At 39.9% G+C, this 144,179-nt stretch overlaps 1 protein-coding gene across 5 annotated transcripts; it reads left to right on the forward strand.

Annotated features, from left to right (window-relative positions):
• Positions 1-6,872: 6,872 nt before the first annotated feature.
• Positions 6,873-111,616, forward strand: LOC131248894 (SAGA-associated factor 29 homolog A-like). 5 transcript variants are annotated; one of them, XM_058249399.1, is made up of 9 exons: positions 6,873-7,074; positions 35,479-35,575; positions 43,893-43,969; positions 71,434-71,546; positions 71,790-71,875; positions 75,874-75,924; positions 95,372-95,522; positions 110,761-110,774; positions 111,268-111,616. In XM_058249399.1, the coding sequence occupies exons 1-9, from the start codon at positions 6,966-6,968 to the stop codon at positions 111,368-111,370; spliced, it is 801 nt and encodes a 266-aa protein (XP_058105382.1). In that variant the 5' UTR covers positions 6,873-6,965; the 3' UTR covers positions 111,371-111,616. The 5 variants fall into 5 exon arrangements, with proteins under 5 accessions (XP_058105382.1, XP_058105381.1, XP_058105383.1 ...); XM_058249398.1 differs by having other exon boundaries at positions 6,876-7,074; positions 71,431-71,546; XM_058249400.1 differs by lacking the exon at positions 110,761-110,774 and having other exon boundaries at positions 6,877-7,074; positions 71,431-71,546.
• The last annotated feature ends 32,563 nt before the right edge of the window (positions 111,617-144,179 follow it).

Raw genomic sequence — 144,179 nt, forward strand, 5'->3', positions numbered from 1 at the left:
ACAAGCGACCATGAGTCATTAAAATAGCCAATCATCATGCACAAGATAATCAAATTTCATTTTTTACTATATGGCATACAATGGAAAGGCAATGACAAGGTTGACGTGTAATCGTTCAAGTATAAGGATGTAATAAACCAAATGTCATATGCTAAGGATGCAATGCAATATGCAAATCCTGACGAATCCAAGAATATGTGGGACAAGGTCCTACTTACACTGTGTGCACAGTAACCTGACAACCACTGGTAGCTCACCCAGGCCCTCAGCGTCCGCCTACGTGTACCCGCCCACATGTGACGGGGCATCACAATATGTCATATGCAGAGGATGTAATGCGGTATGCAATGCATAAGAAATGACAAGGTTGGAGTGTGTAGACGGGATGATAGTATGTGGTATCGCAAGCTGTGGGGTTCATCACAAGGGACTTTTATCTAAATCAGTCTCATACCTAAATTTGGATAGCTAGACTCAATGTGGTAAACTCCTGATCTCAGGTTAGTCGCACGCCCCAATCAAAATCGTGGCCATTGCGAAGGTACACATAATGATTTGGTTGTGTACCATCAGCCCGAGTGGATAGTGAATGAATGAATAAGTCAAATGCTGAGTACACAACTCATTCTCAGTAAGTCCACATATCAGTACCGTATATCTTTGGGATCATCACCGGGGTTAGTACAATGCTATCAAGCATACCAAGGCTATGTGATGCAAGGCCTACGTGGCCAATGTCATATGCAAGGTGCAATCACAAGTCATGACAGTCCTCATCTGAATCCATATAATAGTACAGTTCCTCTCTGGACGATCACTGGGGTCTAGTATGCTCCAAATGGCACTGCCCCTCCCCCGTGCACACATTCCAAGTGAGCGTAAGAGACCTCATTATCTGCCTGGCCAATAATCTGCCAATACCTATTCAGCACGTCAATAGTGGACCCATTTATGAGCTGGTCAGACTCAGCATAGCATTGCCCCTACCCTCGGGTAGGTAAGGCCACACCTCCTTCCAACCGATCACGACACAGTGAGAGACACAACCTAATGGTATTCAACACTCGTGCGCTCATACATCCACTCAGTCTCGACGTTGGAGCATCCTCTTAGTACCATAGGGTTTAGAGACTTTCACCTAGGGACATCTATGGCGCCTTATGTAGAACCAAAGCATTTTCAGTATCCAATCCTGTCATCCACGGTATGCCTGTGGAGGCCTCAGCCCTAATGTCGCTAGAGCAAAAAGAAATCATATCATGCAAATGTAAAATGCATGAGTCATACAATCCAATCATGCATTAATCCTGCACGTACCACGCGCTCATGTGGGGCAACTCTGTCTCTCAGGGAGTTCCGAAAATAACCAGCCCAATGGTATATGTTATGGTCAATCACTCCTCATAACAAGCATGTAAATGATGTGTATGGGCATGAATCATGGTGTATGCCATGCATGATTATTAATCATAATAATGATCAGCCTCACACAATCACAATGGGCCTCACACATCACAATGGGCCTCATCCAGTCACAATGGGCCTCATACAATCACAACGGGCCTCCTACAATCACAACGGGCCTCGCACAATGGGCCTCATACCATCACAATGGGCCTCCTACAATTACAATGGGCCTTATACAATTGTAATGGGCCTTGCACAATGGGCCTTATACAATCATAATGGGTCTCATACCACCACAACGGGCCTCCAACAATCATAATGGGCCTCATATTATCACAATGAGCCTCATACAATCACAATGAGCCTACATATCACAATGGTCCTATATATCACAATGGGCCTACTTATCACAACGGTCCTACATATCACAATGGGCCTACGTATCATGACGGGCCTACATATCATGGCCACAAGATGGGTTCTAAGGTTTGAGTAGTACTATAGGGGTATGGTGGAAAGCATTATTCTCAATGAGGACCCAATAAGGGGAAAATAGAAATGGGCTTAACAATGTGCTCTAGAGAGTTTGCAACGTGGACATTTAACCATCATTGCTCTTAAAGTGTGGCCCACCTTAGATTCTAACTTACAATGGGGAATGGGCTTAGCAATGGGCCTAGGGAGTTAACAATGTAGACATTTAACCACCATTGTCTCCTAGAATGCGAGCTGCTATAGAGACTATCTCACAATGGGGCACATGGCCCTTAAAGTAGCTAGAAATATGGATGGGCATCATAAACATTATCATATATATCATGGTGGGATCAACATCATAATTGGGCCTTGCACAAGAGTATCATATATTACAATGGGCCTCATCACATATGCCTCACATGCATCACAATGGGTCTCATCACATGAGCCTCATATACATTACAATGGGTCTCACCACAGGGGACTTATATACATCGTGATGGGCCTCACCACATAAGCCTTATACACATTACAATGGGCCTCATATAAGGGCCTCACATACATCACATTGGGCCTCATCACATGGGCCTTATATACATCATAGTGGGCCTCATATAAGGGCCTCACATACATCTTATTGGGCCTCATCACATGGAAGGTAAGGCCTATGTTAGATGGCCCACTACGGTTTTGAGCCTAAAAACACCTGAGAGTTATTTTTCAGAGTTTAGATACTGTATGAAATGCTTTGGGAAGGTGGTGGACCCCACTGACGTGGCCCCACATAAATTTTACATCAAACAAATTTTTGTGCAATGTTGGTTCTGGGCCATTTTAGAGTCAGATTCATGATCACGTGGGGGCCTACATATGGTGAACGATAATAACCACATGGTAGCTCTATGTATGGGCTTTACAAATTATAAGGCAGGCCTCATTGGTTAGGTGAGTACAATTTACGGTGATGGCCCAAACATAGGTACTTGGAGAAATTGTGTAGGAAATATAGTACAGAATTAGTTTTAGCCCAATTTTAAGCATATCCCATGATCACAAGGGACCACATTTCAGTGTGCCATTAGGTGCCCTTGATTGTACTATATATGTACTTTAAAAATTATAAGTTGGGACTAACTGGTTGTGTACACATAATATTTGGTATAGGGCTAAACATATGCACTTTGATTTTCTGCACAAAATTTTTTTGTACAACCATGCCTGACCACATTTTGGGATCCACTCCCTGATCATATGGGGTCTGATTTGGTCCAATTAAAATATTATTTATCTATTCAGTAGTGTAGGTTAGAGGTTCCAAGTGGTGGCCTACTCAAACCTCCAGCGTGTGGTCCACTACGGAGGCCTAAAGTTGGTACAAAACACGAATAATCAGACAATTTTCAAAAATGGGGTCTATCACAACTTAGGGCCCAATTTCCAAACACTTAGGGATCATTCTTGAGAAAAAAGTGGGACATCCCAGCTCACTTATATAAGGATTAAACATCCCCAAAAGTGAGACCATTAACTACAGAGTGTGGGGCCCACTACAAGGTGTCAAAGAGGCCTACATGCAATACAGTCAAGTACTTGGAAAATTTCAGTAAACAGAAAGTGCAAAGGAAATGAAATATATCCAATGGCAAGTGGGGGCTCACATGCTAGCAAACCATAGATAAGAGATGCACAACAATGTACATGGGTTTCTAGATTGGATGAATTAATAAAATGTATAAATTATAAGTAATCCCACACCCAAGTGGGTCAATGAGAGGATAATTGTTATGTATAACATAGATCCAACATATTCATCAAGTAACACATGAAATATATATTTATGAAATCTGTATGATTAGATTCTCTGTCGGAAGATCTGATCCAATGGATGGTTTGGGAACACGTCATTCAAGCCGTTTATAGGTTTCCAACCATACAAAGCCTTGGATCCATCTTGACCACACATAGAAATTCAAGATTTATCCTTACAGAAGTATTTATCGGTCCAAAATTTTCTAAATTTTATCATGAAAGAAGCTAACCATAAGGACCATACATATGATTATTAACTATCTCAAGTAAGTTAAGAACAAATATCAAATACATCCAACCGTTGGAATCATGGATATAGCCCAAACAGGAATAGTCATAATAAGCTCCTAAATACATCTTTCGTATAAGGCCAACATCATAGCCGTTCGAACTCCAATTGAGGATTATTATATACCGTTGGAAAGCTGGTTCGATTTTCAATGAATCCAATGGAACATATATTTTAATACATTCATTAAAAGAGTTAAAAATGGGTTCATTTAGGCAAATCGAAATCCTGCATGTGCTGCTAGACAACAACCAAGTAAACTTGATGTTACGGATGATTTGACCGTTGGATGGCTATAAAATTTGGTCCAGAGTTAGTTCATATTGTGATTCAAAATATCCCCAAGTTTCAATTCCGATCTTAGCATAATTGATTTTATATGATTTTTAGAACTTGCTATCCAGAAACAAAAACAGGATTATAAATGAAGGGTGTAGATATGATGTTCATCATGGCGGACCATACTGACATGGGCCACTTTGCTGACCACCATAGATATAAATACATGCACATAAGAACTCCACACCAGTGGAGCCCACACACATCAAAAAAATAAAAAGGAAAAGAAAGAGGAGGGTGAGGAAGATGTAAGGAGGGGTGTAGACTCACTTCAATGGATGAATGGTTGGATGATGATGTGTAGTCCACTCCCTCTTGATCAATGGTGGGCCACACCTTGGCCCCACTCTCTCTCACTCTCTCTTAAAATCTCAAAATTTTGTTAAGTATAGGAAAATAATAAGTGCAAGAGAGCTCCTAATCTTATATAGGGAATTGGGGGTTGAGGTGGCAAAATGATGTGCCAAGTTCATGGGATCTCATTGGTGCTAAAAGTGAGGTGGAATGTAATGTATGACAAAGGTAGTGGATGAATGAGGTGGATGGTGCTAGGCATACATTGGCCAAGGTGGAAGAAATCTAAACATGTATTGGCTAATGGGTAGATAAGGGTTATGGGTTGTAGGTGATGCATGGTAGATGATGAAGTGGAGTGTTGCAATTGGTTGTTTGAAGTGATGTGACACAAATCAGGACATGCATTGGATGCATGTATAGGATGATGTAGACATGAGCTATGATTAGTTTCTAAGGAATAGGGAGAGAGCTAATGATGAGTTTTGGGATAGAATCCAATTTTTTCTTATAGTGCTTGTCTTATATGTGCTAGGTTCTTATTTTGTCATGTAGCAATTGTCCTATTTGTTGATAATTTTCATATTCTAAAAGTGGGCTTTAGGCCCATATGGGCTCAAGTTCAATGAGCCTAGTATAATAAAGGTTGCTTGTGTTACTGGATACATAATTTGGGCCGTACATTTGATGAGTCATATCTTACTAACGGAGCATTGGATTGACACGGTTTTCACCAATGCGATCGCAATGACGACGCAGTCCACATGATAGAGGTCCCAAGGTCATCCAGAACAAAATCACTTGGGTAAGTTTTCTAGGTACACTAGAGTGCAGTGTATGGTCTATCAATAGTGCGAGTTAGGACACGTGTACATACAAGCGATGTTGCAAAAGATTGGGATCGCACACAATTTGTTCATAAGATCAAAAGACCCGAATGAAGAGGAAAAACAAATGTCATATTGATCCAAAACTTTTATAAACTCAAGAAAGTTTCAATGGTAAACGTTCAATCCTCCACTGCCTTTTGCAGTGTGGTCCCTTGATCTTTAAATCTTTCTTATTGTTCAGCAGTTTTATGAAGATCTCGCTAAATGGATGGACAGTCTACACCAGCCAATCCGCTTCCCTAAAAAAGCAGATGGGCTGCGTGGATATGGAAATGGATTGGCTGCTTCCCTGCCACCTGCCAATTGTTGGTGGTGTGGTCGGTGTCAGTGGACTCCACCATGATGTATGTGTTTCATCCATGTCGTTTATCTATTTTTTCAGATCATTTTATGCGATGAGACCAAAAATGTGATATATCCAAGTCTAAAGTGGACTACCTCGCAGGAAACAGTGTTGAATGAGCGTCGACCATTAAAAACCTTTCGGGGGCCATAAAAGTTTTGGATCAATTTGATCTTTGTTTTTTCACTTCATATGGGCCTGTATGACCTAATCAACAGATTGGATGTCAAATAAATAGTACAGTGGGCCTTCGGAGCATTTTAATGGTGGATATCCAATCACTATTGTTTTCCTATATTGTGGTCCACATGCGATTTATATCCCTCTAATTTTTGGGATCAAGCCCTATAATGATATGTAAAAATGGATAAATGGAATAGATGAAACACATACTCATGGCGGGGCCCACAGAGCACCGACAATCAGCCACCAGGCCGGTGGCAGGGAGTAGCCAATCCGTTTCCGTGGATACTAAAAACATTCGGACGCGGATTTCCTACAGAAGCCTTTCGCAATGTAGCTGCGCTGTAAACTTAGGTAGGGCCAACCGTGATGTTTGTGAGAAATCCACCCCGTCCATACGTTTCATGGGATAATTTTAGGGCAGAGAGCTAAAAATTAACCAGATCTAATACTCAAGTGGGCTGAAAACGTGATAATTGGACGTCCACGGTTGAAATATTCGTGAGGCCACGAACGTTTTGAATCACACTAATATTTGATATCAGTGTTTTCAGTTCATCCCAATAGAAATGACGTTACGAACAGTACGGATGGCATGAAAACATCACTCTCAACACCGGGGAACTTTCAACGGTAGGATTTTCCCTGCCCACCTTTTCCTTTAGTTCGCCCACCTGAGTCTTGGATCCTGCTTATTTTTGGTCCCGTGCTCTAAAATGAGCTCAAAAAAGGATGGACGGTCTAGATTTCTAACAAACATCACTGTGGGCCCCACTTAAGTTTCCAGTGCAGGAACTTGCTGCGAAAGGCTTTCGCAGGAAATCCTCGTCCAAAGCATTCGGCTTGCCCGGTACTTGGTGAGAGAGGAAATAGAATTTCGGTGAAGGAGAGAGAGAGAGAGAGAGGGAGAGAGAGAGAGAGAGAGGGGATCGCGATGGAGATGGGAAGCCTATTCGACAACTCGAAGGAGCTCGATCGGCTAAGGAAAGAGCAGGAAGATGTTCATGGCGAGATCGATAAGATCCATAAAAAGCTCCAATCCAGTCAGTCCCTCCCTCCCTCTGTCTCTCTCTTTGATTTTGTATTTTTTTTTTCTTTCGAATAGAAAATGTAAATGAAGAAGTGGAAATGATTTTTCTATTTCATTTTTTCTTGCTTTGTTTGTTTTGGTTGTTTTGATAGATTCTGAGCCGGAAATTCCTAAAATTTGAGAAAATTCTCTTGAATTTTGGTTGTGCGAATTTTATTTCACACTTTAATTCAATGCCTGGAGTCTGGTTATGGTTTAGAGTTAAATCCGTTTAAATCCGCCTAAATCCGCTAGATGGAGGATCGTAACTGTTTGATCAATGGCCTGCCTATGTGCGTCTTAGATGGAAAATTTCCAGCCGTTCGTTATCAATGAACAAAAGATCATTCGTCAGATGCTTTAAAGGTTGCACCGATTTTGTGGTCCTCCCATGGTGGGTTCCACAGCTCTAGGGACAGTTTTGATCACTGCACGTGGTCTATTTGTGCAGATGACATGGTGTGGGCCACCATATCAGGTTGCCCTGCCTTCCTTTTCCGTTATCTGAAGATGTCCAAAAGCTATCTTAGTTGTGCTTGTATGCGATTCTTAAAAATCCATTTAGATGAGAGGTGCAACTACACGGAAAGAGTACACGTAGTTGACAATCACTCTTACCAATATTGAAGAAATGAGTTTGATTTGCATGTCCCTATCTTGTTTTCATGAGTTGTAGTTGTAATATAATCCAATGCACCCCATTAGATGCACCATTTATTCCCGCAATGAGATTCCTCCAAAGGTACTCTCTGATGGAAACCAGTGCTGACGAAGGTGTTGAATCTTCAGGAGCTGAAGGATTGGATGATCATGGCAGGTGGGTGACTGGGCTGTGGTAAAAGGGAAATCCATAGCATCCCAACAGGAAGTGTGGGTTACCCTTTTTGTCCCAATTGTCCTTTGAGCATGTCGACAAAGGGTTTGGTGGACATTTTCAAGATGGTAGGTTCAGTTGGGGAGGTTTTCCCACCACAGGTGAATAGCTCTAGTGGAATAAGACGATTTGACTTCGTATGCGTGCAATCAGAAGAGGATGTGAGCCTTGCCGAGATTGATGTGAGCCAAATGGGAGGATTCGGTCTGATGGTTTAGAGGGAGAAATATGGACCAAACTCTTTGAAGAAGGAGTCAGCTCCAATGAGGGGTGGAGCTTCATCAAGTGGGAAAGCTGTAGGTAGTGTTTTAAATATCGACGATATTGGCAGATATATCCCACAATATATTTTGTATCCCACATGTGCAATACGAAATGATATATCCCACCTATTTGATCAGGCGAGCATTTTTTATTTTCGATCTTTTTTTTGTGTGTTATAAATCACATTAAATCAGTGTCAAATGATTACAAACCTATGATTCTTCATGTTTTCCATGAAAAAACATGGATTTGGAGCCTTGATTTCGAAATTTGGGGGAGATGGGGCAAGTTGCAGAAAATTGAGAAAAATCGAAATATCTCAATTTCTTGCAAATCACTTGCAATCTTTCTATCTAGACACACAATCAAACATGTATGTAACCTTATCTAGTGATTCTTTTTTTGCTTTTGAATGCATTGCTTGTGTTACCATATGTCTTCTTACGTTTATAAATTATATGAATAGACTTTAAATATACTTGCATCATTTCAGTTGGACAATTCATGTATTAAGACCCCATACAAAGGAAAACCCTATTATGTACGCTTTTATTTCGTAATGTTTGGATTTCTAAGTGTGTATTGACATCTTTTTCAACAATCCTTGAAGTTTCTATGAAAAATTCGACCAATTTCTCAATGTTCCCATGTTTCCCAACAACAACGATACATTACGCGATACAACCGATATATCCCATGCAATAACCGATATGTATCCATATCCCAAGGGTGCGATACATTATGCGATAATAAAATTTAAAACATTGGCTGTAGGATCTGAGCTTTGGGTAGTGTTTTCATCAGATTCTGGTGGTCATGCTTCCTTTCCAGCTTTGATGAGGCATGTGGATGCTCTTAGGCCTGGGCTCCGAGGCTTGGATTGCAGAAGAGGATAACCAAAAAGTTATTAGGGTTGGGTCGTCATTTTCTTAGAATGTAGAAGGAGATTGGAATGCAGCCTGGTGGGGCGCCTACTTCACAACCACGTCTCAACTCAGGAGGTAGAACATGGGGCTGTGGAGAAATGGAAGCTCTAGTGGATCTCAGTGAAAAAGGTTGAGGAGTTGGAAGGTGTGGATTCAGCTGGCCTTAATGGCTGAAATGCCTATTTTATTTAGCAGTGGAGGAAGCTTCATGGGTTTGCCAATTGGCAGACTGTCATGGTTGTTGGAGATGGAAAAGTGGGGGTCGGATTGTGAGAATGGTTCAGATTTTTAATATACTGCTCATCAATCACAATGCTTGGAGAATGCTTCAAGGAGGTAGAGGCTATTGACCACAACTCAATCTCCACGGAGGTAGTGTTATATGCTAGGATAAAAATCCAATAGGTGAAACCGTGGGAGGGAAGGGTGCAGATTTAGCTATGGATAGAAAATACTTGCTTCTCTATTAAGGTGCAGTTAGATCGAGCGCTAGAATGGCTTGATGGTTGCTGTCCCTGAATTTGGGGAGTAGGATATGGGTGGTAAGATGAAGTGTTTGGGTCGACAATTCTTGTGACCGGGTCATTAAGTGGGTCCTAGAGTGGTAATAGTGGGGAAAATGTGGGGATGAAGGCTGGCTTGGCACAAAACTTATCTCGAGGTTTGAGACTCCTTTGTTATCACGATCGTTTGGAGATTCTTAAAGAAGATGGGAGTACTAGAATTGGTAGTCCATGGACCATTGCAAATGGGCAAAGGGGACAAATGACATGAGTGTATTGAAGCCCTATTTGTGATGATCCTAAGTTTTGCCTTTAGAATTTGAAACTTTCATATCTTATCACTAGGACAGGTGGTAGCCTTTAAGGTGCTAGTGCTGCCGCAATATCTTCTATCGGGACATTTGTTCCATTGTTATGTGAAGTGTTGTACATTTCTCTACCTCTAGGACATTTGTCCCATCGTCTTGTGAAGTGCTTCTGCCAAGGTATTCAATAACAGTAATGATGGCCGTAATGGCCACCATAATTACCGTGATGATATGGGCCACCATTTTTTAAAACTATATCGGCCCTATGATGGAATGTTATGGTCCATTTTTCTGTAATAGCCATTACGGCTTTGTAATGCATAATAGTAAGAATTATGTAACTGTTTTTTAATACCTTGGCTATTGCATTTCTCTGCCTTTGGGTTGTTTTTCCCATCATCATGTTAGGTGGACAAATGTCCAATGGAGATTGCGCTAGTGTAAAAGGCACCTCAATTGATGGTGTTAAAGAATGCGTTAAGGTTTGTGTATGAAGTGTGGTATTGAGGTATTAATGCAGGGGCATTTTCACACCGGGCTCGAGTGGAGTTGCCTGTGTGAAGTAGGGGTACACTTGGGGTGGAAGGCCCATGTGAGGTGGGTGCCTCGTGTGAGGTGGTATGCATGTGATTTGGGGCCCATGAGGGGGGATTGGCCGAGGTCCTAATCCATGAGATGTGGGGCCTGCGCTATGAGATAAAGGGATTGGTTTGCCATACTCTAACAGTTCGAGCTTTTAGAGCAAGTGGTTAATTGTCCTGCATCAAAGTGGTATCAGAGCAGGAGGTCTTGTGTTCAAGACTCCTCACCGGGGGATTAATGAAGGGGCATTTTCACATCGAGCTCGAGTGGAGTTGCCTGTGGGATGCAGGGGCATGCTCGAGGTGGGCCCTACCCGTATGAGGCGGGTGGCTTGTCTGAGGCGGTACTCATGTGATTTGGGGCCCACGAGGGGGGTTCGGCCGAGGTCCTAACCCATAAGATGTGGATCCTGGCCTATGAGATAAAGGGATTGGTTCTTCATGCTCTAACAGTTCGAGCTTTTAGAGTAAGTGGTTAATTGTCCTGCATCAGGTATTATGCATTTTTACCCTATTTCTTCTTGGTTGTTAAGGTTATCTTAATCAATTTGTTGATTGTAATGAATCTATGTAATAGACTATTGGATAGCGCTTGATTGTAATCAACCTATGTAACTAGCGCTTGATTGTAACACACCTATGTAATAGTCTATTACATTGCACTTGTGTGAGTTTTATGTTCTCACTGTTTCGACAAGAAACAAATGCATTTGGTTTGGAGGATTATCTTATTCAATTATGACAGAGAGAAAATAGAAAGAGAACGATCATCATATTTATTTATTCTTAGTACATTTACATCCTTTGATTTCCCTTGATTCTAAGATAGAATATCCCAAAATACAAGTGTTGAAAGAGTTTGAATATCAAATCTGGATATCAAATCCGGCAGCATTTCGGCTTACGATTTGTTCATCTCATTGAGAGGAATGTTGTGCGGATATGATCATCATATATCTCCTTCTTGAGCTCATATCCCTGTATGGAAGAAAGATCCGATCCTATCCGACGATTTTTGCAGCATTTCAGCATCTCTTTCGCGCAACACCATGCTGTTGCGCGGCCCAGCACAACATCTCTTTCTTCTTCCTTCTTTCTCTTCTTGATACCTTTAGATTTCTCTTCTTTTCTGGTGCTCTGACCTTCTCTCAAATCTTCAATGTGTCCAAATGATAGGGGGAGTGGGGTATTTATAGACGTCCACATGTGTGAACCCTCGATCTTTGTGCCATGGGGCCCACCTTTCATTAGATTCCCACTGTCTGAATTATCTTGACCATACCCATGTTGTGCAAGGGCATGCAACCCTTCACACCTTTTGCGCGGGTCTGCGCAAACACTATGAATTTCCTTTTCTTTATTTTCTCCACATTTTTCCCATGTATCTTCCTTTCCTTTTGATTCATCCTTGATCCTTCATTTTTATGCCTCAACAGATGCCCCCTTGATCCTTTTTGTTTATCCCTCTTTGGATAAAGGAACAGGATCAACTTTACCCTCTTCTACCTGTCGTCCAATCTTTGTTTGTGTAGTCCCGCGCAAAGGCTAATCGGGTCTCACAAACGGGTCTGATTTTCTATAAATACCGGAGCCAACCTTCATTCTTCATTTCTTGTTTTCCTGCTGAAGTTCTGCCCACCTGAAGAATTTCTTCATACTTAACGCAATATTGCGCAATCAAACTCTATTTGCGCTGGTCCGCGCAATCGATCCTTTGTCTCAAAAAGTTTCCATACTTTGAAAATTCCTTCAAAAATTGTGTTCTTTAAGAAACCCTTTCACTTCGATACCCATCTTCTTCTTTTTTATCATGGCCCGTACCAAAAGGACATTCCGTCTTGTAGAATCATCTATTGCACAACCTTCTCATCCAGAATTACCAAACCCCTATCTTCACACACTCCTGAACCTTCTCCATCTCCATCCTCAGCACAACCGCAAAAGAAGCATTTCAAAACCACTAGCAAGCGCCTTGCCTACATAAAAGAACCCGTTCTCCCCACATTTAACTTTACTGATCGCATCAATACACTTCTCCGATTCATAGAGCCATCTCAATGGGCGATATTGAAAGGCCCCCCAAACACGGCCACGAATATGATTGGGAAGAATGGCTGAAATCGACGACTCATCTCCAGACTATTAGCCAAAACCCCCAGCCAGAGAAGATACCCTGCCTCCATCCAGATCAAAGAAGCCTCGTTGGAGCAAAAGTGAAGAATTCCAGAAGAAAGTGAAAGAACACAACAGGAAAAGAATTCAAAATTCTTGGGAGATGGTTCGAGTTATCGAGGGCATCGTGAAGTTTGATAACCCTCACCGCGAAGGCATGGTCATCATTCTGTTGAACCTTCATCGTCATCAGTCCATCCTTAATTGTGAACCCTCTGATCAAATGGATGGAGAGAATTTAATGTATACATCATCTTGGGTGTTGAAAGAACCTCACATATTGGAAGGAACTCTCTTGGCCAAGAAGCCAAGACAACAAATTGGCGAAGCTCATCCGATGAATTTCCTCGTCCCTTCCCATAACCCCCATACCCTATTTCCCACTCATTTTTATGAAACAGTCCAACAGCGCTTCAGAGATCGTGAATCGATATGGGGTCAGCAAGAATTCAGGACCAGAGCCTTTCAAACTTCTCGCTCTTACTATACGGAATGGGCGGAGGCAATTTTGGCGAAGCACTCCAAAATACTGATGAAAATTGATCTCTACAACGCCATAGAAGTTACGTCTCATTACTTCTACAAGGAAACTCCAATCTTGAAGGGTTTTCTAAACTATTGGTGCCCCACAACCAATTCCTTCCATCTTCCTGTAGGAGAGATGAGTATCACACTTTGGGATCTTCATCGCATAGCCGGCTTCCCAATAGCATGGAAATTCTATGATGAATTCACCCCTACGAATGAAGAGCTTGCATTCATTTCATCACCTGACTGAGGAGCTTTGATATCAGAAACAACCACAACTTTTCAAAGAAATGTTAAAATTCCCAAACATTCATTAGATCTCTCCTCTGCAATGGCTTGCACATTTTACCAGAGCATTTCGGTGACTTTCCTCCTCATAAACCAATCACTTCTCATCATCCTTATGCTTCTTACATTTCTCACCATTTGTCATCTCTTCTGCAAATTTCGTGGTTGTCATTCCCAAGAATTGATGGATCTCCGCGACAGGATAAAGGACCGCACAGAATATAGTTTTGATGGAGAACTTGTAGCATTCCTCGTTTACTGGCTAAGTGTGGTCATTCTTCCTAGCTAAAAATGGGCGGACGCCATTCGCCCTACCGTATTCGTTGTCGCTGGTGCCATGACGGAAGGCCATAAACATTCCCTCGCTCCTCCAGTCTCATGTTCTATTTACAAGGCTCTTGGAGAGGTAGCGACTCACGTAAAGAGCCCTGCTGTTGGAGCTTCCTCTACGTACACTCCTTGGCACTACATTACTGGATGGTTGGGCACCTACTTCCCATGGACTTTCGAAGCCCCAGAGAAAGCATACATTCATCCTTCGCACATTCCTTTATGGTTTTTCCAGAAGAGAGCTATGACCAAAAGGTCATATAACTGGGTAGTCAATAAAATCCTGGCAACCGACACAGTCGACTTTTTCCAATTTCGTCTCTACTAATATACAAAGGATACAGACATGGTGGATACTGAATCGCTCTCTTCGGGAGAAAGAGCGTTTTACCTTTCCATTTGATCTTGCCGTCTTCCATTGAGAGAAGGGACAAAATTTTGGAGGGAACCTTACTACCGCAATCGATTCGCCCGACAGTTTGGCTTTGATCAAGCCATTCCTGAAGACTGTGGAATGGTCACGAGGAGAATGCGCAGTTATGGCGTTGGCCCATATGATTGGGCCATGATTTGGAAGCAGTTGCTGGGCAGCCATGTCAGATCTACCTTCATGATTCTTGGCAACAATCGTACCATCCGTGCTTCATATGGTTGGACGAGATGGTGGGTCCACCAATCCTATTTGGTCACCAAATGACTACCAGTAACTCACCCGATATGGATTTCTCCCCCCAAACTCAAGGGTCGAAAGTTTGAAGAAGGAATCGGCTTTATACCAGAGAGGAGTCATGCACCTTTCCCTGGTCAGCTTTGTAGGAGAATATCCTTAAAGGAACCGATCCATGAAAGAAAACCTGCCTATACTCTGGAGGGATGGATAGCCCATGTAATTGTTATGGACTTTGAAAAAGTCCCTCGAGATTGTTCTTACAAAATTGTTGATGACATCGTGCAAGTGCCCTCTCCAGTTCAAGAGAATATTGCTATAATTCAAGATGATCCGGTTCCTTCCCCTACTCCTCAGCCTGCTCATCCTAGCTCATCTTCTCCGATGACTAGGTCTCGAGCACGTTCTCAGGCTTCTGCTTCTACCCATCAAGAGGGAATTGTTCCTTCGACTTCTCCAACCCCAATCGATGAGGATCCTCAATCAGAAAGTGACAGAATTTCCCCTTCGAAAGGGAAACAAATAGTAATTTAGGAGATAGAGGAAGAATTGGAGGAAGATAGTTCATCCTCGTCATCTAACAGTACTTCTTTTACTGAGTATGACACTGAGGAAGACAATGGAGAGAATGACGAAGATGATGATTTTGAAGGAGGAGAGGTCAATATTGATGAGGAGAATGACACCATTGTTGAAGGCGTTTCTACTGGTGAAGAACATCCTTCAACAATTCCTCAGCATATTGGAGCTGAGGCTCATCCTGATGTTGATATTCCTGCAACAATTCCAACGGCAACAGAGGATGAAGAGGAGCCCTTAGATTACGGGGAGTATGGTTATTCGCCAAGTAAGAAGTTTTCCATAGTTTTCATCATATTTATTTATTTATTTTTAAAATTTAAAATTTAAAATTTTTAATGTAATTACTACTTTATCATTATCATTATTATCTTTATTTCAAATACTCAGGCCATTGGCGATAAGGCAGATGATATTCCAGCTGAAGTCATCATTCCGGCAACACAATTTGTTTCAGTGAGAGTTCCCTTAGCTCCCCTTGTTCCGCCAAGGGTCGTAGCCTGCGAAATCATTTTCCCCACAGAATTAATCGATATAGCAACTCCTACCACCATCGACTTTAGTACCGACGCTATAGCTCCTTCATTTGCTAATACGATAAGACCTAGTTCTTCTACCGCCAAAGAAGCACAACCTCCAACTGATCATGCTCTTGTATGACGTATATTCATTGTCTTCCTTATATATATATATATATTCCTATATCCTTTATTTTCTAAATTTTGTTCTGACTTCTTTCCTTTGCTATATTGTAGTGAATCCTCCTTTGAGTGGCTCAGCCAGTTCTAGTTCAGTGGCTATTGTGTCTGACTTGCTGTCCTTGGAGAAAGTTCCTGCTTACAAGCTGATTCTGACGAGGAACTCCATGTCAGGAGCTGTGCACATGTTTAAAGATCCTGATCAGTGGTCGGATCTGAACATCGCTATAGAAGTGTTGGACAGTGCTGCAAAAATGTCCAAGATCAATGTCTCTCCTCTACGTGATTCTCTTGTAAGATTCCATGATTTAGTAGCTATTTTGAAATCCGTGGAGAATGTGGTCATTGCCCCAGAAATTTTGGAATATGGGAGACAGCTAACTTCCTCCAAGGAGAAAATTTCTCGCATTGCTTCTGTCATTTCTAAACATGATCAAGAACGACAATCTCTTCAGGAGCGATTGAAGATCTCCAATGATAAAGGGTAGCTATCTAAGGTCAAAACAATCTTTTAAAGGAACGAATTTCTCAATTGGAGATGAAGGATCGAGAAGAAGAACTGAATATAAATAAGATCCAAGAAGAGATACAAGCCAACATTTGCTCAGTTGATTTTGAAAAGTCCGAGATGACCAGGAGTGAAGAGATCATTGCTTCCTTAGAGAAGAAGTTGGCTGCCATTCCTGACCATACACAGATTATTCTTGAGGCTAAATCAAAGCACATCACAGCTCAAATTTAATTAAAAGAGGATCTACAAAGGTATTTAGTAGCATTAGGCATGTCGAAAGATTTGTAAAAAGAAACTCGTTCGTTTTTTTTTTTTTGGTCATATGTAATTTCTTCTTGATCTTCAAGATATATGAATGAATTGCAGCATTTTGAGATGACTACTTTTAAATTTTACAATCATAATCTGTTCTAATCATATATTTACACAACGCTTAATAAAATATTATACCTTAACACAGTATGTAATTCTAGTTTTATCATGATTGTTAATATGGTGTTTCCTATGTGATATTTATTTTAATAGGCAGAACTAAATTTCAGTTTAGTTAGTCTTGCATACAGTTTAAGCTCTTGAGTAGTGGAGCAACCACAGTTTTTTAGACTCATGAGTAGTTGGAGTCAGGTCTCACGTGAATGGTCTCTGTAACTCTTTAGAGTCCACTGGACTTATCACGGCCGGGGAGTTCATAAACCGCGATCTATCAGAGGGGCCCAATGAAGCTATTGGGGCCATGAACTCGGTAGGATTTATGCACAGGGTTGGCCGTAGTAACTCTCTAGAGTTCACGGGGTGGACAAGGCTACCTTAGGGTGCCAAATCCAAGGCCTCCAGTCCATTAATGAGGGGGGTAATTTGTTTCAGAGACCCTGTCCCCATGAGTTACTACTGAAATCAAGCCAGGAGTCTGCAGGGTCTTATGCATGGTTGGCCTATCTATGGACAATGGCCATAGAGTGCACACTGCAGCCCGCTTTTTCTTCGTCTGCAAGTTGGACCTATTCACGGGAGGGCATTTTCTCTCACCTTCCACCATGACGCTGTTGGAAGCTATACAGACGGCATTGGTCTTACGCGTGATTAGCCCCCTACTACACTTGGTCATTTATGACTTTTGGTAGTGACTGGCTTCATCCGCTGCTCGCATGGGTCTAAGCGTGTGATGGCCTATATGGGCTTTTTAGGGCCACTGGCTTTTCACTACTGCCTGCATAGTTTTAAATACTTTATCAAGAGTAATAGATGCATGGTTGACCTTTTAGGCTTATTCCATTGTCGTCATAAATGATAGATCACCATCGCTGTCATGAAACTTGTATAGTTTTGACGAATCGATAAATAATATATTCTGCTATGTCGATGACAACTTTTGCGATAGTGTCTTGAGCATCAATTTTGGCGGTAATCATAACTGCTGATGCTTGAAAATGTTTCAGCATTTGCCTTTTATTCATTCGTATACGGAAGAATACATGGTGCTGCCTTTTGAGGCTGTTTCATCAGTTTAACTTACTCTTGCCCCCTTTTGATATAGAATGATTGTATTGATATTCTTCTGGATCAAAACTTCATCCGTCTTCAATGACGATACTTTTTGATGAATCGAGCATTGGCTGGTGTGCTAATGCCCCGTCCATCTTGATCCACTACTCTGTATGCCCCATTGGAGTACACTTCGGTTATGTATGGCCCATCCCATTTGGGCTCAAATTTGCCCGGTCCTGCGGGTGACCACTATTGGTCTTTTCAACATCAGCACCATGTCACCTTTCTTGAAAGAGCGATGCTTGACTTTCTTGTCGAAGGCAGTGGAGATTCTTGCTTGATAAAATTGCAATCGCTGTTGAGCTGCCAATCACTTTTCATCTAGCATAGCCAATTCTGCTAGCCTTATTCTTGCATTTCATCATCTGTAATTGACTGATGCACTACTACTCTGAGTGATGCGACTTGTGTTTCAATCGGGATGACGGCCTCCACGCCATAAACCAATGAATATGGTGTAGCTTTCGTTGCCGTTTGGTGAGTAGTCCTGTAAGCCCACAATGCTTCTTGCAACTTTTCGTCCCAGTCGTGCTTATTTCCATCGTTTTCTTCAGTATTTTTACGATCGTTTTGTTGAATGCCTTTGCCAGTCCATTGGTCGGCGGATAGTAAGGTGTCGAGAATGAGTGGTGAATACTGAATTTCTGACATAATTTTTCCATACCCGTATTCTTGAAAGGAGTACCATTATTGGTGATGATTCTCTTCGGGATATCGTGATGATATATTATTGCATGTCGGATGAAATTGACAGCATCCTTTTCTTTGACATTTCGCAATGCAATCGTTTCCGTCCATTTGGAGAAATAATCTGTTGCTGCCAATATATATTGCTTTCCTTTGGATGAAGGTGGATTTATAGGACCAATAACATCGAGTCCCCAGGCAGTAAAAGGCCAAGAAGCGACTGTCTGATAAAGATCTTCGGGGGTATATGTATGACATCCCCATGGATCTGACATTCGTGGCATCGTTTCGCATACTCTATAGCATCCTTGAACATTGTGGGCCAATAATATCCCATTCGATGCACTCGATGGAATAGATTTCAGCCGGCTTGATGTGCTTTGCATTCTCCGGAATGAGCTTCTTGCAACATTTGACTTGCTTCCTGTGTATCTAGACAATGCAACATCATTCCATTGTAAGACCTTCTGTATAATACTTCGCTACACATGATGAATTTTTTTGATATCTGCTTGATTTGCTGTCTTTGCGCTGAATCTTCTGGCAGAATATCATATTTGAGGTAATCTACAAAAGGCTGGCGCCAATCGTGTGTTGTCACCTCCAGACACGATATAGGGAGTGCTTCAACAACTTCACCGATAATCTCTGATGATGACAAGAACCTTCTTTCTTCTATTGTTACCTGAGGAGGACTCCGATTCAGACAGGATAAAGCCGTTGCCAGGCTAGCTAAAGCGTCTGCCCTTGCATTTTTACATCGCGGCACATGCTTGATTTCGACGTGATAGAATTGCTCTAGCAATTGCTGTGCTTTCTGACAATTTGGCAAGAGTTATTGCTTTCTTATTTCGAACTCAGTCATCAGTTGATTTATAATCAACTTGGAATCCCCAAAAATCTGCAGCGTTTTTATTTTCATTTCCTGGGTTATCTCCATCCCGATGATGAGAGCCTTATATTCAACTTCATTATTTGTGCATGCAGTACCCAATGTGAAAGAATAAGGCAATAAGTCGCCCTGAGGAGTAATAAATATCACTCCGGCACCTTTTCCTGACGCTCGAGAAGCGCCATCGAAGTACATTTGCCACGGGTTTGGCGATTCAATCATCATAACCTGTTTGTCGGGAAAGTCGTCACTAACAGTCTCACCGTCTGCTATGGGATGGGCTGCCAAGAAGTCTGCCACTACTTGCCCCTTAATTGCTTTCGCTGGCTCGTAAGTGATCGTATATTTTGAAAGTAACAACGTCCATTTGACCAATCTTCCTGATAACATCGGCCTTGTCATTAAGAACTTTGTAGGATCTGCTCGCGAGATTAAAATTATATCGTGGGAGGCAATAATGTCTCAGTTTCTGTACTGCAAATATTAGTGCCAAGCATACTTTCTCGATCGGAGAATAATTGCATTCTGCGCCTATTAGAGTTCGGCTCAAATAATAGAGCGCTATTTCTTTCCCGTGTTCATTCACTTGTGCCAATAAGGCCCTTAACGAATTTTCAGCTACAGATATATATAAATTAAGTGGTTTACCCTTCATAGGAGCTGTTAATACTGGAGGTTGTTTCAACAGTTCTTTTATTGAATCGAACGCATTCTGACAAGACTTTTCCCACACAAACTTCGTTCCTTTCTTCATTAGATGAGAAATTGGCTAGCACCTTCCTGCCAAGTTTGGGATAAAACGAGGAATGTATGCCAATTTTCCTTGTAGGCTTTTCAATTCTTTTAACGTTTTCGGAGGTGGCATATCTTGGATGGCCTTGACTTTCCCCGGATCGATCTCGATCCCCCTGTGCCTAATGACGAAGCTGAGGAATTTTCCTGACGATACTCCAAAGGCGCATTTAGCCGGATTCATCTTCAGCTGCTTCTTTCTGAGTCGGCGGAAAACTGAAGTCAGATGTTCACGATGTTCTTCATGGTCATTCGATCTGACTACCAAATCGTCCACATAACATTCAACATGTTTATGCATCATGTCCTGAAAGATATTCTGCATTGCTCTCTGATATTTCGTGTCGGCATTCTTGAGACCGAACGACATAACTTTGCAGCAATAAATTCCCAATGAAGTTCTGAATGCAGCGGCTTCTTCGTCTTCAGGAGCCATTCTTATTTGGTTATAGCCGGCGTAGCCATCCATGAAGGACATGACAACATATTTCGTTGTACTGTCGATTAACAACTCGGTTATCGGTAATTGGAAATCATCTTTCGGGCAAGCCTCATTTAGATCCTTGAAATCAACACATACCCTGATCTGTCCGCTTTTCTTCTTTACGGGGACGACATTTGATATCCATTTAGGGTATTTGACCTCTCTAATGAACTCGACTTTTATCAGTTTATTTATTTCTTCTTCTATCAGAGGAATTAGGTCCGGATGGAATCGCCTTTGCGCTTGCTTAATTGGCCTCTTGTCTTTAGAAATATTCAGCCGATGCATTGCTACCGATGGTTCCAGGCACAACATTTCTGCATATGTCCGAGCAAATACATTCTTGTTTTCTTTCAAAAGTTTGACATATAGATCGGCTTCTTGTTCGAGGAGGCTGATGCTTATGAATGTATTCCGTGGCTCTTCTTCCGTTCCCAGATTTATTTCTCGCAAAATGTCAATTGTTGGTTGCCCCCCATATTTCGTCTGCTTCGGAGCTGTCTCAGGATGTTTGATTATTTCAAAATCTGTTCTTTTGCGGGGTCAACTGTAACCATATTCACCGAAGACTCTGCCCCCAATCCTCGAAATTTCTCTCGCTTTTTCTGATTGACCCTGATTGGAATTTGAATTCCTTTCCCATAATTTAGGCTGGTCGGTTCTTCATAATCAAAACCCATGTTTTTCATGATTTTTCTGCTAGCTAGACTGTACCTCTTGAGATCTTCGGATGTCAATTTTCCATAACTTGTGTTATTATCAGCCCTTTCTTCTGTTTTTACTTCCGAAGGGCCATAAAATTCAATCGGTTCTGGGTACTTCGTGCTGGACTTGACATGAAATCTCTTCGGAACAGCCGGAAACGGTTTATTCCTCTTAGCGTACGGTAGCGGCACTGTCTAGTTTGACTGTAAGATTTCCAGCTGTTCGGGTGATAATAATGTTAATGGAGGCTGTCCTGGTTGTCTCAAATGCTTTGGTACGAAGTAAAATTTCTTTCTTGCTTTCGTTGTCTTGGACGAGTTTGTCTTTGCAGTTTCTTTTCTTATCACCTTCGTATGAGCATTTCTTGGGGCTTCATTTTCATCATTCTCCTTCTCTTCCTTTCTGACGAATCCATCATAGTAACTAGCATCAGTGAAGAAGGCTTCGGCTTTTGTATACGGCCTCACATCGGATATTACTTTGTGTTGTACCCCGTCCTTGCAATATTTGAAACACTGGTGAAGGGTGGATGGTATAATGCCATACTGATGCATCCATGGTCTTACCAAGAGGAGGTTATATGTCATCACTGCATTGATAACATGGTAGACAACATTTGTAGTTAACTCTCCTATTTCCAGTGTTACCGTAATTTTACCAAGCGCATGTTGCCCATCTTGGTTAAAGCCCTATATCATCATTCCACTAGGGCGTAAATTAGAGCGATGGTATCCTAATTCATTCAGCATTGTTAACGGTAACAGATTCACCGCAGACCCGTTATCCAACATTATTCGCTTGACCTGTTTATCGCGAATATGACCTACGATCATCAACGGTCTATTGTGCTCTGTATTGCAGGTTAAATCATCGTCAGAGAAGGAAACTACCGGCATGCAATCCTCCTGCTCCTTGCGCTCTACATTTTCCATTTCTATAAGTAACGCTTCTTTGACTGCACGGTCAGACAGGGCCTGAATCGGGCTTTGCCGGAAATCTTCCGATAATCTTAACGCATCGTAAATGCTTAATCAAGCCCGTATACCTTTCAGATGACTTATCACATCATAAGTCACTTTTCCTGTTTCGTTCTTCTCTTCTTTCTTATCATTGCCAAAATAATTCTTGGTAACCTCTGCTTTTGCTGCTTCAGCTTTCTGTCTCGGGGGACTCGTTACCCTTTTTCTTGATCGTAATGTGATTACTGCAGCTTTGCCTATAATCTTACGATGCTCTTTTCCTGCTCTTTCATGAGTACCTTCTCGGGTAGTTAATACATTCACCGTCGCTTTTGCATCTCTCTCCTTTTCTTTTCCAATTATTATCTTGCCTCTGTTTATCATTCTTTGTATTATGGATTTTAGTGTAAAACAATTTTCTGTTAGGTGTCCTATCAAACGATGATAGCGACAAAAGTCTCTCTCTTGTTTTTGCTACTTCCTCAGGGCGTTTGGATGGAGGTAATTCTATCGTACCAGCTTTCATCAATTGATTCATCATAGGGACTACATCTTCATTTTCGAATGCAAACCCCTCATGAGAGTTAAGCGACCTGGGCCTTTTATCACCGAATCTTTCTCTAGGACGATTTGACTCTTCTTTCCTTTTGGTCTTCTTTCCTCTTATTTCCCTTGTGTCATGACTTTTCTTTTCATGATCGACTACATTTGTAATCAACCTATTGGGTCCCTTTCTAGCCATTTCATGGTGAAATGCTGGCATTTTCCTGGTCATCAATTCCAAAGTGTGAGCTTTTGTGGCTAAATCACGGAAAGTTTTGATATTGGCACTGGTAAGACCGAATGTGATTCCTGTCTCCATAGAGTTCAAGCACATCTTCACCTGCTCTTTCTCTTCCGGTAATTGTCTACAAGAAGCTCCTAATGTCTTCCACTTGTCTATGAATTTCTCTACGGGCTCCCCTTCTCTCTGTCGTACTGAGGCTAATTCTGTGATATTGACGTCACGCTCTGACGAAAAGAAGTTTGACATGAAGGCATCTTGCATCTGTTCCCAAGTCTGCATTGATCCTGGTGCTAAACTGGAGTACCATCGAAATGCCTTCCCTGTCAGAGAAGACCTGAATAGCCGAAGGCAATATTGTTGCACGGTAGAGAAGTTTCCCATGCTGGTGATGAAATGCATTAGATGTTTTTCTGGCGATCTGTCTTCGTTAAACTTCTGAAAATCAGGATGCTTGAAATTAGCTGGAAAAGGAACATCTTCTACCTCTCTCAGATACGGCGTTCAGTATCTGAATTGGCTAACATTCTTGTGTTCTCTTTCTGTTCTGACGGCCTCTTCGACTACCTACCGTACTTCCTCTTAAGTTATTGCTTTTGCTATGGGAGCGGACTCGAGTGATCTTGTCCTTGGCGGTGGGAGCTTTCAGGCTGCTGCTCTCGTTCGTTCATGGTACCCATCATTAGGGGAGCCATCATTTGAGCTACATTGTGCGCGAGAGTTGCTAAGGCTTCTCGGAGATTTCTGCATTCTTCCATCAGCGTTCTCTTTGCTTGTGCTATCTCAGTCATACGATCCGATCCTCTGTAGTCGGCATGGGTCCTTGACTTGTTCCGGCCATACATACGGCAGCCTCTCCATTCCCTGATGAAGCTGTCGTTGGAGTAGAGTGGGAATATATTGACGCAATGGGGCTTACAAAAAGGGGAGTTTCATTTAATTTTCCTGTACTTCTACAACAGTTGGTCGATTGAGGTGATGCGGGAGTTGGTGAGCTTGTTAGCGGTGACTTACCTTTCTGTCCCTTTGTCCACTGAATCCCTACAGCAGGTAGGGCTGGGAAATCGTGCGATGTCAGCGAAGGAATGGTTTTCCCTGGGTGTATTGCCGGAGGAGCGAGGTCGGGGTTCTTTCTGGCTGCGTTTCTTGTTACTAGCCCCTTGACTCTTTGTAGAGATGAGTTCGCCCAGGTGATCACTACATTTCGAGCCTCGTTCTTCGAGATGCTAAGACAATCCAGTCGTTATCACTTTCTTATGCTGGTGGCAAAGCAGATATAACTCCGGCCATAGCTTGGGGTTTGTCATTCTTGCTTGCGGTAGGCTGGACTTTATGATATGTAGACTGATTTGTCGCATACTCTATCACAAACCCGGTCGCCGTGAAGTAGATATTCGTCTTCTTTGTTGCGCTTGCCATTGATCGTAATTTGAAGTTTTGTCTGATATCCTTCAGATAAGAATATAGGATTGCAATTAGTGTTTGAATGATAAAATATTCTATCTTAGAGATGAAGGGGAGGATGTTCCCGTTGAGAGTCGCCATTTTGGCATCGGTAAGACGCCAAACTTTACGATAAAAGTTCTCGAAACTATCTCCATGTCAATCTTAAATAAGACAAATCCCCAGCAGAGTCGCCATTTTGTTTCGACAAGAAACAAATGCATTTGGTTTGGAGGATTATCTTATTCAATTATGACAGAGAGAAAATAGAAAGAGAACGATCATCATATTTATTTATTCTGAGTACATTTACATCCTTTGATTTCCCTTGATTCTAAGATAGAATATCCCAAAATACAAGTGTTGAAAGAGTTTGAATATCAAATCCGGCAACATTTCGGCTTGCGTTTTGTTCATCTCATTGAGAGGAATGTTGTGCGGATATGATCATCATATATCTCCTTCTTGAGCTCATATCCCTATATGGAAGAAAGATCTGATCCTATCCGACGATTTTTGCAGCATTTCGACTTCTTGAGATTCACTACCACACAACAACAGGGTGTTGCGCGGCCCAACACAACATCTCCTCTTTCTTCTTCATTCTTTCTCTTCTTGATACCTTCAGATTTTTCTTCTTTTCTACTGCTCTGGTCTTCTCTCGAATCTTCAATGTGTCCAAATGAGAGGGGGAGTGGGGTATTTATAGACCTCCACACGTGCGAACCCTCGATCTTTGTGCCATGGGGCCCACCTTTCATCAGATTCCCACTGTCCGAATTATCTTGACCATACCCATGTTGTGCAAGGGCGCGCAACCCTTACACACCTTTGTGCGGTCCGGCGCAACCAACATGGTTTGTGCGGGTCTGCGCAAACACTATGAATTTCTTTCTTTTCTTTATTTTCTCTACATTTTTCCCATGTGTCTTCCTTTCCTTTTGATTCATCCTTGATCCTTCATTTTTATGCCTCAACACTCACCCAGTCCTAAGCTTAGATAAAGGAGGAGAGTTACGTTAGGTTGGCAACTAGCATCAAACCTATGCCATAACTTTCAATATGAATTTGAAAAATATGACATTCCAAACTCATGCTAAGTCATTCCTTGTAAGTAACACACTACATTGGAACTTGGATGCAATGAGAAATGAGCAAGGATTGGCCAGGGGCATCCCTTGGAACAATGCGTTGCAGCTACGCCCGGTTGCTGTGAGAAGTAGGCAAGGGCTCCCATGCTATTTTGGATGCGTGCGTGTAAAGAAGCTAGTCTAGGAGAATAGGATTTGTATTGCCACATGGCTTGTGTTTACGAGACCAAGTGGTAAGAGGCCAAAACTAAAGAAATTGATGGATGTAAACTTTGGTATCTAGGAAAGAGAATAATTGAAATGGGATGGGGATAGTAGTAGATAAAGATTTAATGGTTAAAGTTATTGATGTTAAGAGCGTAAACTTGTGTTAGGAGAGGAGATAATTAATGTATTAGTGCATATGCACCATAGGTAATGTTAGAGGATAGAGTCAATTGATGATTCTGGGAGGATATGGATGGACTAATGCAATAACTTTCAAATAGATAGATGATATCTGGAGGAGGATACTTAAATGATTATGAGGGAAAAGAAAGTAGAGGATATGAGAGGGTGCATGGAGGATGCGGTTTTGGGAGAAGAAATGAGATGGGGGAAGCTATCATTGATTTCACTATGGCATAAAATCTAGTTATAGCATACACATACTTTAAAAAGAGAGATGAACATTTACTAACTTTTAAAATTGGATCACATACAAGCTAAAATAGATTTCTTTCCACTAAGGAAGACAAAATGATCAATATGTACGGACTGGAAGGTTATACTAGGAGAGAGTTTGATTGCGCAACATAGGTTAATGGGTATGGATGTTTACATTAAGAGATGGAAGAAAGTGAATTAAGTTAATAGGCGTCCAAAAACTAGGTGGTGGAATTTAAAAGGAGAGAATGATGTTATTCACAAATAAATTGATGGAAGATCAAATGGAGTATCGAGGAAGAAGTATATGTTATGTGGATTCAGATGGTTGAGTGCATTAGGAATGTGACAAAAGATGTTTTAGGAGTATCTAGAGGGAAAAACCAATCTTATAAGGAAACTTGCTAGTGAAATGAAGATAATGTAGGGGCATTTTCACACCGGGCTCTAGTGGTGTGGCTTGTGGGATGCAGGGGCACACTTGAGGCGGGCCCACGAGGGGGGTTCGGCTGAGGACCTAACCCATAGGATGTGGGGCCTGGGCTATGAGATAAAGGGATTTATTTACCACGCTCGAGCTTTTAGAGCAAGTGGTCAATTGTCCTACATCAGAAGATGTACAGAAAGCTATTAAGGATAAACATGTGTTTAAAAGCCTGACAAGGGACTAGAAACAATGAACATCTTAAACAATTTAGAAATGCTAAAATGATTTTTGAGAAAGTAGTAATGGGATTGGGGACGAGAAGGTGATAAAGAAGTTTTCAAACTTGCAAAAATGAGAGAGGAAGAGTAGGAACCTAGATCATTTTAGACGCATTAAAAGCGATCACAGTTCAATAGAGGTATTAATCAAGGAGAATGGGATCAATGAGGTGTGGAGAAGCTATTTTCAGAATTTATTAAAAGACAATCACTCTGAGAGTATAAGGATAGGAATTATAAACTCAAATTATGTCGGAGTCCATAGTACTTTCGTAGGACTAGGATATACTAACTACTGTGGGATGAAACTTATGAGACATACTATGAAACTTGGGAAAGAGTGAAGTAAAGATTAAGGCATGAGATGAATGTATCAAAAAATCAGTTTGGTTTCATGGGAGGGAGGTTTGCCACTGAATATATTTACCTACTTAGACAATGATGGACAAATATAGAGAGAGGAGGAAGGATCTCCACACAATCTTTATTAACTTTGAGAAAGGTTATAATAGGGTCCCTAGAGGGTTAATTTGGTGGGTGTTGGGAAAGGAGTTTCAAGAGGATATACTGACATGATTAAGGATATGTATGAAGGAGCAATAATAAATGTGAAGACCAATTGTGGAGAGACAAGTGAGTTCCCAATTACTGTACCCTTACATCAGGGGGTGGCATTGAGCTAGTACCTTTTTGTATTGGTTATGGAAGAGTTGACGAGGCATTTGTATGAAGAGATCTCATGTTGCATGTTATTTGCAAATGACTAGTTTTCATTGATAAGATGGTGGGGTGCTTCAGAATACGGAGGATTATAAATTTTGGTAACAATAGGAGTATGAACAAGGAATTAGTTAACATTTTTAACCAAAAAGTTTCCCAAAATGACTACTAACGATATCTTGGGTCGATAATTCATGAGAGTGGAGAGATTGAGAAGGATTTTGCCCATGGGCATCAAGCATGATGGAAGAAAGACAGATGTGCCTCTAGAGTTTTATGTGATTTTTGTGTGCCACTCAAACTAAAAGGGAAATTTATATGATAGCCATAACACCAACCATGCTTTATGGGATAGAATGTTGGGTAGTTAAGGAACAACGTGTTCATAGAGTGCAGCTGAAATGAGGATGTTGAGATGGATGAGTAGAAATACAAGCAAGGATAGAATTAGAAATGAATGTGTTTGAGGGAACTTAGGAGTAACACTAATGCATAATAAGATGAGGGAAAGTAGACTTGGATGGTTGGTCATGTGCAACAAAGACTAAGGCCCCGTTTGTTAAATATGAAATCTAAAGCCCGAATCTGAAATCTGAAGCTTGAAACTGAAATCTGAATATGAAGCCTAAATCTGAAGTTGAAAAACTTGTTTGATAACTGTTGTTGAAGTCTGAAAATTAAGTACTGAATTTGAAACAACCTATTTGTCAACAAACGTCTGGAATATCTGAAATCTATTAATTTGACACATTTGCCCATATGTCCTGTTTGGGGATGTTTTACATTACGAAGAAATTATTTTTTATTAAATGAAAATAAAATCATTAAGTTAACATCCATTTAATTTAAATAAACTAAAGTCATTAATAGAAAATTAAAATATCATTATCCCTAAAAAACAGAGCAAAAAATAAAAACTAAAAAAAATCAATGATTTGCATGTATAAGTATGACGACAATTTCTTCTCGTATATTAGACATAATAGTTTATTCAAAGTCTCTAAATACTCCTTCCACTTCAGGCGTATCATTCTTTGATTCGATATGCATCTCCAAAAGAACATTTTCATTATTGTATTGTTGGAAGATTGGATCAGAAATGGATTCTTCTCTGATGTAGTTGTGTTGTGTCATACATGCAATAACTATGTATCTTTGCTTCTTAAAGACAACCGTCAATAAATATTTTTTCTTTTCTCGAAATCACTCCGTTTTGCCATCTCATTTTAAGGCATGGGCCTAAAAATGAAGTAGATCTTGATCTCTGGTGGACCACACCATAAGAAATGGTGAGACAATGGTGCCCACCTTGGGTGGATTCGGATTGGCGCAGATTAGGTACTACCCCACCGGGATGCAGATTTTCAGCTAAAGGTTCTAGTTCTAGGATGCAAGGTGGGGCCCACTGTGATGTTTGTGGGATATCTACCCCGTCCATCTGTTTTGTGAGATCATTTTAGAACCTTCCACCAAAAAATAGGTGGATCAAAAACTCAAGTGGGTCACACGAGGAAACAGTTGAAATTCAATTATCACCATTGAAATATTCATTTGGCCACAAAAGTTTTGTATCAGGTTAAGTTTTTGTGTTTTCACTTCATCCCAATGGGAATTACCTTGTAAACAGTTTGGATGGCCTATAAACATCAAGGTTGAGCCCAGAAAGGTTTCAATGACAATAATTTCTTTCCCCAATATTTCCTCTTGTGTATCACATTTGAGTTTTGGATCCACCTCATTTTTGGTGGAATGTCCTAAAATGAGTTTACAAAACAGATGGGCGGGATGAATTTCTCACAAACATCACAGTAGGCCCCACCTTGCATCCCATCATCGAAACTTCCTACAAAAGGCCTTCGCAATAAATTCTCGTCCTCCACCAGGACATGGCTAGATATGGAAGGTCATGTCAGGGTCTTCATAGGGCCTACCGTGATCTATATCTTTAATCCATTCCATCCATTTATTTTTACAAATCATTTTAGACAACCAGCCCATAAAGGAGATATATCAAAAGCTTACATGTACCACACCACATGAAGTAGTGGGCATTGAACTCTTATCGTCTAAAAATTCCTACGGCCCATCATGATGTTTATTTTCTATCTAACCTGTTTATAAGGTCAGCCCATCATGATGTTTATTTTCCATCCAACCTATTTATAAGGTCATATAGAGCTGTATGAAGGAAAAATAAATAAATATCAGCTTGATCCAAAACATCTATGGCCCCTAGAAATTTTTAACAATAGCCTTTAAATCTCTACTGCTTCATGTGGTGTGATTCACTTGAGCCTTAGATGTGTCTCATTTTTGGTATCATGGCTTAAAATGATCTTTCAAAATATATGAACGGTGTGGATATATATATATATATATCACAGTAAGTCCCATAGAGCCCCTGATTGGATCATTCATCTTTAGCTAGGGTGGATCCTGAGTTACTCAGTATGCATTTATCGTATTGAGTAAACTCAGTTGGGCTCACCGTGAATGCGTGTGGTTTATCCACACCTTACATCTGTTTTTCTAGATCATTTTATGGGTTGAACCCAAAATTGAAGCATATCTGAAGCTTAAGTGGACCATAGTGTATTAATTTCCACTGTTGAAACCTTCCTATGGCCCACAATGATATTTATTTGTCATCCAACCTATTCATAAAATCACATAGACATGGATAAACGGAAAACACAAATATCAGTAGGATCTAAAACTTCCGTACCTCTAATAATTTTTCAATGGTAGACATTCAATTCATGCTGTTTCCTGTGGTGTGTCCACTTGAGATTTGGATATGCTTCATTTTTTGGCTCAAGACTTAAAATTATTTGTTAAAATGGATGGACAAAGTGGATAAAATACATGAATAATAGTGGGCCCCGCAGAGTTTTCTCAGTTCACAATCCACTCCATACGATGGACTGCTTCTTGGCACTCGCAGTAGCGTGGTGGATCCAGATAGGGATGGAAGCGGATTGCGTAGTGAGTAACTCACTACGCTTAGCCAATGTTCAAAATATTAGTATCGCGTTATGTATCGCACCCTTGGGATACAGATACGTATCAGTTATCGCATGGGATATATCGGTTGTATCGCGTAATGTATCGCTGCTGTTGGAAACATGGGGAAACATTGGAAATTGGTTGAATTTTTCAACAAATTTTAGTGATTGTTAAAAAAGACATCAATACACTTACAAATAAAAACATTACAAAAAACAAGTGCACATAATAGGTTTTCTTTGTATGGGGTCCTAATCTATGCATTATTGCGTTGTCTAATTGAATTGATGTAAGTATATTCAAAGTCTATTCAAATAATTTATAAATGTAAGAAGACGTGTGGAAACACAAGCAATACATTCAAAAGCAAAAGAAGAATTACTAGATTAGGTTACATACATGTTCGATTTTGATTTTGATTTTTTTTAAAATTTCCACAACTCAGTCCTTCTCCTCCAAATCTTGAAATCGAAGTTCCCAATCCATGATTTTTCATGTCATGCAAAACATGAAAAATCATAGATTTGTAATAATTTGACATTGATTTAACATGATTTATATATAAAAGAAGGATCGAAAATAAAAAAATGCTCACCGGATCAAACATGTGTGATATATCCCACCAGTGTGTTTCGTATCGCCCTAGGTGGGATACAAGATATATCGTGGGATATATTGGCCGATATCGTCGATATTTAAAACACTGCGCTTAGTTTATTGAGTAAACTTTGTGAGGTCCACCATGATTTATGTATTTTATCTGCTTCGTCCATCCATTTTCACAGATAATTTTAGGGCTTGAGCCCAAAAATGAAGCATATAAAATGTCCAAATGGACCACACCACAAGAAACAGTTGAATTGAACTTCTACCGTTGAAAATTTCTTAGGGGCCATAGAAGTTTTGGATCAAGCTTATATTTGTTTTTTCTGTTCATCCATGTCTTTATGATACTATGAATAGGTTGGATGACAAATAAACATCATTGTGGGGCCTATCAAGTTTTTAACGGTGGAAATCATTATCACCACCGTTTCTTGTTGTATAATCCACTTGATCTTTGGATATGCTTCAAATTTGGGCTCAACCCCTTAAATTATATGGAAAAACGGATGGACGGCTTGGATGACCCACATACATTCAAGGTGGGCCCAACTGAGTTTACTCAGTACGATAAGGGCGTACTGAGTAACATAGTACGCAATCCGATTTCGATACGGATTGCCTATCGACGCTACCACATCGAGGTTGCTATTGAATAGTGCTGTGTGGCCCACCACAATGTACGTGTTTTATCCATACCGTCTATCCATTTTTTCATATCATTTTAGGGAATGATAAAAAAGAAGAAGAGGAAGATCCAAATTTCATGTGGATCAGACCATAGGAAATAGTGGTGATTGAATGCCCACTATTAAAAGCGTATTGGGGACCGAAAAAAGTTCCGGATGAACCTAATATTTGTATTTTCCCTTCATTCATGTGTGTGTGACATAATCAACAAGTTAGATGGTAAAAAACCATTACAATGGGCCTAGGAAGTTTTTAATGGTGTGTGCTCAATCACCACCATTTTCTTGTGACGTGGTCCACATGAGATTTGGATCCGTCTCATTTTTATGCTAGTGCATTAAAATGATCGGGAAAAATATATGAATGATGTGGATAAAACACATATTATGATGGGGCACATGGAGCATTGTTTGCTAGCCTCCTCATTGCTGGCAGTGTGAGTGGGCAATTCACATGGGATCCACCGATGCCATGTCCAGGGCTGGAGACTGATGGCCTTGTCAATGGTTGTGTGGGGCCTACCGTGATGTATATATTTTATCCACATTGTTCATCCACTTTTCTATATCATTTTGTGGCATAAGACAAAAAAAGAGGTAGATATAACGCTCAAGTGGGCAACACTGCAGGAAATAGTGGAAATTGGGCACCTACCGTTGAAAACTTCTTAGGGGCACAAAAGACCTTGATCAAGCTGATATTTGTGTTTTCCCTTCTTCATCAAGGTACGTGTGACCTTATAAAGAGGTTACATGGGAAATAAATGTGACATTAGACCCTAGGAAGGTTTCAACAATAGTTATTCAATTTCCGTTGGTTTCTATGGTGTGGTCCACTTAACCTTTATATGTGCCTCATTTTTGGGCTCATGCTTTAAAATGATCTAAAAAGGTTGATGAATGGTATGGATCTAACACATAAATCATGGTGGAGCCTAAAGAAGTTCCACATGTTAAAAGTTAGGTTATATATTACACAATCCATCCCGAAGAGAAAAAAAAATCTCCATAGCAACTTTGAGGAAGGGTAATTTAGGAAGCAATTTTTTATTTTTATTATTTTTTAAATATAAGAATTCATGGAGTGCATTCTGTATTCCCCATTAAGCCAGGCCTCTGTTGCAGAAAAAATTCAATAGAAAATCACGTAGTGCTTTCTGAATTATGCGTTAACAAACAACTCTTAACCTGGAGTATTTTCTCAATTCCGTATTAAGTAATAATTTTCAGAGTTAACAAATAGGCCCTAAGAGTTATGCTGGTTAGGAGTGAGTTGGTACAAGTGAAAGGGTCTAAAAGGGCAAGGGGAAGGCCTAAAAGGATGTCAGTGAAGGTCGTAAGAAAAGACTTGATGACCTATGGTCTAAATGAAGTTATGGCCCTTGATAGAGGGGAATGGCGGAAAAGGATTTGTGTAGCCAACCCCTGTTAGTTGGGATGAGGCTTACATGATGATGATGATTATGAAGGTTATCTTAATAGTACATGTAGAGAGAGAGAGAGAGAGAGAGAGAGAGAGAGAGAGAGAGAGAGAGAGAGATGACTTTAGTCTCTCTTTTCACTCCTTCCCCAAAACTTCCTTTCTTCTCCCTTTTTTATTTTCTACATGGTATCACAAAACCCTTAACCATTCCTTTCATTTGTTCTCTCTTCCTTATGTCTTCTCTTCTCTTTCTTGCCTTTCTTTTTATGTGCAACCATGCCACCCTTCCGCCAAAGCCGGACGCATCAGCATGACTAACCAGCCTAGCTGGAGCCACCCCTGAGCTCAGCTAGATCAGCTCAACCCACTAGTGAGTAGTGCTTGTTTAGCCGGTTTCTCTAGGAAGCACAACTAGCATTGTTGGCCTCTTAAGGAGGGTCTTTACTCTCCTTCCTTCTTTTAGATTTGTTGTTTGTCGAAGCTTCTCAAGCCTATTTACACTACTTGTAGATATACATAGTCTACATTTGCGTATGTGGTATCTCCCTTGAGTTGTGTAAATGTGAGACAATATTTGGATGGGTGAACGAAAAGACAAGTGTGATTGTGGGGTTCAAACGTCAAGATCATAATCATGGATTAGTAATCCTGTCGGTTAAACTCGATGGGAAGAACTACTTGGCATGGTCGAATCCGCCAAAATGTTTATTGGCGGTCGACAATTGGGTTATGTAACCAGCAAAAATGAGCAAAAGGTAGATGACCCATACCATGATGACTGGGAAAGTGAGAATCTGATCGTGATGTCATGGTTGCTCCATTCTATGCTAGCCAGGTTCATTGGTTTGAGATCCAGTCCATTCATTAGAGTGGTGTGACTTTGTAAATGCTCTTTGCTAAGAATAAGTAAGAACCAGTTGATGTATGGCTCGGATCCCCCCCCCCATTCGGGAACGGTTAGGAAAAATATCTAGAAAATCTAGAAAAATGTAATATTCCAAATATGTATTCATTTTTTTTTTTTTTTCTCGTTTTGAACATGTTTATGGTAGCGTAACGGTCCACTCTTGAGAGAGAGTACTGCATTGAACTGTCTGGTGAATTTATAAACATGGTTATGTGTCTTTAACATTTACACATCACAATCAAGCATTAAAACTAGAAATTGAAAAAGAAGAATGCACAAATACCTCGTTTTTGATTTTTTGAAAAATGTCACCCAGAGCTTCGATTCGCCCAACTTGCTTCAATATATTGTTTTAATCCTAAAGTCTATAGCAAGAGTGGTCGAAATCTGCTGTAGAATGATGTAGGAAAGTTTTTGGAATGAGAAAAGTGGAAAAATGAGGACAAAAATGGATTTTAATAGAAAAAAGTGGCTGTATTTCGACCATTATGGGGCTTTTTTGATCTTTATGGGGGTAACGGCCATTGTGCCTTGTAACGGCCATTTTGACCTCCGTAACGACTGCTACATCCCAAAAAACCAACCTGCCCCATTTCACCCATGTATCGCGTGACAGTCATTACCAATGTGTATTCGGGCGTATTGTCATGGATACGAAACACCTTGGTTGAACATACTCTAATACCATGTTGTCTCATTTGATGACACTACTATTTCTCATATAGGCATTTTACTCTCCTTTATTGTGTGTGATCAAATGATATGTTAATCAATTAATCAATTTTAGGATATCATTTTTTTAGATGAGCCTCAATTTGCTTTTGGTTGATGCGTGCATCAGTCTAAGTTATAGTTCATTCTATAATGCCTAGTAATAATATATTTCCCTTAGCACCAGTATTAGTCCTAGTTGATGGAATTGAGTGGCTTCTCTAAATTCTTTCTTGTATTTTTGTGCTCGTGTTTTCTTTGTTGCTTGCTTTGGAATTGCATTCCTTCATTACAAAATGCTTAATATTGTGAGTGAATTCAAGTTGTTGACCTTTTCTTCTTTTGGATGTGGATGCAGATCCAGAGGTAGTGACTGAAAAATTGGGGGATAATTTATTGTCGAAGCTCCGATCGTTATATGTTCAAGCAAAAGAACTTTCGGAAAATGAAGCGAAGTACGTCAATTCCTAAACTTTTAGTGAAGGATACTGTGATGATGTGTTGTCCCTGTATTGCTTATGGACCTAGTGAGCCTAGTTGCAAGCTATGGCAAGTTGGCTTGCGACATTGGTTGTTACAGAAGATATAGTGAAACCCATAGAAGGAAAATAAAAAATACGTGAGAATATAAGTGAAACAAATATTGACAACCATGTTTAATGGTTCTCTAGATATTTCAATGATAAGGGATTATGAATGGAAACAATTTTCATAAACATGGTTTCTGGTTTTAAATATTTGTTTGTCTAGTTGAATAGCTTGTTGACTACTTTAATAGAGAGGTTTTAGTGATTGTGAGTATGAAAATCATACTACGGTATGATGGTTGACACTGTATGTTAAAATACTGGATTCTCTTTCATTTTATTGTTTTGCTTTTACCAAGGGATGTTCTAGTTTGAATGAAATATGAGCCTTAAGAAGGATTAAGGAGTAATTATTAAAAAACAGAAAGAAAGAAAGAAAAAAAAAGAAAACAAAAGAAAGGAAAAGACTAATTAAGGAGTAATTCTCTTTTGATGTAGTGGGACTGAGTAGATAGTTCTACTTCATTGTGGGTATTTGCGGTCAATGCTTTAAATATCGACAATATCAGCCGATATATCCCACGATATACCATGTATTCCACCTTTGCGATATGAAACACACAAGTAGTGCCGATATATCCCACATGTTCAATCTGGTGAGCATTTTCAATTTTTGATCTTTTTTTTTTTTGGTTGAAATTATATTAAATCAATGTCAAATGGTTATAAATCCATTGGTTCTTCATGTTTTGCACGAAAAATCATGGAGTTGGAGTTTTGATTTCAATATCTATTGGTTCTTCATGTTCTCCATGTTTTATTTTTTATTTTTTTCCTTCAACTAGTTGTCAATTGAGATTGATTTCAATATCTATTAGTTCTTCATGTTCTCCATGTTTATTTATTTATTTATTTTTTATATAAAATTTCCTTCAACTAGTTGTCAATTGAGATTGATTGCAATATCTATTGTTTCTTCATGTTCTCCATGCTCTTATATATATATATATATATAAATTTTCCTTCAACTAGTTGTCAATTGAGATTAATTTTGAAGTATTTATGAGTAGTTGATGAAATGATCATCACATACACTATAATTTCAAAATTTGAGGATAAGTGGTCCAATTTGGGAAAATTTGAAAATTTCCCAATTTCTCCCTAATTTCTTACAATGTTACACTCCAAACATGCAATCAAGCATGTATGAGGGCTGATCTATTGATTTGTTAAGTCCTTGTCAACTTTCAGAAAATAAAAATTATTTTTTAAATATATATATTTTTTTCAAAATTTTCCTTCAACTAGTTGTCAATTGAGACTAGTTTTGAAGTATTTAGGAGTGTTTGATGAAATGATCATCACATACAATCTAAATGTTATGCATTCAATTTGAATATAGTTGCATTAGTTCAGTAAGACAGCGTATATGATGAGGACATTCGACCATTTAGAGTGTACCAAAGGAGGAGACCGGCCCAACCTTCACTTTGGCTCGATGACTTGTACATGGGCTCAGGTGGGCTGCACTAAGGCCTTGAAGACCCCACATGCATGATCATGCATTTTCGAAGACCCTACACAAGGAAGATGTATGTGGGTTGCTTAGTTGAGGAGTCTTGATCGTTGGATCGCGAAGACATGACGATCGGACCGTTGGATCATGTGGACCCTTCAATCAGACAGTTGGATCATTGCGATCCTTGATCACTTTGATCATGAGTGTTTGGATTAGCATATTTTATGTTGTTATTATTATTATTATTATTATTCTTACCTTAGGATTAACATATTTATGTTTTGTGGCGTCATAGGACGTGAGATATTTTTATTTGAGGGCATTATTATAAAAACACATTATTGAGACTCTAAGATTAGGGGTGGGGGGAGTAGATTTTGGTAATGAAAAACTCTCTTTTGCTTACAAAAAGTATCCTCCCTCACGTGAAGTGAGAATCTCTTTTGAAAAGAGGTATTTTGGTGTGAATCCAAGGGTGGGAAGCCCATTATCTTATTCTTCTCTCTCATTCTCCACAATTGAGGTATTTCCTTCTACTTTCTCCATCTTAGTCTCTCTCAATCCCTCATTATTTCTCTCTACCTCTTCCTTTTCCTTTTGTTTTCAATCAAAACTCATCCCCATCACATCCCTGAAGTCTGAAAATTAAGTACTGAATTTGAAACAATCTGTTTGTTAACAAACATCTGAAATGTCTAAAATATGTTAATTTGACACATTTACCCTTATCTATCTCCTATTTTGAAATGCTTTATATTATAAAGAAATTATTTTTTATTAAATGAAAATAAAATTATTCTATTGAATTCAAATAAACTATAAAGTACTTAATAGAAAATTAAAATATCATTATTCATAAAAACAGATAAAAAATTAATGATTTGCATGTATAAGTGTGGCGGCAATTTCTTCTCGCATATTGGACATAATAGTTTGTTCAAAGTTTCCAAATACTCCTTCCACTTCAGGCATATCATTCTCTGATTCGATATTCATCTCTGAAAGAACATTTTCATCATTGTATTGTTGGAAGAGTGAATCGGAGATGGATTCTTTTCTGATGTAGTTGTGTAGTGTCATGCATGCAATAACTATGTCTCTTTGCGTCGGGAAGGAATATGGTGCCATCCGCTTCAAAATTGCAAAACGCGCCTTCAACACGCCAAAAGACCTTTCGATTACATTCCGTAACTTTGCATGCATATGATTAAAAACTTCTTCTTTACTAGTTGGCCGCCCACCACTACGAAAGTCACCCAACCAATACCGAACATTACGGTATGGTGCCATAAATCCTCTTGTGTGAGTGTAAGCAGCATCAACAAGATAATATTTATCTACATAAAAACAAATGACAATTTAGCAAAATTTCAAGTTATAATTTTACCAAGTTATATGAAAAAGTATATTAAATATTACCAGGAGGGGGCAATGGAAATTTCTTTGTAGGATCAAGTACAGCATCCATAAGTACCCTTGAATCATGTGCCACCCCTTCCCATCCAGCTATGACATATGTAAAAATCATATTAAAGTCACAAATGGCCATAACGTTCTGAGCACATTCACCCCTTCCTCTTCCTCTGTAAGGTATTTGTTTATCTATCGGGATACATGCAGGAATGAGGGTTCCATCTAACACACCAACGGCACCCTAAACATTAAAGGTAAATTGTTAACCCTTAAGTAAGATGATTCAATTATAAGTAAATATATTTATATTTTTTTATATGAAGTTTTACCTTAAATATTTGCCGAAGATGTCGGTGTGTTCTGATTTCTTGGACATTTTGATCAAATGATGGAGTGACAATCATTTCTTTGGCAAATTTTAGCATAGCAAATAATAACTTATGAAAGTACTTATGCACCGTTTGTGTTGAATGTACAAATCGATTTCTTACCAATCTATTCCGAAGGTTATGACTAATTGTCATTATAAACATGGCAATCTTTTCCTCGAGTGATACATATCTACTATGAAATAACCACCTTCGAATGCGAAACAAGTTACACAAACTATTGAATGTATCTTTCTCCATTCTAAACAATTCGTAGCAAACTGAAGATGGACCATTTAGCAATTCTTTCACAAAATATGATCCAGGTAATGCAGGAGAACTTGCTTGTATTCTGTTGGTAAACGTCTCTAAATAATTAAATAGCAGCTTTAATACAACAATCTTCAATAATTTCTTCTATTCATTTGTTAATGCCATAATTCTGTCAACATCGAAAGTAAAGACTTCAACTAGATGTTTAAACAATTAACTAGTTAAGATTAACAAATCTCTTAAATATCTTATATCGATAAAAATCGATATGCTCTATATAATAATCTTCAGCATATCGATAAATCAAGAGTTACAGTGGAATTAAAGACATGTGAAAGAAATAAAACTATTAAACTAATATTAAAATTATTCAAACTGAACAGTACACTAATATAAAGTTTATAAGCAAAGCTAATGTCAAAACATTAAAGAAAAAGAAATAAAACTAATGTAAAAAATGTGAAAAAATAAACCACACACTAATCTAAAGTCTCTATCCAAAGCTTTATATCCTCTTCTTCTTCTAGAAGCATCCACACTTCTTTGTTCTCCTTCTTCTGGGTAAACGATTTTAGAGCTTTAAAGTATAATGGATCTGGTCTTCTTATCGATAACATGCTGTTTAATTTCGTTAAACATTCTTTGATAGTGGGACCTTCTGCATCTGTCTTTTCCAACTGATGTATGAGTGCATCTACGCTGCTTTGGATATCCTTCTTCCTATTTGGTTTGTGCCGTTTGCGTTGATGAGCTTCTAAATCGACAAGCGGTGCCTATTGGCATTCTTTAGTAGCTGAATTTATGTTAACATCGAGACTGCCTAAATTGATTTCATTTTCACTCATAGGTGTATTTGAAGGTATTTGAGATGACGACCCAAAATACTCCTCGGGAAGATTGTCGCTATGTGTTGCGTAGGCTTCATCACTAGTTGCAACAAAACCTTCAAATAAGGCCCTCTATTCGTTCTCAAATGCTAGTGGTCTATTTTGGAATTGAGTTGCATTTTTATTTGCCTACAAAAAAAAATCATAAAATCATGTCTTAATTTGATGAAAGGCAAATTCTTATTTAACTATATAACAAAATTTCATAATTACCTTTATATACTCATCCCATCTTTCTTCAGGCCAATCGAATTGGCCCGTCAATGCATTGTACCCATGTCCCATAATGCTTATCAATTTTATCCACGCAGTATATTGTACTTTCAGATAATCCCATAAATTCTTCAATTACTTTTGATTAAATTCTTTTCCTGTACGCTTTTTCAACTCAATTATTAATTTGTTCCATGCTTGTTTGGTCAAGCTTGAACCTGACCTACCACCCTTATGTGCTTCTTCAAGACAACAATCAATAAATAATTTTTTCTCCAAATCACTCCATCTTGCCCTGCCACTATCCCTTGAAGTCATCGCTACAATAGTCTACTATAAACTGAGAATTGTTTAACGAAGAACAATTGAGTAAAAATCTTTTAATAAATTTACATGATTATAATAAATAGAAAAGACAAAAACTCATGAAAATCAAGTCAATTTTGAAAGATAAAGAGACTGTAATACCTGTTGTATTTTAGAAAAAAATAAACGTGAATTGGTACTACACCAGATTATTTCCCGCCAACTTTGATCTCCTTAAAACTGTTTGTACAACTTGAGCTCGATGAGCCCCATATAGGCTTCCAATGCAGGAACTTCATGCGAAGAGGAGCAGACGCGGATTTCCTGCTAAGCCTTTCATAGGAACTTCGTGCTCTGTTAGCCCCTCCATGATGTATGTGTTTCATCCATTTCGTTCATCCATTTTTACAAATCATTCTAGTGCATCACCCCAAAAATTAGAGGGATATAAATCTCAGGTGGACCACACCATAGGAAAATAATAATAATTGGATAAGCATCATTAAAATCCTCCTAAGGCCCACTGTACTATTTATTTGACATCCATTCTTTTAATTAGGTCATACAGGCCCAAATGAAGGGAAAAAACAAAGATCAGCTTGATCCAAAGCTTTTATGGTCCCCAAAAGTTTTTTCATGGTCGACGCTATTCAACACTGTTTCCTGTAATGTGGCCCAGTTGAGATTTTGATATACCTAATTTTTTGTCCCATTCCACGAAATGATCTGAAAAAATAGATGAATGGCATGGATGCAACACATACATCATGGTAGGGCCCACAGAGCACCGACCATCAGCCACTGGCCGGTGGCAGTGGAGTAGCCAGTCTGTTCCCGTCTTGGAGCGGGACGGGAATTCTTTCCCAGGAAGTTCCCACGTTGGGATGCATGGTGGGGGCCACCTTGATGTTTATATTCCATCCAAGCCGTTTAAAAGGTCATTTTCATTAGGATGAAGTGAAAATACCAAAAATTAGACCCCTTTGTGGCCATATAAATGTTTCAACGGTGGTCACTAAATCTCCACTGTTTCCTCTCGTGTGGTTGATTCAAGTTTTGAATATACCTTATTTTTGGCTACATAACCTAAAATGATCTGTAAAATCGGATGGACGGTGTGGCTTTCACACAAACATCTCAGTGGGGCCCACCCGGATTCCATGCGCTGGAACTTCCTGCGTTAGGCTTTTGCGGGAACGGAAACGCTCACCGCGAACCAGTTCGTACGTACAAGGTACGAACTTTTTTGAGAACCCATCCTACATGATGTGGATACAAAATCTGAACCGTTCATGTGAAGCAGCACCTTGTGAAACCCCCCGAGCCCAAGTTTTACTTTCATATAAAATTTTGATGGCCCATGCAAAATGAAAACATTTTCCTCCCTTTATTTGCATTTCTCTTTTCCATGGCCCAACAGAATTTTAGATTAGGGTGAAACTTTGGCACATGGGGTTTCATGGAATTCCGCATCATATGGACCGTTCAGATTAGACACCCATGACACGTGTGAAAAGGTGTGCACGTGCGTAGGTGCGCAGGGGAGCATGACTCTTGCGGGAAATCTGCATCCCTTTTTAAGGAGGACACGGATTGTGTACTAACCCCGCCCGTCCCTGGCTCCGAACGGGCAGTTCTGTGGACGGGCCCACCGTGATGTATATGTACATCCAAACCGTCAATCCCCTTTCTCAGATTATTTTAAGGCACAAATGCATAAATGAGGCAGATCCAGCGCTCAAGTGGACCACACCAAATAATAATTTTGGTTGCATTAAAATGCACCGGTTGCATTAAATGCAAGAGTCATCTGTGATGTGGTCCATTTGATTGTTGGATCTAACTCATTTTTTCCTTGATGCCTTAAAATAATATGAGAAAAGGGAAAGAAGGTTTGGATCTAACGACGGTGGGCCTGCCCACAGAACAGCCCGTTCGGAGCTAGGGACGGGCGGGGGTAGTACGCAATCTGTGTCCGTTGTACAAACGGTTCAAAGAGATCAAAGTTACATGGGCCACTGTGATTTTTTTTACCATCCAACCTATTCATTAGGTCATGTAGACGTGGATGAAGTGAAAACACAAAGATCATCTTGATCTGAAACTTCTCAAGCTCTCAAGAAGTTTTTAACGGTGGACGTTCAATCCCCACCTTATAGTCCAATTAATCATTGGACTTGTTTCTTTTATTGGATCACACCTTAAATCATCTAAAAAGATTGATGGACGATGTGGATCAAACACATAAATCATGGTGAGGCATAAAGAAATTCTGCAGGTTAAAGGTTGATTTTGTATTGCGCAAGCAATTGAAAAGAAAAACTTTCCGTAATAATTTGAAAGGGGTACTTTTGGAAGCAAAATTTTTTTGTTTAATGAAAAATTACAGAGCGCATTCCGCGTTCACCATTAAGCCAGACTCCTATCACTGAAAGAATTCAGTGAAAAACCACTTAGCGCTTTCCGTCTTTCGCGTTAACAACGCATTAACAAACACCACTAAACACGGAAAATTTTCCACATTCCGCGTTAAGTGCAAAAATTCAGCGTTAACAAACACGGCCTTAGTCTCTCTCAATCCCTCATTATTTCTCTCTACCTCTTCCTTTTCCTTTTATTTTCAATCAAAACTCATCCCCATCACATCCAAAACCACCTAAACCTAGCCCATTCAAGCTGTACGACCATACGGACCAAACCCCTAGACCATACATTTGCACGGGTGTGACAGTATGACCATCCATACGGCCAACCCTCCCTCTCTCTCTCTCTCTCTCTCTCTCTCTCTCTCTCTATCTCTCTCCCTTTCCCTCTTAATCCTTGCTCCTTTCCCCCTTTAAGATCCCTAGCCCTAAGCCTAAAACCCTTAACCCTATAACCTATACATAGGAAACCCATTATGTGCACTTCTTTTTTGAGATGTTATGATTTAAAAGTGTGTATTAAGGTCTTTTTTTAACAATTCCTGAAGTTTCATTGAAAAATTCAACCATTTCCCCAATGTTTCCCAAAAAGTATGATAAATTACCCAATACAAACGATATATTCCATGCAATAACGGATATGTATCTGTATCCCAAGGATGCGATGCGTAACGCAATACTAATATTTCGAACGTTGCTTGTGGTTGTTTATGTTACTTGTGCAACAGAGAAATTTCTGCATTGTTTTCTCACTTTAATTGCCATACATGATTGAAATTCCTGTTTCATAACAGGAGATAATATTTTTATCTCTGAAAGCTGTCATTTCATTTTCTATTGCAGTGTTTCAAATGCCCTGATGAGTCAATTGGATGCTCTGCTGCAGTCTGGACTTTCAGCAGCCCAGCGGAAAAAGATAGGTGCATGCCCAATTCCTGGAGCCATGTTGTATATTTATTTTCTAAAGATGTCATGGAGCACTCTGATGCATTATATTGTTGACCTTCAGACTGTTAATTGAGCTTATATAGTCCTAAACTATGTCTTCAACTCCTGTGGAGAAAGGTTTTAGGTTCTTAAAATGCACACTGGTTCCTCAAACTCGTAAGTAACATAGTTCTTATGTAGGTACTTCATACGCAGACTAAAAAGTTCTTGACATGTTGAGATGACGTCTTTAATGAGAGCTTCATGTTAAATTTCCCGGTTGGTGGGCTGTTGCTGATCAACAGACTGGATTGTCTGATTCGGTGTCCGTTAGATTGAAAGATTATGGGCATGCAGTCGGCTCCATGATGGTGATTGTGCACGTGGATGAAAGGGGGCTGCATGCACTTCCACGCTCCCTTGTGTGTGGTATATTGAGAGAGTGGGAAATTTCCTTTTGCTTGGAGATGTATGGAGTGTGATTTCCATTATTGGGAAGAAAGCCCTAGAAAGGATTCTTTATGCATAAATAGCCTTGGTCCCCAAACCCTCTTTATCTATAGCAAAAGGATTCCGTTGCTGATTGTGAGTTAGAGAGGTGTGGAAGATTGTGATGTATGGAAGCTCTTGAAGACTCAACAATAGCCACCAATATGGGTACGCTACTCGTAGTCTGTCCTTTGTTGATCTACACTGAGGGAATCCTGGTGTAGTGGTGGTATCAGAATAAACCTCAGGCATTGATTAATGGGGATTGTTTGGAGAATTTTCCTTTGAGTTTTCTATATTGATTTAGCCAGAAAAGGGTTTATTTATGGTATCAGAGCTACACCCTTGAGTCCTTTGCCATCACGGTCTCCATCGTTGTCGCTAGTCCAGAGATCGCTTGTGGATGCACCTGCACCATTGCTACCCTGTCATAGAAACCCTTGGCATCACAATTGGCTCCGTCAAAATCCTCTGCTCAGATCTTTCCATCTCAACCAGATCATACACCAACTCTCGGTGTATAATCTTCCCCAAATCAAAGCCCTAATACCAAGACTAACCCATCCTGCTCCAAAAACCTATTAACCCTGCATCCGCATCCGCATCCGAATGTAGCAGATCTCATCACCGCTGTTACAACACCTGATTCCAATCACCCATTACCAGATTTTTCCCAAGCCAGATCTGTGAGGTGTGGCTGTTGAATCGGGAGTTGCTGCCCATCTTCATCGTTGAGCAGAGCTGCAACCCTCAACCCCAATTTGAAACCCCATCTCCGCCACTGCCATTGTCGCCACAGCAGAGCATCAGCCATTGCCGGTGCTGCAATCATCGACACTTGCCGCACCCACGCTCCTGCTAGAACGGCACACACAACCCTCCTCTCTCTGCCCGCACCCGCAAGGATCCACCCATTTTTCATCTTTGTTCATCCCTGTTCATGAGCACCGATTAGCCAAACTTGCCGTTTCACTGGACATTGTAAACAGCAATAGCTGCGTCTTCTTCCTCAACCGTGACACCCATCTCCATCAGTCAGCCGCGTCTTCGTCCTCAACCCTGACATCCATCTCCATTAGCTAGCCGCGTCAGTTGCATACACCATTAGACGACACCCTCTGCAACCGTGAACACGTCTCCTCTTCCTCCATTCTGGGAGCATCTTCTGCTGCACACGTCACCGGCCACTCCACGCCATCAAATCTATAACACCGTTGCCCAATCCAATCCGACAACAATCGGTAACGTCTTTGCTGTCTACCGCAGTTGTTGCTGTCCTGACACCTAGATCTGCTGCGTCTACAGATCTACAGGCTCTTTTCGCAAATCTGCGGCATGCCTCCTCCTTTGTTCTCATCTGAGCTGTTGTATCTCTGCTCAGATCTGCATCCCTGCCGTATCTCTGCTCAGAACTGAGTCAAGTAAACTTTTCTAGACAGCTATCAGATCTGGTACATCAGATCTGCATCACTATATTAGATTGCCTTTGTTCTTTAGGGTGCATATTTCTCCACTACAACCTTTGTCACGGTACGTTCGACATTCAACCATATTTCTTTCCTAGAAATCATGGACAAGGAGTTTTCCTTTTGTTGCACGTTTGATGGTACAAACTATGGACTTTGGTCCATCCATTTTGAAAGTTTTCTTCATGGATGAGGCTTGTGGGGTATAGTTGAAGCGATTCTATTTCTGCAATGGATCAACTAAAAGAAATGGCTCATTGGAAAACAAAGAATGGAAAAGTTGTTATATGGATATTAGGCTCAGTTGACAAGACAATTGCTGTTGATCTAACACCCCATATGATGCAAGATATGAAATTAAATATGGAGTGTAAGAGATCAAGCTTGAGATTATACCAATGTTAAACAATCACAAAATTCCACATCCTACATATTATCAAACATTCAAAAAGGGGAATCTATGGGGGTCCAAGCCTGCACAACTTTAGGGCTGGATCAAATAAAATTATAAGCCAAACAAGCCCAAAGGAGTGTAAGAATCATCCATTTTTGCAAAGGATTGTTCCCAACTCAAGAGATTCGCTATGTTTCAATTTGGGGGAAAATCTAGGGTTTGAAAAATGGGGATAATTGAGATTTGAGACTCTTTAAGGTTAGGGATTTGGGTTAGGAGGTTTTTTAGACAAAAAGGAAAGAGATAGAGAAGAAAAGACAACCGGGAGGGGCTGTGCACGTTGGACAGCCGAAGGGCTTGGACACACGTGCGTGACAGGTCGTCCGCACGTGTGTGGGGCCCACAAAGTCGAAAACCGCCTTCTACGCTGGGATCAGCCAGGGATGGGCTGCCTCTATACCAAATTTCACGTCGATCTGTCGCAAGATCTGTGCGTAGTACTCTGCTGAAGTTTCAGCCCCTCAGATGGGCCAGAATTTGAAAATTTGGTTGTGCATTGATGTAGGAGAAAACTTGGATTTGAAAGTGGGTGGATCTGAAGGTGGAAGGGGTTTAGAGGGTGATGGATGTGGTGCGTAAGAAGATGGAGATGATTTGGAGCGGATGTGGCTTTGCACCACGGTAGTTAGTCTTTCGAGGAAGGGAGGGGGCTTCACACCTAATTCGATTATTCAACCTAAAGAGAGGAAGAAATGTAGGAATTTTTTTACTCATTAAATATCATTGCAATACCTACATGGGATTGCTATATTTATAAGAAAACCCTAAACCCAAAATAGACAAAATTACCCTTGCGCCATGTGTGTGCACTAATATCAAAGCTAAAACAAATAAATACTAATCTAAGCAATTAAAGCCGTTCATGAAATTTCTAATAACAGAAATAGTCAAAACTCAAAATCCTAGATCATCTAAAGTAGTGGGCAACGATCATGAGATCCAATGGTAAAATCTATGTAATGATCGGGTCCACTCCAATGCTCCATATCGCAGCCCCCTTAATTATGAGGCCCTCCAAAGATGTCGTCGTCGATCCAAATTGAAAGTGGGGCCCACCTCCTACTTGAATACGTGCGGAGAGGGGGTGTGTGCATGATGTCCCCATCAACTCTCCCTGGCTGCGAAGGTTTCACCATTGGCGAAACAAAGCTCCTGAACCGCTCCAAGATGTCTGGATTAAGTCTCTAAAGCTCCTCCTCAGTGAGCCACGTACTGTCTGAAGCTGGGCGTGACTTCCACTTGACAAGGAACTTTTGAAAACCGCCATCCAGCGTTAATACAATTTGATGGTCTAGAATATCTTTTATCTCCTCTCTGGATGTAGGAAGGGTAGGTATAGGAGGTAGAAGTTGGGAAGATGGTCGGGAAGAGGCTATGGGTCGAGGGAAAGATCTGGGGAACTGTGATGGTTAGGTGAAAGGCTGGACAATGTATCAGTGGTCCTTTGAAATAAAACTAGATCCTCCACATTGAATGTGGAACTAATTCCCATGGAAGGTGGAAGATCTATCACATACGCATTAGGACCGTTTAGTTTAATAATTTTGAATGGTCCAGCGCTACGCGCGTGTAATTTTCGAACGGTTCCCTGAGGATACCGCTCTGGCCTAATGCGGACCATCGCAGAGTCCCCTACATTGAATTCCTTTAATCGTTTATGTTGGTCTGCAGAAAATTTGTATTGTTCATTACTAGTATTGATCTTTCGTCTGATTTCTTGATGCAATTAATGAATATGATGTGTAAAGGACCCTGCCGACTCTAATGGCCTATGGGATAGGGACATAGGGATAAGATAAATAGGCTTTCTAAGTTTATAACTAGTAACGACTTCAAAAGGATTTAAACCTGTGGATCTATTGACAGAACTATTAAATGTAAACTTGGCGATAGGTAGTGCAATGTCCCACGTCCTGGTGTGCTCCCCCACTAAACACCTGAGCAAATTTCCTGGGCTCCTATTGACCACCTCAGTTTGACCATCAGTCTGAGAGTGGTAGGCAAAAGAAAATTGGAGTCTAGTACTCATCATATGGCATAGTGTTTTCCAAAAATAACTCATGAACCGCACGTCACGGTCAGACACTATGGTTTTAGGTAACCCATGAAGTTTGACAACCTTACTGAAGAACAATTTGGCAACATGGGATGCATTAGAAGTCTTTGAACAGGGATGAAGTGGGTCATTTTAAAAAAACGGTCCACAACAACAAATATGTAATTGTGTTTTTGAATGGTCTTGGGGAGCCCAAGCACGAAGTCTATGCTGATGTCCTGCTAAGGGGTGAATGGAACTGGCAAAGGTGTGTATAGCCCCGTATTCTGCTTTTTCTGCTTTGCCAGTTGACAAGTATGACACTGCCTATAATTTTAGTCACGTCTCGCTTTAGGCTTGGCTAATAGAATCTATCCTTCACTAGGGCAATGGTCTTGTCTTTACTAAAATGACCTGCGACCCCTCCTGAATGTAACTCCTAGACAAGAAAATCGCGGAGGGAGGTGTGAGGTATGCACAAATGGTCACTCCTAAACAAATATCCGTCCAATATCAAATATTCACTGTTAGCTCCTGACGGACTCTCTAACAACGATGCATACACGACTCCAAAATCTGGGCACTCAAAATAATACTCTCTGACACGCTCGAACCCCGTGACTTCGACACTCATGGAATTGAGTAACGCGACTTGACGACTCAACGCGTCGGTAGGCTTATTCTCTACACCGCCCTTGTGCTTAAGCAAAAAAGTGTACTCTTGAAGGAACTGGACCCCACTTGGCGTGCCTAGGGTTTAATTTCTTCTAAGAGTTTAGATATCTTAAGGCCTCGTGATCTAAGAACAAGATGAATTCTTGCAGCAATAGATAGTGACGCCAATGGCGCAACGACTGTACTACCGCATAGAATTCTTTGTCATAGGTGGAGTATTTTTGCTTTACCTCATTCATTTTCTCACTAAAAAAGGCGACAGGGTGCTCTTCCTGACTAAGTGCTCCTCCTATACCAACTCTTGACGCGTCGCATGCGACCTAAAAAACTTTTGAAAAATCCAGAAGATGCGTGATTGGAGCCTCAGTCATCTTAGCATTTATCTCGTTGAAGGCCTTCGAGGCTGCCTTCGTCCATTGAAACTCTCCTTTTTATTTTTTATATATACAATCTGTGACGGGAGCCATAATGGAATTGAAGCCCTGAATGAACCGGCTATAGATGGTGCCCAAGCCGTGAAAGCTGTGCACCTCGTGAATATTGCGGGGTTCAGGCCAATTGATAATGGCCTTGACTTTCTCAGGATCCGCCGACACACCCTCAGCTGACACAATAAAACCTACGAAGATAACACTGCTAGACATAAACACACACTTCTTTAGGTTGGCATACAATTTTTCAGTTCTAAGGATCTCACAAACCTGCCTCAAATGGTTGAGTTGTTGTTCCTTGGTCATGCTATAAATCAGGGTATCATCAAAGTAGACGACTAGGAACTTCCCTATGAAGGGCCTCAACACTTGGGTCATCACATGCATGAAGGTACTCAGTGCATTAGTCAGCCCAAAAGGCATGACTAGCCACTCATATAATCCATCCTTCATCTTGAAGGCCGTCTTCCACTCGCTGCAAGGGCGTATACGGATTTAGTGATAACCACTTTTGAGGTCAATTTTCGAGAAGATAGTAGCGTTGGCCATCATGTCCAACATGTCATCAAGATGCGGTATGGGAAACCGATACTTGATTGTGATTTTGTTGATGGCCCTACTATCAACACACATCCTCCATGTGTCATCCTTCTTAGGTGTAAGAAGGGCGGACATAACACACGGGCTCATGCTCTCTCGAATAAAACCCTTTTCTAGGAGCTCGTCAACCTGCCTCTTCAACTGTGCATGCTCCTTTGGGTTCATTCTGTAATGAGGGAAGTTTGGTAGAGTCGTCCCAGGGACTAAATCATTGGCGTGCTATATATCCCTCATAGGGGGAAGCTCATCCGGTAGATCATTAGGAAAGATATCACGAAACTCATCCACTACCGGAATGACCTTAGTAGATAACTCTACACTAGCCTTTGGTGCACTCTCCCTAGCCACAAGGGCGTACACCATCGAGTTTGATTCAGTCTCTCACTCAAAGCCTTTGGCATTTAGAATATGGAGAGGCTGAGACTTGGACTTTGATTCCTTTAATTCCTTCGAGTTGCTTGCACCACTCTTTGTGGTGGACTCCTTTCCAATCGTGTTATTGGGTGGGAAAGGATTTAACTTGACTTTCTTGCCCTCAAACCAGAATGTACACACATTCGAACAACCAAATATGGTGACATCCCTGTCATAGAGCCAGGGCCTACCCAAAATAATGTGGCCAACATCCATGGGAACAACATCACACCAGATTGTGTCTTTATATGATCCAAACAGAATAGGAACAAGACAATGGTGTGAGACACTCTGTGGTTGAGGATGGGCTTCAAGCTTCAAGCCCAAACAGATCACAGTGCCAGTTGATGCCACATTGGCACAACTACTATCCACTATCATCTTGCAGCTCTTATCACCACATTTTGCGTAGGTATAGAAGGTCGTGTTGCGGCGCCAATCGTAGGTATTCTTTGCTTGTGCAAAGGCGCAACGAACAACTGCAAGTGTTGCAGTCTCTTGCGCTCCTTCCTCATCACTAGGGATCTCCGTTGGCTTGTATTCTTCCTCCTCACCATCACTTTCTGGGGGTACTACTTCACTTGCCCATCAATATGGAACACCTTGGTGCCTTCTTTCGTGCTACACTGGTGGGCAAAGTGACCAAATCCCTGACATCTAAAACACCTAGTCGCATCGCCTCTACGCGAGCTAGACCTAACAACTCCTTTACCCTTATCATCCTTGAGCCTAGATTGAGAACTACTGGAAGGCTTGTATTGATATCCAGTGCCAGGCTTAGCTTAGAAGGGTTGGCCTTAGCACCAGAATCATGGGACTCAAACCGCCTTCCCACAGATGCCTTGAGGTATTGCTCGACCTCCAACACCACTTGATACATATGTTCAAGAGTGTCTATGTCTTTGGTGAGCAACTCTCTCCTAATGTCAAAATGGAGGCCCGTCTTAAATCAAGCAAGAGTGAGTACGGGATCCTCTTCAACCTCACACCGGGTCAAGAACTCTTCGAACTTCTCAATGTATTCAGACACACTCATGGAACCCTGTCGAAGAGATTGCCAATCTTCAACCAGCTTCAAGTGATAAGAGAAAGGGAGGTACTTCTCTTTTAAAATTTCTTTTATTTCTTCCTAATGAACTATTGGGGGCTCCATCAACCTTTCTTTCTTTCATTCCACAGTAGTCCAAAACCTCTTTGCTTGGCCCACAAGCTTCATCTTAGTAAATCGGACTCGGCGATCATCCGACATGTCGTACCACTCAAAATAGTGGTCCAAATCCACCAACCAATCTAAAAAAGCTTTAAGGTCCAAGTGGCCATTAAACGTAGGGGTCTCTACCCAAACTCCCTTGAGGAGTTGCGCATTTGGGTCATAATAATCACGATGCCTCTCGCGGGGTGGGTGCACGGGTGCTCCCCCACGACCATTTCCTTGGCCACTCCCAATCCCTTGTCTACCCTCTTGACCACCTGCCTAAGATTGCGTATCTTCACCAATGGTGGTGTTTGCTCGGGTGGAGATTTCAACTTGATGGACGCGTGCATTTAATTGGTCTAAACGATTATTAACCTGTTGCGAAGATGCTTTGATGCTTGCATCCATGGCGTCCAACTTTTGAGTTATTCTCTTCAGACTCGGTAAGTTGCTCGATGTTCATGATGGGGTGTAGACCAAAGCCGCGTCCAGTATGTGTGGGCATGCACTACACAACTCAAGGGGTCCTAAGATACAACTATATGCGCCTAGACTTCACTATATGCACCCTAATGACATTAGATGAACCTATAAGACGCTATATGAACGAAATTACGCAACTCTACAAAAATCCAGCAATATGGCTGTCAAAATAAATGGATAACAGAAAATTCAGCAATGTGAATTGCTAACTTTCTGATTACAGAAATTTCAGCAGCCCATATCATGAATTATGGACCTCTAAACAGCCCTAAATGAATGGGTGTGGTGCATAAAAAAAACGAACTAACTTCTAATCATGCAGGATGTGAAATTAAATATGGAGTGCAAGAGATCAAGCTTGAGATTATACCAATGTTAAAGAATCACAAAATTCCACATCCTACATACTATCAAACATTCAAAAATGGGGAATCTATGGGGGTCCAAGCCTACACAACTTTAGGGCTGGATCAAATAAAATTGCCAAACAAGCCCAAAGGAGTGTAAGAATCATCTATTCTTGCAAAGGATTGTTCCCAACTCAAGAGATTCGCTAAGTTTCAATTTGGGGGAAAATCTAGGGTTTGAATATTGGGGATAATTGAGATTTGGGACTTTTTAAGGTTAGGGATTTGGGTTAGTAGGTTTTTTAGACAAAAAGGAAGGAAATAGAGGAGAAAAGACAACTTGGGAGGGGCTGCACACATTGGACAGCCGAAGGGCCTGGACGCACGTGCATGACAGGTCGTCCGCACGTGTGTGGGGCCCACAAAGTCAAAAACTACCTTCTAGGCTGGGATTGGCTAGGGATGGGCTGCCTCCATACCAAATTTCACGTCGATCCGTCGCAAGATCTGTGTAGTACTTCGCCGAAGTTTCAGCCCCTCAGATGGGCCAGAATCTGAAAATTTGTTTGTGCATTGCTATAGGAGAAAACTTGGATGCGAAAGTGGGTGGATCTGAAGGTGGAAGGGGTGTAGAGGGTGATGGATGTGGTGCGTAAGAAGATGGAGATGATTTGGAGTGGATGTGGCTTTACACCAGTGTTTCAAATATCGATACTATTGGTCGATATTATCGGTATCGCGCCCTAGCGAAACGAAACTCCTTCAATAACCCTCGGAAGATACCGAAAATCCAAAACTTCAGATATCAGCTGATATTATCGTCGATATCACGCGATATATCCCCGATATCGCTGATACAACCTAAACAGTGCGATATCGCGGTATTTCCACCTCCATTATTATTGGAAATCGACAAACAGAGTCACTGACACTCATAGGTGCGTTTGTAGGGGATTCACAAGTCCCACTGTAGCCAACAACCTTCAACGATAAAAAGCCGATGCCGTAGGTTGTGGAGAATAAAAAATTTTTGAATGAGAAAAAAAAGAAAGAAAGAGAGAAATCAGAGACTACCTGTAGCCGTAGGCTGTAGCGGTGATCGGAGGTGGGCCAGTCGACAGGTAAGTATCTATATCCCTTTCTTTGAATTTTTCTCGCTATTTTCTTCAATTTTTCTTTCTTCGCTGATTGGAGCGTGCCTGTGCGAATTTATCGAAGATTCTGCGAGAAAACAGGTCGGATTTGAGGAAACGAAACTAGAAATCCTCCTTCAGAACCCTCGCTGCGTGAGGGAGAGGGAGAGCGCTCGTGCCGGAGAGGGGAAATGAAGGAGTTGGCGTGGGAGGGTGAAATAGGGATCGGCATACGAGCTGGTTCACTGAGCTCGCTTTTATCGTACTTAGTAAATTCAGTTGGGCCCACCTTTAATGTGTGTGGTCTATCCACGTCGTCCATCTGTTTTCCCATCTAAATTAAGGGGTTGATCCCAAAACTTAGAGACGGGCAGTGGATCATACCACGGGAAATAGTGGTGATACTAATTTCCACCGTTAAAACCTTTTTGGCCCTGCAGTGATGTTTATCAATCATCCAAACCGTTACTAACATCATATAGATGTGGATGAAGGGAAAATGTGAATTTAAGATTGATCCAATCATCCAAGACTTCTGTGGCCAAAAAGGGTGTTTTAATGGTGGATGTTCAATTCAACTGTTTTGTAAGGTGTGGCCCATTTAAACATTGTATATGGTTTATTTTTGGGCTAAAGCCCTGAAATTATCTGGTAAAATGGATGGACGGAGTAGATAAAATACATAAATCGTGGTGGACCTCACGTGAGTTCACATGGTACGCTAAGCGTAGTGAGTTACTCACTGTACAATCGCATAAAGTGGTGTCCGTGTTCTATGGGTCCCATGGTAATGTGTGTGTCATATCCACACTGTCCATTAATTTGGAAATAATTTTTTAGGGCATGACACAAACAATGATGTAGATCTAAATCTTTAGTGGACCCCGCCACAGAAAAAAGCGGAGAGAGTGACGCCCACCATTGAAACTCGTAGCATTCTTGAGGGCCCATCATAATGTTTATTTGTGATCTAATCTGTTTATAAGTCCAGAAAAATATGGAATAATGGAAAACACAAATATCATCTTGACCATCCAGCTCTTGTGACCCTCAAGAATTTTTAATGGTGAACGTCACTCTCTCCACTGTTTTCTGTGGTGGGGTCCACTCGAGCTTTGGATTTGACTCATTTTTTGGCTCACGCCTATCTAGTAAAATGGATGGACAGAGTGGATAAGATACATAAATCATGGTGGACCCCACAGAGTTTACTCAGTATGGTTATTGTACTGAGTTACTAAGTATGCAATCCGCTTTCGTATGAAATCGGATTACGTACTGAGTTGCTCAATACGCTCTTATCATACTCAGTAAACTCTGTTGGGCCCACCATGAATGTATCTGGTCTATCCACGCCGTCCACCTGTTTTTCCATCTTATTTTAGAGATTGAGACCAAAATTTAAGCATACCCAAAGATCATGTGGACCATACCATAGGAAACAGTTAGAATAATGACTTCCACTGTTGAAACCTTTCTAGGGCCCACAGTGATGTTTATTTCTCATCCAACTTGTTCATAAGATGACACAGACATGGACGAAGGGAAAACACAAATACAAGCTTGATCCAAAACTTCTGTAGCCCCCAAGAAATTTTCAACGGTAAATGTTCAATTGATGCTGTTTCCTATGGTGTGGTCCTGTTGAGGTTTAGATATGTTTCGTTTTTAGGCTCAAGTCGTAAAATTATTTGGTAAAATGCATGGACGGAGTGGATAAAATACATAAATCACGGTGGACCCCACATAGTTTACTCAGTACACTTAGTGTACTGAATTACTCAGTACGCAATCCTCTTCTGATTTTGAGTCGGTGCGAGGATTTACAGCGGAGACGGATTGGCTACTCCACGCAACACCAGCCTTTCGCTGGTGGTCAGTTGATGGGGACATCACCGCGCACACGTGCATGCACGCCGCCCCCTACGTACATATGCCAAAAGGAGGAGGACCCCACCGTCGATCTGGATCGATGACAACGTCCAGGGAGGGCCTCCTAGTTAGGAGACGAAGTTTTGATTCAAAACAGTGGGCCCGATAATCAAGAAAAGACCACCATGGGATCTTATGATTGTGGCCCACCAGTCGGATTGATTTCATATTTTAGGTTTTGCTTATTGTTATTATTTAGAACATCATAAACGCTTCAGATTTCTGTTTGGTTTTTATTTTAGTTTACTTCATCGCCAAGTAATAGGTTGTGCACATGGCGCGAGTTTTGTGGTATAAGGTTTTCCTATAAATAGGCACCCCTTGTACTTCTTTTGATTCATTGAAGATTAATAAAAATTTTGTGTTTTCCTACGCTCTGAGTTGTAAAGCATAATTGGGTGCGAAGCACTCCCATTTTCGAAGGGTTAACTATCGTGGTGCGAAGCCACATCTATCCCGATTCGCCCCCATCCATCGCCATCTCTACTATCCATCTTCTACCATCCCTTCTTCTCATCTCAACCCATCATCTAAACTTCGAATCAATCATCTATTGTAGCAATTCTCCTCCCTACATCAGAATTTCAGAATTTGGCCTTACAGGAGGGTTGAAACTTCGGTGGAGCACCATGCACAAACCGTACATCGGATCGAGCTGAGATTCGGGGGTTTTGGAGTTCATCCCTGGCCGACCAGGGCTAAGGTGGCCTTTTTCTGAATAGTGGGCCCCACACACGTGCCGCCGTGATCACACGCACATGCGTCTGGGCCATTGTTGTTGTCCTCGCGTGCGGTACTTCTCTGGTTCGTCTCTCCTCTCTTTCATTCCGCTTTCACCCAAAATCCCTAAATCTAACCCTAAATTACTCAAATATCCAATTTTATGCCCCTTTTCTTACCCTAGGGTTCCCCGAATTGGAATTTTTGAATCCCTTGGATTAGGGACTAATTACTATGCATGTGTGGATGATTATTTCTTATCTTTAAGTATCGTTTGGTTCATAATTTTTATTGATCCAGCCCTATCATGTGTATGCCTGGACCCGCATAGATTCCCCTTCATTGAATATTTGGACTTTCATGTGGGATATGGAATCTGTGTAATTGTTTCTGAACAAACGTGATCTTAAGCCTAAAATCTCGCATATCATATTTAATTTTCATGTCCTGCATCAAATTTGGTATCAGAGCCTAGGGTTCTTGTAGGGGAATTCATTACATGTTTAGGGTTTGGTTGTTTGTGTCCATTATGCATCAATTCTCATCATATATGGCTATTTAGAGGTCCATAAACCCTAACATAAGCTACTGAAATTTTCTGTTATTCCCTTATTTGAATTATTTTAGAAATTAACTTAGTTTTCTATTTCTAGGTTTAGAAACTTTCCTTTTCTGTTTTTTAGAAACTAATTTTTTAGAAGCTTTCTTAATCTGTTTTTAGAAGCTAATCTCCTTTCCTTTTTCTTTTTTAGAAACTAACTTACTTTCTATTTTTAGAGACTTTCCTTTTTCTTTTTCTTTAGAAACTAGGTTGTTTTTTTTAGAAACTTATATAATTTGTTTTTTTTTCTTAAAGCTTTCCTAATTTGTTTTTTTAGAAACTTTCCTAATTTGTTTTTAGAAACTTTCCTAACTTGTTTTAAAAACTTTCCTTTTTCGTTTTTAGAAACTAGGTTGTTTATTTAAATTTAAAAATAAAAAATAAAAAAAATAATAAAAAAAAATCCTTATATTTTGACAACTATATTGTTGAATTTTGGTTGACACCCTACACTAAACATGGAACAATTGCGAGAGTCACTAAACAAGCTGTCCCAAAAGTTGGAGTTTTTTATTAAGCGCTTAGAAATGGACCAATGCTTTGAACAGCTTGATGTACGCATTATCCGACTAAAGGCCATTGCCAAGACAAACCCCATCATTGGGGTAGATATCCAATCTCAGGCAGGTGGCCTGAAGGATAGACCAATGAATGGAGTTGGTCAAGGAATCAATTATGGGTGTGCACCCGTGCACCCACCTCATGGAGACATCAAGACCACTATTTTGAGGGGTACAACATGTGCGACCTTGTGGCTGGAGAGAGTGCACCAGAGGCTAGTATAGAGTTACCCACTGAGGCCATTCCGTTAGTAGATGAGTTTCGTGATGTCTTTCCTGATGATCTACCGGATGAGTCTCCCCCTAAGAGGGATATAAAGCATACTAAAAGATGGGACACCATAATACCTACAGTCGAGTTTGCATGTAATAGTTTTGTCAATAGGTCCACAGGTCTCAGTCTTTATGAAGTCGTTACTGGTTATAAACCTGAGAAACTTATTGATTTTGTCCCTATGTCACTGTCCCATAGGCCGTTAGAGCTTGCAGAGTCTTTTGTGCATCAATTCATTCATAGCATCAAGATATCAGGCAGAAGATCACTACTAGTAATGAACATTACAAATTTTCTGCAGACCAACATAAATGTTTCAAGGAATTCAATGTAAGGGACTGTGATGGTCCGCATCAGGCCTGAGCGGTATCCTTCGGGGGCCGTTCGTAAGTTACATGCGCGTAGCACCGGACCCTTCAGAATTATAAAACGAAACGGTCTCAATGTGTATGAGGTAGATCTTCCACCTTCCATGGGAATTAGTTTCACATTCAATGTGGAGGATCTAGTTACTTTTCAGGAGACCACTGATACTTTGTCCAGCCATTCGCCCACCCATCCTGATTCCCCATATTTATCCCTTGAACCATGGCCCCTTTCCAACCCATTTTCCCAACCTTTACCTCCCATATCTACTCTTCCTGGCCTTTCTTCCCAGCCTCTACCTCCCATACCTACTCTTTCCGACCCATTTTCCTAACCTTTATCTCCCATACCTACTCTTCTTGACCTTTTTTCCCAGCCTCTACCTCTAATACCTACCCTTTCCGACCCATTTTCTCAGCCTCTACGTCCCATACCTAGCTGTCTCGACTCATTTTCTCAGCTTCTACCTCTCATACCTACCCATCCTGACCCATTTTCCCAGCCTCTACCTCCCATACCTACTCTTCCTGACATTTCTTCTCAGCCTCTACCTCCCATACCTAACCTTCACACCCCCAGATAGGAAATAGAGGATATCCTAGACTATCAGATAATTTCAACGTCAGACGGCGGGTTTCAGAAGTACCTGGTTAAATGGAAGTCACGCCCAGCTTCAGACAACACGTGGCTCACTGAGGAGGAGCTTCAAAGACTTGATCTTGGCATCCTGGAGCGGTTCAAGAGTTTTATTTCGCCAGTGGTGAAATCTTCGTAACCGGGGAGAATTGATGGGGACATCATCGCGCACACGCGCACGCACGCCCCCCCTACTCACGTATGCCAGAAGGACCCCATCGTCGATCTGGATTGATGACAACGTCCAGGGAGGGCCTCCTAGTTAGGAGACGAAGTTTTGATTCAAAAGAGTGGGTCCGACAATCAAGAAAAGCCCACCACGGGATCTCATGATCGTGGCCCACTAGTCGGATTGATTTCATATTTTAGGTTTTGGTTATTGTTATTATTTAGAACATCATAAACGCTTTAGATTTATTTGTTTGGTTTTTATTTTAGTTTACTTTATCACCAAGTAATAGGTTGCGCACATGGCGCGAGTTTTGGGGTATAAGGTTTTCCTATAAATAGGCACCCCTTATAGTTCTTTTGATCCATTGAAGATTAATAAAAATTTTGCGTTTTCCTACTATCTGAGTTGTAAAGCCTAATTGTGTGCGAAACCCTCCCTTCATCGAAGGGTTAACTACCGTGATGTGAAGCTACATCTTTCCCGATTTGCCCCCATCTATCACCATCTCTACTACCCATCTTCTACCATCCCTTCTTCTCATCTCACCCCATCATCTACACTTAGAAACAATCATCTATTGTAGCAATTCTCCTCCCTACATCAGAATTTCAGAATCTGGTCCTACAGGAGGGTTGAAACTTCGGCGGAGCACCACGCACAAACCGTACATCAGATCGAGCTGAGATTTGGGGGTTTTGGAGTTCATCCTTGGCCGATCAATGCCAAGGTGGCCTTTTTCTGAATAGTGGGCCCCACACATGTGCGGCCGTGATCACACGCACGTGCGTCTGGGCCATTGTTGTTGTCCACGCGTGCGGTAGTTCTCTGGTTCGTCTCTCTCCTCTCTTTTACTCCGCTTTCACCCAAAATCCCTAAACCTAACCCTAAATTACTCAAATATCCAATTTTATGCCCCTTTTCTTACCCTAGGGTTCCCCGAATTGGAATTTCTGAATCCCTTGGATTAGGGACTGATTAGTATGCATGTGTGGATGATTATTTCTTATCTATAAGTATCGTTTGGTTCATAATTTTTATTGATCTAGCCCTATCATGTGTAGGCCTGGACCCGCATAGATTTCCCTTAATTGAATGTTTGGACTTTCATGTGAGATATGGAATTTGTGTAAGTGTTTCTGAACTAACGTGATCTTAAGCGTGAAATCTCACATATCATATTTAATTTTCATGTCCTACATCATCAGTGCTCTGTGGGCCCCACCATAATGTGTGTGTTTCATCCATGCCTTCCATCTAATTTTTATAGATCATTTTACAGTGTGAAACTAAAAATGAGGTATATCCAAATCTCAAGTGGACCACATTACAGGAAACAATGTTGAATGAGCATCGACCATTAAAAACATTTTGGGGGCCATTAAAGTTTTGGATCAAGCTGGTTTTTGTTCGTTCCCTTCATTTAAGCCATCCATTCCTTTTTCTCAAATTATTTTAAGCATGAAAACAAAAATGAGGCAGATTCAACTCTAAAATGGATCACACACATGGTTATTAAATGCAACCAGGCTTATTATTTGGTATTTGGTGTGGTCCACTTGATCGTTGGATCTATCTCATTTTCGTGTGCAAGCCTTAAAATGATATGAGTAAAAGGGATTGACGGCTTGGATGTACAGATACTGCATGGTGGGCCCACCCACAGAACTGCCCGTTCGGGGCTAGAGACGGGCAGGGGTAGGATGCAATCCGCTCCTCGAGCTCCAGTTGTACGAACGGTTCAAAGGAGATCAAAGTTACTTGGGCCCCAAAGTGATGTATTTATTATATCTACACCGTTCATCTATTTTTAGAGATCATATTACAGCATTATCCAACAAAGATGGCATCGGGGATTCTGTGACCCCAATAAGGGTTTCATGGTAGACATTCAATTCACACCGTTTGTGTTGGTGTGGTCCACTTGATTTTTTAATAAGCTTCATTTTTTGGCTAAAGACTTAAAATTATATGGTGAAATGGATGAAAAGGTTGGATAAAATGCATGAATGAAGGTGATCCCACAGAATTTACTCAGTACGCTTGGGGTATCTAGCATCTTTACATGTGGTACTGTTGCATGCATGAATAACTGTATGTGTGGATGGTGCTCTATAGACCATTCCTTAAAATAATTTGATAAAATGATGAGTGTCATAGATATACAGCACATGCCCCAAGGTGGGCCCTAACAAGTACTAATATAATATTATTTTACAGATAAAATATGTCGGGAGGAAGAGGAGGTAGGCAACCTGATATAGGGTGGAGGTACGGTCGGCCCATTCCCGATAATCGATTCGGGAGTATTTGTAGTTTATGTGGCCATGTATCGAGGAGTGGTGGGGTAACCCGCTTAAAGGAGCATTTAGCGGGAGGATATCGCAATGTTGTGGATTGCCCGAAGTGCCCATAGGATGTGCGAGAACAGATGAGGACCATATTGAAAAAAAATGTGAAGACAAAAGATGAGAGGGAAATTAGGGAGGAGTTGGGGCGGCCACCATATGCAGGTGAGGATGATGTAATGGATCTCGATGATGATGATGATCCCGAATACAGACGCGCAATTCAAGAGTCCATACGGGATCAATGGGAGAGGGATCAGGATAGGAGGTGGGACACAAATAGGCTTAGATTTGAGGGGTCTATCCATGAGCGTGGTGGGGGGAGTGGAGCAGGGGAGAGTGTTAAGGGTGGATCAGGGGAGGGTAGTAGGCGGGGAGGAATATGGGGCATGGGCAGGAGTAGTAGCATGCGGGTTTCGGATCTACCTTCAGAGTCTAGGATGTACAAAGAGGCAGGAGGGACACAAGAAAATAAAGGAGATGTTTAGTGGAGGGGATGTAAGGAAAATTTTATAGCAAAATTTTTTATATACGATCAAATCCCCGCAAATGCCGCAGCAAGCCTGCACTTCAAAAATATGATAAGTGAAGTGCAGTGTGGGGGTGAGGGTGTGCAGCCACCCACACTCGCACAGATCATAGGGAAATACTTGGATGATGAACATGCAGAAATGAAGACATGTTGATTCGTATCGGCAGTCATGGGAGATGTACAGCTGCACCGTCATGTGTGACAGTTAGACAAGACCAACGAAGATGTCGATTATAAATTTTATGGTCTATTCCACGGGACGGGCAGTGTTCCTAAAGAGTATAGATGCGAGTAGTAAGATCAAGGATTCTAACTACATTTACAAACTAATGCACAACGTCATGCAAGATGTTGGGAGGAAAAATATTGTGTCGTTTGTTAAGGATAATGGGAGTGCATTTGTTAAGGCGAGGAAGGATATTCAGAGCAAGTATCATATGTATTGGATCCCCTGCGCAGCTCATTGCATCGATCTCATGTTGGAGGGGATCAGGAATAGGCCGTCGGTGAAGACTGTAATTACTGATGCACGGTTCATCACAAACTTTGTATACAACCACGCATGGTTATTACCCGCAATGCGCGAGAGTTGTGGTAGGGATATAGTGCGCCCCGGAGGACGCGGTTCGCCATAAATTATATTGCCTTTAGTAGCCTTATCAAACACAAACAGAGGTTACGAGAGCTTTTCGCCCCTCATGATTACGTAGAATGGAGAAAGAGGTTGACTAAAGTAACCTATAGAATCGAGGAGCTGGTGCTGGGAAATTCATTTTGGGATAAAGTGCGTGGTGTTGTGGGTATTCTAGAGCCCATTTATGTGGTGTTGAGGATGCTAGACAATGAGACAAATTCATCGATGGGGTCACTATATTCGTCTATACAACTGATGAAAGAGGCCATCATGGTTAAAGCTCCCAATGCATATAAGTGGGTGCATGCAATAATAGACGACCATTGGGAAAGGACGCTTTCTCACCCACTACATCAGGCTGGTAAGTACCTATATAGATTTTTTTTCCATATGCAATAATAAACGAAGGTTGTACTGATGTGTATATGTTGGTTTTCAGCGTATTTCCTGAATCCCAAATACCACTACAGTCGGAACCTCTTCGAAGATAATTCATTAAAGAGAGTTGTACATGAGGTGTACAATCACCTATTCCCCGAGTGTCAGGGGAAAGGCACCTTTGGTAGTGAGGTAAATATGTTCTGCACTTACATTCTCTTCATCTTCATCTCAATCATTAAATACTTATTCTGGTTGCTATACGCCATCAACAGATTGTTAAATTCCTCGGCGCGGTTGGAATGTTTGGGTATCACCCTGCGGTGAAGTCAAGGAACACCATGATGGCATGTGAGTCATGGTAGTAAACTTAACTTTTATATTATTTTGGAAAATCTAGGATAATGAAAGAATCTTATGATATGCAGGCAAATGGTAGTCCATGTATGGGACTGACTGTGAGGTTTTACAACGACTGGCTGTCTGTGTGCTTGCACAGACGGTGTCCTCGTCACCCTGTGAAAGGAATTGGAGTACATTCTCCCTCATACATACAAATAAACGTAATAGAATAGAGTATGAGAGGCTTCAGAAGCTAGTGTATTGTCACTACAATATGAAGTTACGAGAGGTTGCTCCACTCGGAAGGAAGAAGAAAAGCACAGGAAGACCCACTGGACCTGATGACGGTCGGACAACATGCATATACTGAGGATGAGGAGGACGACTCAATTTACCAGTGTGTTAGGTTGGATGACTTAGATACCCCGGATGGGCGACCAGAGCCACATATTGCGGCAGAAGCAGAGACACAAGAGATTGATGTTGACAAACATGTGGAGCAGCAAAGGTCTCCTGATGAGGCATTCAACCCATTGACGAGGAGTTCGGAGGGCAGCCCGCTGCAGTCACTATCACGCGGGACACGTGGCAAGGAAAGTCTGACACCGAGACTAAGTCAGAGAGTGATACGGGAAATGAGTCCGGTGATGATGATGGCGGCGATAAGGGTGATGATGACTCTGATGACAGTAAGGATGATGATGATGATGATGATGGTGGCGACGGGGATGGTGGCGACGTGGGTGGGAGTCAAGATAAGAGGCCTCTTAGACCTTTTACTGGGGACGAGAATTTCGATTATTCCACACAAGACCCTAACCATAGTTCTCGTCCAGGAGAACCATGACCCTGTCTTGTTTACAATAAGACATACATGCTTCAAAAGCTACTGTAGAAAAAGCAGACTCATAAACTTTCAGATTTTGAGGAGCTGCTGGCAAAATGCACGAGGGACACAAGCGTTCGTGACAAGCGAGGTAGTTCTAGATTTGGATCACGAATAAGGGGGGAGAGCTCGAGTTACAGGCCACAACATGAATCTGGATCACAAACATAGGAGAGTAGCTCGAGTTCTGTGCTGTAGTATGGACATGGATATGGACCTAGTGGATATGTGACGAGTGACTCCAGCAGTCACGGCACATCATTTTTCAACTACGGTTAGGAGTTCACTTCTGCATATGGGCAGGGATATGAGCAGCAGTATAGATATGGCCAACAATATGCACACGAAGGAGCTTCATATGTGCCATTCCCAGATCCATATCAGTTACAGACTGTGATGATTACGCAGTACCCACAGATGGGCGTATTGATTCAGTTTGGAGAGGATGAGTACTAGCGTTATGTCAGGGAGTATCTTAACTCTACTATGACCTGGGCACAATATTGTCGATTTGTGGAGCAGCATTACTATGCCCAGCCCTGTCGAGATGGAGATGATGATTACGAGCCACCATGCAACCTATGTGGGTCTAGACCACAACTAGTCCCCATCATTGATATATATTTTTCAAATTTTACTTATTCAGTTCTTTTGTTCCTTTTCAATGAAATGGTTGTGTTTTCATACATGACTATGATATATTTATAAATATCATGCATTCAATTTAAATATAGTTGCATTAGTTCAGTTAAACATCGCATAGCTTAGGATCTTATACAAAGGAAATTTATTATGTGCATCTTTTTTTTAAGATGTTATGATTTAAAAGTGTGTATTAAGGGCCTTTTTAACCCCAAAGTTTCATTAAAAAAATTCAACCATTTTCCCAATGTTTCCCCATGTTTCCCAAAAAGTGCAATAAACTATGCGATACAAACGATATATCCCGTGCGATAACCGATATGTATCTGTATCGCAAGGGTGCGATACATTGTGCGATACCGATATTTCGAACACTACTTAGCATCATGGTAGTTAGCCCTTTGAGGAAGGGAGGGCTTGGCACCCAATTCGATTCTTCAACCCAAAGAGAGAGAGAGAGGAAGAAACACAAGAATTTTTTTATTCATCAAATATCATTGCAATACCTACATGGGATTGTTATATTTATAAGAAAACCCTAAACCCAAAAAAGACAATTACCCTTGCGCCATGTGCGTGCACTAATACCAAAGTTAAAACAAATAAATACTAATCTAAGCAATCAAAGCTGGTCATGAAGTTTCTAATAACAAAAATAGTCAAAACTCAAAATCCTAGATCATCCAAAGTAGTGGGCCACAATCATGAGATCCAATGGTAGAATCTATGTGATGATTGGGTCAACTCCAATGCTCCATAACGTAGCCCCCTAATTATGAGGCCCTCCAAAGATGTTGTCGTCGATCCAAATCGAAAGTGGGGCCCGCCTCCTCCTTGAATACGTGCGTAGAGGGGGCGTGAGCATGATGTCCCCATCACCATAGGACTGCAAAGGTTATGTGAGATCATTTAAAAATGATCTATCAGCAGAGCAATGATGCTCGAATGTATCAGCTAGTGCAAGACTTGGCCCAAATCACTCAAGGTGATCATACAATCCACAGATTTTATAATGCTGTCGTGACCATTTGGACTAAGATGTCGATGATGGATACTGAGTTTCTAGAAGATGTTGTCACCATCTTTCAGGACATGCATGAGCGCACCCATGTTCGTCAGTTTCTTATGAAGCTACGCCCTGAATTTGAACATTGTCGTGTTGCATTGTTCAACCGCAGGTCACTTCTTGCTATGAGTGTAGTGATATCTGACTTATTGGCAGAAGAACAATGTCTCAAAGCTCTCTCTAGTTTGCCCCAGATTCCTGCAACTTCTAATACAATCCTTTTAACCTATACTTCTACACTAGGAAAACGTGGCATGTCTCGCGTCGAATGCAATTGGTGTAAGAAATTCGGCCATCTTGCAATGACCTGCAAAGATAGTCTATTTTGTACGTATTGCAAAATCCGTGGCCATAGCATACATGAATGTAGAAAGGCTTACTTAGCTGCAATTAAGGACTCGTCTGCAAGTGCTTTGGTTACTCCCTCTACTGGTGGACCTCTTTCTCCAGAGATGATCCAGCAAATTGTGTAAGCCTTATCTGCCGCTGGATTGTCAAGTACAACTCCTAGGTCTAGGTATTTTGATTCTGGTGCATCCAACCACATGATAGGTGCCGTCTCCCATCTCCACAATGTTCAACCATACAAAAAAGGAATTAGGCCATCTTACCAATTTCTTCTATTGAGTCATTATCATTTTCTCATTCTCCACATCATACATTCACTCTAACCGATGTCTTTCTTGTCCCCTATTTGTTTGCTAATCTTATCTCTGTGGGTCAACTTCTACAAAACAAATGCTTAGTGATCTTTTTTCTTGATTGTTGTTTTGCGCAATATTTGACAACAGGGAAAGTAGTTGGGATGGGTAGGAGAGAAGGATGACTGATGTAGGACCGATCATGAACTCAAATATTGGTGAGATCAATAAGCAAAATTAACTTAATTAGAAAAACACAAAACTTGCTATCATCATCACAAATATCAAAATCCCAAGAGAAGATCATGCATAATTCTAGCCTAGGTTATCAAACATCATCCTACAAGACCATTGAATAAAGGAAACTAGGATCTAATGGGTGTACAAACATCCAAATAGCATAGAGTAAAGCCTATTTCAAAGGAGAAGATCGAATACTACTTAGGGTGAAATTAGGGTTTAGGGAAAACTTAGAAAATTAGGAATTTATAGGTTTAGAGTTAGGGTTTGGGAAAGAGAGAGTACGGTTTTGATGTAAGGGTAATGGAAAGCCAAAGAGATGAGAGTGTGGCATACGGTCAACCTTATGGGTTCACACGTGTGGCCGTACGGTCACACGTGTGGGCTAGGTTGTGAGGGTTTGGGTCTTCAGGGTTTGGTTCGTCGATAAGTGTGGAAGGATGAAGGATTGGAAGAATAGGGAAGGTTTGGGATGTAGAAAATTGAAAATTTTAAAGAATACCTTGATGGTTGATGAATGGATGATAATGAGTGATAGATGGAGACCTTGCACCTCCGTTGATGAAAATTAGCTTCACACCAATCACCCTTCCAAATCACATGGAAGTCACCTTCAAATCACATGAAGATGGAAGAAGAAGAAGAAGCAAGGAACTTCTCGTTTTTTTTTTTTTTCCTTCCTCAAAAAACCTGATGAAGAGAGGTCACAAGCCCACCCTTCTTTTATATCTTCAATAAATTTCAAAAATTACAAATTCAGCCATGTCTTATGAAATTTGATAAAAATGACTATAGTCTAAAGAAAAATCAACTAAATCACTTATAATGTGTCCAAACATAAAGTAATCATAAACTGAATCCTAAAAGATAATAAAATCTAAAAACTGATGAAGACGATCCATGATCAATGGTCTGATCATGTGATCCATGCGATCCAGCGGCCCAATCGTCACGTCCCTCGAATCCGACCGTCCAAGCCACTCCTTAAAATAGTCCATGTGCATCTTCCCAGTGTGGGGTCTTCCAAATGCTCGCACATGCACATGGGGTCTTCAACCTGATCATGGGTACTTGCCTAGCTACAGAGAAATCGGTGCAGCCCGCCTCCTCATCTGATACGTACGCAAAGGTTTATGTGAAGTAATGTCCTCATCGACTCTCCTCGGTTGAGAAGAGTTCGCCTCTGGCGGATTAAAACTCCTATAGCGCTCCAAGATGTTTATATCCAAATGTTGTAGCTTGTCCTCTGTTTTCCAAGTACTATATGAAATCGGCCTGTGCTTCCACTTGATGAGGAATTTCGGAAATCCCCCATGGCGAGTGGAAACCGCTTGTGCATCCAGTATGTCTTCAATTTATTTACTTCGAGCAAGCAAGGAGGGTAAGGGTGGCAAAGGTTGGGATGATTGGTCAGGTAATGGCCATTGGTTTGGAGCTAGGGCATGGTATGTGGGAGGGCCTGAGAATGGATCAGAAGGTGAAGTAGCAGGACCTGTGTATCGTATTAGATATTCCACATTAAAAGTAGAGCTAATTCTCATGGTAGGTGGAAGGTCTACTACATACGCATTGAGACCCAGTTTCTGCAGTATTTTGTATGGTCGTGCACTACGCGCTTGTAACTTTTTAACGTCCCCATGTGGGAACCGTTCAGGCCTCATATGAACAATGACATAATTTCCTACTTGGAATTCATGAAACTTGTGATGAGAATCAGCAAATGCTTTGTATTTTTCATTACTTATGTTACTTAACTCCCTGATCTCACTATGTAACTCATGTATATGACGTGCAAACTCATGTGCTGACTCAGATGGCCTATGGGACATAGACATATGTATGAGATCTACAGGTTTTCTAGTTTTGTAGCCATGCACAACCTCAAATGGACTTATGCCTATGGACCTATTAATGAAACTATTATATGCTAACTCGGCTATAGGCAAAACAATATCCCAAGTTAGGACGTGATTACCCACAAGGCATTTAAGTAAGTTTCGAAGACTCCTATTGACAACCTCAGTTTGGGCGTCTGTTTGAAGGCGATATGCAGATGAAAATTGAAGCCTTATCCCCATCATGTGCCATAGTGTCTTCCAAAAATAGCTCATAAAGCATACATCACGATCAGACACTATGGTCTTAGGTAGAACATGTAAACTCACTACCTCCCTAAAGAAAAGCTTAGCCACATTAGAGGCATCTGACGTTTTCGAGCATGGAATGAAATGGGCCATTTTGGAAAAACGGTCCACAACCACAAATACGGAATCGTGTTTCTTGATAGTTTTCGGTAAGCCCAACATGAAATCCATACTAATGTCCTTCCATGGAGCATGGGGTACCGGCAAAGGCGTATATAAATTGTATTTTACTTTCTATGCTTTGCCAGTTGACTAGTCCTGCACTGCCAAATGATCTTGGCTACATCTCGCTTGAGATTTGGCTAATAAAATCTATCCTCCACAAGGGTAATGGTCTTGTCCCTCCCCAAATGATCGGCTACCCCTCCTGCATGAAGTTCCCAAACTAGGAAATCATGGAGGGAGGTACGGGGAATGCAGAGTCTGTCACCTTTAAATAGGAACTCATCGATGATGACAAACCCGCGACCGTCAGTCGACTGACCATCTTGTGGCGACGCATACAAATAACCAAAGTATGGGCATGTAGGATACTCTTCTCTTAGCCGATCAAACCCAATCACTTCCACTCTCATACTTTGGAGTAGCGCTACACGACCACTATGGGCATCAACATGTTTGTTCTCGACCCCAGCATTATGTTTAAGAACAAAAGAATATTCTTGAAGAAATAGGACCCATTTAACATGCCTAGGGTTTAGTTTCTTCTAGGAATTGAGGAAACGTAAGGTCTCGTGGTCAGAGAACAAGACAAATTCTTGCGGTAATAGATAATGCTACCAATGGCTCAAGGATTGAACAACCGCATACTTTGTCATAAGTGGAATAAGCAACGGAGTGCCCTTCATGACTAAGCACTCCACCTATACCTACCCCAAACGCATCACACGCAACCTCAAGACTTTAGAAAAGTCTGGAAGGCGCATGACGGGGGCTTCGCTCGTTTTGCCCTTAATTTCCTTAAATGCTTTAGAGGTAGCTCTAGTTTATACAAACTCCCATTTCTTGATGCAATCTGTGATGGGAGGCATGATGAAGTTAAATCCTCTGATGAACCACCTATAAAAAGTTGCTAAGCCATAAAAGCTTTGCACCTCGTGAATATTGTGAGGTTCAAGCCATTTAACTATAGCCCTGACTTTCTTGGGGTCTGCTTTCATGCTCTAAGATGATATGATGAATTCTAAGAAGATAATGCTCTTTGACATGAATGTGCACTTTTTAAGGTTGGCGTACAACTTCTCAGTTCTGAGGACCCTGCAAACTTGCCTCAAATGGTGGAGATGATGTTCCTTTGATATGATATAAATAAGAATGTCATCAAAATACACCACAAGGAACTTACCCATAAAGGGTCTCAACATCTGGGTCATTACTCTCATAAATGTGCTTGGGGTATTAGTCAAGCCAAAGGACATGAATGACTACTCGTATAGCCCATCCTTTGTCTTCAAGGCTGTCTTCCACTCGTCTCCTAGGCGTATACGTATTTGGTGATACCCATTCTTGAGGTCAATCTTCGAAAAGATGGTGGCACCCGCCATCATGTATAACATATCATCAAGACGCGGTATGGGAAACCGGTACTTGATCGTGATTAGTATGGTTGTTTGACCAAATGAACCAGCAACCTTCCGTTGGGAGATCAATCAGCTCATGAAAACCATTATAGCTATGTTTCCTCATTCACATGTATTCTTTCCTCTTCAACTCGGCATGCTCTGTAGGGTTCATTTGATAATGAGGAAGGTTTGGTAGAGTCAACCCAGGGACAAGATCAATGACATGTTGGATGTCCCTCATGGGTGGAAGCTCATCTGGTAAGTCCTCTGGAAATACATCGTGAAACTCATCCATAATCGGCTTCACCTCAAGGGGTCCCTCTACACTAACCTCAAGTGTAACTTCTCTAGCCACTACCATTCTCCCAAATTGCTTGTAATGTTGTACTCCAAACATGAAATCAAACATATATGAGGGCTGATCTACTGATTTGTTAAGTTCTTGTTAATTTTTGGAAAAGAAAATGAATTTTTAATTAAAAATTAATAATAAATTTTTTTCCTGAAATTTCCCTTCAACTAGTTGTCAATTGAGATTAATTTCGAGGTATTTAGGAGTGTTTGATGAAATGATCATCACATACACTTTGTAAATGTTATGCATTCAATTTGAATATAGTTGCATTGGTTTAGATCGGATAGCGCATCAAAATACACCACAAGGAACTTACCCATAAAGGGTCTCAACATCTGGGTCATTACTCTCATAAATGTGCTCGGGGTATTAGTCAAGCCAAAGGACATGAATGACTACTCGTATAGCCCATCCTTTGTCTTCAAGGCTGTCTTCCACTCGTCTCCTAGGCGTATACGTATTTGGTGATACCCATTCTTGAGGTCAATCTTCGAAAAGATGGTGGCACCCGCCATCATGTATAACATATCATCAAGACGCGGTATGGGAAACCAGTACTTGATCGTGATTAGTATGGTTGTTTGACCAAATGAACCAGCAACCTTCCATTGGGAGATCAATCAGCTCATGAAAACCATTATAGCTATGTTTCATCATTCACGTGTATTCTTTATCTGAAAGCTAACACGGTTAATTTCTTGCAGAAGTTAATGAGCAGAAAAAGAAAAGGATGAAGGCTGATTCAGAGATCCCAAGGTTTTCTCCAGCTGGTTCCATGCGAAGCCAACTCGAGCAAGCCGCTAGTCTCAAGGGAGAGCAGGTGATGTTATGAATATGTACTATTCAAGTTTATCTATTCTTTTTCCATTGAAAGATGTTGAGGCATTTTTAGTTGATTGCTTTGAAGAGGTTACCGGTAAGTGTTTTATTTAATCTTTCTTGAGTTTATCTGTTTAATCTTGTTTTTCTCTATTTATTGTTATTAATTTTAATGTGATACATTTTCCAGTAGTGCTTAATCTTGAAGTAATACCTTTATATTACTACTGCTGCATATTTTCAGGTAGCAGCTCGTGTCACACATGATGATGCAGAAAAGGATGAGTGGTTTGTTGTGAAAGTGATGCACTTTGATAGGGAGGCAAAAGTGTAAGTTCTTTTCTATCTAACACTTATGCCATTCTCTCTAGGTTGCTAGAATATCTAGTGTTTGGAGCCACAATAAAGAGGAGAATCCTGATTCTGCATTGTTTGCCTTTTTAATCTTGAGAACCTTCTACCTGAGGTGGCCTTTATGCTCAATCTCACTCTCCTACCCCTTTAGCACTCGGTGGCATTTATGCTCAATCTCACTCTCCTAACCCTTTAGCACTCGGTGGCATTTATGCTCAATCTCACTCTCCTACTCCTTTAGCACTCCCGCTTCTAGGTATTTACTATGGCAAATAGTTTAAAAAAAATGCTTGCCCTCTTCTCCTCCCAAATCCTCTTCTGCTTCCAATTATGCTTTGTGCTTCTAAGGTACTGATTGGTAATTGTTGTTATTCATTAAAGAAATTATACTTTAGAAGAATTATAGGTTCCATGACCTGATGCTTTGAATAATTTACGTGGGTTTTGAACTTGGATGAGTGGGGCCCATGCATTGGTAATCCAAAGCACCAGTCTCCATGTCCCTCCATTGATGGACCATGCCCAAAGAAATCTTCTCAATAAGGCAACGATAACATATTGGCAGGTGGCCTAGAAATTGACAGTTGAGAAGTACAGTATTGGTCCTCGTTCAACTGGAAAGTCAAAGTTGGTGGCGAGGATCTCCTAGTCTAGGAGATTTCTGGGAAATGGTCTATCCGTGGCTGAAACGGCAGAATAATGGTCTGGATTGTTGAAGCATATGCCCCACTTGTAAGAATTCACAACTTGTATATTGCACAAAGTTTTGCGCTGCATATTTTATAACTCTTTTTATATATCTCAATTTCCTGTAAAGGCTAATGGTTCTGTCTATGGTTACATAACTAGGAGATTTAAACTAGATGGCTGTAGTGAGTCCAGATTGGGGACAATTTATTAGCAGACTTGGACAACCTATGGATTGCACAAGGTGCTGATTTTAAGGGCTGGATTTTATTGGCCAGTTGTTGATAGATTTTGGAACAAGTTTTGAGTCAGGGATTAGGGACTGTTGAAGGTAAGGTTCTATATTGGGGTAGAAAATGCACTTTAAGATGGATGAGGCTACATTAAAAGACTCCAAATCTCTCCTCAATTGCACTATGCCATGCTTGGGAAGGTTCTTGGATCTGCCTAGGGATCATCAAATCCATCCTCAAATGGTCCTGAAAACTAGACAAAAAACCATAGATCTTACCACTAAAATGCTAGACCTTTCCCAGAGAATCTGGATTTATTCATCACCGCCTTGTCTCCATTCCAAAATACATATACAAAATTTGGATCCAATATTTCCTCCACAAAATCTAGCTCTCGCTAATTTCTTTTTCTGTCCATTCAACCCATTGAAATTTTATAATTACTCCCCCATAATTCCGTAACTCCAGAACTCTTGGTATGTTTCCAGGATTTAAATTTCTCATGTTTTAGGCAAGTTCTATAACTTGCTAAATGTTCATTTGTATTAGTCTTTTGACTTTCTTTCAACTTTTTTAGATGGTTTTAAAGGCTCTATTGCGAAACATTATCTTTTAAAGGCTTCTTTTGCATATGTAGATTTATTGGATTTGTGAGCTTTATCTTTCTTAGTGTGTCGTTCAACTCACTTCATTAGAGTTGAATTTGGTCAAATGATCCTTGCCCAGTTTGTGAGACAGGAGTTTTTTTTTTTTGGGTGAAATTGTGCCATCTTGTCCTAGAGATTGGGTACATGAGAACATGATATCTTTTCTATGACACCGACATCAGGTCTATGAGATCATGAATCCAGTCCAACGTATTCCATCATAGTGGCGATGGCCACTGTGCAAGTGCTCAGATCAATTGAGCTAGTTGCAGGGAACTTTTCTTGTGTCACCCCTTTCGATGCCATTAGGAGATGATGCAGAGTTGAAAATTTCCCAAAGACGACCTGCTCCGATACCATAATGGTGCAACCTGTTTATCGAGTCAGTGGGATCTTGATACCCAAATTGCAAAAAAAATGAAAAAGTATTATCTACAAGTAATGTTTTCAATATCGATGATATCAACTGATATAATCCCACGATGTATCTTGCATCGCATCTGTGCAATACGAAACATGTAGATAGTGCCGATATATTCCACCTGTTCGATCCAGTGAGCATTTTCGATTTTTGATTCTTTTTTTTTTTTGGTTGTAAATCATGTTAAGTTGGTGTTAAATCCATGATATTCATGTTTTGCATGTTTTGCAATACAACTGTGCAATTCAGTGTTAAATCCATGATATTCATGTTAATTCATTGTTAAATCCATGTTAAACCAAAATGAGTTTATATTCATGTTTTGCAATACAACTGTGCAATAACCAATATGGATCGTGCATGTGTGTATGCATTTATGTATGTATGTGCGTATTAGTTTATGTATGCATGGGTGTATGCATTATATAAACTCATTTTGGTTCCCATTACACTCAATTTTTACGACACCACATGCTTTAGGGCCCCTTTAAATGCAGAGCTATTATGCTCATGCTTCTTTTTTGCAATTTTTTGATTCCTAAATATGCAAATATGTGTATTTTAGCTTCTTGTAAAGTTTCACTAAAAAATTCCACCACTTTCACCATGTTTCCCTAGTGTTTCAATAAGTCACGATTCATTTCCTGGTATGGCGATAATATCAGCATTATTGATACATGTTTCCATATCCCTTGTCAGTGATACATGTAAAGATACCAATACTACAAACACTGGGCATGATTACCGTTTCCCATGATTTTCCATCAATTAGCACCAATCAAACACGCCCTAAAGGTGAGATGGCGTCCGTATATATGAAGATGGTTGAGGGAGAAGATAGCTTGTCACAAGTACTTGCCTGCAATTCCTTCATAAATGACTCTTGAGGGTGAGATGGGTGTGGAGATGGATATATACAACGAGTAGTGGAGCATGCAGGAGTACACTTGTGGGATGGTATTCATTCCACTTCAGGCAGTTTTCAAATCTGGTATTACATTTCATATCCCAGGAGGATTCTCGTTAGGGTTCCTTGTCAATCAAGCTGCTTGAAGTGGCGATTTACATTTATCAAGGGATATCAAACATGCATCCACGTGACATTCTTCCCTTCTTTTACAGTGATTTCCAAGATACCAATCAGGCTGTAAACATTTTTGTAGATTTTTGAAAGTTTTCCATAGAATTTATGGATAAATCGGATATCAAGCCTTTTACTCCTGCTTTCAAGCCTAATAATCCATTTGTAGTTTCTCACTTCGAAGTTGAATGAACACTGAGAAAAGGGTCCTCTCTTCCAAATTTAACATCTCTTGTATGTTGTCAATTTGATGATGAATGGGATTTTTTTTTGTTTTTACCAATGAAGAATATATATATATATATATATATATATATTATATATATATATATATATATGTATATATATATATATATATATATATATATATATATATATATGTATATATATATATATATATATATATATATATATTATATCTCACAAACTTCATATAAAAATATATTCTCTTTCATTGGTGAAATGAATTACAATAAAAAATCTCATTCCACATTATGGATCCTTTATTAGAAGTTTGGTCTTCACACCACATTTTCGTTGCTTCGTAGAACTTAATCTCCTGTCTTTGTAGGCATATCAATGTTGTATCGCCACAATTTATCGTTCCTTGTATCAAATAGTTCATCATGGTCATTTATGATTGTATAACCATCCCTCACTTCCTTTCCGTTCTTATTTGTTTTCCTGGGAGTATTCTTTTTATTCTTCATGTAACATCAAGCAGAAGATTATGTCATATGCTGATTGTATCTGCTGAAAGAAACAGGTTAATGTATTCCATCATCTTTGAAAAACAACAATAAGATGGTAATATTTGAAGGCTATTTTGGCACTAGCATGCCTTTTTAGAGCTTTGAGTTACTTATCATTGCTCATCAGGGTCCAATATCCATATCTTAATGCAGGTTCGAAGTACTTGATGAGGAACCTGGTGATGACGAAGAGAGCACCCAAAAGTAAACTTTTCTACAACACCCTTTTGGTTTGTGCTAGCATCCTGGCTCACATTGATTCTCCATGCATATGCAAAGCTTGTTTAGGATTGCAGTTTAAAATTAAGATATTTATCATGTTGACAACTTTGGATATACTAAGTGTGGTCACTACATGGTTCTATTTTCAACAAGCAACTGGTTTCTTTTCTTTCTTTCTTTATATTTCTTCTGTTAAACTTCTCGAGGAAAAAGTTGCTTTGAAATACTCGGGGAATATCAATTTTATACATCTTTTTCCTTTGAGCAAAACCAATGAATCTGAAGGTCTTGAAGAAGGCTTAGTGCCTGAAAGCTTCTTTGACAAGTTGATGGACTCATCCTCTTCTAATAGATTCCTGTGACCTGGGGTAAGATCTAAGTATAGAATTTTGAATAGGATGAGTAGTACATTGTCTTTTGGCTTTCCTGATAGCAACAAACAGATATAAGGACAGATCTAAATATAAATCATAATAAATGGGCAAACAAGTAGGAATATGATCCATACTTGAGTTTAAAGGAGCCTGCTTTGTGGTGGACTGGGAAGACAGATGTCCGAACATTCCTTCTTTCATAAACCTTCAAATCTGGTTTTGTTAGATCTAGTTTGGTTGGTTGAGAATCAGAAACTACGTTATCCGTACCATTATTAGATGGAGCACATGCCTCTAGAATATATGAAATAGAAAGGATTGGATTGAGGTGAAGAACAGGGACATGAAGAATCATAGACTGCTGTTTTCCGTGATATTTAGAAAAATATGCAATGTTTTCAAGAAACTTGACGTCCATAGAAACATGTCATTTTTTATTGATTGGATCAAAACACTTATACCCTTTTTGAAAAGCTGAATATCCCAAGAAAACACATTTAATAGCCCAGCCTGACAATTTAGTTTGACAAGGGTCATTATTATAAAAATAACAAACACACCCAAAGAATCACAATGGAATTTCAAAAATAAAGTAGAATGCTGAGAAATATTGAATATGAGACTGGCCTTCAAGAACTGTAGTAGGCAAATGATCAATCAAATTGGGTAAGAACATCTAACAAAGAAAAAACTTGGGAACAGACATAACAATGAGAAGAGCATGAGTGATTTTTAAGAGATGTTTGTTCTTTCTTTCAGCAATGCCATTTTGTTGCGGAGTATATATACAAGTCGTTTGAGAGTTTATACCATGCTCCCGAAGATAAGACAAGATAGAGTGAGAAAGATATTCATTTGCATTGTTGGTATGCAAGGTTCTTATATTTGTATTAAACTGATTTTTAGACAAAGGATGAAACAATTTTAAAATTGAACCAACCTCATCTTTACTTTTCATTAAATAAATCCATATTATACAAGAAGCATCATCAATAAAGGAGAAAATGTATTTAAATTCATTGAAATTAATTGGAATTGGTCCCTGTACATTAGACTGAACTAATGTTTTTTTTTTTTTTTTTTGGTTGTTGTTGTTGTGGGAATAAACCGACTTATGATGTTTAATTAAAATATAGGCTTTGCACTAGAAATTCTTGGTATTTCCAGACTTAACTGACTAACGCAACAAAGACTCTAAAATTAAATTAGAAGGTTGGCTAAAATGACAATGTCAAAGATAAAGGTCATTCTTTTTTACTTTAAGACATTCACTAAATTGATTTGAAGGATTCGAGTGAATAATGTATTGTCCAACTTTCTCAAGTTTTTAGATCTTGAAAAACGCAATGATCAGGAAAAAACATCACACTACAATTTAAATCCTTCATAATCCGACTCATAGATTAGAAGCAATATTAGGATCTAATAAGACATAGGACAAAGAGAACGATGGTGAAGTAGAAACAATACTCTTTTCCCTAATAGGTGTCAAAGTACCATTTGCTAACCTCACACGACCTAGCTAAGCATTTGAGGTTAGTGAAGAGAAAGAGACAGAGGTATCTGCCATATGATTCATAGCCCCCGAATCAATTATCCAAGGGGTGGACGCAAAAGCAGTGTGAAGGGCAGAAGCCTTATTCTGTGTGGCTTTCCTTAATAAAGCGCCATACTCACTTTTTGAGAGATGAACTACATCCCCATCTTGGTTGAACTACAGATGATGTTATCAGAGGAGCCACCTCATCAATAATATGCGAAGTCTTTATCGTCTGTAGTGGCTCAATTAGCAGAACAACCTTAAGGTGGTTTTCCATGAAGCAGCCAACAATAATCAACTGTATGACCATGTTGAGCACAACAAGTACGCAAATGTTCTACAGAATGACCACGACCATAGTCATCTTGGCTTCCTCGTCCAACATCTCTACCTTTTCCACTACCAATATCATCATAATACTGAAGATAATTGTTGGACTTAAGCTTGTGGGTTTTAATTTGTAACCTAGGGTTTTCAGAATGTATGATCGACTGTTCCATCTTAGAGCTGATTATATTTGTTGTCTCAGATGTAGATGAAGAAGCCATATTTAAAATTGACAAGTCTTAAAATTTCACCAACCAGAATCCAAGAGATGCTATAGGCAAATATAGATGCAATAATCTCGAAAGGAATACTCATGAACCAAAAGGAATAACTCAAAAGGAAATAAATATCAAAGAATGAATATTCAAATCAACAAATCACCAAGAAACCAAAAAATGGAGTGTTCTTACTGCCGAATTACTAAAAGAAAACAAATATGGGAAAAATCTAGGGTTATTATGAGGAGATTCTTGTAAATTTGAAAGAAAGATGACAAAAAACTGTCAAAATGATAATAACTAGCAACCCTTTATTGTGACAGTCCAGTTGCAGTAAATCTAGAAGAAAAACAATCCAAAAAATATGAAGAAATATGAAAATCTTGCAAATCGTAAACAGTCAAAACCTTTTTTAAATCAAACTAAAGGTAACAAATCTGTCCAGAATTTTCAGCAAAAAAAAACTTCAACGAAATCTCCAAGACATCGCAACCGCAAGACCACCTCTCCCAAATCGCATACAATCGGTAATTAAAAGGTTAAGACTCTCAAACCAAGAGAGATTATTTGAAAAGAGAAAGAAAATGAAAAGATTAGAAGAGAAGGGGAAGAGATCAAGAGATCAATAGATAAGAAACTCTAGGGACCTTCTTGCTCTAATACCATGTCAGAGGAAAGAAAGAACTTGGGAAGAAAGGAAACTCAGAGGGAGACTTGGATATCCAATCCTCTCACTTTATATATTAAGCGAATGGCAAAATTATATAAACTACCCTTGGAGAAAAAGGTACAAAATGAACAAAAATAAAAAAGAACCAATAAAAGGGAAAGAAGAGGCCCATGGCCCAAGGGAATAGCACATGGTCCAGAGGGATATGGCCAAGGTATACCAAAATGGCTATGTTTTGGCCATGACTGTCGATACGTATTGGCAACGGCGCAACTGTTACACAATACGAGGGTGAAACAGGGCAGGTGTGGATTTTCGAACCATAACGGTTGTTACGACCCACATAACGGTTGTTACAAGGCAAAATGGCCCATTATGGTTTCCGTAATAATCGTAGTAACCCTTAAAGAAATGAAAAAAAGCGCACTTCTTTTCTTCTTCTTCTTCTTCTTCTTCCTCTTCTATGACTACCAATGTTGTCAAATCGCATAAGCAATTGTATGCGACCATCACTGTGTGATCACTTATGCGATCGCAAATCTTTTTTTTTTTTTTTTGTTTTTAATTTTTTTTTTTGAAAAATCATAAAAAAAAATTGAAAAAATGGGAAATTTTGGGAAAAATATGTTTTTTACCCCATAAAAACTTCACCACTCCCATTCAATTTTCAAACTAATTTATGAATATTAGTAAGTATATTACCTATATTATCTAAGCTATTAATAACTAAAAATTAACAACTTATTAATAAAAAGTAAAAAACTTAATACTTTTATTGATAAACAAAATCTACAAATTACAAACTACTAATATACTAACTATAATACTATATACATTGTTCCCTCTCCCATTGTGGCACATCACCACCATCACTATCGTCATCATCATCGCCATCATCATCTCCTTCTTTAACCTACACTTCATTTTATTCTGTTTCTTCATCATCTGTCCGCACAAGTTGCTTATCCACATCTGATGGTCGAGCATTTTCTTCTTATACTTCTTCAATCTCAATATCATCATCCTCTTCTCCTTGACTGCTAACCGTAGACCTCGTGTTACTGCTTGCCCCTCCGGCTCCTCTTCTCCGCCGTTGAGATTGAGGACCTTTGCTGGGTGATGAACCATAAGCGGCGTCTTCAACTTGTGCCCATGTAAGGGACTCTTCGACAATGATTGGATCCTTTTTCTCCACTAGCCACTCACTATCAGCCTCCAAATCATTTAGGCTGATAGGATCATAGAATCTAAGCTTTTCTTGCCTAGCCTGCAATCTTTCTCGCAATTTCTAGTTACACTGGACGAAGACCAGGTCGTTGAATTTCTTTTGTTCAAGGCGATTTTATTTTTTCGTGTGAATATGCATGCGATTAACATTTAGAATATGCAATATTAGCAATTTAGCATTGTCATTTTTAAAACTTACCTACTCAAATGTACTCCAGTTGTGCTCGCAACCACTCGAAGAACACGTAAGGCCAAGAATTCTCATGGCCAGCTTCTGTAGTGCCGAATTCCTCTTAGTCAGGTCAACTCCATATATAGACCACTAGTCAGTTGAGCAAATAAGTTTAAGTTAGACACTTTCTCACTTAGACTTCTTATATTGTTAGTTGTAGAACTTCATAGGATTGCATACTTGGCAATTTCATACTTATATGCCTAGTAACAATCTCTCTTGACCAAATCCCTGCACTCTTCAGGTAGAAGTCTATCTCCCGAGAAATTTTATCATGTTCTTCTTTGTCTGAAACCATTCTTTCTAAAGTGTCAAGAAATCCGACCATGTGAAACGCGGCTGCTGCAGTCCGATTAGTGGACGCAAAGAATACAATTGGATTAAGGATGTAGGCAGCCACATACAAAGGGGATGACATTTGGTTGCCCCATCTAGCATCTATAATATTTAGGATGGGTTGGTAAAGTAGAGAATAATTTGATGAGGAAAATGTGAAGAAGAGCTGAGAATATTGAGAGAGAAGGAGAAGAAGAAGAGTAATTTGATGAGGATAATGTGAAGAAGAGTTGAGAATATTGAGAGAGAAGGAGAAGAAGAAGAGTTTGGGAGAGATGATGTGTTAGGCTTGCTTGCCCTAACACATAATATTTTATTATGATAAAGCATATAGTACACCGCAGGAGAATAGGGAAGTGTGCACATGAACTTACAATACATAATACAATACACTAGCATTCTCTATACTCCCCCTCAAGTTGGAGCATATATGTCGATCATGCCCAACTTGTCACGAACACGATGAAGAGCATCTCCACTCAAGAACTTCGTAAGAACATCAGCAAATTGATCCCCAGATCGAACAAAAGGAGTGACGATTTCCTTAGAAGCGACTTTCTCCCGAATAAAGTGACAGTCGACCTCAATATGCTTGGTTCGCTCATGGAAAACTGGGTTACGAGCAATATGGATGGCCGCTTGATTGTCACAGTGAAGAGGAATAGGATCCGAAGGAGGATAGCCAAGTTCTTCAAGAAGATTACGAAGCCACACGAGTTCACACGTTGCATGAGCCATAGCAAGATATTCTGCTTCAGCCGAGGACCAGGCAACAACTAGCTGCTTTTTGCTCTTCCAAGTTATAAGATTGCCACATAGGAAGGTACAAAAGCCGGATGTAGAGTGGCGATCAAAAGTATTATCTGCACAATCAGCATCGGAATAGCCAGAAAGATGAAGATGACCATGCTACTGAAAGCGGAGGCCAAGACCCGGGGCTGATTTTAAATACCGAAGTATGCGATAGACAGCCGTGAGATGAGAAGTACGGAGAGCTTGCATGAATTGGCTAACAACCCCCACCGCAAATGAGAGATCTGGGCGAGTAATAGTCAGGTAAATAAGCCGGCCTACAAGTCGTCGATACATCTCGGGATCAGTAAGGAGAGCACCATCATCTGGTCGAAGCTTCTGTGAAGTATCCATGGGAGTGGTAGCAGGCTTGCACCCTAACATGCCGGTCTCCATGAGAAGATCGAGCGCATATTTTCGTTGTGACAAGACCAATTTGGATGATGAGCGAGCAACTTCAATTCCGAGGAAGTAGCGAAGAGGACCAAGATCCTTGATCTCAAACTTGGTCTTCGAAAAATCTTTGACCTCCCTCATTCCAGCAGAATCACTATCGGACAAAACAATATCATCCACATAGATAATGAGAACCATGATGCCCGTCGATCAATGACATATAAAGAGAGAATGATCGGCATGACTACGAACAAAGCCAAACTCCAAGAGAGCCTGACTAAATTTTTCGAACCATGCACGTGGAGATTGTTTGAGTCCATAAAGAGCCTTTTTTAACCAACATACAAGTGCAGGGTTGTGAGAAGCAGTGTTCAAATTGTCGACGAAATGTCGATATTATCGGCGATAATATCGGTGTCGCTAGTCTAGCGATACCGAAACCCCAATTTTTCGTTTCTCTCCCCATTATCAGCGAAAAATCGGAGATATTGTCGATAATTTTGGATTATCGCCGAGAATATCGACCGTAGCCACCAACCATGCAGCCAACAGCCCATTTTTTCGATAAATAGGTAAAAATAAGGGGAAAAAAAATAAAAAAATCGCTTTGATTTCGCTGTTTTTGTAAATACGTGAGAGTGATAGCATACCTAGTTAATCGAAACTCACAGCTCCGAAGAATGCCTCCTGTCGATCTTCGAACATTGCAAAGAGGTAAGAAAAACCGCAAAATCCCCTTTCCCTTTTCCATTTGAAGCTTGAAATTTCGGCGAAAAATCAGCGATTTTAGGAATTTCCTCGCGATTTGGGAATAATATAGGGTTTCGAAACCCTCCCTCAAAAACCCCCTTTCTTCGGCAAGAATCCCTCGCGAACGAGATTTCAAGGTTTTCTTCGTCTCTTTTTTTTTTTTCTTTCTTTTTTTTTTTTTCTTTATTTCGGGCTTGATATGAGGACGCGGATTGGCTGGTGTACCTTACACCAGCTGTATACCTGCTGTATTGACGTCAGCAAGTTAAGTGGGTCTGATGATGAGGTATGTGTTATATCCAGACCGTTAATCCATTTGGCGAGCTCGTCGTAAGGAGTTAGAAGAAAAATAAGACAGATCTAACTATCAAGTGGACCACACTGCAAAAGGCAGTGGGAAATTGAACGTCTACCATTAAAACACGTTTTTGGGTCACAGAAGTTTTGGATCAATATGAAATTTGTTTTTCCTCTTCATTCGTGTCTTTGTGACATTATGAACAGATTGGATGGAAAATAAACGTTACGGTGGTCCCTAGGAAGGTTTCAACGATGTACATCAATCTTCCCGCAGTTTTGTGTGGTGGGGTCCACTAAAGCTTTGGATCTGCCTCATTCTCTAGGTAATGAATGGACGTTGTGGATACAACATGTATATCCTAGTAGGGTCCACGGAACTTGATGACGTGTAGCGAGTGTCCATACGGCAGTATCTAATCCGCGTCCGGTTTTTACGCGGAAAGCACATTGCGTACTGAGTTATACGCTCTAATCGTATAGAGTAAACTCTAGTAGGCCCACCGTGAATGCATCTAGTCCATCCACGCCGTCCATCCGTTTTTTCATATTATTTTAGGGGTTGAGACCAAAATTTAAGCATACCCAAAGATCAAGTGGACCATACCATTGGAAACAGTTGGTAATAACTTCCACCATTGAAACATTTCTTGGGCCCACAGTGATGTCTATTTGTCATCCAACCTGTTCATGAGATCACACAGACATGGATGAAGGGAAAACACAAATACAAGCTTGATCCAAAACTTCCGTGGCCCCCAAGAAATTTTCAACAGTAGATGTTCAATTCACACTATTTCCCGTTATGTGTTCCACTTGAGGTTTGCATACAGTTCATATCTACGCTCAAGCCCAAAATTTATCTATTAAAATGGTTGGACGGAGTGGATAAAATACATATATTATGGTGGACCCACAGAGTTTACACAGCACGCTTAACCTATTGAGTTACTCGGTACGCAGTCCGCTCTTCCTTTTAACATAAGTGGTGTGTGGACGTCACCAAGTTCTGTGGACCCCACCATGATGTATGTGTTATATCCACATGGTCCATCCAATTAGCGAGACCATTTTAGGTAGTGAACCCAAAAATGAGGTAGATCCAAAGCTAGGGTGGACCACACTGCCAAGGCAATGGGGACAATGATTCCTACCGTTGAAACCTTCCTAGGCGCCATGGCCCACAGTGGTGTTTATTTGTCATCCAAGTTGTTCATAAGATCACACGGGAATGGATGAAGGTAAGATATAAAAATGACATGGATCCAAAACTTTTGTGGCCCCTAATAATTTTTCAATGGTAGGCATGTTCAATTCACATTGTTTCCTGTGGTGTGGTCCATTTGAACATTGGATATGCTTCATCTTTGGGATCAAGCCTTAAAATTATCTTGTAAAATGGATGGATGGGGTGGATAAAATACATAAATCACAATGGGCCCCACACAGTGATAAGTGTACTGATTTATAGGGTGCGCACGTGTCACTTGTTTGTATCTGTGGATTGATGGGTCAATGTTATGTGGGGCCATCATAATGATAAATATTTTATCAATGTTGTCCATTTATTTTGAGAGATAATTTTAAGGCATGAGTCTAAAATGAGACAGATCTGCATGACTGCATCTCAGGTGGACCACACTAAAGGAAACAGTGGCGATTAAATGCTCACCATTAAAAACTTCATAGGGCCATTGTAATGGTTTTTTTTTTTTTTTTTCTTCTTGCCATCCAACCTCTTGATTAGGTTACACAGATCTTGATGAAGTGAAAACACGGTTTAGATTATGTTAAAATTTGCCACATGTACCATTTTCAAATGTTAGGTATCAAGTGTCATACACAGCCAAAGTATCAAATACCACACTGATTGGATAATCTAATCCATCCTTGATTTGGCATCTTTGAGTTCATTTACTTTTACATGTCTTAATTACTGTATACCAGCTACATTTGTATTATATAAACTAATTTTAGTTACTATTTAAGTGATTTCTTACGACAACGCATACTTTTTGGCCCCCATTAAATGAAAATTTCTAATTTAATGCATTCTTTTTGCAAAATTTTCATTCCTGAATATGTAAATATGTGTATTTAGGCATGTCCTGAAGTTTCACTGAAAAATTCCATCATTTTCCCCATATTTCCCCCTTTTTCCCTGCATTTCCGGTTATCGGCGATAACGATATTATATCTTTATCTCCGGCCAGCGAAACTTGTAGCGATACCGACAACTCGAACACTAGTGAGAAGTAACAAAGCCAAGAGGTTGATGCATGTAAATTTCCTCTACAAGATCCCCATGGAGAAATGCATTCTTAACATCTAGCTGAAACAAGGGTCATGATAAATTAGCGGCCAAGGAGAGCACAACGCGAATCGAATTAAGCTTAGCCACCGGAGAGAATGTCTCGAAGTAATCCACACCATGAGTCTGTGTGTAACCTTTAGCAACAAGACGGGCTTTATAGCGATCAATTGAGCCATCTGGAAGAAACTTGATTGTACAAACCCATCGACAACCAACAAGTTTATGGCCTACAGGAAGTGGCATAAGATCCCAAGTATGATTCTTCTCAAGAGTAGACATTTCTTCTATCATCGCCTTTGTCCAATCAGGACTCTGAAGAGCATGTGAGAGAGATCTAGGAATAGTCTGTGATGAAAGGGAAGCTGTAAATGACTGAAAAGATGGTGAAAGATGATCATATGAAACGAAATTACAAATGGGGTGTTGAGTACAAGATCGTGACCCTTTGCGCAAGGCAATGGGAAGATTTAAACTCGAGTTAGGAGAGTCACCTGAACCAACATCCAAAGTGAGCGGAAGGGTGGATGGCTGAGCTTGTGAAGATTTATCTCGACGATGATACACCCGCAGAGGCTTAGGCTCACCTATATCACCAACAGGATGCTGAATAAAGGGGAGAGGAGTTTTTCCATGATCACTAGTAGAAAGAGGATAAGAGTCATACTCCCCCTGACTCGCAAGAGGATCACAGAGGGATCGGCCTGGAGAGGAGAAAAAAGAAAGATCCTCAAAGAAGGTGACATCGGCAGAGATATATTTCTTACGAGTCAATGGGTCAAAGCATTTATACCCTTTCTGACTCCGAGTATACCATATAAAGACACATTTAATTGCCCTTGGGCTAAGTTTATCATTACTCCCATCCAAAATTTGAACAAAGCATGTACAATCAAAAACTTTAGGTGGTAGTGGAAATGGATTATCATGAGGATACAATATAGTAAATGAAGATTTGTAAGACAGAATAGGTGAGGGTATACGATTAATAAGAAAAGTAGCAGTTAAAAGAGCATCACCCCAAAAATGTTTGCGTAGATGCATACCAAGCAGAAGGGTGCGAGCTACTTCAAGAAGATGGCGATTCTTTCATTCTGCAATACCATTTTGTTGAGGAGTGCGAGCACATGACATCCTAGACAAAATACTACGTTCTTGCAAGAAGGACAGAAAGGCAGTAGACATGTATTCTCCTCCATTATCAGAATGGAGGGATTTGATGGAACAATGAAATTGAGTGCACACTTCATGATAAAACACTTTAAACGCATCAAACACTTCACTTTTAGATTTCAAAAGATAAATCCAAGTCATGCAGGAATAATCATCAATAAAGGTAACAAAATATCTAAATCCAAAAGTCGAGGTAACCGGAGTTGGTCCCCAGACATCCAAGTGAACCAGAAGAAAAGGTTGAGATTTCCTTCCAGAAGAGCTAGGAGGAAACGTAGCACGATGATATTTAGACAATTCACAAATATCACAGCATAATGGTTTAGTGACAGATAAGGAGGGAAGCAAAAGTCTCAATCTAGCAATGGATGGGTGGCTTAAGCGGCAATGCCTCCGAGTCATGGACTCTTAATCTAGAGAAAGGATACTAGAAGGGCAATAGGTGTATCATCAAGAAGATAAACGCCTCCTTTCTCATGCCCCCCACCAATCACTCTCTTTGTCTGTAGGTCCTGAAACAAACAACAAGAAAGAAAGAAGGTGATGGAACAATTGAATGATTTAGCAAGAGAGCTAACAGACAATAAGTTTAATGGAAAACAAGGCACATGCAAGGCTGAGGACAAAGACAAGGAAGAAGAGAGGGATGGAACCAATCCCAGAGATGGGAGATTGGGTTCCATTTGCGACTGTGACATACTGAGTGGGAGGAGAAGGAGAATAAGAAGAAAAGAATTGCAACTTACCAGTCATATGGGAGGAAGCTCCAGAGTCGATGACCCAGGAGGTAGGAGAGGATGACGCAAGAAGGGCAGTACCTGACTGGGTCGAAGCCGCGTGAGATGGAATGTGAAGCCGCATAAGGGCATCATATGCTGCCCAGAAATGATAAGAGACTCCTTAGCGCCCCTGGGGGTGGAAGACTGTGTCTCGAAGCAATAGTGGAACGATAAGGGGCATACGCGGATACCATGTAGTTCCAAAAATAATCAACATGTGATTAGTTCCACCTCAATGTGAACAAATGTGGGAACCATCACATCCTCGTCCACGTCCACCATGCCCACGAAGACTACGGCCGCCACGACCGCGATCTCCCTCGCGGCCTCTACCACGACCACCAAAACCAGAAATGTGCCCTAAGCTTAAGGGTGGTACCCAAAGACCAAGGGAGGACTGATCGCCAGCAAGATGTGCCGAACGCTCGGGTGGCACAAATGAATGAGAAGGAAGAGTAGAGACCATAGCATGGAGACACATACAAGACTGAGGACAAAGAAAAGGAAGAAGAAAGAGGGATGGAACCAATCCCAGAGATGGGAGATTGGGTATCATCCCGCTGCTTATAAGCATGTTCATGATCCTCTTTACATTTGGAAGGAAGAGGCTGATACATATCTAACTCATCCCACATACCCCGAAACGTCGAATAGTAGTCTTTTAAGGATTTGGAGTTTTGTTGAAACCGACCAATTTCTTGAATAAGCTGGAATATCCGTGAAAAATTCTGAGATTCCGACAACATATTATGAAGCGTATCCCAAATGCCTTTAGCCGAGGATAAAAACATCACTGAATGGCTAATCGAGGAATCCATGCTATTCAACAACCATGCAATAACTTGATAATTCTCCTTTGTCCAAGACTTGTAGGTAACATCTGTAGAGCTTGGGAGATCATCCAAAATATACGACAACTTGTCACGGGCTCCTAAAAGTACTTTTATAGATTGTGCCCATTGAAGATAGTTGTCACCATTCAACGTAATGGAGGTAATCTGCAAGGGGTTGGATTCAAGAGACCCTATGCCAAGAGATGAGGGCCCTTTGTCAGCCATAGTAGAGTCCAAGAGCGAGAAACCTATGCTAAGAGACCCCTTATGCCAAGAAAGATTGATTCAAACAACTCTATCTCACTCAATCCTTCAAGATAATAAGAGATAAACCTCAAACAAATATCAATCATCCAAAATACCATGAAACGCAATAAACAAGGGCCTGACCGAGTGAAAAATGGCCCAGCCGCACGTCCGTTTGAGGTTAAAAACCTCTCAAACATTGATCTTAATTAAAAAATCCACCATGGGTAGCTTAGGAGGAAGATTTCGGTCCATCTTGAGCAAAGAAACCAAAGAAAAGCTTACCGATTTGAGGTAGAACGAAGAAAAACGGAACCTGGGACCGATTTTCGAATTTCTCTATTTCGCCCAAAATACCACGAAATGAGGTCCAATAAATTCTGAAAAAATCATGACAAATCTTTTAAAATTAAGATCTATCAAACCCCTAAACTTTTAGCTCAAACGGAGTCCATGCGTCCGTACAACGCTGACGTCAGCAAGGTGACGTGTCGCCTGTCAACCTGTTGGATGCGGAATGCTTGGATTTTTGCTTTGATGCCAAGTAGAGAATAATTTGATGAGGATAATGTGAAGAAGAGCTGAGAATATTGAGAGAGAAGGAGAAGAAGAAGAGTTTGGGAGAGATGATGTGTTAGGCTTGCTTGCCCTAACACATAATATTTTATTATGATAAAGCATATAGTACACCGCAGGAGAATAGGGAAGTGTGCACATGCACTTACAATACACAATACAATACACTAGCATTCTCTATAGGTAATCACATTCTTTATAGTTGAAGTGTTCCATTACTTTATTTCTAACCCTCTTAATCGCATCATAGATATAGCCCATGGGTGGCTTTTCATCACCATCCACCAATTGCAACATGCTTATTAAGGGTTTAGATGATTTTAAGGCCTTTACCACTTGAGCCCAAAATTGAGCGGAAAGAATTGTTTGTTGGATTAACTTTCTTTCGGCCTTCTTTGACCACTGTCCATTATTCCAATCGGCTAATACTACAGATGACCTAAGTTCAGCTTTCTTTGAATGTTATCTTTGTACTGTTAAGAAAGCTATTGCGAATTGGGTGATGACTGTACGAAGCAAGTTGCACCCAAGGTGGTTTCTCATGTGATTGAGAAGAAGGGCATGCTTGCACATAAAAACCGTGATTCTTCTAACCCTAGCACTTACTTTAAGGTATTGTGCCACGTATGGTGTCCAAAATAAACATCGCCTCTTTTTCATAAGTTGGCGACCGGCAATTGCATAATTAGTTGCGTTGTTCGTGATAACTTAGACAACAAACTCCTCTCCTACCTCTTCAACCACACTATCTAACTATTTAAATAAATAATCGTCTGTGTGGGAATGGGATGACGCATCCATGAACTTTAAAAACATTGTCCTAGTTGGACAATTTATAAGAAAGTTTCTCAATGTCTGATCAAATATATCGGTCCATCCATCGGCCATTAACAAACAATCATATATATCCTAACTTTCTTTATATTCGGAGATAAAAATTTCTGGTAAACCCCACCTCCTTTTTTAGGCAACTCTCACTTCATAATAGAAAGGGGGTTTCAAGGCAGGTCCAAATTGACCTATAGCTTCAACCATAACTTTAAAACTCTTCATTTTCACGGTTTTAAATATACCATCTTGGTACAACCACTTCGCAATGTACCGAATCGTGGTTTTTCTATCATTATTCTTATATCGGTTTTCTAAAGTGGTTTGGGCGGGTCCCTTCCCCCTTTGGTTAACCACATCTTTCAGATGTGGTCTAAACCACCTATCCATATGCCCATGCCCACGAGCTCTTTTGGCGGCTGGTCTAGATCGCCCTGTGGATGTATGTGGTGTAGATTCATCCAAAGCTACTACATAAATGTCATCATAAGCTTCTCTCTCTCCATAAATTCTTCTAGCATAGCCGGTGTGTCATGTCATTTCTAAGCATTCTTATCTATGTAATCTATGATTTCCCTACGGATCTCCGAAGTAACATTGGGACATGCTCTTGCATTTGCTCCCGATGTGTGCACAAGTCATGCAGGGGCATTTTCACACTGGGCTCGAGTGGGGTCGCTGTGGGATGCAGGGGCACACTCGGGGTGGGCGGGACTCACGAGGGAGGTCTCGTGTTCGAGACTCCTCACCGGGGGTGATTAATGCACATTTCACACCGGGCTCGAGTGGGGTATCCTGTGGGATGCAGGGACACTCGGGGTGGGCGGCCCTCGTGAGGCGGTACCCATGTGATTTGGGGCCCACGAGGGGGGTTCGGCCGAGGTCCTAACCCATGAGATGTGGGGCCTGGGCTATGAGATAAAAGGGATCAATTCGCCATGCTCTAGCAGTTCGAGCTTTTATAGCAAGTGGTTAATTGCCCTGCATCAAATCAGTATCAGAGCGGGAGGTTTCGTGTTCGAGACTCCTCACCGGGGGTGATTAATGCAGGGGCATTTTCACACCGGGCTTGAGTGGGGTTGCCTGTGGGATGTAGGGGCACACTTGGGGTGGGCGGGGCCCACGGGGGAGGTCTCGTGTTCGAGACTCCTCACTGGGGTTGATTAATGGGCATTTCACACCGGGCTCGAGTGGGGTAGCCTGTGGGATGCGGGGACACACTCGGGGTGGGCGGCCCGTGTGAGGCGGTACCCATGTGATTTGAGGCCCATAAGGGGGGTTCGGCCGAGGTCCTGACCCATGAGATGTGGGGCTTGGGCTATGAGATGAAGGGATCAATTCACCATGCTCTAACAGTTTGAGCTTTTAGAGCAAGTGGTTAATTGTCCTGCATCAACAAGGTGTTGTTGATGTCGGCCAATACCACCAAAACTTACGAATTTGCATAGGTCACGCACACTACTTGGGACTTTTCATTGGCACTCCAATAGTGCCTGTACTTCCAACCCGGGTCATTTGACTTTGGCTTCAAAGTAGAAGATTGAGAAGAAGACATGATGACACTATGTAGTAGCTTAGTAGGGTAGAGTAGTTGATTATAGTGTCTATGAGACTATGAATGTGTATTAGAATTTAGAGTCTATTAGTCAAAGTAGTAAGTACTAAACTAAATAACTAGTAAGTGGTACATAGTACATACTGCTAAATAAGTATTATATAGTATAAGAAGCCAATGCTAACTACTAAGTAATAAGTAAATACTACTAAGTGCTAAATAAAGTAAATAGTTTAAAATAGAGAGAGAGAGAGAGAGAGAGAGAGAGAGAGAGAGAGAGAGAGAGAGAGAGAGAGTCTTGATTCTTGAGTCCTTGGAAGTTGAAACTTGAAAGTCTTGAAAGTGAGTCTTGATTCTGCAAAGTTGAAAACCTCTCGTTTCTTGAACTCGAAGGCCTTGAATCTAGATTCTAGATTCTTGAAAGTTGTAAATGACCACACTCTTTGAGTCCTGAATCCTAGAAACTACAAACTACAAACTAGTAATAAACAAGAAACTAAAAATAATTAAACTAGAAACTTCAAACTTGAAATAAACTAGAAACTTTAAACTTAAAATAAACTAGAAGTCTAGAAACTAGAAACTACAAAGTATAAAGTAGAAACTAGGAACTACAAGTCTACAAATTACAATGAAAGTATGAAACAAAATAGAAGACTTTGTTGGGACTTGAGTGTGTGATTGCCACTTGAGAGTTGAGACTTGGCTCTTGACTCTCGAGTTGTTGATAGTCTCTTGAGTTGAGTCTTACTCTTGAGTCTTGGGTCTTGAATCTTAAATAATAATTCTAAAAAGAAATCAAGAATAGATCACACAAACACAAGTTAGAAACTTAGAATGGAGATTAGAAATTAAAAAAAGTTAGAAACTTATAATAAGAGATTAGAATAGAGATTAAAAAGTAGAATAATAAGAGAATAGAATTATAGAAGAGAAGAGAGAGAGAGAGAGAGAGAGAGAGAGAGAGAGAGAGAGTGATTGAATCCTTGATTCTTCTTCTTGCTTCTTAACTAGATCTTGATTCTTACTTCTTGATAAAGTGAATAGTATGAAAGAGATTAAGACTAAGAGAGAGAATGAGAGCTTTAGAACGATGTATGAGAGCAAGAGGGTGTTTTAGGATGTATCTGTTGCAAATGGACGAGGGGGGAGTGCCTTTGTATAGGTAAAATTTTTGAAAAAAAATAAATAAATTAATGTTTCAACAATAAGATTTCTGACCGTTGGAGGGTATGTGATCACATTTGTCATTATGCTATCGCACAATAGCATATGCGATCGCTTTATGCGATATGTGATTTCGTACCATCCATATAGCATATGCGATGATCGCATATGCCATGTGGATGGCATTATGTGATCGCACTTAACAACATTGATGACTACTGCTGCCCTTCTTCTTTTTTCCCCTGCAGCTGTGCTGCCCTCATTCCCCCCTACCCCCGGCATTTAAACAAGAGGGGCGACATGGCCCTTTCACAGGTAAGCATTAAAAGATTTTTTTTTTTTAAAAAAAAAATACTCTGGTGGCATATGGTGATAAGCGCACTTGCACTGTTTCCCTGACTATGGGGCCCACCTTGATGTATGTGTTGTATATATCCATGTCGTCCATCAGTTTTTCCAGCTCATTTTAGGGCAATGTTGCTAAAATGAAGCATATCCAAATCTTAAGGGAATCACATAGTAGGGATTGAGCCACCATTAAAAACTTCCTAGGGCCCACTGTAGTGTTTGTTTGCCATGCAACTTGTTGATACATAGACCTAGATGAAGGGAAAACACAAATAATAGCTTGTTCTAAAACGTTTGTGGTCAGAAGTAGTTTTTAACATTGGGAATTCAATCCCTACTGTGGTCCACCTTAGATTTGGATTTGCCTCATTTTTAGGATCATGCCTTGAAGTGTGTTGGCAAAACAGATGGACAACATTGATATACAACACATACATCGAGGTGGGCCCCACATTCAGCGCCTCACCCTCTAGCCTTTCCTCACCTAATTGGACTCAGATTGCATAGTATAGCACACACCATTGACCTTAGTGGTGTGTTGATGTGGCAAAGTCTTGTGGGCCCCACCGTGATGTATGTCAGTATGTGTTATATCCACACCATCCATCCATTTTGTCAGATCATTTTAGGGCATGAGCAAAAAAATGCAGCATATCCAAAGCTCAAGTGGACCATATGGTCCATACCACAAAAATCAGTGGGGATTGAGTGCCTACCATTGAAAACTTCTTAGGGCCACAAGTTTTCGATCAAGCTGATATTTGTGTTTTTCCCTTCATCTAAGTTTGTGACCTTATGAACAGGTTAGATGGAAAATAAACGTTATGGTGGGCCCTAGGATGGTTTCAACGGTGGGCATCACAATCCTCACTACTCTCTGTGGTGTGGTAAACCCGACCTTTGGATTGCCTCATTTTTTGGCCTCATGCCCTAAAATTATTTGGAAAAATAGATGGCCGACAGAACTTTGCCACATCAACCATCGCTGAGGTCGGTGATGTGTGCTACACAATGCTATCCGAGTCCCACCTAATCTAGGCCCTAAAAAAATTATATGCTAGGCATGTATTAACTCAAAATTAACCAATTAAGTTACGAGACTGTTGTTGCTAAGCCACAATCCCAAAATCAAATTGTTTGAATGATTTTAACTGCTAATTTGCGGACACTTATTTTTTGAAATAGGACCATTTGATATTTTTCATTCTTTGCTAGTCCAATAAATGTCCACCGATCCATTAGTGGGATAAGTTCCAAATTGGCAACACTATTCATCCAATAAATGTCCACCGATCCATTAGTGGGATAACTCCATCATTCTCTTATTTCTATTGCTCCTAGCCTGCTTTAGATGACCTTGTTCTTAAGTCTATTTCTACCCTTTGGATGACCTCCCAGACAAGCTCACCATTCGCGAAGCACAATAAATAATTACAATATACTATTTATTATTTAAAATATTCATACAGATGTGTTGGGAAATCAGAATTTGAAAGCCACTGACATGTCTAACCACCTCTATCCATGTCACTAATACGTGTGTCAATTTCCAACTTACATAGCTCTTGAATACTTTCAAGATTAGCGTGAGTACAGGATATACCACTTTGTCTACATGCTAACCTGTTTGTACACAAAATAATATTTATTCACATCAAAATAGTCCATATCATACTTAAATGCAGCACAGAAATGGTGTGGACCTGTAGGCAAAAAGAATTGAAATACTGAATGCAGATTCGATGCGGATATTTTACCTATTTTGAAGTGTCTATCTGTCATAGAATAACACTAGAAGCAAATAAAAGGCACTTCTGCAGCTTATGGGAGTGACAATTTGAATTCGGCAAGTGTTTCTTCCAGTTCAAACCCAGAAAGCAGCAGGATAACTTAGAGTCACCAGAAGATCACGGGGTTAGATTTGCAGTCAAGATTCTATTCATTGGTGCAATTTTGAGAGTGTGGGTTCAGGGATTCAACAGGTTATTAGTAGTTTAGTTCCACTGTGGAATCCATAAACAGACCAATCACAAGAGACCACAGTGCACAATGGATTGTTGGTGGTTTCCTCTTGTGTCAGTGTCAGGAAATGACACAGATTACAAAAGAAACAAGGTCTGGCTTTCCAACCAACAAGGTACAAAGATAATGATGGTTTCCAATTATGCTGGTGAATCTGGTATGCCAGGGTAGGATCAGCTTTCTATTATACATTTTTAAAACTGCTTCGACATGTGGTTCTATTAAGTTGCTGCAAAGGTCTTGGGGTTTTCTCTCCAATTTCAAAATTGAAAATCTGTTCTATTCTTTCAATTTACAGTTATGGGTTTAGAATAATGTGATATGATACTGATAAATTGTAATTTATTGGTTATGGTGTATATTTGTTGAAAAATAAATTTGTATCTCTTGATAGTTGATACTCATAGGTGTATTTCATTTCTTTATCTGCAGAAAATACAAATTGCCTATGACTCGCATTATTCCTTTTCCAAAGCGAGGGGATCCTTCTAGCACACAAGATTTCCCACTTGGCAGACCTGTTTTGGCAGTCTATCCTGGAACTACAGCACTGTATAAGGCGACGGTGGTCAATAACCGTAAGGTAATGCAATGGCTCTATTTGTTGCTGTACAGATTATGCCAACCCTTTGCTTGGAAACTTGACTATCTCAGGTTTCTACCTATCATAAACTGCATCTATGCCCCTTTATTTGGCAGCTCACAAGCTGAAGAGGGTTTTATCTTTCAAGTTCTTCCATCAATATATAATAATTCACTTTGCTGGACAGAACTTTACATCCTTTAGGCGTATGCCGGAGTGTAACTTATTATTTGTATTTCCAGTTGTCATCATTATTCAACATGCCTAATTAATTGATAGTTTTGTTGATGTTTTACTAGTCATTTCTATCTCTGATGGTTACAAGAAGCCAAAATGTACTAAAATCTGGAAAGAGGCTGCTTGCAACACAGAACTTATCTTTGCGTTTGCATCCTCTTGCAATGGTTTCCTTTCTACTTTTTTTTTTTTTCGTATATTTGTCCACCTGATTCATCAAGCATGTGTATCCCAGGTCTAAGAGTGGACCCCACATGTTGGCTGATTGATGTAAGACATCAGATTGGGCTGTTGGGCTCACAAATCCAACTGGATGGCTATAATAGCTAGGCGGTTGGACAGTGGCCAGTACGTCCAACTGATTAAACTATCTAGGATTTTATACAAACCATATGAGAGAGAGGTGCCTTGCACAATCTGTACAGCCTCTATGGCCATACAGTTGTCTGCACACCTATTTTAGTAAGCTGGGCATGCATGATGTTTATGGTCCAGCTTGAGTAGTGTTGGAGATTGTGTGTGATTTAGTGTCTCTCTTTGCACATGTCATGTACGGTATATGTATTTGGTAGGAAGGCATACAGTTGTGTACACACATATTTTAGTAAGCTGGGCAAACATGATGTCTATGGTCCTCCTTGTGTGTTGTAGATTGTGAATGTGATTTAGTATGTCTCTTGCACATGTTGTGTAAGGTATCCGTGCAAATCAAAGAATCTTCTCGTTCCCTCCCTCCCTCTTCTTTGATTTGCATGGAGGTCAACATAAACCACTTACTTCTTCTTCTTCTGGTAGTGGAATTGATCTTCGTAAGTGGTATGTATGTCAATTCCTTCAAGTAAGAAGAGGTATGTATGTCAAATCCTTCAAGTATGTTTAGTTTCTCTACTTTGCCTTTTGATGCAGGACAATTAGCCACTTGCTCTAAAAGCTCGAACTGATAGAGAGTGGTGAATAAATTCCTTTATCTCATAGCCCAAGCCCCACATCCCATGGGTTAGGACGTCGGCCGACCCCTCCTCGTGGGCCCCACTTCACATGGGCCTGCCTCACACGAGCCACCCACCTCACACGGGCCACCCACTCCAAGTGTGTCCCCGCATCCCACAGGCTACCCCACTCGAGCCCGGTTTGAAAATGCCCCTGCATTACCTTTCCTTTAACATTGCTTGCTTTATTGATGCCTAGGAAGGGTGGAATATATAGAAGATGAGTGCAAATGTTAGAGTCATTAACAAAATCATGATTAAATATCTTTTTCCTATCCTTAGACTTGATGATATGCTAAACATAATGTCTAAAGTCACAATCTTCTCAAAGATCAATTTGAGGAGTGGTTATCATTATATTAGAATTTGGCGACAACGTACAAGATTTAAGATGGGTTATATGAGTGGTTTATTCATGCCTTTGGGGCTATGCAATGCTCCCAACGTTCTCATGCATGTTATGACAGATCTTGTGGTCTCTCTTTGGCAACTTTGGAGGACATCTTTTCTATATCTTCACACGGGGATCATTAAGTCATCCATGAGGATCATTTAGGTCATCTCTGACTTGTGATGAGAGTACCGCACCAAGAAATGCTCTACATGGACCTCAAGAAATGTACTTCCATGCGTCTTGGCTTGGTTTTTGTAGGACTTTTAGAGTAACTTCTAGAGGAGTCGAGGCTTTCCGATAAAAAGGTATACTAGATTGGGTGATTCCGCAACAGGCTACAAAAGATATGCAATTCCATGGCCCAATTCTACAATGTTCATTAGAAACTTTAGTACTGTCCTAGCTCCTATTACAAAGCGTAGGAAATCTGGTCCTTTACGGAGATAAAGGTCAAAATGATAGAAATCCCACACTACGACTTCCCGACTTAAATAAGTTTTTTGAAGTTACGTGTGATGCATCTCATGCAGGCATTGGTGGAAGGATAAATTGCATGACTAAAACCCTTTTTTTTTTTAAAGAAAAAAAAAAACAAAGCCATAGACTGTTTGCAAAATAGTAGACTAGATTAAAAATTAGAAACTGCTGGCATGCCTTCAAAATGCCTCCCATGAGGACGGTAAAAGAGATCGTGAGCAACCATTAGCTCCCCAACTTGTCTCTTATTCACCGATTTTGGGTCCCACTGAAGCAATTTACCATAGAAACAAAAATAGAAAAACTTAATTGTAACCATTATAACAAATTTAAATCCAAACTCACATGTGTAGTCAATGAAGTCTTGAACATGTGTAACCAGATAAAATTTGGACAACTTAGGTTAACCAAGGTATTAAAAAACAATTACATAATGGTTATAATGGCTATTATGTAGTGGTAATGGTGGTAAACATGATGTGTTACGGGGTTGTAACGACCGTTATGGAAAAAAAAAAGGCCCTTAATGGCCCGTTATGGGGCCATAACGGTTGTTTCTGCTCGAATCGTAACAGCAATGGCAGTGGCCATTACGGCCATTGTCCATTATGAAATACCTTGAGGTCACCATAAGCCCTACATGATCCCATCCCCCCCCCCCCCCCCCAAATGTGTATAGTTGGTGCTCTTGTTACTCATCAGATTCAATACCATATTGAATTTCGTGCTGTCTGAAACCCATCTCCATGTCTATGACTTTGAGGAGGTTTATGTTGTTCTCCCTGTCTATATCCAATAATAATATCAATTTAGCCATTGCACTCTTGTCTTCACCCTGAGATTCATAAGCAAACACTCTATACTGTTGTTGATGCATATACCTCGATCGTCTGCATCCATATGGCTGATACTCAAGAACCTATCTTTTTTTCTTTTTTCTTTTTTTTTTTTAAGGACATGCAAGGATGGTGTATCGAACCATTCTTTGATCAGAATGTTGTCTGTCAATTTGATTTGTTGTAGGTCAACTAAATGGGCCTTAATTGAACACAAATCAAGTATGATTTGGTGAATTAGGGCCCATTAAATTGAAATACAACAAAATGAAGAAAAAAATATCAAAAAGAAAGTGAAGGTTTACCATTCTTTGTGATTTTTCCTGTAATGGACCACTTCGCTTCGATTTGTCAAATCTCATTTAAATATATTTTTTAATATCCTAAAATAGGTCTATATTTTTTCCTTAAATGAGTTATTAAGCTTCCTCTATGGTTTAAATGAAAAAAAAAGAGACATGAGCATGGGGTCTTGCAACATCCATTACGGGGCTGTAAAGGCCGTTATGTAAAGGTAACGGTGGCAACCGTTACACGTTACAGGGTTGTAATGGTGGTAACAGGGGTAACGGAAAAAGTGACCCCTAAAGGTTGTTATAGCCTCTGTAACGGGCAGTTACAACTCCCGTATAGTCCGTAACAGCCTCATAATGGTCCATTATGAGGTCAATGTAGGTTTTTCTTTTTTTAAAGAAAAGAGAGACCATAACAACAATTATGGGGATGTAACGGCCGTTATAGCCTGTATCGTAAAGGTAATGGTGGTGGCTGTTATGGCCACCATTACTGTTACGAAATACCTTAAACATGAGTGAAAAAGAAGAGAGGGGGGGGGGGGGGGGGGGGGGGTGGGGGGTTGAGGGGGGCTTCAAATTTGGGTTTTTATAGGCATATTGGCATGTATTGGTGTCGATATGCCCTGTGTCGGCTTTTTTCTTATCGGGCCAATACGGCCTCGTATTGCGTATCATCTTATGCCGATACGGATACAATAGGGCCATATCGGCTGATACAATACTGATATTCAGATCTATGCTAATGGGGGGTATTCATTTGTATTAGGTTCATTTGCATGCCTCCACCACCAACCATCATGCTCACTCAGTTCCATATTATGTATGTGATAATACAAATGACATCTCCTCTATGGCTAACATTGCATGCATCCTTGAGGACTTCATCGGCTTCATTTTCATAAATGTGCGCGGGGCATTAGTCAAGACAAAGGGCATAACTAGCCACTCGTATAGCCCATCCTTCGTCTTGAAGGTTGTCTTCCACTCATCTCCTGGGCGTATACGTATTTAGTGATACCTGCTCTTGAGGTCAATCTTTGAAAAGATTGTGGCACCCGCCATCATGTCTAACATATCATCAAGACGTGGTATGGGAAACCGATACTTTACTGTAATTTTGTTGATGACTCTACTATTCATACACATGCGCCATGTGCCATCTTTTTTGGGCGTGAGAAGTGCTGGCACGGTACACGGACTCAAACTCTCCTGAATGAAACCCTTTCTGAAGAGCTCACCTACTTGCCTCTTCAACTCCGCATGCTCCATAGGGTTCATTTGATTATGAGGAAGGTTTGGTAGAGTCGACCCTGGGACAAGATCAAGGTTTGGTGGGAGAGGAACTAGAGATATCCTTTTGCCTTGATTTATGAATGAGCATACATTTGAGTTGCCGTATATTGTCACATTGTGGTCAAATAGCCAAGGCTGTCCTAAAATGATCTATCTAACATCCATAGTTAAGACGCCGCACCACAACGAATCTGAATAGGATGCAAAATTAACGAGCACGAGACATCGCTGGGTAACAGGCATGGAAGATGCATCCACCTATGATACTCTATAGGGCTGAGGGTGTGGTTCATATTTGAAACCCAAACAGGCTTAAGTGCTAGTGGAGACCACATTGGTACAACTACTACCATCGACGATCACCTTGCAAATCTTCTCTCCACATTTTGCATAGGTTCCTTAGTACTGGTCAAGGCGCACCTGACTACTGCAAATGGTGTGATCTCTTCCTCTTCTACTTCCTCGTGACTAGCACTATTGATGTTGGGCTGATAAACTTCTTCTTCAAAATCGTCTTGTTTATCTCCTTCTTCCTCACCATCGTCAATCGGCAGGGCTTTGTTCCTCTCTTTCGAGGGACATTGATGCACAAAGTGACCAACTCCATGGCAATTGAAACATCGTGTTTACTCACCTCTCCTAGAGTTAGCACTTGCTATCCCTTTTCCTTTGATATCTCTAGGATTGGGCTGGGACCCAATGTGGGGTCTAGACTGACTCCCCATGTTAGGCTTAGCCCCTTGAGAGTAAGTCTTGACACTTGGATCCCGAGAGTCATAATGCTTACCAACTGGTGCCTTAAGGTAGTGTTTAATGTCTTGCACTACTTGGTACATGTGCTCCAATGTGCCAATATCACGAGAATAAAGTTCTCGTTGGATCTCAAATTGGAGGCGCATCCTAAATCTGGACAATGTGACCATCGGGTCCTCAATGTCACATCGCATCATGTACTCCTCGAACCTAGCGATGTAATCTGGTACGGTCATGGATTCTTGACGCAAAGCCTGTCATTGGTCTAAGAGCCTCTGGCAATAAGAAAGAGGGAGATACTTTTCTTTGAGGAACTCTTTCATCTCAGCCTAGTGCATAACTGGTGGTTCTCATTTCCTTTCAATTTTACGTGCCATATTGGTCCATAAAAGTTTGGCCTGGCTCACCAACTTCATCTTGGCAAATCTTAATCGACGAGCATCATACATATCATATCACTCCATGCTACCCAATCAAGGAACACTTTGGGGTCCAAGCGACCATCAAAACTGGGGGCCTCAACTTTCACACCCTTCATGACTTGTGCATCTCCTCAAGTGGCGGTGACACGTGTGCTTGACCACAGTCAACGCCTTGGCCACGACCGCGCTCCTGCCTATCAACTTGATCTCCAGCCTAAGATTGAACGTCTTCCCCAGTGTCAGGGTTTGCCTGTAAGGAGGCCTCAAATTGACTAACGCGCTCATTGGGCGCGGTTAATTGAGTGGCAGTGGTTTTATTGTGCACTTCAATGGTCGTTAGATGGTTATTAATAGCATTAAGGGCCTCGACAATCTGCTCTAGATTCATTATGGGTTGTAGACCAAAACCACGTCCTAAACGAGTGGGCATACACAAGGAAACTCCAAAAGGGAAACTCTAGGTATGACAATGTTAGGACAATGGTAAAATTAACCTAAATGCAACACAAAAATCCTATATGGCCTAAATCTATATGGGGACTCAATAAAACCTAGGAAAATGGCTAATTAAACTCAACAAAATATGTTCCCTTCACAGAGTTGGTACACGAGTCTAGTTGCGCGGTTAGCTTGCCGGGGGTGCAGGGGGCGGTGCGCCCCTGCTCGGGGTTCGGGGTGTAGCGCTCAAAAACTCTGCGATTTTTACGATTTGGGATAAGGGGTTCTTTAGTAAATTTTCACCACAAAGAGGGATTGACGATAGACTGACCTACGCTAAAAACCTCTCTGATACCAAATTTGATGCATGACCGATGCATGAACCAAATAACATGTGAGATCAAGTAGTAGAATTAAGAAAATTAACAAAAAAAAAAAAAAAAACATAAGCATTGCCATAATCATCATGAATCCCATGAAAACCAAAAGAAAATCATGCATAATTCTAGACTAAGTTGCCAACATCGTTATAAGATCATTAAATAAAAGGAAACTAGGATCTAATGGATGTAAGAACATCTAATTATCATAGGGTATAGTCTATTTCAAAGTAGATGGCCTAATACAACCTAGGGTAAAAATTAGGGTTTGGGTAATTTGGGAAAGTTAGAGATTTTAGGTTGAAGGTTAGGGTTTTGGGAATGGAAGAAAGAGGTTTTCTTATAAGGATGATGGAAAACCAAAAGGGGCAATGTGTAGCCGTACAACCAATCCGAAGGATTCACATGTGTGGTTGTACGGGGCACATGTGGGTGGGATGGAAGGGTTTAGGTTAGTTAGGGTTTGGGATTGTAGATAGGTAAAGGAAGGATGGGTTTATGAGAAGACGAAGGCTTAGGTTGGGAAAATTGAAGAACTTGAAGAAAATATCTTGATAGAGGGGAAAAGAGATGATGGTGTGGAGATAGATGGGGACCTCGCACTTCCGTTGATGAAGATTAGCCTCGCACTAATCTCCCTTCCAATTCGCATGGAAGTATTTTTAAACCGCATGAAGATGGAAGAAGAAGAAAGCTAGAGCTTTTATTATTATTATTATTATTACAAAATCTAATGAGGGAGAGGGTCACACACCCACCCTCTTTTATAGCTCTAAGAAAGTTCAAAAATTACAATAAACACATTGTTTTGTGAATTTTGACGAAAATAGCCCTAGTCTACTAAAATCAACTAAAAACACTCATAATGGTGTCCAAACATAACATAAACAAAACTAAATCCTATAAGCTGATAAAATCTAAAAAAAAAAACTAGTGTGGATGCTCCACGATCAATGATCTGATCATGTGATCCAACGGCCCGATTGTCACGTCCCTCTAATCCAAGGGTCTGGATCACTCCATAAAGCAGCCCATGTACATCTTCCCAGTGTGGAGTCTTCTATATGCTCGCACATGCACATGGGGTCTTTAACACGATCACGGATACTCACCTAGCCATAGGGAAATTGGTGCGACCTGCCTCCTCTGATACGTACACAAGGGTGTACGTGAAGTGATGTTCTCATCACTCACCCAGTTCCATATTATGTATTTGATAATACAAATGACATCTCCTCCATGGCTATAATTGCATGCATCCTTGAGGACTTCATCGGCTTCATTTTCACCAGCCTTACAAATACCACTACCACCACTACTAGAATTAGCATGAGTTGCACTACTATGGGCTCTGCTACACCTCAGATAGTGCATTGTTGTCACCATAATCAAGTGTCTGTGGTTGACTGTACTAACTTTAGTGGCATTGGACCGTTCTCCATGTGGTTGCTGCCTTTCTTCAGAGACAGTGGGTGGCACATCCCTATCATCCATATTCAAGTTCATATTTTAAAGAAAACTGAGATCCGGGAGATTAGATTGTTCTTTCTTGATGAGCCATTCATCTAATACACCATCCTCTTGAAATTTATAGTCCAAAAGAATTAGTAATTAGATCATGGAACTTGTCTTTGTTGTTCCCATCTGTCCTATAATCTCTGTTGCCATGGACATGGACCAACTTCTCCATCTTTGTAGAAATGAGTCGATTTCTTGTCTTTTGTATTTATGAGTTGAAGTTTGCTCTGGTTTCTGTCACAATCTGAGGAAGAAACAATCTGACTCAGGATCCGCACAATGAACATTCTCAATTATGGAGCATCTCCTCTATTATTGAACCAACAGTGAAAGGAAATTTTCAATAAAAGATTAGGTATCAGAAAACCATCAATATTTTATTACTACATAATACTAAATTTGAACTAAGTAATCACTATTATCTAGGCCAGTTCTGCTATTAGCTCTCTTTCAATGATTTTTCCAGTGTATTTGCTTATGATGTAATTGGTTGTTTCAATAATCTGAACTCGTTGATTCTTTCTTCTAAACTCATTGACTGTAATCAACTCTTTGATTGTAATCAACATACATAATAGAATATTAGATAGCGCTTGATTGTAATCAACCTATGTAATAGTCTACTACATTGCACTTGTGGGAGTTTTGTGCTCTCATTGGTGATCCCAAGCCTGGATAAAGGAGGATAATTGTGTTGGCGGGTATAAAACTTTTTCCAAAACTTACATCATGAATCTGGACAATATGGTGATAGCGATAGTTTAATCTTAATTATAAATTAAGCTCAAAATGATGTTAAGTAAATACTAAATAAATGTTTGCCATTATTTATAATATGATACATACCTCATCAATGGAATCTGGACAATATGGTGATAGCGATAGTTTAATCTTAATTATAAATTAAGCTCAAAATGATGCTAAGTAAATACTAAATAGATGTATGTGTTTGCCATTATTTATAATATGATACATACCTCATCAATGGAATCTGGACAATATGGCGATAGCGATAGTTTAATCTTTATTATAAATTAAGCTCAAAATGTTGTTAAGTAAATACTTAATAAATGTATGTGTTTGCCATTATTTATAATATAATACATACCTCATCAATGGCCCTACTTGCATGAATCCTTGGTTTCATTTTGCAAATAACATTCTTTAGGCCTTTGAGCACTTTTGTATGGGTGGAGAAGTTCTTACTGTACCAGCACTTGGGATTTAGGGAATAAGGTGTAAAAATAATAAACTTAGTATTAGGAGTAATCTTTGACAAAAACAACCAAATTCATAAGAAAAACTTAATATTCATCACTTACAACATAATTAGCCTCTCTGATTGATAATCTTCCGCTATTTCATGTATCTTGTACTGTTTTGACTTTTCATTGCTAGTTTCCTTTGATCCATTGCTTCATAAAGGAACCTCATTGTTAGCTTGATGACCCATCAACCAACTTGAGCACTTCAACGAGAGGTTCAATGGTCGTAACCATCTCCTTGGCCTTTGTTGAGAATTGGTCTGAGCAAATTACACCCATAACAATCAAGAGGTGGCAACATGTGGAGCCACAAGTGCAATACTATACATCAGGTAAATGAACTACACTTACTACAATAAAAGAGACCTAATAAATAGAGAAAAGCCCGAAGGAAAAGAAAAAAAGAAAAAAGAAAAAAAATCCACTGTCGGTTGAAATTCTGTGTCAAATTGGGTGGAGCACTACATCAAATAGTTTGCATGCGTTGAGTTATATCACCAAAACTCTATTACTTACCATTCAACTCCATAGTAATTGATTGGAATGAAATTAAAAAAAAATAATAAATAATATTTCAATCATCCAATAAGTGGTGCAAACAACCATGAAAGAAAAAAAAGCTTGGTTTCAATCATCTGTTAACTAAAGTAGTTCAAACAACCACTTCTTCTTTTTCATGCAACCCACATCATGATCTTGTTTGGCATTTGATCAAGCAGAACCATGACCACTGCTGACTTCCCGCTGGGAGCACCACAATGTTGACCATACCACCAACGAATGTGGATGGCCAAGAAAAGAGGCAAAATGAGAAAGCAACAGAAATGGTAGTGGATGGTGGCTCCCATTGGCACAAGAAACCACTAGGAAGACGGGCTTCTCCAATGACAATAGCAACCATGACTGCAATGATTCAGACTTCTCACTAGTGATAGTGATTTGAGGGCTGATAGGGATGAAAATAAATCAGATGCATATATATATATATATATATATATATATATATATTCTGAAAGGTAACACTACCAGGTATTGAACCCTCGATCACTCACACTAACTCTCTACCAGCTCATCTAACGAGTGGAAGACAAAGAAGAAGAATAGCCTGAATAGACAATCAATGGGATATAATTTTCTAATACCATGTTATGAAAGTAAAACAATGACATAAATAGTTATATTAAAAAGAAGGCTAATGCACTCTTACTATATCAGAGCTGCCAGTAGCACAAGATGCCATGTTTGCTTACACATTCCTCTTGTGGATTAGATGAATTGAACTGTTGAACACCTTTATGTAGATGGGAGTCATAACACATTCCCACAAGGGTTTGATATGGGACAAAAACAACAAGGACGATACCATGAGACAACACCCATGCTTGAGCTTTGTCTTCTCAACAAGGTTTTCTTTCTGGTGATAGTGATCATGAGATATGTAGTGATAAATCCTTTCTTGCAAGTGTCTTTGATATTAAAGATCTCGGTCCCATAAATTTTTTCCTTGGAAACAAGGAAAATTTATCTCTTGAAGGAAGTATGCCTTCGAACTTCTCACAGATATACGCACTTTAGGATCTAGAACAACAGTGTCTCCAATTGAGATTAATTATTGTCTTCATAGTTCATAGTCAGCAATCTGAAGTTCTCGATGATTCAGATCTTTGTCAATGTCTTGTGGGCAAACTCATGTACTTGGCTATACTTACTAAGGCATTGCATATGCTATTAGTGCAGTTAATCAGTTTATGCATGGTCCATGCTCATATCATATTGTGGGTGTCTATTGCATTTTTCGCTATCAGAAATCAACTATAGAAAAATGATTGATATATTCTAATTATGGCCATCTTAGTATAAGTGGATACAAATTTGCACATTGGGCTGGATCATTGAATAAAGAATCTACCCATGGCCACTATACATGTTTTTGTAGCAATATTGTTACTTGGATTAGTAAGAAGCGAGAACATTGCACGTTCTTCTGCTGAATCTAAATATTGGGCCACGGCTCATGCTACGTGTGAACTTAAATGGCTTTGTTTTTCTTTAGGAAATGGGTTTGATATTTATACTCTCATTCCTTGACATTGCGGTGATCAAGCTGTTATTCATATTACATCTCCCATCTTCCATGAAAGAGCAAAGCACTAAATGGATGGACTATCACTTTGTAAGAGAAAAGGTGTCCTTGAAATTGTTGACTACGTAATGCTTGGGCATTTTCACACCAGGCTTGAGTGAGGTGGCCTGTGGGATACTGGGGCGCACTCAGGGTGAGTAGCTCGTGTGAGGCGAGAGGCTCGTTTGAAGCGGAACCCATGTGAAGTGGGGGCCCACGAGGGGGGGTTCGGCTGAGGTCCTAACCCATGGGATGTGGGGCTTGGGCTATGAGATAAAGGGATTGATTCACCATGCTCTATGAGTTCGAGCTTTTAGAGCAAGTGGTTAATTGTCCTGCATCAAAGTGGTATCAGAGTGGGAGGTCTCATGTTCAAGACTTCTCACTAGGAGTGATTAATGTAGGGGCATTTTCACACCGGGCTCAAGTGGGGTGGCCTATGGGATGTGGGGGCACACTCGGGGTGGGTGGCCCTTGTGAAGCAAGCCCCACCTGTGTGAGGCGGGTGGCTCATGTGAAGCAGAACCATGTGAAGTGGGGCCCACGGGGGCGGGGGGGGGGGGGGGGGTTGGGTTTATGCTGAGGTCCTAACCTATGCGATGTGGGGCCTGGGCTATGAGATAAAGGGATTGATTCGCCATGCTCTATTAGTCCGAGCTTTTAGAGCAAGTGGTTAATTGTCCTGCATCACTACGCCATTTGTTCTTCTGTATGATCAGTTAGTTGACATTAACAATGACAGCTAGTCATCCTTGTCCACGTGATGCTTTGAACAAGTTGGGCATGTCTCATATCTATATTCCACCTTGAGGGGAGTGTAAAGAATGTAATAGTTGGAGTATTTTAATAACGGTCCAGAATTTCACCAGATATTCTAGATCTTGAAATGTGCTCTTGTGGATTTAGATCTCCAAAATCTACAAGATATTCTAGATCTTGAAATGTATTCTTGTGAATTTAGATCTCCAAAATCTACAAGATATTCTAGAAATGTCTGTGGACAGACTTGAGAAGTCAATAACTACGAATCTTATGTATCCATTCTAATCAACTAATACATTTCTTCTTCTATTCCCTTCTTTCTCTCCTCTTTTAACCAACAGTTACAATGTATTTGAATAGTAAGGATCCCATGTGTGGTTTTAGCTTGGTTCTTTGAATTCTTTATTTAGTAAAGATTTTGAGGTTTATTATTATTATTATGATTTTATTTTTTATTTTTATTTTTTTAGGAGTCCAAGACTAGGTTTCTTTGGTTGTCTTGGTAATAATTTCTAAGAAAAATAGTCTTAATTGTCAATCAATTTGTTATTTGTGTCTTGAGGAATCTTTAATAGGATATATTAATAAGAAACATATAAATATAGGAGAAAAAGTGGAAGGGAGATCCATGCTTATGGTATTTTGAGAGTGCCTCTGAGTGCACTTTCATCAAATCAGCTAAGCCGTGTTCTTCCAAGACGAGGGTAATTGATGCATCCAGCCCATGCGTCAGGCATGTGTATGCTAGAAAGTTCAGGAATGCACCCTACATGTTGGATGATTTATTTCTTTGCCCTTATATGGCATCCAATTGGACTCCAATTGGATGGCTAAGTAGCTAACTAGTTGGATCATGGGGTCCACATGTCCAACCGATTGAAGTTTCAAGGGTTTTTAACAAATCATGTAAGAGAGAGGGGTCTTTTTCCAATTGTAGGGCCCATAGTTTTGGATTCTGTTAGCAGGTTATTTATAGGGCCATATGGTTGGTCTATAGACCACCTATTTTAGCAGGTTTTGTATTCTTTATTTTGTCCTCTATGTATAGTTTATTTCATTCTTGTATTACGAACTAGTTTGAATTTTATTTGGCAATATATATATGTGGGCCAATAGGAATCTAGTGAGGTATTTGTTTGTAGAAGATTCTTGAATTGTATGGGGGTTCATATATACTTGTATGGAGGTCCATATATACCTCACAACATCACACACATACCTACACTATGCTACTGATAATTTGATAGAAAGTTTAAGGTATTCCATTAAGTATAATCAATGTTTTAAATATCGTTATCGTATAATGTATCACACCCTTGGGATACGGATACATATCGGTTATCGCATAAGATATATCGGTTGTATCGCCTAACGTATCGCTGTTGTTGGGAAACATGAGAATATTGGGAAATTGGTTAATTTTTTCAATGGAACTTCAAAGATTGTTGAAAAAGACATTAATACACACTTAGAAATCAAAACATTACAAAAAAGAAAAAAGTGCACAAAATAGGGGTTTCCTTTGTATGAGGTCCTAATATATGCGCTTTCCAACCGAACTGATGTAAGTATATTCAAAGTCTATTCATATAATTTATAAATGTAAGAAGACATGTATGGAAACACAAGCAATACATTCAAAAGCGAAAGAAGAATCACTAGATCGGGTTACATGTTTAATTTTGTGTTTAGATACAAAGATTGCAACTGATTTGTGAGAAATTGAGAAATTTCGAATTTTCTCAATTTTTCGCAACTTGACTCATCTCCCCTAAATCTCGAAATCGAAGTTTCAAATCTATGATTTTTCATGGAAAATATGAAGAATCATAGATTTGTAACAATTTGACACTTGTTTAACATGATTTGCAACAAAAACATGGATTGGAAATCGAAAATGCTCACCAGATCGAATAGGTGGGATATATCGGCACTACCTATGCATTTCGTATTGCACAAGTGGGATACAAGATATATCGTGGGATATATCGGTTGATATTTAAAACACCGAATATAATATCTTTGCGTGATTTCTAGTCTTCAAACTAGAAGGATGATGGGTTCTCCCTTCGTCCATTATTAGGGCTTGAAGATTAAGGGCCTGTTTGATTTCCAGGTGAAATGGTAAATACTGTGTAAAAAAATAATTATTATTTCCCTGTGCATTTATATCATACCTGATTTGACTCTTACTTTTTTGATACAAAAACCAAGAATATTGCAAAATATCCGTGGGTCCCACTGTGATGCATTTTGCTTATCCACACCATTCATCCATTATTCCAGTTGAATTTATAGCATGAGTAAAAAAATGAGGCATATCCAAAACTTAAGTGGACCACGTCATATGAAAAAGGAAATTGAATACTGACCGTTAAAAACTTTGTGGGGCCACTGTTTCTTTTGGCGTGGGCCACTTGAGTATTGGATCTACGTCATTTTTTGTCTCATGCTTCAAAATATTGTAGTAAAACAGATGGACGGAATGGATGTATCATATACATTATCATGCAGTTCAAAAATTAAAGTTATCTCTGTTGAACCAATTTCAAAGACACGAATTCCTATGAATTTTCAAACACGTGAAATAGGGGGAATTACCGTTTACTGTGTATTTACCATCTCTTTGAAAAAACAAACAGGCCCTAATTTTGAGGCATCTAGTAGTGGAATTTAATTTTTCTTTCTAAATCCACATGCTCAAAATTCATTGATCCAAGTCAATTCTCTGTACTGCTACATGATCATCCTGCCAAAAAGGTCATTGCACTAAAATTTCCAATTTCACCATTCTACTTGCTGCCTGACCTCATTTATGGAATGCACATTTCTTTTCATTGCTTAGAAATTATATTTCATGATTCTTTCATTATTTGGGACTTCCTTCACTTTAATCAATTAATTTATATTATTATTTTACTATTTCATGCATACATTGTTGGAAAGTATATGAGATTCATGCACAAGCTTAAATCTCCTCAATAACTAGCAGTCAAACTAACTAACATTACCTTTTCCATGTGGTGGGGTGCTTCCAAATATTTTGCGAATTTCAGAGGAAAACTGATGAGTAAGTTTCCTTCCACCCTAGAAGCTTTTCTCCATGGCATCAGTGACATTTTGACAAGAATGCTTTTTTTTTTTTCTGAAGAAATTTCCTTAAGATTGACATCTTGCATCCTATGCTATATTAGTTTAGTGACTAATTTAAAAGCATGGTTGAAGCAAATGAATTCATTGCGACTACAATATCCGTCTTCAATGTGTTTTGATGGAACTCTTGAGATCCAGTACATCTGTAGTTTCCTTCGCATGAGAGTATAAAATAAGTCATTCACACATGGACCCAACAATAAATGATTGCACAACTCGATGCTCATGGATGGTGCCATACCCCAAATCCCTGTTTTGTTTAACTAGACATGGTTTGTCATTTTAAATTTCGTAGACTGCCATATCTCCTTTGGGAATCATTTCACATAGAGATGGTATAGAATCATATGCACATTCACTTTACTTGCGGTGATTTAAAATGACCCATTGTTGTTTGCTTGTTCAATCAGTTATTTGCTGGAGTTTGATGATGATGAAGAGGATGGATCTTTACCCCAAAGGACTGTACCATTCTACAGGGTAGTTGGACTCCCAGAGGGACATCGCCAGTGACGTCATACCATGGAAAAGTATATTAATTTAACCACTCTACCATAAATTCCAGACTTGATATTGTGAATCTGACCCATCACGTCCCAGTGAAATAATCTGTATAGAAATTACTATTGACAATATTTTGTATATTAAATGCTATTGCTGATTCCAAGTTTTAGACACTATTATAGCTGTTTATGCTCTCAGCATCAGTTGTCCACTCTTTTGTACTGAACAGTACAATTTATTTTTATTCTTCTTTGCTCCCCCTTTCCTCCACCAAATTATACAAAATCCATCTTCATGTTTAAGATTTTCTTTCTGTTAATGTGATTTTTAGTGGGTGTTTGGATAAGTGAATTGAATTACAAAGAGGAATCTATTAAAATGGAACCAACCAAATTGTAATCCCCAAGTATTGATATTGAGGTGCTGGGCCCCAATTTCCGATTACATTACTTCAAGTTGGACTTGTAAGGAATGTAATTACGATTTATGGCCTACGTTCCCATTATGAAAATTAGGAACCATCAATATTAGTTTGTCATTTCCACCCCATCTTTTGATTATCTCTAACCTCCGCAACAGGGAGGATGTTAAGAAGCCATACGACCAACCATGCCAGCACCGTGACCTTGGGCGGGCCCTGTAAGATCAAATGGAAGAAGTATGTGCCTTTCTTTTGTCCTTGGCCAAACTCAGTAACTTCTCCATTCATGTTAGAGAAGCATCATGAGTGTAGGGTGTGGGATTCAAACCTAGGACTTTTGAGAGTTGATGCTTCTACCATCAAGCCATGCACTATATATATGGAGGTGTATGTCAACTTTTATATTGATAACCAATTAAATAGCTGTCATTACTTAATTATTTTAAATAATTTGATAATTAAATATCAAGTGGCATCAAATCAAGTATTAGAGTTGACACTAACCGGCTGGACATTGATGTTGAGGCTCAAAATCTTACATGAGTCTCAAAATGTTGAGGCTGAAAATCTTAATGAATGTGCCCACGCAATCAATGCATGAGGAATTAAAAGAAAATTTTAGATTTCACAAGGTAAGCATTGACCGGAGAAAGAAAGAAAAAAAGCCAAAAAGCCAGCTCGCTCATCAACTATACCAAACATGCAGGTCGAATACGGGAAAATAAGACTCCTCATACTCAGTACCATTTCATTTTTATTTTTTTTCAAATATTACCCTATCTTATAAATTTTTCTAAGTAGTACTCCTATCTTTTGATTTATTTCCAAATAATGATTATTATATACCTATATTTAAATTATACTTTAAATTTTGATTTGTTGCTAAATAACACCGTATCTTTTTAATATTTTCAAATAAGCTCAATTTTTTCAATACTTCCAAATAAGTTATACCTTTATAATAATATTTCTCAATAGTATGGCTATCTTTTAACTATTTCTAGAAAACTCCTTATCTTTTGAATATTTCAAATTAACGTATATTTCATTTTTTCTCCATTTTTTCTCCATTTTTTATATTACTAACTAGTATCTTACCTTTTATATTAATTCTAAATATCTATCTTTTAAATATTTCCAAATAATACCTTATTTTTGAATATTTCTAAATAATGCCCAATCTTATCATTATTTCAAAATAATACCCTATCTTTTGATTATTTCTAACTAACACTTTGTCTTTTGTTTTATTTCTAAATAATGCCAATCTTTTGAATATTTTGAAACAGCGTGATATCTTTTGATTTAATTCTAAATAGTACCTAATATTTTTAATATTTCAAAATAGCAATGCATCTTTCATTTATTTGCAAATAATACCCCATCTTTTGATTAATTCTAAATAGTACCCTATCGCTATCTTTTAATTTATTTCTATATAGTAACTAATCTTTTTTAATATTTCAAAATAGCAACATATCTTTTGTTTATTTGTAAATAACGCCCCATCTTTTGATTATTTCTAAATAGTATCCTTTCTTTTGATTATTTCAAAATAACTAAATCTTTATGTAGCGCATTTCATTTATTTCCTAATAGTGCATCTTTTGAATCTAAATGGTACCCTCTATCTTTTGATTTATTTTCAATTAAATCCCTTTTTATAATATTACTAAAAATATACCTTATCTTTTAGAATATTTCCAAATAATTTTATAGATATTTCTAAACTGCACCAAGTTTCAACTGTATCCAAAACTCAGGTGGGCCCCAAGAAGAGCTTTTAGATATTTTAAGTATGATTTCACACTATTTTAGATGATATGGCCCACTTGAGCTCTGGATGCAATTAATTTTTGGGGTGTCTCGTAACCTGATACAAGTGATATGGCCCACTTGAGTTCTGATGCAGATCACGGTGGAGCCCACACAAGACAACCTCATGGGAAGCTCACATAAGGTCCACCCCAAAATACCCTTTCTCGATGAAAGAAATATCCAAAATTCTAGGCTAATCTTTAAATTGAATGGAATATTGGGAGGGAAGATCTACATGGAAACTTCCATGGGAATGCCACTCATCAGATGTACCGTACTAGGACAATGGGTACCAAAACTCAGCAGAGTCCACTCCACACACACACACACACACACACACACACACACGCACACACACACACACACACACACACACACACACACACACACTCACATATACATATGGAAATGGTACTATGAGGTCGACCTCATGAGAACTTTCCATGAGGTCAAGCTATGTGGGCCCCACCATGATGTGTGTCAAACATCAACCCCATCAGCCAGATGCACCATTCTCTGGTGGGTCACGGGCTTAAAAATCAAGTCAATCCATGACTTGGGTGGGCCACACCACATAACAGTTGAGAGGGGTTACCCTCCCATTAAAACATTCATAATCATTTATTGGGGCCACTGAGATGTGGTTCACAAATCCAGCCCATCCATTATGTGTCCCACTTGAATGAGGGGTCAAACCAAGTTTCAGCCGCATCCAAAACTCAGGTGAGCCCCACCAAGTGATTTTATATGTTTTAGGCATGTTTTGACATGGTTTTAGATGGCATGGCCCACCTGAGTTTCATATATGGTTGAATTTTAGGATATCCCATAGCGTAAAGGAGACCCATCAAATGCACAGTGTTGATGTTTGACGCACATCACGGTGGGGCCCACACAGCTCGACCTCATGGGTAGTTCCCATGAGGTGACCTTATAGTACCAAGTTGTGTGGGCTCCATTGTGATCTGTGTCGAACATCTAACCCATCAGTTAGATGCACCATTCCGAGGTGGGCCACGGGCTTAAAAATCAAGTCAATATATGACTTGCGTGGACCAAATCACATACAACAGCTGAGATTGGTTACCCTCCCATTAAAACATTCATAATCATTTTTTGCGCCCACTGAGACATGGCTCACAAATCTAGACCATTCATTGTGTGTGTCCCACTTGGATCAAGGCTCAAACCAAGTTTCAGCCACATCCAAAGCTTAGGTGGGCCCCACCAAGTACTTTTATAAGTTTTAGGCATGTCTTCACATGATTTTAGATGGTATGGCCCACCTGAGTTCCATATATGGCTGATTTTTGGGATATCCCGTAACCTAAAGGGGACCCATCAAATGCACAGTTTAAATTACACATACTATAGTCTTCACATAGATCAAACATAATTACTATGATTTCCCCTCGGGACCGCGGACCAAAAATCAGAGTGGTCCACACTATCTGGTGGACCATGCATATGATACGAACTAATAAAGCAGAAAAAAACAAGATGGGTTACACAGTTTATATTTCTATCTACTTGTGCAGCTCACCGATTTTAGAGGCGAGAATGATTATGACAGGGACATGGATGAGTGGCCCATATCTTCCACATGTTTGGAGATTGCATATTTCCTCAAATATATCTTCGAGCAAGTAGTATTAGATCTAAATTTTAAAAAAGAAAAAGAAGAAGATAATTTTAGAAAAAAACAACCTACTTATATACAGAATTTACATTCGGGTATCTTTAAAAAAAAAAAAGATTTTTAATAAGCTACCTTATCAATTTAACTAATTATCATTGGAGTACCTTCAGTTAGAATTTGCTTTGTTAGTAAGCAAAGGGGATTGGCGACTTCGTCTGGCCCTGCGGTAATGTTTATGGGAAATCCACCCTAATAACTACCTAAAAAATCAGCCCCATCTCTGATTCAGGTGGATCACATTAAGCATAGAGAAAAAAGAAACTAGGTTGTAATTAAGGTGGCCACACCAATGGATAGAGTTGGGAGAGAGATCCACCCTTTATTTTTACATGGTTCACAATGATGATTATATAAAATCCACTCCAACCATTAGATGAAACACCAAAACTTAGATCCTACACCCAATATTTAGGCCCATACATTATTTAGGTGGGCTACAACAAGAGAAAGTTTGCATGGTGAAAGTTGCACGTTTACTCTTTCTAATTGTGTAGTTTACCTGAATAATGTATGGAGCTAACTTTTGCTTCTTGGATCTAAAATAGGACGATGCATCTGTTGGGTCCCACCCAACACAAACACCTTTTCCATCGTTGCCAATTTATAAACATATCCTAAATTTCTTTTCTTTTTTTAAAAATAAAAATAAAAAAATTACAGGAGTACCCTTCCAATAGTCATAGGCAGGCCAAGCCGCATTTTGGCATGGCTGCATGCGTAATTGAAAAATGGGCTTGCATTTTAATCCTGAGCTCGACCCTTGGGCCTAATACCACGACCCAATCTGGCCAAAGGAGATATAGGCCCAAGAGCTCGACAGGCTAGCCTAGCCTAAGAGCTACCCCATTAATTAATTTAAGTAATTATCATTGGATGCTAGGGTGGGTCACACTATGATGTTTATGTGAAATGCATCCTGATCACCACCAGGTGTGTCACCCCACGCCTAGGGCTCATAAATCAGCCCCATCCATGATTCAAGTGGACTACACGATTGGAAACAATGTCTAAAGCAACGCCCACCTTCCAAATTGTTTCCCTTAGTGTGGCCCATTTAAATTATGTATAGGTTCGACCTTTGGGAAGTAAGCCTGAATTTTGGTGTAGAGTCTAATGGTTAAAGCGTCATCACATAATTATCATATTGGGCCTCTAAAAATCAAGGGTGGATGTCTCTTCCAATGATTTTCTTTGGTGTGGCCGACTTGTGTATCACATGTCAAACTGTTTTTTTTTATCCCTAAGCCTAAAGTGGGATTACACATCCAATTAGATTGGATCTTGCATAGATTTCAAGGTAGGCCCTGTAAAAAAATAATAATAATAATAAATAAAATAAATAAATAAATAAATAAATAAAATCAACCGTGGTTCAACTGGTTAAATTTATACCTTAAAAAAAATCTTTACTGACGTGGAACGTTGATTTTTGACAGGGCCCACCATGATGTATATGTAAAATCTATTGCTGGACAATTTGGAAATACGGCCCAAGTTGTATTACATAATTTTCTTTTCAATAGTCATAAGCGGGCCCACCACATTCAGGCTGGGCTGTAGATGATCCAAACCCAGCCTGATTGAAAAGTGGCATGCATTTTAAGCCCGAGCCAAACCTTAGGCCTCGTTCAATAGCCTCTGGCCAGAGGCAAGCTATGCCCAGGAGCCCAACAGAAGAGAAACCATATTACATACAACACAAACTTCAATTAGAAAAGGAAAGGAAATTTTACAAAATAACTTAGGTAATTGAAAGAAAAAAGTTTTTAATAAACTATCCATTAATTAATTTATGTAATCATCATGGGAAGCTAGGCTAGGACCCAAAAATCAGACCCATCTATGATTCCATGTAGACTACATGACCACAAACAATATTAAGAACAATACCCACCCTTCAAATAGTTTCCCTTGGTGTGGGCCATTTGAATCATATATAGATTTCACTTTTTGGCCCTGGGCCTAAATTTTGCGTAGAGTCTAATGATGGGAGTGGACATCATATAATCATCAAATATGCCCTACCTTCATGATATATATAAATAGTGCCCTATCTTTTGCTTATTCTTAAATAGTACCCCCATCTTTTAATTATTTTTAGATAACTCTTTATTTTTTAATATTTCCAAATAATATTCAAAAATAGTACCCTTGACTTTTAATTATTTTCAAATAATACCATATCTCATAAATATTTCTAAATAGTACCCCGATCTTATAAACACTTCCAAATAAGCCTTACATTTATAATATTTATAAATAGTACGCCATCTTTTACTTATTTCTAAATAGATCGCTATCTTTTAATTATTTGTAGATAACTTCTTATTTTTAAATATTTGCAAATAATATCCTATAAATAATATCCTTATCTTTTAATTATTTTTAAATAATAACTTATCTTATAAATATTTCTACATAGTATATTCCTATATTTAATTTATACATTAACTTTTGATTTATTTTCAAATAACATCATTTAAATTTTTTTTTTCAAATAAGCCCAATATTTTCAATACTTCCAAAAAATCTCTACCTTTATAATATTTATAAATAGTGTCATATCTTTTACTTATTTCTAAATAGTACCATTATCTTTTTATTATTTCTACATATCTCCTTATTTTTGAATATTTCCAAATAATATTTTATAAATAGTACCGCTATCTTTTAATTATTCCCAAATAATACCCAACTTTATAAATATTTCTAAATAGTACTCATATCTTTTCAATACTTCTAAATAATCCCTACCTTTATAATATTTATAATTAGTCTCCATCTTTTGCTTACTTCCAAACAGTACCCCTATCTTTAAATTATCTCTAGATAGCTCCTTATTTTTTAATATTTTCAAATGATATAATATAAATAATATCCCTATCTTTTAATTATTTATAAATAATACCATATCTTATAAATATTTCTAAATAGTATATTCCTATATTTAAATTATACCATAACTTTTGATTTATTTCTAAATAACATCCTATTTTTTAAATAATTACAAATAATCCCAATATTTTCAATACTTCCAAAAAAAACCTCTACCTTTATAATATTAATAAATAGTATCCTACCTTTTGCTTATTTCTAAATAGTACCCTTATATTTTAATTATTTCAAGATAGTTTCTTATTTTTTAATATTTTCATAAAATATTTTATAAATAGAACCCCTTATCTTTTAATTATTTTCAAATAATAACATATCTTATAAATATTTATAAATAGTATATCCCTATATTTAAATTATACTTTAACTTTTGATTTATTTTTAAATAATATCTTATTTTTTAGTGAAAAGTAAGACCGTCTACTATATGCCCTACCTTCATGATATATATAAATAGTGCCCTATCTTTTGCTTATTTCTAAATAATACCCCTATCTTTTCTATACTTCCAAATAAGCCCAACCTTTATAATATTTATAAATAGTGCCTCATCTTTTGCTTATTTTCAAATAGTACCCCTATCTTTTAATTATTTTTAGATATCTCATTGTTATTTAATATTTTCAAATAATATCCTATAAATAGTACTCCCATCTTTTAATTATTTTCAAATAATACTTTATCTTATAAATATTTCTAAATAGTATATCTCTATATTTAAATTATATCTTAACTTTTGATTTGTTTCCAAATAACATTTTATTTTTAAAATAATTTCAAATAAGCCCAATATTTTCATTACTTCAAAAAAAAATTCTCTACCTTGTTAATCTTTATAAATAGTATCATATTTTTTACTTATTTCTAAATAGTACCCCTATTTTTTAATTATTTCCAAATAATTCTATATCTTATAAATATTTTTAAATAGTTTGTCCTAATATTTAAATTATACCTTAACTTTTGATTTGTTTCCAGATAACATCTTATTTTTAAAATAATTCCATACAGGCCCAATCTTTTCAATACTTCTAAAAGCCCTATCTTCATAATATTTATAAATAGTGTCATATTTTTTGCTTATTTCTAAATAGTACCCCTATCTTTTAATTATTTCTCGATAGTTCCTCATTTTCTAAATTTTTAAATAATATCATATAAATATTACCCCTATCTTTTAATTATTTTCAAATAATACCCTATCGTATAAATATTTTTAAATAGGATATTCCTATATTTAAATTATACCTTAACTTTTGATTTGTTTTCAAATAACATGCTATTTTTTAAATAATTTTAAATAGGCCTAATATTTTCAATATTTCCAAACAATCTCTACCTTGATAATATTTATAAATAGTGCCTTACCTTTTACTTATTTCTAAATAGTATCCCTATCTTTTAATTACTTTTAGATAACTCCTTATTTTTTAACATTTCCAAATAATATTTTATAAATAATACCCTTATCTTTTAATTATTTCCTAATCATACCCTATCTTATAAATATTTCTAAATAGTATATTCCTATATTTAAATTATACCTTAAATTTTAATTTGTTTCCAAATAACATCTTATTTTTTAAATAATTTCATATAGGCCCTAAATTCGGACACTAGCAAAAGCTCTATATTATAATGTATATATATATATATATATATATATATATATATATATAATATATATATATATATATATATATATATATATAATATTAAAAAAATAGTCCAGCGTCTAGAGAGTCTATACCTTATTTTATAAATATTTCTAAATAGTATATTCCTATATTTAAATTATACCATAACTTTTGATTTGTTTCCAAATAACATCCTATTTTTAAATAATTACAAATAATCCCAATATTTTCAATACTTCCAAAAAACCTCTACCTTTATAATTTTAATAAATAGTACCCTACCTTTTGCTTATTTCTAAATAGTACCCATATCTTTTAATTATTACTATATAGCTCCTTATTTTTAAATATTTCCAAATAATATCCTATAAATAATACCCTTATCTTTTAATTATTTCCAAATCACACCTTATTTTATAAATATTTCTAAATATTATATCCATATATTTAAATTATACCTTAAATTTTAATTTGTTCCCAAATAACATCCTATTTTCTAAATAATTCCATATAGGCCCAATCTTTTCAATACTTCCATAAAAGCACTACTTTTATAATATTTATAAATAGTGTCGTATCTTTTCCTTATTTCTAAATAGTACCATTTTCTTTTAATTATTTCCAAATAATACCTTATCTTATAAATATTTCTAAATAGTATATTTTTTATATTTAAATTATATCTTAACTTTTGATTTATTTCCAAATAACATCTTATTTTTTAAATAATTCTATAAAGGCCCAATTTTTAATATTTTTATGACCCCCTGAAAATCGGGGGTCAAGTAGAAGTCCAACTCCCGAGTTCCAACGCATCACTTATGCAATATATTTAATGATGATTAAATGTTGTTTGTATTAGTGCATAAAACATGATTAAGATTAAGCCAAATCAGTAAAACATAATCTAGGTGCAGTTGTAATACGCAAGTAGAAGATTGACTCGAATATATATAGCTTTATAAATCAGTATAAGTCCCCAAAGTATGTATGCATTGCCAGGTCAATAATTACATGTATTGTTTCAAAATATAAAATGTCAAAAAAATGTAATAGTCCACTACAAGTATAACCCTGAAGCCCCGTCGATCAGAACGGTCTATGTAAACTCGCCTGAATATTGTATATATGAGAAAACATCCCCATCGTCTGCGAAGTCTGTCTCTGCCTCATCAGTCGGGTCTCCATCTACAACTAAGACAGAGTCTGGTTGGTGTTTAAAACACTATCCCGTAACGTGAGAGTGAGTGATCAACTCAGTGAAACAATAAAGTAAAGGTTAACATGTTCTCAATTCAGTCAAACAGTAATGATAAAATAATACAATCAAACATCCCTAGGTACTCTGATTAATGCAAGAATGGTATATATAAATGATGCATGCCCTCGCCTGCACTCTCTCTGGGATCTTCATTTAATGGTCGCGCATGTCAGTCACTTCCTCGTGCTCTCTACTCAACACCAAACAGCACATGCAGTGCGGTGCATGAACGTGATTACTAAGTTCTTATTAGTCCTTTTCATACAGCAGGATTGGAAAGCTAAGGTACCTCCCTTATATCAATTCCCAAACGATGATCCATTCTAGGGTCATCAATCCTAGTAAATCTCATACGATGTTACGGTTCTAGGTCGCTACAAAGGGCTCGTCACCTTATCAGTGTAGGCCTAGTTTGTACTCTTGTTGCTACGAAAAGGCTCGTTGCCTCTATGTAGTCTTAGCGTACGCTCGAGGTTACTACAAAGGGCTCGTCACCTTATCAGTGTAGGCCGACAGCTCGAATACAGTATCCTATACAACTGTATTCGGCTCACGAGGTCATGTTGTTCACTGGACACTACCCCAGCGTAGGCCGACAGCTCGACCACGGTGTCCCATGCCACTATGCTCGGTTCATGAGTCTTAGCGGATTGAGTTACCAAGGTTAAAGGAGTTTTCACTGGTGAGTTTGGTACCTTAGATTTAAGCAGTAGCGTCCATACATAGTGAACATACATCGGGTCAATCGAGTTACTTGACGAGCTCGACTGGTACGAGCGCACATCGAATTGACCGACATAGAGTGCACAGGCACTCTTTGTGGTCTAACCACTGTTGACAACCGAAGTATAACTCGGACTCATCGAACACGTCCTGTGGGGTGAAAACAACCTCTATCACCAAATTAGGGCCTGTTACCGATTGCCTGGACTATATCGTAGTCTCAAACATATCCAATTCCAACAAGTATTCGTATGAAATAGTCAAAGCAGTAATAAACACATAATTCTAATCCTACAACCATTTGAGCATGTTATGAAGTACAATATTCATAGGATTTCACACATGCACATTTCATAAGTAAATAGATAATATAATATAAGTTGCATGGAGGAAATCATGCACATAGTCAACGTAGTCGAGAATCCTATCTCAACACTCATATAAAGTACCTAATGCCAAGTACTTGCTCATTCAGACATTTTTACGAACACTTAGACTACACCTTTTTAACATACACAATGTATTTTGGCCATAACATATACTGGGACAAATCCTTTCGCCAAAGAGTTGTTACACATACAACTAGTATAAACACACGACAATTAATAATAGCAAACATACTTTCAAATTCCATACGTATATGATCCTTTCTACAAATGCACGGAATACACTAAACTCCATATAGTTCATATATATCTAAAATGCGAAACAAACATCGCATTTGGCATGTGAAATAGCACCCACATCAGTAATAAACCATTAACCGACATTGAAAGCCTTGAAAACTATAACCTATACATTTATAGTCTGCACCTTTTTCCTGTAGACTCATAACGAACTTAGTTTTAAAAGCTAAGTCCTTGTCTACGACACCACAATAACCTATAACAGGGAATAAGTTAGCTAATTCATTTATTACGCTAGTTAGAAATTCTAAAATAAGTTAGGATTAGGTTTTCTTACCCAAGTACGGAGTCAGAATCATCGGAATAGTGATGTAGAAGTGGTAGTTAAGCCCGAGGAGCAATGTGATCGAATCCCAGGAGGAATCTCCAACTCACTCTCTCACTTTCTCTCTTTTTCCTTTCCCTTTCCTCTACTCTCTTTCTTAGGGTTTTAGAATTCGTATGGAATATGAGAGAGAGGGTTTAAGGCCCTTATATAGGCCCAGAACTGATGGGAATGGTCCCAGGGTCATGATATACTTGGTTATATCCAAATACGGACTGTTCCGGTCCAACGAAGCCCTTCTGGAGCCCCCCTTTCTGCGTGCAGTCAGACTTAAGCTCCCTGACATTGGATCTAGGTCAGGTTGAGTTTTCATTCCAATCGAGTTTATAGATCAACCGTGGCAGACCAGTTTCAGTTTAACGGTTACCGGCACTCGATCAGGGCCACAAGTACACCGACATGTGTGGGACATTTCTCCTGATCCGAGGGTGTATTTGGGTCTGAATTTGACGGTCCGAATCTTTATATTTGGCCCGTAAGCGACATGACTCAGTTTATTTAAATTCAAATTTTATTTCTAAATATATTCACGTTTCTCACACACTTCGCTCTGGACTCAAGTTGTGCATTTCTAGATACTATTAGGACTTGATTTTCGAGAGGGTTGTCAAGTCCAGTAATGCGGTCATAGCCGTATGGTTTCGGGGTAATCGGACTTTCGACGTGCGGTCCAGATCCGATACGGAGTTTCAAGGTGCTCCCGAGAGCAACCTGGATTAGAGGTGGATTCTAGATTTCAGGGTAATGTAGTGTCAATGATTCTGCACGTTTTAGATCTTGCAGGTCAGATTTAAAGTGATTAGTGCTAATTTCACAAGTACTCTAGTTTAGCGCTAGTCAATTCTCGCCTAATTTCTAAAGGATTTAGTCCCATGTGATTTCTGCCTGAGGTGGTACTCGGGTCTTTGTACAGATTTTTTCGAGACGTTACAACTTTCAAAAGCCATACCTTCATAACATTTATATATAGTGCTCTGTCTTTAACTTATTTCTAAATAATACCCCTATCTTTTAATTATGTCTAAATAGCTTCTTATTTTTGAATATTTCTAAATAATATCATATAAATATTAACTCTATCTTTTAATTATTTCCAAATAATACAATATCTTATAAATATTTCTAAATAGTATATCCCAATATTTAAATTATATCTTAACTTTTGATTTATTTCTGAATAATATCATTTTTTAAATAATTCCATATAGACCTAATCTTTTCAATGCTTTCAAATAAGCCATACCTTCATAATATTTATAAATAGTGCCTTATCTTTTTATTATTTTTAAATAGTTCCCTGTCTTTTAATTATTTGTAGATAGCTCCTTATTTTTGAATATTTTGAAATAATATCAAATAAATAATACCTATATCTTTTAATTATTTCCAAACAATACCCTATCTTATAAATATTTCTAAATAGTATATCCCTATATTTAAATTATAACTTAACTTTTAATTTGTTTATAAATAAGATCCTATTTTTAAAATAATTTCAAATATGCCCATACCTTAAGAAAAGCTCTACCTTTATAATATTTATAAACAGTGTCATATTTGTCAGGCCCATGTCCTAGTGACCATTCTGTTCCGTAGGATCCCCTGGTCCTCCCAGTCGAATTTCGACAATCAGCGACCCGTATATTGCATTTGCGCATGACCCTAAGTCACATCCTGTAAATCCAGTCGACTCAACCTGAGACTTGTGCCATTGTGACAGCGTCGTCGCCGCGGTTCCGACGCCGCGTCTCGTACACCAATCCGATGCTTACATCCTAAGATGTGGACCACGCATTATAATGGCCATGGACCTTGCATTGCGAGACCCACCTATTCTAGATTGTACATTTTTCTATAAACCATTATTAGGATGATGTCACCCTAGGGGTGACATCACCCTACCCTACCCTCCATAGCCTCATGCTTGCTAGGCAATCATTACAAGCATACCTCATTAGCCATGCTTCTCTTACACCTAATCACACCTACCTATGAGAGAGAGAGCCTACCACCTTTCCCCTTTCTCTCTCCTTCCCTCTTTCATTCTCATTTTTTCTCCATTGTTAGTAAAAGAGAGACCTATCTCCAAAAGAAAATTCCAGCCCTCTTCCAAGCTTATCCCTCTCAATCTAACCATCCAAAATCAATCCCAACTATTAAAACATCATCCTTGGCCCACTAGGACTCCATTGATGGAAGAAGGAGCTTGAGATCTTAGGTGGGTGTAACCTTAGGTAGATTTTTTTTATATTTTCTAAGCTTGGGGCAAGTGGGACCCACCAATCAATGGTGGAGATCCCATCTTGGTCCCTAAGTGTGGCCAATGGTCCAACTTGATGGCATGCATGTATTGTAATGCATGAGGGGCCCATAGTGGTGGGGCCCCTCACACAACCGCCTTCTTCTCTCTTTCTCTCTCTCTTTTTTTTTAATGGTGATGATGTATGATGGCCCACCTAATGATGCATGCATTATATCCTGACCGGCCATCATGTGGGGCTGTCCAGCTAGCCCAATCTTGCTGGTCGTCCAGTAGTTTTTCCTGGCTGCTTGTTTTGGGCAGGCCTGGACGGATGAGGAATAATACAAATATCAGCTTGATCTTTTGTGGGTGGCCCACTGATGTGTGGTCTCCACCTTGATGTACATCCACAACATCTAAGGAGCAGTCCCCCATTGCTGCCGCTGATCAGTGGCCTACTTGGGCCGGCCCAGATGAAGAGGAAAACATAAATATTAGCTGACCCAAGCTGGTGGGTCCGACACGTGTGGACCCACCTCAATGCATGTATTTTATATTTGGATCGTCCATCTACTGGATGCTGGGCCAGCAGTCCAGTAGCATGTAGCTGTTGTATTGAATGTCAGCACATTCTGTAGTCCGATCATGAGGTATGTGTTATGTCCATACCATCCACCCTTTTGACAGCACGTGGGGCCCACCCCACATGTGCTGCACGTGTGGGTTTGGGGCCCACCATGATGTATATATTCTGTATTCACACGTCCATCTCTCGACGGTGTGCTATGTGGGGCCGACCGTGATGTTGGGTCTTATCCACACACCATCCACTCCCCTGGACGGTGGGACCCACCCCATGTATGTATTGTATATCCAGTCGTCCGTCCATTCCTGGACGATGAGGCCCACTAAATGAATGTGTGGTATATTTAGGCTGTCCATCTGGTGGGGCCTATCTGGCATGTGCAGGGCCACCATGATGTATTTATTTGGTTGGATCATGGGCTGTCCCATTAGGCCCAATATGATATATGTTAGGCCTTTGAAAGAGGCCCATTTGATATATTTGTGGCCCATTTGGTGAGGTCCATTATGATATATTTGTGACCTATTTGGTGAGGCCCATTGTGATGTATACGTGGGACCCATTTGATGCATGATTTAATTTCAGCCCTCTAGTGCTTAGACCTCCAGATTGAATGGACTGCTGCTGGCCTAAAAGTCCAACAGCAGGCCCACCTCCTTGTATGATATATACCTCTATGTTGAGCAGTAATTGGGCCCCCTTTGATGCCTTGTCAGGTCCACCCTTCACCTGATTGTGTAAGGGCCAGATTGCCCAGATTTTATGGATGTTTAATGGGCTTGATGGGCTAAATATCTAACATTAGAATTCCCATGGTGAGGTGTTATCCATTCATTATGGTGGACTACATGGGTTAATTTGTAAACCACTATATTGGCCGTATTATACACTTGACCCAGCTATATTTTTGGAGCCTATGGGTTGCCCAAAGAGGCCCACAATGTTGGATAGGCTAGACATAGCCTACCTTAGCATTTTCTGGGCTTTGGGTTGCCCTATGTGGCCTAACTTGATGCATGAGTGGATGTATGAGCGCATGAGGGCCGAATACTAGGAGGCCGCGTCTCCCACTATGTCGTGGTCGGTTAGAAGGGGGTGTGGCCTTACCCGCCCGAGGGTAGGGGCAATTGCTGGCTGAGTATGACCAGCTCATAAATGGATCTGCTACCGATGTGTCGGGTAGATATTGGCAGACTGCTGGTCAGGCGGGTAGTGAGGTCCCTTCCGCTTGCGTGGTTGTGCATCTAGTGTGGGGCGGTAATTTGGTGTATAGTGTACCAGACCCCGATGATTATCCAGAGAGAGAACTGTACTGATATATAATGCTCCAGAGATGAGTCAGATTGATATGTGGATTGGTATGCTTGAGCTGCATCTTACACATGGCATTGGCTATGTAGACCTTGCATCGTATGGCCTTAGTGTAGTTGATAGCATTCATGTTTTGTATCGCATAGCCTTAGTACAACTGATAGCATTCATTGACTTACTAGCATGTTTCTGCATCACTCTGATATTACATACTTGCATTTCTACCTTGCGCACACACTTTCACCATCCTCTAAGCTTTCAATAAGCTTATACACGATAGATGCGTGTAGGTGACATTAGGATGCAGCCGTAGCTGAGCAGGAGTAGGAGCATGATACAGATCTTTTGGAGCTTTTGTTATTATTATCATTATATTTCCCTTTATACACATGTACTCAAGTTTTTGATCTTAGTGGATTTTGTGATAGTGTTCTGGTTATTGTTTGTGGGTTATGCTTGTGGTTATGCATATTATGAAATAAATTTATATTGAAAATCCTCCTTTTGGGATCTCAGGATTGGAACCTGGTATATGGGTGTCGAGAGCCGAGAATGGGGTACTCCGGAGGCTGTCGGCGCCGGATTCGGCGATCGAAAATTTTATGAGCCCGGTTTCTAAGTTTGGGGTGTGACAGGAGTTCGCATCAAGCATAACTTCGGAATGACTCAGGGCAACATCACATGTCTTCTACGAGCTTAAGACAATCAGGTCCCGAGTGCGTAATCTTTCTAATTTGGTTCCCTAACGTCTGAGCCTTCGAGGGTTTTCAAGGCTAATAGGTGCCTTTGTTCTTTTTTATAGACCATGCCGCTTAGACGAGGGACGCGAAGCACTCGAGGTGCCCAAGCAACTCGAACGACCCGAGCGACTCCCGCTCCACCTCCTGCAGTTCTCGTTCCCCGACTTGAGCTTCCTGTTCCCGCACTCGAGGCTCCTGCAGGTCCCGTACCTCTGTCTGAGACCAGTGTAGCCACGACGGTATCAGTTAGCGCCGACCAGTTGCAGCAGATGCTTCAGGCAATGACAACTGTAATACCTCAAATTTTTTGATACTCGAGCATCGAAAGTCCTTGAGCGTTACCATGAAATGTAACGTAATACGTACATGTGTACAATACCAATCCAACTATTCTAAGCCTTACATCCGTGCCCTGACACTAACCTAACCGTTGGGAATGATCTTCATTTAGTAAACCTAACCATCTGACTGTTGATTTCAAGACAAGACCATCTATCACGTGATTTGACATAGGTATTTTCTCATGGATGACACAACAAATAACTCCCTATCCGTAATGATTTAGATATACATCCTTTTATAAGAATTTCTTAGAAACATGCCCAGAACGTTGTGGAACCATTAGATTTCACAAAACTCGTAAATTAACAAAAATGCCATTAACTTAGGCCTCGAATTAAAGATTACATAGTTCCCGCGATCCGATTAACATGAAATCCTATATCTTGCCTATGAATCCAAAATTAACCATACACATCAAACCTCAACCCTTAAATCATTGTACAAGTGGCCCAAATTGACAAACAACCATTAACCGTTGATTTCGGGGGCCGCTTGATCACTAGAATGCTGCAAATTTGGGATCAACCCATAAATTTAGATGGAAAAACGAATGAACGGAGTGGATTCACTCCAAACTACTCGTGGACCCTGCCTCCACACAAGTGCACGTACATGGAACCTGCCTGGCCGCTATACACCGTAACCGAGAGGGAGTCAAAGTACATTGACCCGACTAAAATCCACGAAATTCCCTGTTCGCAGCGGACGCACTTCCGCGGGGTGATGATGGGCCACCATTACGGCCTTATCTTGATGATCCAGACCGTTAATCTTGTGCGGATTCCAAACTTCTTTCACTACATATCTAGATCAGGAAGGCTGAGAAAGAAATCTCCCACGGTTTTAGATTTTTAAACAAAACAGCGTCCGTCCGCTGTGATGAATCTTAGGACCCACCATCGTCCACAGGGATGATCGGAATTGTCCATCATACTACTGGGATAATTTTGATCAGATCCTGGTGTTTTTCACTCTCAACCAAAACACATCCTTGTCCGCAAGCTGCGTCGAAAGGAGCTGGTGCGGTTCCAAATTCTCTACATAAGAGAAGTTAACGGGTGATATTCGGGCCGATCAGAGCCGTTCAAACCAGATCAAGGGAGGGCCTAACTATTCCAAGAAGGCAGATCGAAAAGATCGATTCAGTATTTACGTTGATCTCGATCGTGACGCAAGACACTCTCCGAAATTCGCTGCGCAAGAAAAACAGATTGCGTAACGGGTGTGTGAGCCTTCGCAGAGGATTCTGGAAGGTGCGCTGTACTCCTATAAAAGACAGCACATGTCTAGGAGGAAGGAAGAAAACAAAAGAAAAGAAAGAAAAGAGAAAAGAGAAAAGGAAGAAAGAAAGAAAGAAAGAAAAGGGAAAGGGAAGAAAGAAAGGGAGAGAGAGAGACGGTGTGATGAGTCAACTCACCAAGTCCTAGGATTGAGTCGGGGCCAGGTTCAGGTAAAGTATGTAATACCTAATGTCTTGATTCAAGTTTTTCTGAAATAGGAACTAGTTAAGCCCCACATCTAGACCATAAACATAATCCCAGATTTAATCCTAATCTTGTAAACCTTGTAGATCTTATGGTATAGGATAAGATTGAATGTGAAGGAGTATGCAGGAACACCTAGCCTCGGATAAGGACAATTCGACTTTAAAGGTGAGGGTTTTATCCTTTAAGCTTACGTTAATTTAAGTTGATATATTTATCCTACCATTTTTTACATTCACGTTATTTTATCATGCCTTTTACGTACCTTTTGTCTTAATTAAGTTGATGTTTTTATTTTTCCTTTACATTTGTCCTTTACATGCCTTTTATCTGTCCTCAGATTTCTATTACTTTCTTTTTGTTTTCATTTTAAATTGTTATCATCAATTATTGACCCTTTTGAGATTTTTACATGATATACATTGAAAGAGACTTTCCTGGATTCATGGGAGGCTATGGATATAAGCGTTGCACTTGATTTGGCTCTGCCACTCTCTGTTACCAAGAATCGACGGTGGTCGCTCTTCTAATTACGGAGTTGGTCGTTGCCACCCTTATTAAAGAATCGGCCGTTGCCGCTCTTCTATTTATTGAGTTGGCTTTAACCTCTCTCCTCATATTCGAGTTGACCTTCGTCACTCACCTCTTGTTCGAGTTGGTTATTGTCACTCGCCTCTTTTTCCTTAAGGGCTCGGCAGGTGTCTTGATATTCTTAACATTTTTTATGGATAAAGGAATTCTCTCTTGGTGCAAGTACTATGAAGGGAATCCCTCCTTTAGCAATCGATTAAATATCATGGACGTAATGCATTTTCGGTAGCAGCCCTAGGGCGACACGTAATTCCATGTTTCTCGGGTTGTCCTGGTTGGTGTACGTGAGGCGTTCTGCATACGCAGTACATCAATTCCTTTTTATGGGAGGGGGGGTTGGTTGTTGTAAATAGTCGCTCTAATCTCTGGGGGCATATTCTCCTGGTTCATGTATTGTGGCCGTCTTAAGACAACCGCGTAAAACCATATTAAACGTGGGACACGCCGACGAATATCCGTAGTATGGGATGTGGGTCAAGTTGGATTACTTTAATCGTATTCCACATTGTGGCGATCGCTAAGAGTGATACACCGCATATACTTTGTTAGGCGTGCATCTCATATAGATTGCTTGTGAGTTGATACCTCTTATAGTATGCAGTACTTGATGTATCAGAACCTTTACATTGTTTTATGAATCTTTTGAATTACTGTTAATCTTAAATGATAACCATCACTATGAGTAGGGCATTGACCCTCTCCCAACCGTACAGATTATGCAGGTGACATACAGATTAAAGACCTAGAGAATGATCTTCCTATAGAAGATTATATTGAAAGAGTCCGAAGACAGTTTATTTACTTAGTTTTATACTTCTGCTGCGAAATCGATAAATGTAATAAGCTTCCATTGGAAAGGCCTTTGATTATTTTTTTTTACTCTGATGAAATATAATTAATACAGTCGATTTTATTCTTATGAATGTTACCTTCATGAATGTATCTGGATGTAAACCAAATGAAAAAAATAGGGCGTGATTTCAAAGCATCCAGTTTATATATTGTTAACACCCAGTTTTCTCGGGCACGAGTATAAACTCTGGCCATGAAATCTCGGGCTATTATAGTTGGTATTAGAGCATGAGAATGAGATTAACTGGGCCTGAGGGGAGTGGACCATCATAAGCTTTACGTGACCATGATAGGGTTATGAACTAGATACATACACTTGATTGGATTCCTGAAAGAATTAAGAAGTTAAAGAATTAGAAACCCACATTCAGGTTCCCCAATTTGAAATGCTAAGTAGGACATGAAGTTTAGAAAAATTTGAATCTGGGTACCCTCATGATAAACCCCCGAACTGGTGAATCTTGCCTCATGAAATTTTCTGGAGTTACAGGAACAAGTCAGGAGCATAGGATTCAAATTTTAGATAAATTGGATGTGTGGATCGGAAGATAAAATTCTTGGAGTGACAATATAAAACGATTTTGGATATTCATAATGACGACCCTAAAGATTAGGTTCAATCAATGAATGGATGATTTGGACCATCCTTTATGAAACTTGGTCTATCGATTGTCGTCTAATTCGGTTTGGATCTCTAGTGTTCGTGGCAACACGAATAATATTTCCCCAATGATGTAGAGCGATCGGGACAATAGAATGATGAACCATATTCAAGCATGACACGAACGGTTAATCAAAATGCCAAATCTCGGGGTTGAGATTTTGTTTAAGGGGGGTAGGATGTAGCGCCCCAATGTTAGGTAACCAATGATACACACCCTTAGACATATACCTACATTCTAAGTGATACATTGAAAATTTAAGCAAATTGAATCAGTAAGGATGGTAGAGGAAATCGCGGGTAATGTATCAGGTGAACAAAGTACGCAGTAAGAGCGTAATGGGTCACGTTAGACTGTCCCTTACGAGAATATAAAATTTCATGATATTCTCCATGAGTGTAGAACAATCGAAATTAGGGATTAATGGAACCATGTTTACCAAAATTTCCACATGATGACTTAAAGTCCTTAAGAATCTCAAATGAATCATATGCCCTAATCAAGCAAAGGATCGAGACTCAATAAGATTACGGATTGATACCGGGAGATCCTCTGCATTGCTTAGGCAACGAATCTGTGTATCGGGCGCAAAAACCACTACAAACATCTTTTCATATTACCTCGAACGTGGGAAGGAGGGAACCCTTATATGCATGGAAATTGACTCGAATAATGGAAGTACTAAATTTTGGGGGCGAAATTATTTTTAAAGGAGGTAGATTGTAACACCCCGAACTTTTCGATACTCGAGCATCGAAAGTCCTCGAGTGTTACCATGAAATGTAACGTAATACGTACATGTGTACAATACCAATCCAACTATTCTAAGCCTTACATCCGTGCCCTGACACTAACCTAACCGTTGGGAATGATCTTCATTCAGTAAACCCAACCATCTGACCATTGATTTCAAGACAAGACCATCCATCACGTGATTTGACGTAGGTACTTTCCCATGGATGACATGACAAATAACTCCCTATCCATAATGATTTAGATATACATCATTTTATAAGAATTTCTTAGAAACATGCCCAGAACCTCATGGAACCATTAGATTTCACAAAACTCATAAATTAACGAAAATGCTAATAACTTAGGCCTCGAATTAAAGATTACATAGTTCCCGCAATCCGATTAACGTGAAATCCTATATCTTGCCTATGAATCCAAAATTAACCGTACACGTTAAACCTCAGCCCTTAAATCATTGTACAAGTGGCCCAAATTGACAAATAGCCATTAACTATCGATTTTGGGGGCCACTTGATCATTAGAATGCTGCAAATTTGGGATCAACCCATAAATTTAGATGGAAAAATGAATGAACGGAGTGGATTCACTCCAAACTACTCGTGGACCCCACCTCCACACAAGTGCACGTACATGGAACCCGCCTAGCCACTGTACACTGTAACCGAGAGGGAGTCAAAGTACATTGACCCGACTAAAATCCACGAAATCCACTGTTCGCAGAGGATGCACTTCCGCAGGGTGATGATGGGCCACCATTACGGCCTTATTTGGATGATCCAGACCGTTCATCTGGTGAGGAAGGAGAAAATAATAATTCCCAAACTTCTTTCACTACATATTTAGATCAAGAAGCCTGAGAAAGAAATCTCCCGTAGTTTTAGATTTTTAAACAAAACAGCGTCCGTCTGCTGTGATGAATCTTAAGACCCACCATCGTCCACAGGGATGATCGGAACCGTCCATCATACTAATGGGACGATTTCGATCAGATCCTGGTGTTTTTCACTCTCAACCAAAACACATCCTCATCCACAAGCTGCATCAAAAGGAGCTGGTGGGTCCTAAATTCTCTGCATAAGAGAAGTTAACGGGTGATATTCGGGCCAATCAGAGCCGTTCAAACCCGAGCAAGGGAGGGCCCGACTATTCCCAAGAAGGCGGATCGGAAAGATTGAGTCAGTATTTGCATTGATCTCGATCGTGACGCAAGACACTCTCCGGAATTCGTTGCGCAAGAAAAACAGATTGTGTAACGAGCGTGCGAGCCTTGCACTTGCCCTACCATTGATTTGGCTCTGCCACTCTCCATTACCAAGAATTGATGGTGGTCGCTCTTCTTGAAAAGGCCGAGCTCTAAGTCTTGGGGGGAGGGAGGTTGAATAGGACTATGCCAAATTAAACTATGCCAAATTAAAAAATAAATGTAGAATACAAAAATATACAAATATAGATAGCACAAATAAAAGTAACATCAAATGCATAAGTCTTGAGAGGTTGATACAAACTGAGTTTTAAAGACAACCTTATACCAAAAACTAAAGGCTTATGGTAGGACAACCTTACTAGAACGTTGGTAAGTATAAAAAACTCAAACTTAGAAAGAGACAAAAGAAATAAACTAAGTTATTGCAACATTCACCACATGTGCATAAAATGAAATTACACCATTCACCACAAGTGCATAAAGTAAATTACAACATTCACACACATAAACAAATACTATCATTCACCACAACTCCAAGAAATATAGTGGTTTGTTTGTGTGTACACCAACTGTTAGCAAACAGCCACACAACTACTCCACTCCCAATATCCACACCCACGAGATATTAGCTTTCACTATGAAATAAGGTTTTTCAAGGTTCACCTTAAAACCTTCACAATTGTGTCTTTCAAATGGGCTTACACAATTACAAAAACCCCACAATGAGTTTTTCCTGGTTGAATCTCACAAACCAAAATTGTAGAAAATTAAAATACTTATTTGAAGATTCCGATGTAGCCCGGTAGAACCAATTCGATGTAGATGTAGATATTTAATGTCCAATCTCACAAATGAAAGGGTTCTAGGTCTAAATAATTTTTAAATTAAATCAACCTTGGGATAACTTGATTTGATTTTGATCTCAAAAGGGTAAATCACAATTCTTATTTTTTTAAAAAAATATAATAGAGTTGAATAAAGATCACAAAATCAAATACAAAAAGCTATAAATAGAATCTAAAATGAATAAGTAATAGCTTCACAATTACAAGAACTTATCTCTTAGAGTGATGGCTTGATTAGGCTTGGAATGAATGAAAAACTTTGAGATTCGTTCTCTATTTATAGGTGAAAATTATGTTCCCTCGACTGGTCTAAGGGTCGGTTCGACTGGTCGAAGCACCAACCAATTTTCAAAATTTCTGGCGCGATAAGATAAACCCGTTACTCGACTGGTCGAGTGGCCTACTCGACTAGTCGAACAATGCACTCGACTGGTCGAGTGGGATTAGAAAAGCTTGTTGGACTTTGAGTCGAGCACTACATGACTGGTCGAGACTGTTCACTCGATTGGTCGAGCAGTGTCCACGACTGGTCGAGCCATAACAAAAAATTCTCAAAAATTTTCAACAAATCTTGGACTGGTCGAGAAATACTTTGGACTGGTCGAGCCAGTGCTTGGACTAGTCGAACAAAGGCTAGGACTAGTCGAAGAAAAGCCTATAAACTTATACATTGACCCAAATTCAATATGCAATCAATATAACCTAACCTATGGTTAATCTAGGGTCATCCATACCCTGTTTGTGAGTTTGAAACATCAAAACATCGATCGCTTTCAATTATTTGAAGTATATGAGCCTTGTCCTTGAAGTCTTGAACTTGAGCTAGACTTAAGGTAGTGATCTTTTGAACTTTAGCTTGAGCTTTGAACCTCAGTTCTTGTACTTGAGCTTGTAGTCTTAAACTTTGTCAACGTTCTTCAACTTGTATATGTAAAAAATTCGACGATGAAGTGGACAACTCAAAATGCATGAATATGATCTTTCGAGCTTATCAAAGCACGATACATATTCTAAATGGTTTGACACAACACAATTTGACAAATCCGGGTGCTAGATTTCCAATATAACACTTACAATCTCCCTCTTTATCAAATTTGTGACAAAACCAACTAAAGAATCATGCACCAGTTCAATAAAGAATCATGCATCAGAAATGCCTACTATAACTCACTACAACTCCCCCTCAATCCAGGCATATTAATCAAATACATATCCAAAAGAAACATATTTCCATATATCTCCACAATCACACATCCCCAACGATCATCAAATATCATATACATATATCATCAAGAATCATATCACATTTCTCCCCCCTTTTGTCACAATATGACAAAGGAAAGAAAATGAAAGAGAGGATTAAAAAAATATATAAGAGAAGAGTATGATTTAAGAGAGTGAATAACATAAACATGTCCATAGATTAATAGCAAAATATCATCATGAAGCATAATAACATATTTAAAATATCATCATGAAACATAAACCAAACATGTCCAAGTACTATTCAAGCATAAGTAAAGTTAAGAGTTATTACAAACCCAACATGAATAACTACTAGTTGGAACCAGAAGATGGGCGTAGGAATAGATGAATCAATTTGATGTAATCCCTTGTTAATAAGCTGAAGGTATTTGCGCATATATTTGAATTGAGTTTCTTGGGATACATGCAAACCTTCCACCTTTTCCTCTAAGGTTCTCAACCGCTCATCAAAAGTAGATGGCTGATAATCAGGATCAGCCTCATAATCAAATTTTAATTCATTAAAGATATTATTCATAATCACATCATCAGGGGGTAGTGCTTCTTCCTCTCTAACTTCTTCTGTCACGCCCAAACCCGGAGATCGGACTCACAGGAATCCCTGTCGCCGAATCCGATGCCGACAGCCTCCGCGGTACCCCATTCTCGGCTTCTAGCGCTCATACGCCAGATTCCGATCTTGGGATCCTATAAGGAGGATTTTTTTTTGTACATTTAACTCGTAATAAGCATAACCACAAGTTTACCCAAATCACAAAGGCAACATCATCATCACATATCCACTAATATAATACATCTGAATACAGTGTTGAAAGGGAAATACATAAATCGAAAATCAAAGCTCCAGAGGTTTGCTGCATGCTCCAAGCCCAATGCTGCTACAACCTAACGCCACCTGCACACATTTATCGTGCATAAGCTTATACAAAGCTTAGTGGGTGGTGAAAGTGTATGCACAAGGTAAGTGCTAAGTAAGCAATATCAGAGTAATCAAAGTAAGCGAAAATACTGATAAGCCTATAAATCATACAATATTAGAAATACTGGCAAGATCATAAATCATACGATATTAGAGTAATGCGAAAATATGCTGATAGGCCCGTCAATACCATTAGCCTTATCCAGGCTATGCGATGCAAAAATATAATAAAAGCAGTATCATATACTGATGAAGCAATATAGATTAGCTATGCAATGCGGGGACAGTACGCCAAATATCAGATGCTGATGATGCAATGCAATATGTGGTGTGAATGAAATGACCAAGCTGGAGTGAAGTCGGGATGTTAGTATGTAATATCACAAGCTATGGGGTCTATCACAAAGAACTTCTATCCAAACCAGTCCCATACCTAAATTTGGATAGTCAGACTCAATGTGGTAGACTCCTGATCTCTGGTTAGTCGCGCGCCCAACCGAAATCCTGACCATGTGAAGGTACACAATAATTAGTTGCGCACCACCAGCCCGAGTGGATAGTGAATGAATGAATGAATGAGAATGCAATTCCTACTCAATAAGTCCACATATCAGTACAGTTCCTCTCTGGGGAATCACCGGGGTTTTTTTACACTCCAAACCAGATTGCCGCCCCATCGCGCGCAACAAGGTGAGTGGAAGAGACCTTACTATCCACCTGCCAATATCGGGCCTGGCTCGTCATAGCGGACTCATTCCTTGAGCTGGTCAGACTCAGCCTAGCATTGCCCCCTCCTCTCGGGCAGGTAAGGCCGTACCCCCTTCCAACTGACCATGACACAGTGGGAAACGCGGCCTAATGATATACGGCCCTCATGCGCTCATGCATCCATTCGGTCTAGACGTTGGAGCAACCTCTGGAACCAAGAGGGTTCTAGGACTATCACCCAAGGATATCTATATCACCCCATGTAGAACAAATTTCCGGTGTCCCATCTCGCCATCCACGATATGCCTATGGAGGTTACAGTCCTGATGTCGCTAGGTAATCATAATCATATAATGCGAGATGCATGAGTCACACAGTCCAATCATACATCAATCCTAGGCATATCGTGCGCTCATGTGGGGCAACTCCACCTATCAGGGAGTCCCATGAACAACCTGCCCTATGACATATGCAACGGTCAACCATATCTCATATTAAACATGCCGATGATGCGCATGAGCATGTATCATGATGCTATGTTGTCACATACTCATAATTAGTATCAACAATCGACATCAACAATCAGCCTCGACAATGTGGACATTTAACCAACATTACCTTAAGGAATGACCCACATAAAGCCTAACATATAGTGGACCCATGGCCTCACTCAAGAGCTTGATACACGTCACGATGGGCCTCTCACATGGGCCTAATATACATCACAATGGACTACATCGCATGACCCTCAAATGCATCACATTGGGCCTTAAATACGGGTTGTATACACATCACATTGGGCCTCAAACACGGGCCGCATTACATCACACAGGCCGAATACACATCACAATGGGCCGCAACTACGGGTTGCATATACATCATATAGGTCTCGACAATCGGCCTCGACAATTGAAATCGGCCTCGACAATCGAAATCGCCTCAATAATCGAAATCGACACTCGAAATCAGCCTCGATACTCGTCCTCAACAATCGGAGTGGGCCTATACAATCGGCCTCGACAATTGGAATCAGCCTCGAAAAATCGGAATCAGCTTCGATACTTGGCCTCGACAATTGGAATCAGCAAATCGGTCACGTCAATCGGAATCGGCAATCGGCCACGACAATCGGGATCGATCGATAATCAGAATCGGCAAATCGGTCACATCAATCAAAATTGACAATCGGTCACGACAATCAGAATCGGCAATCAGCCACAGCAATTGGGATCGATTGATAATCAGAATTGGCAATCGGTCACGACAATCGAAATTGATCGATAATCAGAATTGGCAAATCGGTCACGTCAATCGGAATCGACAATCGGTCATGACAATCGGAATCGGCAACGGGATCGATCGATAATTAGAATCGTCAAATCGGTCACGACAATCGGAATCGGCAATCGGGATTGATCAATAATTAGAATTGGCAATCGGTCACGACAATCAGAATCGATTGATAATTAGAATCAGCAAATCGGTTACGTCAATCAGAATCAGCAATCGGTCACGACAATTGGCCTCGATCGCTAATCGGCAATCAGCCACGACAATCGAAATTGTTCTATAATTGGCCTAACAAAGAGCCTAAGGGAAGGTCACAATGTGGACATTTAAGCATCATTGCTCCCAAGGAGTGGCCCACATAGGACCGAACATATAGTTGGCCCACGACCTCACACAAAGGTCTTATATACATCGCAATGGGCCTCATCATATGGGCCGGGATACATCATAATGGGTCTTATATACAACTCAATGGGTCATGGCAAAAAGGGCCATAAATACACAACAGGTGGGCCCTGCACATAGGCCATAGATACATCACATGGGCCTTACCAAACGGGCCGGAAATACATCACGATGGGCCACATCTTAAGGCCTCATATATATCGCAATGGGCCGCAACAATGGGCCTCGTAAATGTCAAATGGGCTGCATCAATGGGTCGCACAAATGGGCCTTGTATACATCAAGTGGGCCACATCACATAGGCTGCACTAATGGACCTTGTATACATCAAGTGGGCTGCATCACATGGGCCGCAACAATGGGCCTTGTAAATGTCAAATGGACCGCATCAATAGGCAGAATCAATTGGGCCGGTACAAATGGGCCGAATACACAACACTATGGGCCTCTACCCATGGGCTCTAAATACATCGCAATGGGCCTCTACCCATGAGTCCCGAATACGTGGTATTAGGCCTCTCAAATATAGCAAGTAGGGCGCACTACTTGGGCTGCATCATTCATCCATTTATAGATATCATTCTAAAGCATTATCTAAACAATGAGTCAGATCAAAAGATCATCTGGACCATACTATAAATAACCGTGGTAATAACGATTTCCACTGTTAAAATTTAGAGGGGCCTACCATAGCGTTTATTTTCCATCTAGTCTGTTCATGAGGTCACAAAGACCTAGACAGGGGGAAGAAACAAATATCATATTAATCTAAGACTTCTGTAACCCAAAATGGGGTCTCAATGGCAGACGTTCAATACCACTGTTGTCTGTAGTGTGGTCCATTTGATAATTGGATCTATCTCATTTCCAGTCTCAAAACTGAGACAAATAGCCAAATGGATGGATGACTGGATGCAGTACATTCATCGAGCGGTGGGCCCCACGGGTGTGGCAGAACCCAAACATCCCGGTGGCCCCACATCGACACACAGATGTACGGTAGGGATACAACATTTGCATCATGGTGGGGGGTCGTACCAGGCACACCAGACCCACCAGACCGACCATGATATTATTTAATATAAAATATATCATATAACATATATATATATATATATATATATATATATATATATATATATATATATATATATATATATATATATGGGAAAAGGTACTATGCGCTCGACCTCACGAGTCCGTCCCATGAGGTCGAGCTGTGTGGGCCCCACCGTGATGCGTTTCGAACATCTACCCCATCAGTCAAATGCACCATTCCATCGTGGGCCTAGGTCTCAAAAATCAAGTCAATCCGTGACTTTTGTGGGCCACACCACATACAGAAGTGGGGAGGGGCCGTGCACCATTAAAACATTCATAATCATTTTTTGGGCCCACCGAGATGTAGTTTGCAAATCCAGCCCATCCATTATGTGTGTCCCACTTGAATGAGGGTTCAAACCAAGTTTTAGCAACATTCAAAACTCAGGTGGGCCCCACCAAGTGCTTTTATATGTTTTAATGGTGCCTTCACATGATTTTAGATGGTATGGCCCACCTGAGTTCCGTATACGGCTGATTTTTGGGATATCCCATAATTTAAAAGGCACCCATCAAATGCACGGTGTTGATGGTCGACACGCATCATGGTGGGGCCCACAACGCTCGACCTCACGATAGCTTATCGTGAGGTCGAGCGCATGGTAACTTTTCCCATATCTATATATATATATATATACACACACACACGTGCGTGTGGGGGTAGGAATGTCAGCGCTGTCAATGCCCAGCATCCCAGGACGGCCTGATGGTAGGCCCCACGTGTATGGACGGTTTGGATGGAAAACATCCATCATAGTGGGGCCGCTGATGGTACTGTATGTATGAACGTTGCAGATGAAGCATGTCCAACGATGGTGGGTGCCACCAGGTAGATGAATGGCGTGAATTCAAAACACATATATCATGGTAGTGGCCCACGGATCTGTAGGCGTGTGGATTTCCCACCGTCCAGATGGACGGTGGGTTGAAATACATAGAGTGGGTCCCGTAGGATCTGGTGACGTCCCACGTATACAGCTGGTTTGAGATGCACCAGCCTTTCTGCTTCCAACAGGTGGGTTCCACGTGGAAGTGGCCCACCAGCTGACGTCAATGGATGGCTGGTGATGGATGGACGGTTGGATAAAATCCATACACTAGGCCCATGGTACCGTCCGGACTCACCTGGACGGTGCTGATCCTTACACACGTAAGAGGGTGGGTCCCACGTGGGAGTGGCCCACCATACGTGTATAATATTAATATAATACAATATAAATATAATATATTACACATATATGCCATCCAGTCCAGCGCCCAGCAGCAGGGACGCTGGGCGGTCTGGATACTTAATCCGTTTACTATCAAGGTGGGACCACGTGGTGGCCCACCATATTTATAATATCTTATATTATATATTATATTATATATATAAATACACAAAAAAATAAAAAAGAGGGGTGATACATCCAGTTTATGGGTCTTCCCACTGTCCCAACAGTGGACGGTGGATCTTTCTTGGAATGTGGTGGGCCACACCGTCTGATAGATGGAGTAAACTTAACACATATTGGTGGGGCCCACTCCATCCTAGGGGAGGGAAAGGGAGAGAAAGAGAGGGAGAGAAATAGAGAAAAAGAGAGAGAAAACGGTGAAAATGGGAGGGACTCGCCACTATGGGCCCTCCCTAAACAATTGTCACGCCCCAAACTCGGAAACCGGACTCACAAAATTTTCGATCGCCGAATCTGGCGCCGATAGCCTCCGTAGTACCCCATTCTCGGCTCCCAGCACCCATACACCAGGTTTCGATCCTGGGATGCTATAAGGAGGATTTCAAATCATCAGTTTAATTGTAATGAGCATAACTAAAAGCATAACCCATAAACAATAAACACAAGAACACCATTACAAAATCTATTATGATCAAAAACTTTAAGTACAATGCGTCTAAAAGGAAATACAAGATAATGCGAATAGCAAAAACTCGAAAGGCTCGACCGCACACTCCTGCTGCTGCTATGCTATAGCTGCGACCTGGCGTCACCTGCACGCATCGATCATGCATAAGCTTATAGAAAGCTTAGAGGGTGGTGTAAGTGTGTGCGCAATATGAGCGTACTCAGGATGCAAGGTCAGAAAAATACGGGATCATGCTAATGGACACATGTATGCAATCAGCCATACCAAGGCCATGCTATGTAGAATGCAAGTCAAGCATGTCAATCCTCATCCACATATCAATGCAGCTCCTCACTAGAGCATTAAATAGTATGGTTCTCAGTATGGATAATCACCGGGGTCAAGTACACTCTACGCCAACTTGTCGCCCTTATCCGGACACACAACTAGGAGGGTGGAAGACACCTCACTATCCACCTGCCAATATCGGGCCCGGCTCGTCGATAGCGGACCAATTCCTCAAGCTAGTCAAACTCAACCTAGAAATTGCCCCCTCACTCAGGCGGGTAAGGTCACACCCCTTTCCAACCGACCACGACACAATGGAAGACGCGACCTACTGGTATACGGCCCTCGCGCGCTCGTGTATCCACTCGGTCTTGACGTTGGAGTCATCTTCTGGTACCATCGGGTTTAGGGATTTTCACCCAGGGACATCTATGGAGCCCGTATGTTAGAACCAAATATTTTTGGTATCAATTCTGTCATCCACGATGTGTCTGTGGAGGCTATGGCCCTGATGTCGCTAGGGCATACAATAACTACAATTACACAAATGCAAGTGCATGAGTCACACTATCAGTCATGCAACAGTCCTGCGTGTACCATGCACTTATATGGGGCAACTTCGCCTATCAGGGAGCCCATAAACCGTGCAATGATCAATTAATCCTTACATCAGGCATACATATGATGCGTATGATCATGAATCAAGAATCTATACTAAGCATGTTATGTGGTGATGGGCTCTGATCAAAACGAATATGGGCCTAGACGGCCTACACATTACAGGTATGGGCCTATTAATGGGCCTTAAGGAGAGTGACAATGCGGACATTTAACTAACATTGTACTTGCAATGTAGACATCAAACCAACATTGTTCCCAAGGCATGGCCCATTACCATAGTCAACACATGAACTATGGTAGAATCACGTTGTAATGGGCCTTATATAGATCTTGTTGGGCCTCGACTCAAGAGCCCAAATACATTAAATGGGCCTCAAACCATGGGCTCATAAATCTCAAGTGGGTCTTAGTGGGCAGGCCATAAATACATCAAGCTGGGCCTATTCACATGAGCCTTACATACTTCACAATGGGCCTCATAATATGGGCCTTATACAAGTCAAGGTAGGCCTCAACAAGGACCACCAATACATCAAGATGGGCCTCAACAATGGGCCTTAAATTATCTCCAAAATGGTTGGACAGTTGGATGAAACACATGCATCATGATGGAGCCTGCACTAATGGAATGTGTGGATTACAATACATACATAGGTAGGTTCTAAGTATGACTCACCATAATGATTATTCTTCACCCAGCCTAGGGCCCAACATAATGTTTATTTTCCACCCAACTTAGGGCCCAACATATTATTTATTTTCCACCCAACTGTTCATAAAGCCACATGGACCAAGGTAAGGCCCACTGTAATATTTATTTGCAATCCAATCTATTCATAAGGTCACGTGGACCTTGGATAGGACCCACTGTGATGTTTGTCTACTATACAACCTGTTCATGAGGTCACGTGGACCTTGGGCCCACCGTGATATTTATCTGTCATCCAATCTGTTTATAAGGTCACGTGGACCAGGGCCCATGGTAATGTTCATTTGCCATTCAAACTGTTGATGAGGCCACCCAAACCTGGGGCCCACCGTGATGTGGTCCACAGATCCAGCCCACCCATTATGTGAGTCCCACTTGACTGACTGTTCAGACCAAGTTTCAGCTGCATCCAAATTTTAGGTAGGCCCCACCAACTGATTTTATATGTTTTAGCATGCCTTCACATGATTTTAAATAGTGTGGCCCACCGGAGTTCCGTATACGGCTGATCTTTGGGGACGTCCCAAGGACAAAGGGGACCCATCAAATGCAGGGTGTTGATGTTCTAAACACATCACGATGGGGGCCC

This window comes from Magnolia sinica, chromosome 6 (assembly GCF_029962835.1).
Source record: "Magnolia sinica isolate HGM2019 chromosome 6, MsV1, whole genome shotgun sequence".
Taxonomy (NCBI): Eukaryota; Viridiplantae; Streptophyta; class Magnoliopsida; order Magnoliales; family Magnoliaceae; genus Magnolia; species Magnolia sinica.

Coding starts and splice junctions, on each gene's coding strand:
- LOC131248894 (XM_058249398.1), top strand. CDS start 6,966: ATGGAGATGGGAAGCCTATTCGACAACTCGAAGGAGCTCGATCGGCTA. Junction 71,876..75,873: donor TTTGATAGGGAGGCAAAAGT/GTAAGTTCTTTT, acceptor ATCTTAATGCAG/GTTCGAAGTACTTGATGAGG. Junction 75,925..95,371: donor GACGAAGAGAGCACCCAAAA/GTAAACTTTTCT, acceptor CTTTATCTGCAG/AAAATACAAATTGCCTATGA.